Source organism: Brachyistius frenatus, unplaced genomic scaffold, assembly GCF_029030835.1.
Source record: "Brachyistius frenatus isolate BFR_SWC_R1_liver_20210118 unplaced genomic scaffold, ASM2903083v1 Contig_18, whole genome shotgun sequence".
In the NCBI taxonomy this organism is placed as follows: domain Eukaryota; kingdom Metazoa; phylum Chordata; class Actinopteri; family Embiotocidae; genus Brachyistius; species Brachyistius frenatus.
Window position 1 is genome coordinate 5,742,501 of NW_027210617.1, and position 116,289 is coordinate 5,858,789.

At 42.7% G+C, this 116,289-nt stretch overlaps 2 protein-coding genes across 3 annotated transcripts in view; one reads left to right on the forward strand and one right to left on the reverse strand.

Moving 5' to 3' along the window:
* tle2a (TLE family member 2, transcriptional corepressor a) overlaps nucleotides 1-23,192 on the forward strand; it is a 44,872-nt gene extending 21,680 nt beyond the window's left edge. Inside the window, exons 3-20 of one of the 2 annotated variants that reach the window (XM_069695093.1) lie at nucleotides 4,706-4,769; nucleotides 7,461-7,505; nucleotides 10,142-10,204; nucleotides 10,798-10,872; nucleotides 11,407-11,623; nucleotides 12,085-12,101; nucleotides 13,145-13,240; nucleotides 13,637-13,681; nucleotides 14,341-14,502; nucleotides 16,475-16,601; nucleotides 17,515-17,720; nucleotides 18,071-18,150; nucleotides 19,005-19,254; nucleotides 19,588-19,835; nucleotides 21,020-21,167; nucleotides 21,333-21,483; nucleotides 21,764-21,840; nucleotides 22,168-23,192. In XM_069695093.1, the coding sequence (XP_069551194.1) occupies nucleotides 4,706-4,769; nucleotides 7,461-7,505; nucleotides 10,142-10,204; nucleotides 10,798-10,872; nucleotides 11,407-11,623; nucleotides 12,085-12,101; nucleotides 13,145-13,240; nucleotides 13,637-13,681; nucleotides 14,341-14,502; nucleotides 16,475-16,601; nucleotides 17,515-17,720; nucleotides 18,071-18,150; nucleotides 19,005-19,254; nucleotides 19,588-19,835; nucleotides 21,020-21,167; nucleotides 21,333-21,483; nucleotides 21,764-21,840; nucleotides 22,168-22,275 (2,179 nt within the window). In that variant the 3' untranslated portion in view covers nucleotides 22,276-23,192. The remainder of the gene's footprint in view (nucleotides 1-4,705; nucleotides 4,770-7,460; nucleotides 7,506-10,141; nucleotides 10,205-10,797; nucleotides 10,873-11,406; nucleotides 11,624-12,084; nucleotides 12,102-13,144; nucleotides 13,241-13,636; nucleotides 13,682-14,340; nucleotides 14,503-16,474; nucleotides 16,602-17,514; nucleotides 17,721-18,070; nucleotides 18,151-19,004; nucleotides 19,255-19,587; nucleotides 19,836-21,019; nucleotides 21,168-21,332; nucleotides 21,484-21,763; nucleotides 21,841-22,167) is intronic. The other variant, XM_069695094.1, reaches the window with a different exon arrangement.
* Nucleotides 23,193-33,116: 9,924 nt separating this feature from the next.
* Nucleotides 33,117-106,468, reverse strand: tle2b (TLE family member 2, transcriptional corepressor b). Its single transcript, XM_069695099.1, has 20 exons — nucleotides 105,633-106,468; nucleotides 94,449-94,546; nucleotides 92,594-92,657; nucleotides 75,962-76,006; nucleotides 57,350-57,412; nucleotides 55,531-55,605; nucleotides 53,186-53,363; nucleotides 51,887-51,903; nucleotides 49,669-49,809; nucleotides 48,186-48,239; nucleotides 44,143-44,310; nucleotides 43,547-43,706; nucleotides 42,610-42,779; nucleotides 42,018-42,094; nucleotides 40,681-40,930; nucleotides 39,972-40,219; nucleotides 39,234-39,377; nucleotides 38,191-38,345; nucleotides 37,948-38,024; nucleotides 33,117-33,633 (listed from the first exon to the last, which is right to left on the reverse strand). Exons 1-20 carry the CDS (start codon nucleotides 105,654-105,656, stop codon nucleotides 33,526-33,528), a joined length of 2,316 nt encoding a protein of 771 aa, XP_069551200.1. The 5' UTR covers nucleotides 105,657-106,468; the 3' UTR covers nucleotides 33,117-33,525.
* Between the last annotated feature and the right edge of the window lie 9,821 nt (nucleotides 106,469-116,289).

Genomic DNA, 116,289 nt, shown 5'->3' on the forward strand with positions numbered 1-116,289 from the left:
CCTTTAATTTAAATGATGCCCAACTCTATCCTGGAAAGGTTTTCACAACAAGTTGTACTTACCGTAGGACACAAATGTCATATGTAATATCTTAAAACCTTTTATATGGTAGAACCAGTCTGACCTCATGCGACACGTTCTCCTCATCTCCTCGGTGGTGTTCACTTGAGTGGTCTTTGGGGAGTCACTCGCCCAGTGTATGCAGTGCTGCTCACACTAATGTGTTTTTGTAAAAAGAAAAATTTATGTTCTCTTGAATTTTATCCGAGTGAACGCAGTTAAAAAAAAATATTCTCAAACAACTAAAAAGCAACGGACAATTGTATTTATAGAAAATAAAAATATGAAAATGTCTTTGTTCTTTTGGCAAAATAATCAATGAGGGAATAAGGAAAGTAAAAGTTTATTCAGAAAAACAAACGCTGGAAAGGAAAGCGTTTTTACAATACCCAGTAGCCTATTTCAAACGCTGTGACTAAAACGGCAGTCGGCACATTTCTATAAAGTGCAGAATTAGATGCTTCACTGTCTGTAGGCTCTTATTAGTGTGTGTGTGTGTGTGTGACCGTGTTTATTCAGCGGGTATGTGTGGGTCTATATACTGTATATGTGCTCACGTGTTCATTTAGTTTCTGCGTGCCTATTACATGCAGCATGTGCTGTAAGTATGCTGGTTTAGTGTGTTCATGCACACACACAAATAAATGCTCCCATGCTCCAAGTGGTGTGTGTGTGTGTGTGTGTGTGTGTGTGTGTGTGTGTGTGTGTGTGTGTGTGTGTGTGTGTGTGTGTGTGTGTGTGTGTGTGTGTGTGTGTGTGTGTGTGTGTGTGTGTGTGTGTTCAGTAGCAGGGCAGCACTGACAGAGCTGTCTGAAGCCTGGCAGGCTGCAGATTTGTAGCGCATTCGGCTGATCATCTTATCTCCTGTCACCGCCGGTGAAAGATTGGAGGAACCGAGCCCACCGTGGCCTACGCACACACACACACACACACACACACACACACACACACACACACACACACACACACACACACACACACACACACACACACACACACACACACACACACACACACACACACACACACAGAGAGTCTACTTTTCCTTGTTGCTTCTTTCTCTCTTGTTCACGCACTCATCTTGTTTTCTCCCCGTGTTGCTGCGTCTCTCTCTCCGTCCTCCGAACCTTTTCTCAGTAAATGGTGCTGAGCCAAAAGACTAATTATTACAGGCAATCATTTCGACATGAAATACGTACTTCCTCCTCACCGCTCTCCTCCCCTCTCCCTCATTTTCTTTCCCCCCTCCAACTCTTTTATGCTCCTACAGTCACACACAGTAATTCCATTCCTTGAAGTCCATTTTGTGGTGAATGGTTATTGCTTTCTGAGTGCGACCTTGGGGTCTTTCTTGTAAGCACAAGAAGTGTCCATCTGCGCACAGTGGGTGTGTGTGTGTGTGTGTGTGTGTGTGTGTGTGTGTGTGTGTGTGTGTATACGCATTTGGTGTGCAACCTTGTAATGCTATTGTGCACGTTCTGGATTGCCGTGCCAAAAACAGAAGGCTGATTTTACGGGTATAGAGACATTGATTTTTTTTTATTTTTTTTTTTTTCAGACTCTCTTTAGTGATATTTTAATAGCAGGGCTGACTGTTGCTCATTTACTAAAACAAAATCTGATGAGCCAAGGGGTTTTGTGAATGTGACATTTGGGACTGTGAATAGTCATTTTCAAGCACCTTGAACAAATGCCCTTTTCAGCTGTGAAATCTCTCAAAATGACCTGACAGAATAACCTCCGGATTTCACAGAGCACGAGGCTGTTCCGCTCCCACTCTGCTTCAAATCGTACTGCGAGTGTTTTACAAGAGGGGCATTTTCTCTGCCCCATTCTGTTGACTTCTTGATTTGGTCATATTTCCTTGATTTGTATTCCTCTTGCCTGGGATAACAAGGCAAGCAGTTACATTGTTTAGTTTTTGTATGTTTTAATTGTGGTTATTGTTATTTAAATAGACGTCTATTCTTAGCGGAGCGGAGAGGCACTTCTGTGTATTGTCTAGATTATGACCATGATCAGCTTCGGTAATTGTCGCGGCCAGGCTTACGGTGGAATTTGGCTGTGAAGCGGTGTAGGGGACGGAAAACAAAACAGCGTCAATGAGGCGACAGCATAGACACGTGCCAGGATGAATCCAGGCATGACGAATTGCAAGTTGTCAAAAAAACGTAACGTCTAGAGCCAAAATAATTAGTCAATAAACTTATTAGCTGCAGAAAATTAATTGACAGGTGTATTAGAAAAAGGGAGAGAGATGGGGGAAGTACAAACAATGATCAGTTGATTGATTATTAAAGAATAATTAGTCCTTTTTTAAACAAAAAGTGACAAACATTCTGTGATTTCAGCTTTTGAAAAATGATAATTTATTGCCTAAAACAATGTGAAGCTCCCATATTTTACACTTTTATGGTGTTTTATTTGCAGACTTGATACACAAGATATTTTTGTTGTTTTAAGTACCACAAACCATTTTGGTATAGTATTACATCTCCCCTCTCTCTAGAGCTCTACCAAGACTGTTTGTGTCTGTGTCTCCAAGGTCCTTTAATATCAACGACCCTCTCTTCTGATTAGCTCACTTATTCCCGGTGCATGCCCAGGACAACCACAACTTTTCTGCAGGCTTGTTAGTTCCATGCTGAGGGTGGACATATGACATGAGTGTGAGCTTGTGACATCACAAACATACAGGTTGTGTGCTTTTCTTCACGGACTGAGCTTGTCGATACTTTTTACCGTGTTTATAGCACCTAGAGCTGCTTTATAATAATAATAAAAAAAATAACTGGAAATCTGAATTTAAACAAGATTTGGCCTTTAATTTCACCATCATGGACGTTTTCACAGGTTTATATGGATTTATTGATAAATCACAAGCAATCCACTAATTAACTGGTGATTAAAATGATCTATAGTTGGTTTCAATCACGGGCTGCACATTTTAAACAGAAAAATAAATCACTCACAACAATCCCACTCATCTCTGTGCCGGTCGATAACTGTGTAGTCATGGCTCCCCTCGAAGCTCATCCCAAGTTTATGTCGTGATAAATACACTGGCAGCCATGCACACACACACACACACACACACACACACACACACACACACACACACACACACACACACACACACACACACACACACACACACACACACACACACACACACACACTTGCATTAGTTCTTAGCTCAACTGTGAGTGACTTCTGCCGAGAGGCAATTCCACTGTAATAAAATCTATAGAGTGGGAGGGGGAGGGGGGGCTAATCCTCACTACCCTCCCTCCACCTCCACCTCCACCACCACCCTCCTCTCCCACTCTTCGCCCTGCTTCTCTCCCTCTCCTCCCTCGTCCCTCTTCTCCTCAACTGGCTGGCAATGATAAATGAGTCAATTATGTGTGTGTGTGCATGCAGCGCTGGAGAAAGGGAGCGGATGGGGCCGTTATTACCTGTTGCGGCTGGGGGTAATGTTGCAGTATTAATCATATTCTAATTTTCCTCCGCCAAACGACCCCTCCCCCTCACACACACACACACACACTCCCATCTCCACCTCCCTCCAACATCCACCACCTCACCACAACCCCCCAATCAATCTATCTGCCGCCTGCAAACAAGTTGACGTAAACGGCCCAAGGCCCAAAACGCACTACCTATCTGGTGGGGAGGTGGGGGCGGGGGGCGGGGGGTGTTAGGGCAGAGTGTGTTTCTGTGAGAGAGAGAGAGAGAGAGAGAGAGAGAGAGAGAGAGACGGAGACGTAATAAGGAAGGTGTTTGTGTGCTTGGACCTGAACACATTTAGAAATGGAGGGTGTGTTTGCATATCCAACTACGGACATTATCCAATTTTAGAGGACACCGGGGACTGGTCTGGGTGTGAGGAGAGACAAGCAGACACCAGAGGACAGACAGAAATATAGGACCCATGGGAGACGTGTTTAGCTGCTATCACCTCAGACGTGTGTGTGTGTGTGTGTGTGTGTGTGTGTGTGTGTGTGTGTGTGTGTGTGTGTGTGTGTGTGTGTGTGTGTGTGTGTGTGTGCGCTGAAATGCTCACAGACTGAGCAACAGATGCAGGTTATGTCTTGAACATAAGAAGGGACAATTCCTTGTTTACGCTGAAAAAAAAAATGCAGATTTATTACATATTCAAACAGAAGTGGCACATTTCAGCCACTTGAAGCAGAAGCTTCAACTTCAGTGAAACTTGGCTAAGTGTGCCGTCAAAGGTGAAAGAAGAGGGAACGGTCGGACGGACAGAAACAAAGATAGACGGGCTGGCTGGTAATTGGTGAAGCAGCAAAATGAGGTGGAATGGGAGGACCATGGATATATTGAAAGTTGTCCAAAGAGACACCTTGGATGTGTCTGCCTGCAGTCCTGGCTGGATTTCAGCCCCCAAGCATGACTTCGTCTATTTCTGCTCTGCTCTAAGGTGATAATGGGCTGTCGGCACCCCAGTCACCCTGCTCCCTCCTCCCTCCCTCCTTCCCTCCCCCGTGACTGATGGGGGAGGGGGAGTGGGGAGTAATTTGTTGTCATGTTGCTAATTGCATTGTGTATTTTTATTTTGAGTATGATGCAAATCAAAACTGTAAAAAAAAAAAAAAAAAGTCCATCCTTTTCTCTGTTGCAGTTTGAAACTGGAGTGTGAGAAACTGGCCACAGAGAAGACTGAGATCCAGAGACACTACGTTATGGTGAGACACACACACACACACACACACACACACACACACACACACACACACACACACACACACACACACACACACACACACACACACACACACACACACACACACACACACACACACACACGCAATGTGTCTCTCCACATTCACTCACAACAAGTGCGGTGCCAAGTCCCCTGAATCCCTTTCATCTGCTAACAGTTGCCAAACAACACCCACCAAAACCGCACACAGGACCACACATGCACACACAAACACACGAAGGAAGGACTATAAAATAAATTTAAAATATCAGCAGTTTCAGCTCTCAAAAAAGTTGCGGCAATGCTGATTGTGTTCAGAGAGCAATTACAATTTTAGATCACTGGTTTCTATGGTTAAATGGGGGAACAAAGGGGCTTTATTAAAAATGCTGTTTATTTTTCTCAAAGAAGGCAACATATTGGCACAAGTCTTGAAGATTATTAAACGATACCCAACTACGTGTCTCTATGCTCAGATGTGTTTTTCTTATTTTTAGATCAAGCCCACAGATTTTTAGTGTCTTAAGTGTGAATTTATGCTTGTTTACTTACTGATAGTAACTTTGAGTTTTAGACTGCTGCTTATAGCAAACAAGATCTCTGAATGTGTTGGGTATTTCTTCTTTATTTTTAAGACATTATAAAGATCAAATGTTTTGTTGATTAATGAAGAAAATAATCATCAGAATGATTGTTGTAGATGTTCCTATAAGTTTAAAACATTTGTGTCTCATCACTGATGGCAGCACAAGTTATAGAAGTGAACATGTGACCAATGTTTTGAATCCAAAAATGATTTCTGGAAATCTGGGGAGGAAAACAAAAGCATCGATGTGATTCCTCTATAGTTGTGCCATTCAGAGGCAGAATAGATTGTGTAGGATGATCAGTAGATTTTTTTTTTTTTTCTGGATAAAGGACAAAACTCTTTTGTTTTTCTTTGTTTTGTTTTTTTAAGTCCGTAAACCTCTGGCCTTGATTTACCTGTGATCAGAGCCATAAACAACCACAGCTGACAGAGTGTAGGCTGCCCAGAACCTGCTGTGCCAAAAGAGAGCTATGTGGCAATCTTGGCACAGAGTGGGACTTGTGGGGGGATTGAAGTTTTAGTAATGGGGAGGAGGGGTAGCTGGCATCAAGCACAGGCCAGGTCTCCTTTGCTGGCTGATGATTGAGGGGAGTTTGGATGTTGCTAAGCAACAGGCGAAACTTGGCAAACCAACCACCAAGCAGAGCTGCCAGCTGCCAGCAAAGGCGTCTTTTATGGAGGCTTACAGGCAAACACACAGAAAGAGGAGCGTGCACACACATGCCTTGAAAACACACACTGACAGCGAAGCATGCACACAAAGCACATGGATACACACGCCTACACAGTTGCAGAGTTGTGCTATAAACACACACACCTGCAGGCACACACACACACACACACACACACACACACACACACACACACACACACACACACACACACACACACACACACACACACACACACACACACACACACACACACACACACACACACACACACACACACATATATGCGCGCTAACTGCCAGGAAAGATGTCTGGAGAGAGAGGACCCCTGCCATCTCCTCTCCCGTCCTGCCAGCCCGTTCTGGCTGCCCAACTGCCAATCTCATCTCTCCACAACCAGCCACGCTGAAAAGCAAATGTCAGCCTGTCACTTTTCAAGACATCTGACTTTAAAATGTTCTCCTTTTTGTCCATCTCTGAAGGAAGAGAGGTAGACTGAGGGAAAGGGAGAGATCCTCACCTGTCTGCCTCTGTGGCATTCAAAACCTCCTGCTTTCCTCACAGCTCCTTGCACTTTTGGATAAAAGCCAGGGTCAAATAGCTCACATTAGACATGATTATTGCAATAGTCTGTCACCTTCTTCTGCCGGCGACAATTTCCCCGCCTCGCTTTGGGTTTCTGGCCTCCGAAATACGCTTCAGGGTCATTTTAGTGCCATTGACTTTCAGCCGAGTCAAGGTGAAATTAGTGCTTTTAGGGACGTGTGGGCACTTCAGAGTGCTCGTGCTTGGGCTGGCATCATCTGAAACTGGGAGCAAAGGAAAAGGTTTTCTGCATACTCTTGGACTGTTGAATTTATTTGGGTAAAAGCAATAACTGAACTGCTGTCAAATTAACACGCAAGTAATGGGAAGAACTAAGTGTTTTGATTTGTTTAGAATATCGTGATCCTTTTTTTTAATGCCTAAACATTTTTTTTGTTCTTGCCAATGAATCCAGGGAAAACTAACAATACTTACCAAACAATACCAAACTAAACAGGAGTGAATACTAGTATGTTTGTGAGGGAGTATTTTAGCTGCAGGTTTGCTCTGCTTATGAGTATTTTCTGTAGCAGTGTGTCGATGTCTGGGACTCATTTTTGGTTTTGGGCTTTTCATGGGAGTTGTTGGCAATAAAAAATAAATAAAGAATGTAACCAGAGTTGGGCTGAATTTTTTTTCATTTGTCATTTCTCCATTTTTTTCTTTCAGCAGATAAATTGAACCAGATAAACGTCACTCCCTCAGTATATCCATAAGAAATGTTAAAAACTCTAAACCCACCCCACACGGGAAAGCTTTTGTTTTACAGTCTCATATTCCCCTTGATGTCCATTAATTTATATTAACTGATATTCTCTTTTTGTTTCAGTATTATGAAATGTCCTACGGCCTTAACATTGAAATGCACAAACAGGTGAGTCCAGGTCTTTATCTATATATATCTCCAGATGTCTCTCGATCGTTCGAAGCTTTACATCATTCTCCTGTATTTTTTAATTTTTTTAATTTTTTTTATAACTTCCTGCTTTCTTTTGCCCCCAATCACTTCTTCCCTGAGTAACCAATATTTTCAGGGAAGTCTGTCCTCTTTCTGTCTCTGCTTTTCTCCGTCTGTCTACCACTGTTATGTCAGCCCTCTCTCTGATGGACTTATAGAGCAATGTTATGCTGTGCAGGCGTTAATAGGATCCACAAACAGAATTCATTTCTCCACCACAGACAGATGAGAATACCCTGCCCTTCCCTCTCGCCCATCATAAATCCCTGTCTGTTACTCCCTCCCTCTGTTCCTCCATCCATCCTCCCGTCCCTCTCGTTGCCGCCCTGCTTCTCCATCCCCTCTTCCTTTTTTTTTTTCCTCTCCCTTCCCTTCAATTGATATCTTATTGTCTTTTTTAATGCTCCGCTCTCTTTATCTCCATTGCTTCACCATGCCTGTCTCTGTCTCTCTTCCTTTCCATTGATTTCTCTTCCTCACTCCTTATCTCCTATTTTTTTTTTGTGCCTCTTCCCGCCACCTCTGTCTCCTTGCAGACATACAGTCCGTGCTGAATTTCACTTTAAATCAGGTCACTGCCTTCCTGCCGTCTCTCTCTCTCTCTCTCTCTCTCTCTCTCTCTCTCTCTCTCTCTCTCTGTCTCCCCGCTCATTTCACCATCTCAATCGCCTCGCTTTTGACGTGCCACTGCCGCCACTCCACCACCCCCCCACCCCTCCTCTTCCTCACCACCACCACCTCCCAATCTCGATTTTCCTCCCCCGCCTTCCTTCTGTTTCTTCTTTCTCTATTTCCCCTCTCCCTCCCACATCCTTCGTTCATTGGCTGTCATTTCCTCAACCCAGTCTGCCCTTTTTCCTCCTTCCTCCGCCTCCTCTTTTCATTTCCCCTCTCCCATTTTGTCCTCCCCTCTTTATCCTCTGTCTCTCGATTGCTCATGTTCTCTCTCTCTCTCCCTCCTCCTGAAGATGTCATTTAGTAGTTGGAGTTCTCTAACAAGAAATCATTGTGTCTCCCTTGGGGTGGGGGGTGATGGATTCAGAGGATGGAGGGAAGGATGGCGGAGGGGTGGGGGGCACACTGACTGGCTGAAAAAAAAATGGAGTGGAGGGAGAGAGAGACGTGGGCAAGTGAGAGGAATGAGAGAAAGAGCATGAGAGAGGAAGAGCACGAAAAAGGAGGGGTGGAAGTTCAGTCCAGCGTCAATAAATCACTTAAGAGGGAGAAAGGGTTGGGGTGAGTGTGGGTATACGTATACACACACACACACACACACACACACACACACACACACACACACACACACACACACACACACACACACACACACACACACACACAACAAACAAACAAACACACTCACATGTATTCTCACACACACCAACATGCGCAGACACACACAACAGTCTAGCCGTCAACAAGATAAACAGCCTGCGGCCATAATGATGTTGTCATGATCTCTGCATGCATATCATTACTGGCCCTAACGGCCTTGTTGGGTCTGCCGCTAAACATGTTTGTGTGTACATGTGTGTGTGTCAGACATTACACGGCAGCGCTTGTAACACTGATTACCGTGTTAATACAAGGGAGGGAGGAATGGAACGATGGATGGATGGATGGATGGATGGATGGATGGATGGATGGATGGATGGATGGATGGATGGATGGATGGATGGATGGATGGATGGATGGATGGATGGATGGATGGATGGATGGATGGATGGATGGATGGATGGATGGATGGATGGATGGAAAGAGCGCCAAATGGAGTGGGATGGAAAGAAAGATGGGAAGAGAGATGATGATGATGAGGGAAGGATGGAGGAAGAGTTAGCTGTTGGCTGTGTAGTAGAGCGCATCGAGACAGCCGCACACCCACAGCAAGAATCACTGACCCCCAGCAGGAAACACACACACACACACACACACACACACACACACACACACACACACACACACACACACACACACACACACACACACACACACACACACACACACACACACACACACACACACACACTCAAGCTTGCAAAATGCAAACACACATAGGCAAACAGAAATGCAACGAGACACACCCACACCCACACACACCCACACCCACACACACACCCAAGTTGGGGAATCCTTTCTCTTTCACGCACACACACACACACACACACACACACACACACACACACACACACACACACACACACACACACACACACACACACACACACACACACACACACACACACACACACACACACACACACACTGTGTGGGCTGGCTGTGGCCACAGCAGATGCTGTCCATGAATATTTTAGCCAAACTCTCTGGCAGAGTTTCCATTTGCATGGACCAGATGTAAGCAGCTGAAATATTTACCACACTGGCCCTGGGAGAAGCAGGCCACAGCCACGCTGTGTGTGCGCGCCTGTGTGTATGTGTGTAACCTCCATGAGTGTGTGTGGTTTTTCCTTTGTGTTCCTGCTCAATCTTGGCTGTGCGAGTGTTTGTGTGTGTTTATTCATCAAAGTGACAGTATCTTTTTTTTTTTCTTTCAGACGGAGATTGCCAAGCGGTTGAACGTGATCTGTGCTCAGCTCATCCCCTTCCTGTCACAGGAGGTGGGACACACACACACACACACACACACACACACACACACACACACACACACACACACACACACACACACACACACACACACACACACACACACACACACACACACACACTCTCTCTGTACTGCCTTCAATCTTCTCTCGCTTCTGTGCGAGAGCAACCCACACAGAAGGCGTGCACATACGTACACATTTATCAATATCTCTCACACACACACACACACACACACGCACGCACACACACACACACACACACACACACACACACACACACACACACACACACACACACACACACACACACACACACACACACACACACACACACACACACACACACACACACACACACACACACACACACACACACACACACCCCAGAGCTGCAGATGGACAGAAATTCAAAGCACATTCATTTTCTTCAGTCACCAAATGGTCATGTGCATTCACACGATACTGAGAGCAAAAAGGAGTCCGTGTTTCAAAGATGTTATTTGTCAAAATATGAATACTTTTCCACACTAATTGTGAAATATTTTACATGTTTGTATTAATTTTACCACCTGCCCTTACTGACATCTTGGTTTGTTCCACAGCATCAACAACAGGTGGTCCAGGCTATGGAACGCGCCAAACAGGTGACCATGGGGGAGCTAAATGCTTCGATAGGGGTACGTGGGCTCCCCCCTCTGCCTCATAGCGTGTACCTTATACTCCCATATTTTTATTTTTCCTTCTTTTACTTAAGACTTATGTCCATTGGCCTACTCTAAAATATATTGATTTATTGGCTAATATTTCAAAAAGATCGCTTAAGATAGTTTTTGAAATTAGAGGAAGCTGAACAGCCTCAAAAATTACACAATTAAATGGTTTTGGATTTTCCAAATATTTAAATTCAAATTCGATTCACAGAAATTAGAAATAAACTTTAAACAATATTTCTTTTTTTTTTTTTTTTTTTTGTCATTTTAGCCCATTTGATTTGACAGCAGAGTGTCCCCCCTAAAGAGCCACTGGCTTGACCTTAGCATTTCTCCTCTCGTACACATCGCAGCAATTAGTTCCCTGCCTTACCTTCCTCCTCTCTTCCTCTTGATCACTTCCTGTGAAGCCACTTCCTCCAGTGCTTGTAAATCACCCAAATCTCTCTTTCTTTTGTCTCCTCTCTCTTTGCTGTTTCTTCTTCTATTTCCTCTCTGCAGCAACAGCTTCAGGCACAGCACCTCTCCCAGCATGTCCAGGGTTTGCCAGTAGGCCCACACCCATCAGGACTGTCCCACCCCGGCCTGGCACTTGGCGGAGGGTCTGGCCTGCTCGCCCTGTCCGGGGCTTTAGGGGCCCAGCTGGCTGCCAAAGATGAGAGAGCGCACCTAGAGGCAGTAGCCGCCGCCGCCGCCGCTGCTGCAGAGCACCACAGAGGTACAGGAACACTTTGAATGATGCACGTTTCATTTTGTATCTCGGTTTGTGTTTCTCAAAACAAAAAGTGTAAAAATGTATATCAGTTTGGGCCTGGGACGAGAGTTGGATTGCTCTCTTAATCTCGCTGAGGTAGGAGTAACGTAAACACCAAAGCTTGGCTCGATGAATTCTGATGATTAGTTTTTCTTTGGAATTTTGGCAGGACACCGGAAGACTGCTGATAATAACACTCCTCAGGGATACATTTCCACTAAATCATCAGCTGCAGACTGATGTAAAGTGATGGCGGATAATCTTACATTTGTGTGTGTGTGTGTGTGTGTGTGTGTGTGTGTGTGTGTGTGTGTGTGTGTGTGTGTGTGTGTGTGTGTGTGTGTGTGTGTGTGTGTGTCCTTATCTGTGTTTGCTGTCCTGTTGCCTGGTACCTGGATGTGTTGGATGCCTCCTGGAATGAACAGACCGTGAAGCAGGACCAGTGAGTACAAACTACTACGCAATCACTCATGTCAAGTACAATCATACCTGTCCACCCTTTGTTCAGTAGTTTGATATTGTAGGAAAATACATGAAGAATATGGGAATCCACTCCATCAAGGCTGCAGGTATTAAAAAAAAAATGTAATTAAAAAAAGAGTTATGATGGTTTTTAAAACTGTAAAATGTAAAAAAAAATAAAGTTATTTTACAAAACAATATTAGACAAGTTTTCATAATGCTAATGGTGTTTTGTATGTAGTCAAACAATGGAAATGTATAGACTGTAAAAAATGGTTTCTTTTCGAGATGTTTCCTGGAAATTAAAAGATAAAAATGTGAATTTGCTTAAAATAAATACTCTATTTTACACCATGTAAATAAGAATTTGGTATTCAGTTGTTATTGTTATCCATTGTTTATTATCCTGCATGGTTCATGTTGCCATAAATAAACATGATTTACTCTCTCACTGCATGTGCAAAGAACATTATGTTTTAAGGTCGAACTTTGTGTTGTTCCAAAACTATCTCATTTATGTTTTTGAAATGTTTAACTGTGGGATGTTAAAAGTACACAGGTTTTGGTAGCTTTGATAATTGTTTTTTTCCTTCAGTTTTGACATTTCAACAGACAAAAAAATAACATCTTGGCTAAAATGTGTATCAATGCCAAAGCTTGCTCCGACCACTCCAGTGTTTTCTGCTGCCTTAAAGAAAACTTGAAAGATTATCTTTCTTCATCTCACTCCTGCACTGAGCCGGCCAATCGATGCAGCCTGATATTCTTCCACATTCATCTCTGCGGCTTATGGGCCTGACATGATTTATGCAGTCCCTCTCACCTCATTATCACCCTCTTCCTTCCTCTCGGCCCGCACGCCCTTTTCCTCCACTCCTCCGTCCTCCCTACCTTCATCTCCTCCTCTTCTTTGTGCCCCCACGCACACGTCTCCTCTTTGCTCCTTGCCTCACTGCCTTGCTCTCTGCCTCTCTTCTCTCAATTCAATCCTCTCTCCTCGTCCCTCTGCTCCCTCTCTGTCAGAGCTCTCTGTCCAATGGGGATAAGGGTCGCTCGGCAGACTACCTCAGCAACGGCAAGAAGAGGAAAGCTGATGAGAAGGAGTTCATGACAGACTATGTGAGGATGCTTTCATAACTCTCTTAAATGTTTGAGTAACTGTAGAAAACTTTCACCCAACTCTCCCAGTTCTGGTCAGATAAGGACAGTGGTTTCTGCACAGTGGCAGACCTCAGAGACCTGCTCTCTTTTCAGAGAGTAATGGAAATGTTCACGCTTGCTGCTGTCATTACTGCTCTATTGGAGCGACAGCAGAACATCAGAAATGTTAGGATTTGAAAGGGTTCATGTTTAAATCCTGCATAGTTATTTTATTGTGAAGTTCAGAATTATTAATGCATTCGAAATGCAATTAAAAACGCAATGCCACTTGCTTGTGTGTGACTGTGTTTTGCATATATCTGCATGTAAAGAGCAGGACTATCTCATCTCACCTTTTCTGTCTTTCTCCCTCAGGGCAGCGATGCGGATAAGAGTGATGATAATTTGGTGGTGGATGAGGTTAGTAGTCGGCCACCGGCCTCCGTTTGCCTCACTTGACCGCTTTCATCTGCATACATCATGTAAACACACCCAGTAGGACCGTATGAATAGTGATAATAACAATAAACCCCCTCCGTCCTCCTTTACCTCTGCCTGCCCTCATTTAGCAACACGCACAAATATAAAGTACATAGTCCAACCTGTGTGCTTTTTCTTAAAATTCTTATATCGTGCATTCAAATGCAGTAAGTGTCTGTGTACATTAGATGATGAGATGAGTGAGCCTATACTCAGCTGCTGTGAGCTTTTACATTGTTGTGTTGGGTTGTGAAAACTCCTCTGGTGCCAGGATTTGATTTTTGTTACATGCATGATTTGTCAGTTCAAAGTGCTTTCAGATTTAGGCAGACTTTGGCATGTACAGGACAGAGGATGTGCATTTTCTCTCCCGCTACTTATACTGGGAAGCACTTTAGTCAAGCAAAGGCAGCAGGAGTATTTCAACAGAATGATTTCAGCAGCGCTCTGAACTTGTTTCAGAGCTAAAAAAAAATAAAAAAAAATATGCTTACTCATCTTTTAAAGTCACCATGACGATAATAAAATAAATGATGTAAGAAATATATTTCTTATTTCTGTCTTGTTTAATAACCTTTTCTGTGTTTTTCTTGATTCAGGACCCATCGTCCCCCCGCAGCGTGCAGTCCTACTCTTCGAGGGAGAATGGTTTGGACAAGATGCCCCCATCCCGTAAGGATGGCCCCCCACAGGCCAGCCCCACCTCCCTGGCCTCGTCCAGCAGTGCCACCTCCCCCTCTCGCGGCAAAGAGCCCCCACAGGTAATATAGATAATGAAAAAAAATTGATTTAGCTCCCTGGCCCTCACACAATCATCAAAAGAGCAAGTATTTTCATCATTTACCTTTTATACATGGAACTGCACATCAAAGCAAGATCACACATAATGAATGTCAATGCAGGACTGGACACTGTATTCTGCTGTTTTGTTCAGTTTCTGAGTCATGTTGGATATTCAACATCTCACATATTCGGTCTGCTGACATCCCACTGTGCTCCTCAGGTCCCAACTGCCCTCACTCATTTTTATTGTCTTTTTTTTTTTTTGCTTTGTCATTCTTCTTTTTCTTCTTGACTGGCGCCATCCCTCACTATTAAATTATTTTAACTCCATATACACTGCTCAAAAAAATAAAGAGAACACTTAAACAACACATCCTAGATCTCAATGAATGAAATATTCCAGTTGAAAATCTTTATTCATTACATAGTGGAATGTGTTGAGAACAAAATAACAAGAATGATCAACGGAAATCAAAATCATTATCCCATGGAGGTCTGGATTCAGAATCATAAAAGTGGAAAAATCAGATCACAGGCTGATCCAACTTCTGTGGAAATTCCTCAAGACAAGTCAAAATGAGGCTCAGTAGTGTGTGTGTGGCCTCCACGTGCCTGTATGCACTCCCTACAACGCCTGGGCGTGATCCTGATGAGACCACGGATGTTCTCCTGAGGGATCTCCTCCCAGAACTGGATCAAAGCATCAGTCAAATCCTGGACAGTCTGTGGTGCGACGTGGCGTCGGTGGACGGGACGAGACACGATGTCCCAGATGTGCTGGATTGGATTCAGGTCTGGGGAACGGGCAGGCCGGTCCGTAGCATCGATGCCTTCATCATGCAGGAACTGCTGACACACTCCAGCCACATGAGGCCGAGCATTGTCCTGCATCAGAAGGAACCCAGGGCCCACTGCACCAGCATATGGTCTTCCAATGGGTCTGAGGATCTCATCCCGGTACCTCTGGCTAGCACACGGAGGGCTGTGCGGCCCTCCAAAGAAATGCCTCCCCAGACCATCGCTGACCCACCGCCAAACCGGTCCTGCTGGAGGATGTTGCAGGCAGCAGAACGTTCTCCACGGCGTCTCCGGACTCTGTCACGTCTGTCACATGTGTTCAGTGTGAACCTGCTCTCATCCGTGAAGAGCACAGGGCGCCGATGGAGAAGCTGCCAATCTTGGTGTTCTCCGGCAAATGCTGATCGCCCTGCACGGTGTTGGGCTGTAAGCACAGGCCCCGCTTGTGGACGTCGGGTCCTCGTACCACCCTCATGGAGTCTGTTTCTGACAGTTTGAGCAGAAACATGCACATTAGTGGCCTGCTGGAGGTCATTTTGTAGGGCTCTGGCAGTGCTCCTCCTGTTCCTCCTTGCACAAAGGAGCAGATAGCGGTCCTGCTGCTGGGTTGTTGTCCTCCTACGGCCCCCTCCACGTCTCCTGGTGGACCGGCCTGTCTCCTGGTATCTCCTCCGTGCTCTTGACACTGTGCTGACAGACACAGCAAACCTTTTTGCCACAGCGTGCATTGATGTGCCATCCTGGATGAGCTGCGCTACCTGAGCAACTTCTGTAGACACCGCCTCATGCTACCTCTAGTGGTGAGGGCACTGGCAAAATGCAAACGTGACCAAGAAATCAGCCAGAAAGGACGAGGACAGAGAAATGGTCTGTGGTGGTCACCACCTGCAGAACCGTTCCTTTATAGGGGTTGTCTTGATAATTGCCTCATTTCCACCTGTTGTCTGTTCCATTTGCACAACAGCAGGTGAAATTGATTCCCAATCAGTGTTGCTTCCTAACTGGACAGGTTGATTTCCCAGAAGTGTGATTGACTCGGAGTTACATTGTGTTATTTAAGTGTTCCCTTCTATAATCAGTCTTTGTACTTCACTTTTCATTTGAGATATATCCCCTCCTCATCTCATCTCTGTTTATTCTACACTCTTCCAGAGAGAGAAGTCCAGCACTCCAGGCATGAAACCAGGGACCCCCATGTCTCAGGAGTCCAACACCCCAGGACCAAGTGGACCCCCACAGTTCAGACCTGTCCCGGGGAAGCCTGGTGTCGACCCCCTCGGTAAAAGCTTAAAAAAAACTGTAAAAACTCTGTGTTGTTTCTTGACACGTTGCTCGGGAGACCATAAAGTCTGATTTCTAAAGCCGTCCTCTCAGGAACACGAGCTTCCACTGCACGCTGAGGATCAATTAAAAACTATCAATCCGTATTTGCAAAGATGGGTTTTTAAGCCTGTACCGGCTTTGTCACATGAAGTGATTCTATCAAAACTGGGCTGCAGTAGTTGGTATGGATGTCAACCAGCTCCCCACCATCGACCACCATCTGGACTTAATAAGCAGCTGTGGGCAAAAATATTCAGCGCGCCTGACTTTTTAAATGGAAAGATTAGGAGTGGTGATGGACTGTGACTGTGAGCTGCTTTATAATGAGCCTCCATCTATTGCACTATGTCTCTTTCTTTTTTTTTATTTTTTTTTTCATATCACCTGTTACCCGTTGCTACTCACTCTCTCACTCACTCACACACACACACACACACACACACACACACACACACACAATTATTTATGCATGCATGCTTGCATGCACACACAATCGAGGATGTACCTACATGCGCATACGGAGGGCGTTTATGTGAGCGCACACGGATGTACTGTCTGAGTGCAGGAAGGTCTATTGGCCAGCAGGGGTCAGTAGTGGTCTAATGCTGCAGTAGTGATGTTGTCCTGCCTTTTGTTGCAGCTTGTTCACAGCCTGTCAGTCACCGCTGCCTCACACACTGAAAGGCTCTGCATAGGAAGTCCCCTCAATAAGATGTGAATCTTTATTCTGGAGTATGCGGAAATTATATATAAAGCTCTCCAATAACTGACACAATGTGTTGTTCGACTCAGTCAATAATTTGTTCAGTTAAGTAATTCAAAACCATTTACCTCTGCTGTCTTGTCTTCCCCTCCTCATACCCCCCCAGCTCTGAGTCTGAGAAACCCGCTGGCGGTGCAGGGAGCGTACCCTCCAGGCGCATTCGGCCTGCCCCCTCCAGGGGTGAACGGAGACATGCCCGGGGCGGCAGGCTACGGCGCCGGGCTCCACTTGGTCTCCCCCCAGATGAACGGAGCTGCTGCAGCAGCAGCAGCAGCAGCAGCAGCTGCTGCAGGCTACGGCCGGTCCCCTGTGGTGAGCTCCACGCTCTGCAGATAATTTGTCTTTTCCAGTGTCACTGTCACGTGTAATACCTCAGCATAAAAACCTGTCAGAGGGCAAATAGAAGGCTATGTATGGAAGAGAAGTGTTTTTGAGGGAGAGCCGCGGCATTAGCATTTATCTTTAAGAATCTACGACCTTGGCTCTTGAGAAGTCTCTTTACTTTTATATGATTTCATTTTATTCTGATCTTTCGGCTGATACTGTCTCTGTATTACCCATTTTAATGAGTCTCCTCTGCTCTCTATGAACCATGTATTTTATTTGTGTTTTTTTTGTTTTCTTTTGTATTACTTATGTGAAGGTATCTCTGTCTCTTCCAGGTGGGCTATGAGTCTCCACACCCACATATGAGGGTCCCTGGGCTGCCTGCCAGCCTGCAGCCAGCTGCCTCTGGGAAACCGTGAGTTTCCCCTTCCTCTCCTGCTATCACTCAAATCTTCACCTGCTCACTATTAACTGCACTCAAAAGCTTCTCCTCAGGTTTCAACTTCAGCACCAGAAGAGAAGAAAAAAGACGAACAATGACAGATTTTGTAGACAGGGGAAAGGAGGGAGGGGGGGAATTTTAAGCCTCCAGAACGTTGTTAGGTCAAAATAGCACCAAGGCTCCTTTGTTTAAATTAGACAATCTGTGTTTATACATACATTTTTAAAGTAAGTTCATCCCTCAAGCATATGAAAATGTTTTTAGAATTGTTGTTAGTAACGTGCCTGCCTCAACTCTACTTTATTGCTCGAGGTATTTTTCTTATTTCTGTAGATGAATGGCCAATTTTAAATGATGTGACGTCAGTGATATTTGCAGCTTCAACAGACGAAAGCAGTGCAATACAATATTTTTCCATTATCCAGACATCCTTAGTAAATGTTAGGCTTTAGTCACTAGATTTTGGTCTTTCAAAAGTTTTTCTAGCAAATGCAGAAATCACCAGTTCGAAGCAGATGAGTCAGGATGAGGGGGAAAAAAAGCCTAACTGTTCAGTAACTTTTACTTCTGTTTTGCCAAACAGCTGGCACATCCCACGTAGGATTACAGGAAATGTAAAAAAAAAAAAAAAAAAGATGGAGCACTTTTTTTTGAGGCACTTGTCTTCTTTCAAATGACATGTATGTGTAAAGTAGCCGTTTTAAATGGTACTTATCAAAGTTACTCACGTCATTTTAAAGACCAAATAAAAAGTTTGCCCTCGCTTGTCCCCTGCTGCCTTTTCCATCTAATTAGGTGTGTTGTCTTCCTCTTGTCTCCCCCTTCAGGGCATACTCGTTCCATGTGAGCGCAGACGGTCAGATGCAGCCGGTGCCCTTTCCCCCCGACGCTCTGCTGGGTCCAGGAATCCCTCGTCACGCCCGCCAGATCCACACCCTGAACCACGGAGAGGTGGTGTGCGCCGTCACCATCAGCACCTCGACGCGCCACGTCTACACCGGAGGCAAGGGCTGCGTCAAGGTGTGGGACATCAGCCAGCCGGGAAGCAAGAGCCCAATGGCCCAGCTGGACTGTCTGGTGAGACTTGACGGAGGAGGAGGGGGTTAGATGGATGTTTGCAGGCTCGTATTTAAAGTCTGTTGTCCATCTTGTGTCTAATAAGGCTGCTTTACTACCAAAAGTGATGCTCCTGTTTTTCCCATAAAAATACACTTTGGATGATGAATCACCTTCCTGTTGTCGTCCTTCAAGCCAAATCCTCCAGCGTCTTTATTTATTGCTGTGATTATGCTCCAGCAGTACGATTAACTTTATATTTGTATCCCATTGTTGTCAGTTTCACTGTACTACAATCTATATATATATATATATTTGTATAATTGCATTTATCATTTTACTGTGTCCAATCAGAACAGGGATAACTACATCCGCTCCTGCAAGCTGCTCTCCGATGGACGCACCTTAATTGTTGGTGGGGAGGCCAGCACGCTGTCAATCTGGGATTTGGCCACGCCGACTCCGCGCATCAAGGCGGAGCTGACGTCGTCCGCCCCCGCCTGCTACGCCCTGGCCATCTCGCCCGACAACAAGGTCTGCTTCTCCTGCTGCAGCGACGGCAACATCGTCGTCTGGGACCTTCACAACCAGACGCTGGTCAGGTAAGAGGAGAGGGAAGCGGACGCATCTGTCTAAACTAGTTTCCTCCAGACAGATGAGGAGAGCAGATGCATAGATAGATTATTTTCAGGTAAGTTGGGAGAGGAGAGAGGGCGTGGAGGGGGGGAAACGAGAAGAGAGGGAAGAGCCCACAGAAGAAATGGGGGAAATTTCAGAACCGTCCGTGCTGTCAGTCAGTTCCCATATTTAGTGTTTTAATCGGATTACAAATACATTTGAAATGTTTGTCAGTTTACAGTATTAAAACCTCTGTTACAACACTTTTTAAACTATTTTATCATTCAGCCTGTGTAGACACTTTCCTCTACATATATATATGCCCACAGGAGAAGTTGTAATGAATGTAGGTGATGAATACATTAAGAAACATGTATATCTGCTTCCCACTACATTATGCTGCGCAATGAACAATTGAATGCATTTATTTAGCATGCTTAATGGGGACTTAAAGTGTTATCAAATGAACAATAGAAAATACATCTTTATAAGTCTGTGATTTGAATGTTAGGGCTGACAACCTTTTTCGTTTTCAAGCCAAAATTAAGTCGGGATTAAGTCTGTGTTGATTGTCATCTTGTACTTAAACGAGATCAAGTCATTGGGTGAAGTAGGACAAATTGATTAAATTTTTTTTAATAAATCACTGCAGCACTTGCATACTTGTCAGTAGTTGTTGGCTGTGCCTATATAGTTCATTAGTGTCCCCCTCCACTCAGAATTGTGTTTTGAACATTGTTACATCTCTTGGATGTTGGAGGTTTATGTTCATGGTTTGACACTGGAAGATGATGTTCAACTCCACAGCTGGCCGTGCAACGTTTCTCTTGAGTCTTGAGGTGTGAAGGATTTGTGGCATCACGACTAGTTTAGAAGCCACTCTGGATTATTATTTTATTTTTTATTTATTTTTTGTGTCGGGAGGAGGTATGGATGCAACTATAAGAAGTTCTAACCAGGATTTTCTTTATGGGGAAAAAAACAAAACAAAAACAAAACATATTAATCTCAAATGATTCAAAGGAGACTATTTTTATAGAAACATGCCCGGAGGCCACCTCCAGAGAAAGCGAGAAGCTGGGAATGAGAAAAGCAATTGACAGGAGACGGAGCAACTAGAGAGATCTGTGTTTACGTCTCTGAAGCTTCCGTGTGTCTCCTCCTGCAGGCAGTTCCAGGGCCACACAGACGGAGCGAGCTGCATCGACATCTCCAACGACGGCACCAAGCTCTGGACCGGAGGGCTCGACAACACGGTCCGCTGCTGGGACCTCCGAGAGGGACGCCAGCTGCAGCAACACGACTTCACCTCGCAGGTACGCACACACACACACACACACACGCACACACACGCACGCACACACACACACACACACACGAGTCACATGCATTAACAATATTTCTGCAGTCCATCAGCCTGCTAATCATTAACCCTTTCCATCTCTGGTCTCTGCACCGTTTCCTTCCCCCACCATCTCCAGATCTTCTCCCTGGGCTACTGTCCGACAGGCGAGTGGCTAGCTGTGGGAATGGAGAGCAGTAACGTGGAAGTACTGCACGTCTCCAAACCCGACAAGTACCAGCTGCACCTCCACGAGAGCTGCGTCCTCTCCCTCAAGTTCGCCTACTGCGGTACACACACACACACACACACGCGCACGCGCACACACGCGCACACACGTCACAGGTACACACGGACTAGATTGATGGTTTGGTTACATCACCGCACCCGAGGGTGTTTAATCAGCGGGAAGCAGAACGAAAATCTTCTGCTCCTCATGATTTCAGAAACGCTCCCGTCCCGTTCACCCCTTCACTTCCTCAGAAAAGCAGCGGCTGCGCTCGGGCTTGTCCGTCTCTCGCCTCCCCTGAGGCTTTATCTGCTGATGGCCGTGTGTGTTTTGTCCTGTAGGTAAATGGTTCGTGAGCACGGGAAAAGATAACCTCCTGAATGCGTGGCGGACACCCTACGGATCGAGCATATTCCAGGTAGACCATCAAACACCGAGCTCTCTGCAGAACAGGCTGCAACCGAGAAGCTTTTCTTTGTTTAAAAATAACAATGAAATGTGGTGACGTGATGAGAAACCTTGATCTCTGGCCTGGCTAAAAATTTACTTGTCAAAATTTAAACATTTCCAGGATTTTTCATTCTCCACTTTTAAAAAAAAATTAAAAAAAATTGTTATCTTGTTTTAATATCAAAGGTTTATTTTGGGACACAAACAGATTCTGTTTTGACTTGAATAACAGGAGAATTTCTGTTCCATTGTTTGTACAAAAACTGGGATTCATTGACTTCCTCTCTCTGTTCAGTCTAAGGAGTCTTCGTCAGTTCTCAGCTGCGACATCTCCCCTGACGACCAGTTCATCGTCACGGGCTCCGGGGACAAGAAAGCCACAGTCTACGAAGTCATCTACTGAACTTTGATTGGTTTAGAAAAAACAACAACAACAACAACTAATAATCAGGGGGCGGAGCCAAGGCTCCCTCCGGCACCAATGACTGTACAGAGCGTCGGTGACATGGAAAGCAAGAGACATTCAACTTGTACTTTTGTGTTTTGTTTACGTTTGTAAAGGAAATGAGAAAGGGAAGCAAGGAGGCGCAAAGTCACATCTCTGGAATAAAACAAACTTTGATTTCAATGCTCTGAGAATGCTGGTTAGTCTATAGCTGCGCAATTGTGGGATTCCTCCAAAGAACTTTTATTTTTGTTCCCTTTTTTTGTCCTTTTCCTTTAACAAAATAAAACCTCTGTAGTGAACAAGAAATTAGCAACAACAAAAAAAATATTTTTTTAGCCTTTTGAATTTTTCGCAAACCAGTTGGATCGCATTGAGCGGAGAGGGAAGAGAAAGACGGAGGCGTGGGACTGAGAAAGCGTGGGCAGGGTTCTGGGAGGGGTGGAAAACTCTGGATGGAAAAATACGGTCCATATTCTGTGCTGTGTACGAAGTCCAAGCCTGAGTCAGCTTGGCCCGGTTTGGCCCGGTCTGGTCCAGCTCAGTCCACAGCACGAGGCTGCTCCTCGGGGCAGCAGATGCGTGGCAGATGGCGGCATGGTGTGCTGTGAGGCTCCAGCTATTTTTTGGTTTTTTTGTTTGTTTTTTTTGTTTCTTCCTTTTCTCTTAAGTTTCAGCAGCAACATGATTGTATCATCTCCAGTGCATACATGACAGAACAGGGCTTGGTTTCCTCTGAAGCGTCCTGAGACTCCGATCGTCTTTGTTCTTTCACCTTCTTTTTTTTTCTTTTTTTTCTTTCCCTACAGAAGAACAAAGACGAACTTATGCTGAAGATGTTTTAGGAAAACCAACCTCAAACAAAAAAAACTAAAGTCAGTTTAAACAAACAGGTACTCTCCAGTTTCAGGACATGGCCTCTGCTGCGTCATCTTCACCTTCAACACTCACCATTACATGTGTTTTTCTATTGTATTTGTTAGGGCACATATAGACAGACAGACCGGTATTTTCACAATTGCATCATGAACCTTGCTATATATGGACATGTAAATAAACTTCTTTAAAGGCAAACAAGGATGTTACCTGAGTTCGATTTGCTGTCGAGACAACAGAGGAGTGTGTGTGTGTGTGTCGGCGAGATCAGCCCAGTGTTCGTCTGTGACCTTCAGTGTTATTATCGGTGTTTTTGAATCCCTTACCTGATGGACCGATGCAACTGTAATGGTGTGAATGGAAGAAATGACATAGATCTGGTGTGTGTGTGTGTGTGTGTGTGTGTGTGTGTGTGTGTGTGTGTGTGTGTGTGTGTGTGTGTGTGTGTTTGTTGTACACTATTGGTTGTATTTCAACTGCGAAACCCGAGTGAGGCTCTTGCCATGTTTGACTCGGATGTTTGAAATTGAAAAAAAAGCAACAAAAAAAAAAAAAGCATTTGTTTAGCCAGAGAAGCGTGTTCTCACAGTGTGGTGCCAAAAAAACATCTTAGAACTATTTAGATGAGAAGTGAAGGATGTGAATGGTGAGTACACACTCTGACTCGCGCTCCTCTGTGATGGAAACATTTCTGAGGGAACACAAAGCTTCTCTAGTCAATGTCTGCATCCTCAGACATGTGAGAAAGTGTCTCGGGATTTAAACCCACAGCATGAGCAAGTTGTGATTCACGGCTCCTTTGTGACTGGAGCTCTCGCTAAATAATGCAGCCCTACAGTTGTGGGTTTTTTTGTTTTGTTGGGTTTTTTTTTTTGTGCAGAGTTGGCTTGTTGTGTGGTGAGACAAAGGTGATCTGCAGTACAAAAGGCTGTGGGGTGGATTATGATCGCAATAAAGCCCGGGAGGAAGTTCTCCAGTGATGATGGGTGTCGTGGGGATCGTCCTGCCGAGACAAAGCTTTAACTGCGAGGAAAGAACCTGAGAAAAAAAGAAAAGTGGGACGTTTTTTTTGTTCTTTCTGGAGTGCGGTCTAAAAAAGAATTGAGTGGCCTAGTAAAAAAAAAAAAAAATCACAAAAATAGAAAGTTAGATTGCATCAAAAAGATTTCCTAATGTCACCCGAGTGATTGTTTGAGGTGGATCTACCAAAGTAAATGCATAAAATCAAACCATTCATTTTGAAGGAAATTTGCGTGGATTGTTTAAGTTCATTTCGTAAAAAGAAATGAGTTTTTAACCAACACATTACATTTGTAAAATATTCTTAACATTTCTTGTAAATTCTGCTCGAAGCCACCAGACTCCATTCATTTATAAATAAATTTAAAAAAAAGAAAAGTAATTTTAATATGTACAACACTGGAGTTGAGTCTGGTGACTTCGAACAGAGCGATATGGGACTGTGGGTATGTAGCATAAAATCCATGTTACAGAAATACTGCTATCTATCAGTGATATTTATCAGTGATCCCTTATGTTTGTAGGTTGCCCAAGTATAAAGAATAAAAAAAAAAAAAATGCTAAGTTTATCCTGGTGAGCATGGTCAATAGGAAACCATATTATTACATTTTCAGGACATTAAGGACAAGACTCCACTATGACATTTTTTTTTTTTTTTTAACGCATTTTGGACCACATGCTATACCAAGATATTTTTCTGATATTTTGGACCAGATACTATATTATGACGTTTTTACGATATTTTGGAGAACATACTAAACTATAATATTTTATGATATTTTCATGACATTTTGGACTGTCATTTTTTTCCACAAATTAGACGGCATACTATAGTATAAAATTGTTTTTGACATTTTTGACAACATACGTATGAGTTTTTGTGACATTTTGAAGAACATACTATACTACGATATTTTTTTTTTACGTTTTCGAGGACATACTATAGTATGACTTTTTCATGATGTTTTTGACGACATAGTAGAGAATAACGTTTTTATGACATTTTGGATGACATACTATATAGTATGAAATTTTGTTAACATTTTCGACAACATATCATAGTGTGAATTTGTTTTGACATTTTGGACGACATAAAATAGTGCCATTTTCATGACATATTCGATGATGTACTATAGTATAATGTTTTATGACATTTTGGACGACATACTATAGTATAATGGTTTTTTTTTCACAAATTAGACGGCATACATATGACATTCTTCTTGATATATTTGACGACATACTTTAGTATGAGTTTTTATGACATTTTGGAGAACATACTATATTTATTTATTTGACATTTTCTACAACATGTATGACATTTTTTGGATATTTTGGTCAAAATAATATACCTTTTCATTGTTTTTGACGACATACCGCAGTATGAATTTTTATGACATTTTGGATGGAATATACTTTTTTGACATTTTGGACGACAAACTGTAGTGACTTTTTTATGACATTTTCAATGACATAATATACTATGATACGTTTTTTTGACAGTTTGGACGACATACTATAGTATGACTATTTTTTGCTCATGGGAAAGTTTCCATTCTCTTCTAATTTATTGTTTTATTTTTTTAAATCTCTTTCTCAGCACCAATACCCCTCTGGGAGAGAAGACGAGAAGAGAAGGAGTGAAAAGGAGAGGGGTGGAGTGGAGGTAAATATTAGCAATTCAGTTTTGCGTTTTTGTGAAGGCAGCACAAACTCAGATAATCAACTCCCAATGGTAACACTGTTTATCAACCCCTTGTTTAGGTGTTAGTTCATGGAATTGCAGCATAAGCTCTGCACCATTGTGGCTTCATCAAAAGGGACGCAGGAGACCAACATTGGGAACAAATGAGTCATCTACTTAAAGTACTCAAATTTTTCATATACACACCCTCCGGTCCTGCCCTTATTTATAATTCTGCCAGTCTCATTCATATTTCCTAGCCTTTGTGTAAGCATATTGCAGTTGCTAATTCAAGATATTAAAGGATCATTCAATAGTATCCTTATAAGTTGCAAACTTCTGATATTATTCCTTCTGTCTTCCTGAGGAGTTTCTGCATTTTCTTCCACAGCTGTTTTTTCCTTCAACCCAACTTTACCTTCTAGATTGAAATAAAATGATTGCTTCTGTTACAACTGTTACCATAAATTCATCCACCGATTCTACCTTTAATCTGCCATTTCATCGTTTTCCTGTTTTTAATGTTGGATTGCAATATTAGAGGTTATTTTGATATATGAGATTCCACTGCTGTATGCTCATACACAATTGCCTGGGTGGAAAACTCTAACCAGTTTCTTTACAACATCTGCAGCATGCTGCTGATGCAGATTTCAACCCACAAGATGAGCTGGCAGAGCAGGTGATGAAGATATACCTAATGCGAAAGAAAGACTGTTCCCAGCAATCGTGGTGATCTGAGCAGAAAGTGCTGCTATATTCTGGGACTAACCAATGCTTTCGATTCCAAGAAGCTCAAATATATTTTTGAGGTATTCCAAAAAGTAAAGCTTGAACTGGATCCTGGAAACCTCTCAACCAAGGTTCAGAGACTGAAACAATACGCATGTGCTCAGTTACTGGTACTCAACATGGGAATGTTTAACTGGCAAAGTGAACATCAGAGCTAAGAGTTCCGCAGTGTCACTGTTCATTGTTGAGATGCATACAGAGTTTAATTGAACCCACTGATGTTACAACTTGGACATTTTCATGTACCTCTTTCACAAGTAAACCTGGTTGAAAGTTAGACTGTATAAAATATTTAACAGTTCAATTCTTTCATAATCTCCTGTAAGTTTAAATTTCCTTTAATGCCAAAAAAAAAAAGACAACTATTGTACATTCTCACCTCATACTTTGATAGTGAGCTGATATAATGAACTTATCTCTCTTAATAGCCTGGGACAACATGCTTCTGTAATTGCGTTGTAGCACATTTGTTTTGTAATGTAAATGTAGTCTTTTAGAACCATTTAAATGTAAATTTTGTGCTTACGTTTACTCAAATTCGTTACATTTAATAGATTTGACTGGTTTGAAATTTACTCAATATTTTGTATTATAATACAATGGGTTCTATAATGTAATATAAAAATGGGTCACAGTTTTTTTGTGTGGAAATGTTAGTTTTTAGATTTTTAGAGCATACAAGATTGTGGACATACTTGTGGATACTAATGCATTTAGCTTCATTAAATTTGTTTTGGTGCAAGATTGAAATGCAGGTTTTGACCTTTTTTGAAACGCTGCTAATACCCGTAATCACAGCACTCATCTGCCTTGAGGCTGTTGTGGCTTTTGTATGGTCTGTAACTGGTGTGAACAGCGGACTCTTAAGTATAAATAAGAGACTGAATAAAGAAATGAAAAACACTTCGCTCACCTGCTCTGTGGACATTGAAACTTCCAACTGGATTAAGGAGCTTTACTGATTAATCATCCGGTGTTGCAGTAGGACGGGACTTCTCACCTTAAGCACTTTCAGCACTTTCTGCTCAGATCACTACGATTGCTGGGAACAGTCTTTGTTGCAGTAGGACGGGACTTCTCACCTTAAGTACTCCCAACATTTTTATTGAGCAGGATTCAAAATATGTAATGAATGAGAATCTCGCCTGCCAATTAAATAACGCATCCTTTAAAGATATTTGGCCATGTCTGTTTTATATATTATTAAAATTTTGGCCCAAGTTATCGGCATCTTTTTAAAATTGTACACATATGGAAATGTGTGGAAATGAGCTCCAGTATCTGCTTTATTTGACGTGTGCAAGTTATTTAAAGTGACGAGAAGAGACCTCAAACACTGGTCACACTGCAGGAATCAAAACTGATCAGTAGGTATAGCCAGTGGTCGATGGTATTAACAGTGTATTGTCAGTGTTCTGCAAAATAACTGCATCGCCTATTTGCCTTGTCGTTACTGTGGTGGGGTGGACATGGTCTTCGGTGTGGAAACGTTTCTCCGATTGTGAAGCGAGTTAATGACCGGAGGGTATGAGCCAAAATATGTGTCATTACAAACTGAATTTGAATCATTTATTAAATCTAAATTGCTCAACTGGAAAAATTGCAGAAAAAAAAAAAAAAAAGGAATTAAATCACAATTTGAATTTGCACTATTTAACTTGAATAATGTGCAAATTAATTTCAGGGTGCATTATTTGATATTGAATTTATCAGTATGAAGCTGAATTCAATAAACTCAATAAACTTGAACCTGAATATAACATAAGGAAATTGAATTAATTTGCTCTCAAACTATTTGATTCTCACAGAAAATTCAACTGTCTCTATACTTCCACATTGAGTGCTCACAATTCAAATTTAGTTTCAGTTTTGGTCTCTTTGAGGAACAGCAACCAAGTGCAAATTCACAAAATGTCTTTAAACCCGATCACCACCAATAGTCCTGGTGGCAAACTTCTTCCACGTGCCCTACTGTCTGTGCGTTTGGGACCATATCTGTCCCTCTCATTGATTGAAAGCCAATATTTGTGTTGCCGTTTGTCTCACTTTTCACAGTGCAATGCAAAATACTTAAAGGGGCAATATAAAAATGTACTAAGCGTTTCCACCGAATGTAAAAAAAAAAATAAGTTTTGACACAGATGTTTATGTATTGTGTTGCGGAGACATCTACTGAAGTTAGTATGCTAACCAGCGAGCCATGGTTTGTCCTGTATTGTAATGCCACTTTGTACCACAAGGTGGGATAGCGAGCAACAGTCATTTCAAGTCTGCTCTCAGTCCAACTGGAGAGGAAGGAGTAGTGTATTCTAACTGGCAGGAATTTAAGCAATGACCTTCTCACTGAGAGACACCAGCACTAACCACTGCGCTTGTGACACTGTGATTATCTTTTGTGCATTTGATGACTATTTTGTCATAATTTGGACGACATGCTATACTGTGAATTTTTCCATATTTGGGATGACATGCCACAGTGTGACTTTTTTTTACATATTTGGGATGACAATATATTATGGGTTTTTGGTCATATTGTGGACGACGTGCTATAGTAAGACTTTTTTTTTCATAATTTGGACATGATATAGTATGACCGTCTGGTCATATTTCAGAGGACATGCTACAGTACGACTTTTTTTGCATTATATTTTGGACGAAATGCTATAATAAGACTTTTTTTTTTTTTTCAAGAATTTGTAAGACGTCGGGGGCATACTTCAAAAAAATTAAAAAATAAAAGTCATACAGTAGCGCGCTGGCTCGCCGACGCGCACCCTGCGAGGGCCCGCATATCACTGCTGGCAAGTTTTCATTTTCTTTGACATTCGCAGGGCAGTGCATCGACAATTTGTTAACACCTTCGTTGACACTCTGATCAACTCGGTGACGTTCTGAAGGAAAACATTCGGTGCAAATGACATTAACTGGCATGATGGCAAGTTTTCTCGCCAGCAACAACACAATCGTTGCGTCTCTTCACCCATACCTGCATGATTTGGCTCACAAAGACTTCTTTCTGTCCCCCCCCCCCGTTTGCTTCGCTCAAATTTCAGCTCCACTGTAAAATCGCAGTGCTCACAAAAATGTGTGCAAGGTCAAGCGCTAATGTTGATCAAGCGACGTAACGTGGAATACTTAATGACAAAAGTTATTGCTTCCCCCTGCTCTGAGCACATTACTCGCTGCGCTCAATTCGTGCTCCACAGGAAGTCTTGGAACTTTTTAGTCGCATCTCTTGCAAGTACCAGTACAACACATCTTCTGCGCCCCTCCCCCCCCCCCTCCGAGTAGCTGCAGCCAATCCTGGCATCGCTACGGTAAAATGATGGACACATTAGACACCTGAAAGGATGAACACCAGTTTGGTTTATTTTTCACACATAGTATTTATTGTACAGCACATGGGAAACGCATCAGGAGGGAAGACAGTGCATTAAAGAAAAAAAAAAAAAAAAAAAAAAAAAAAAGTTCCTTGGCTTTTTAAAAGAGAAACTAAACATGAGCTTGTAAAACAGGAAAAAAAAAAATATATATATATAAGTTTTTACACTGTTGGAACAGAGAAGCACAGGCAGGGGAGAGATGTTACCGACAGTTAAAGAGTATCAAATACAATGTCCCAAATATTCACGCTGTACCACCAAATGCATAGCCATTATACAGCATCGTTTCTAGTAGTGTATGAGAATATCATTTAGGTCTGCCTGTGGCTGTCAGGCAGGGGGAGGGGGGGGGGTGTGAGGGTGTGGGTGGGGAGGGGGGAGGCAGGCAAAGGCATTAAACTGTACAGATTATCTCCGACTCCTCGCTGGTACACGAGCCATCACAGAAGTCCCTCGACTCATCTATTGTGCATTAGAGCTGCAGCAAGAAACAGACAAACTTGGCCAAAAAATTTTACACAGTTGAACTAAATTGCATACTGTCATGTAAAATGTCTTCTTCTGTAAAACACTGACTGACCATACCCATCACCATACCCTTTGGATAAAATCAAATTGATTTCCTTTTTTTTTTTTTTTTTTTTTTTTAACCAGCGGTGGAGCTTTAGTGCAACAAGCATGCAGTGAAAGTGGATTCTCTTCAATGGCTACATCTACAGTGTTGCGTTGTAGCCGACGCCTGCTGTATACAGACCACAGACTCAACAGAAACAGAGCTTTATACTACACAGTAAGGACTGAAAACAGACTAAAATACGCTCACTACCACTTTTGAAAGAGGGGAATGAAAAAAAACAAAAAAAAACAGTGGACAGAGGAGCTTTTCTCCCATATGGAGGGTCTTATTTTTTTTTCTTTACACTGGATTGCCGACGTCTAATGCCCTCTGCCTGTCACTATCACCAAGGATAAAAAAAAAATTAAAAAAAAAGGTACACCGATTTAAAAAAAGAAAGGAAAAAAAATGAAAACAAAAAAATGAAAAAAGATCAAACAAAGATATTTTCCCATCCGCGTTCCACTTGATTTTCTATCTCCATATGTAAGTGCATCCCTCGCTGTTTGCTTCCCCGAACCCGAAACACAGTCGACCCCAATACATAAACATATCATTACATGAGACGAGCAATCACTATTCATAAAAAAATACTGAAATTAATGAGTAATAAAAAGAAAGTCATGAAATGTGCCTTTTCGTTCTAAACGTTGGTGACGCGTGTTCTGCAGAAGCCGAGAGCTCCGATATACAGTTTGCCTGCCGGTTTGGACTTATGATACAAGGAGGAATCGGGTTTGAAGAATTCGCTCGACATTTTTCTTATTCGCCGTCTTGCCAAGAATTTGATGAAAACGTTGATACCCTTTTCATGTCTGCGTAATATTTTTTGAAACTGGTTAGCTTCGCTGAGCGCACAGTCTGAAAACAGCTACCCAGCAACAAGTAAAAACAACAACAAAAAAAAATCCACCTACCATTTCCAAAGCTCGCTGATTAACTGCTCATATTCAATTTGTTTAATCTGTATAAAAAGTGAAGTGTAAAAATGTGAACTCGCCTTTTTTTTTTTTTTTTTTTTTTTTTAATGGAGATTTCTGTGCCGGACTATTTCTTGGTCAGGACATGTAACTTCCTGGAGTCTCCTCTGTTGCCGGGCAACTGCTCCAGACCAAGAAATAGTCGGCAATTACTCATTTTCACACTTTGGCATTTGTACGTGTTAATTAGTGATCCGAGAGGTGCTTGGTAGGCACAACGTGTTACACTCGGACAGCACGAGGCTAGCCGTTTCCCGTCTGCGCGCCAAGGTGCGTCAGCAGGTTGCTCGCTTCAGCTTCAGGATTTGGTTCAGAGAAACAAGAGTGGCACTGATCTTCTCATCTAAATATCGGCAAGAGAGCGAAAAAGTATATTTCGCAAAATGTCAAACTTTTCCTTTTGAGGGTTTTAGCATCTCAATAGAAATCAATAGCTTATCGAAGGAGATTTCGCCGGAGAACTTTGGACGCGAGCGACGTCAGCAGGCATGCAGAGGTGGAGATAATGACTCAAACATGTAATCTCATCTGGTTTGTAAATGAAAACAGCAACTAGTTGCATAAAATCTGAAAGCAATCAGATTAGTTGCTGCTTAGTTGGCTGCCGATGATAGCGTAATCGCGTGGTGTTAATTTTGCACTCTTGTCTGCCTTACAGTGAAGTTGGCGTGCTGCTACTTCATCTAGCTGACAGTGCCTTTAATGAGAGTGAGAGCAGCACCCGGTGTCAGGAGAACAATCCAGAGGAATTAGAAGGAACAGCTCGGCTGATGTTCTCTGTTTGTGTCTCTGGGCCCTGGGAGAATCCCATTGACTCCGCTGCTCATTAGACGCTGGCTTTGTCAGACCAAAATAAAATAGATATTAAGCAGTGAGACGGGGAGCGCTGCCATGAATGTTTAATTGGGTGCTCTGTGTGTTTCTCTCTTCATACAATTACCTCAAGGGGGTGTAACGCAGTGTGTGTGTGTGTGTGTGTACATTCTTGCCCGATGACGTGCGGATTTTGTGTGTGTGTGTGTGTGTGTGTGTGTGTGTGTGTGTGTGTGTGTGTGTGTGTGTGTGTGTGTGTGTGTGTGTGTGTGTGTGTGTGTGTGTGTGTGTGTGTGTGTGTGTGAGAGCAGGTCTAGGTTTCATGTCGGTATATGTGGATATCTGAAGTGGCCCCCTTCCATCTCGGAGCGTCATCGTTCCCCAGCTCCTGACACCTCTCGCTGGGGAGATCGAGCTGCGGCGTCAGCCTCATTAAGGTTCCACTGTCTGGCTAATGAATCGATTGTGTGGTATCAGTGCTCCTGGCTGGCACTCCCACAGTGCCGCTCCACGCCTCCTCTGGGGGCCTCCCTTCCACTGAGCTCTTAATCAGGAAACAGGCCTAATTACCCTGCCCCCCCCTCCTCCTCCCGCCCCCTCCTCGTCCTCCTCTTCCTCGCTTTCATTTCTCTTCCTTCCGCTCTCTCTCTCCTCCTCCTTCCCCCCCTCGTCTTTCTCCTCCCAACTTTATCTTTATGCTCCACCGCCCTCTTCCTTTGTCCTTCTTATCTTGCTGCTTCCGACTCTGCCTCTCTCTCTGCTATCATGCCTCATCCTTGGGCTAAAAGGGGAAGGGGGGAGGGTGGGAGGAGGAGGGGAGGGGGCATCTGGGAGCTTCTGCAGTAGCTTAAATCACAGCAAAAAGGGGGGAGATGTTTTAAGGGTGAGGGTCAGGAGGACTGAGACGGCAGTGCCGCTGTTGCTGATGTAATGAGGCTCAGGAGTGGTTGGCGGGGCAACTAGTTGCCCGTCCCCGACAACCTTCTCCTCCCCCACAAAAAAAAAAAATCTCCATCCTGTCTCTTCCTATCTCGTCCAGGCCCTCAGTAAACCACCTCGTACACCGTGGCCTTCTTGTCCCCGGAGCCCGTCACTATGTACTTGTCGTCCGGGGAGACGTCACAGCTCAGCACAGACGAGGACTCCTTGGACTGGGAGGGCGCCAGAGACGCGGACACAACCCAGGGACAGAAGAGAGAAAGACGTGATGACGGATGGATGGAGACGGACGGAGAGAAACAAACACAAAGAGAGAGATGTTAGAAAAGACATGACTCATCACTTAATACTCAATCATACGAGACATATTTGCATTTCAAAAGAGTTGGCAATTATTTCCAAACAGACAACTCCACAGCTCCGGGATGCTGACTCATTCGTCTGCTTCGATGCGAGACGCACGGCTTTTTTTTTTTTTTTCTCTCTCTGGTTGAGACGCTGCCTCATTAACCGCAGGTATCAGCACCACGAGCAGCACGGAGGCTGACCGGAAAAATGCACAATCCTTCCTTTTAGCCCCCTCCGTGTCTGAACGCCAGACCTGGGCACCTGGCTTTAGATGATCTAAAGCTACTTCTACTCCCTCCTCCTCCTCCTCCTCCTCCTCCATCATCATTTATCTTCCTTCCTCCCCTCCCAGCCTCTTCTCCTCCTCTCTCTCCATCCTCTTAGGCTGCCCCTTCTCTCATGTCGACTCCTCCTCCTCCTCTGTAAACCCCTCTACCCTCTCCTCCCCTCCTTCCTGCTACAGGCACAGCGGGGCTGTCAATCATCAAGGCACTGGAGAGAGGCCATTTCACACAGGAACCCTCATACTATGGCGAGATAGCGGGAGGGGGGGCTCAGGAGGGGGAGGGGGTGCAATGACAGGCTAAAGGATGAGTTTGAAAAAGAGGAAAGTAAAACACACATAGAAGAACAGAGAGAAACTTGGAGAGTAAAACCTTCTCCTGAAACCGAGTGACTCAACACAGTCTAACATTAACATGTTTCTGATGCAATTTGTTTTCCGGATGTCAGCGATACTTTTTATATCGTCTGTTTTGTGTTTATTTGATTCCATTTTTAAGTTCTTCACTCGTGTAACGGTTATGTGAGACTGCCTGAAGGTGGGTGAAGTGTGTAAACACAAGGGACAAAGATGGAAATAAGTCCGGGACTTCATTTTTCTCTTCTTGAAAAAGTCAAATAAGTTCTATTTCGATATTATTAATACACGTTTATCATCATCAAAATAAATCTAAATTGCAAACATTCAGTATGGTAAATTAGCACAAAAAAAAAAAAATATCCCACCAAACCAAATTATACATGAAAAAGAGAAGTACCTGACCTAGTGGACAGCAAATTGCCCTTTAACAAGCCGAGCACATTAACACGTCTGACCACTCGAGTTGACAAAAAGCTGTGAAAAGAAATGAGATACTGATGAACGCAGCCAGAACATCGAACCAGGCAGACAAACCCAGAGACCAAGAGGAGACTGACGTTTATACTCTGTAATCTGCAAATTATTTTCTCCACTGAATGCAGCAAATATAAAGACTTAAGACAAAAAAAAAGCTTGTTTTGATTAAAAACATGTAGCTGCAAGTCATTAGAGAAGACCGAAGAGACCACGTCTTTGTTCCAGGGTTTTACGTCATCTATAAACAACATTGATTATTTTCAGATAATGTGGCCATTCGGGTTTTTGTTTTTTTGATTAACTGATTAATCGTTGGTTCTGTAAAATGATATGAAATAGCGGGGAAAAAAAGCAACATCGCGTTTTTTTTAAAACCCCAAATGATCCAAATATTTATTTTGTCTGACCAACGCGAGCCAGGACGACAGATTATTTGGCTTTTTTTTGTGTGAAAAACAACTTCAATGATGATCATTTATCCAAACTGTGACTGATTATTTTTCTTTTGATCAGCTAATCCATGAATTAGGGTTTCCACTATCTATCACATCAGCTCCACATGAAAACCTGCCAAGAAGCGCCCTGCCAACGACGTATTAGCACAACATTAACCTAGAAAACCTACAGAAAACCAAAACGAAAAGCGCCTGACATACTGGAAGGAAATGACCAAAAACAAAACGCAAACCTTCGTGGTGTGAACGCAGGCTGGACAATCAAACAGGAGAATAAGAAACCTGATGATAAGTCTGTGTTCTCAATGTATTCTGAAAGCGTAGCCAGAGCATCAATTCCTCACTTAGTGCACAAAATGTATTGATTTAAGAAAACAATTCTGATGCGATCTCATTGCACAACAGAAAATAAACCTCTCTAAATTTAGGAGTTGCTGCTGCAACATTAAGGGAACTGAAGACTCCTGAGACCAGTCCATCGTTCATCTGGTTTCTGTTCATCTACATAGTGATACGCTTTTTGACATTTATAATTTTCCCCTAGTGAAAATGTTGAATAAAAACAAGAATGAAATTGAGAGAAGAGAAAACGAGAGACACCCCACAGACCAGCCAAAGGGCAGGAATGAATTTTAGCAAGAGAGGAGCGAGGGGAATTGCAAAAGAAAGAAAGAAAGAATAAGGACAATGAAGAAAGGAAAGGACAGTGGTAAACAAAAAGACAAGGTCAAAGAAGAAAGTGAGGGTAGAGGTACAAGCAGGTTAGGAGACAAAGATAAAAATGAGCAAGCACAGAGGGAGAAAGGACAACAATAAACGGAGACAAGGGGAGAGACCGAGGAAAAAAACAGGATCAAGAGAGGAGTGAGGCTTTAGAGTAGCAAGGAGACGGAAATGAGAAAGGACAGCGCTAAACCGGAGAGGAGAAAGAGGAGCGAGAGCAGCTCTGTATAACACGGTGACAGGAGGGAGCTGTTTGGCAGGAGGAACGTTTGGCATTTGGATAACAAAGCAAGATAGCCAGCATTCTCCTTTCAGTCCACAAGGAGAGACAGGAGCCGCCAGCCCTGCTGCCCACTGTAGCTTACAGGAATATGACAGCCACGCTGCTTTACAGTCGCACAAACACACACACAAAATGCTCAGCTTAAATGTACCGTACCTTCATCTCCCCTCTCTAACTTTAGTCACACCCTGATGTTCTGGCTCAGCTAAAAATATTACACCCCTGCATATTCATGTTTCAACATTTCCTCCAATGGAGCAACTGCACAGGATGGAAATATGCCGTTTGGTGTGTGTGTGTGTGTGTGTGTGTGTGTGTGTGTGTGTGTGTGTGTGTGTGTGTGTGTGTGTGTGTGTGTGTGTGTGTGTGTGTGTGTGTGTGTGTGTGTGTGTGTCAGTCATCACCCTCTGATAAACCTCCACAAGTCACCTTGGATCAACAAATCTGGATTAAAAAAAAAAAAAGTATTCTCTTTTTCTCTCTTTTGCCTCGAGGAGTCAGGACATGTGAGTATGTATCACAGGGGGGGTTTAAGGACATGAAGCAGAGATAGTCTCAACAGCACTATTCATATTGATAAACAGATGACTTAGCAGCCCCAGCAAGCACAAATCAACCCAGTATCACGGCAAAGTGTGCAATACAGCCATCGCTACACTAGTTTGTCTGTGTGACGCTTGATGTCACCTTCATTGCGAGAGGAAAACGCATGTCATGAACATCATGCGACGCAGGAGATGAGACGAAATTCAAAGGCAGTGACGCCTTGAGGAGACCGGTGGGTGAAAGACATAAGTCACGGATCGTTTAAGTCCATCAACCATGGACTGTGCAGGAGGACAGGGTTCAAGTCCAGGTGAGGGTGACATGGATGCCTTTAAAGCAATGTCATTTTGATGGGTAATAGGAAGCACAGGATTTATACACGTTTTTGTTTTCCTTAACCACAGGTTATTTGATGCCTCTTGAGTATAGACCGTATATAAAAGTAGACATAGCATCAGGGTCTGAAAAGTGAGGCCAACGCAGAAGTGCCTGAAACTGCAATACCACCGAGGGCCACTAGGGGTTGGTTAAAAAAATTCTCATATTATAAAATCATTAAAAAAAAATTCTGCAAGTTATGATCAAATATGGTCATTGAGTAAATACACTCCTTCTGATCAGTGCTCTGGTGGTCTCTCGGAAAATAATTCCATCATTAATCAGATATTACGGCCTCAAAGAGCGATATATTTATGAGCGTGTCTGGTTTGATTGACAGGCCTGCAGTGCAGTCAGATTTCTGCTATTAGTAGGTGGGGAATATTGTCAGAATCACCACTCGCAACTCTCCAGCTCATCCAAATATGGTAATTTCTGACTCCAAAAAAACTCAAGACTTCAAAATGGCAAGTCACACACCAATGGATAACGTCACGGCCATGATACCGACTCGCTGTTTTCAAGTGGCCTGGCAGGTGTATTACATGTTTCGGTGTTGCACATACACATATAGTTATATATACACAATATATACCTAAACATTTGCATATATGAATGTGTATATTCTGTATATAGAACCTAAATATCCTCAGAGCACATGCTCATCTCTCACCTGGAAAATACTAGCTCCATATGGTGTCCTCCATGCATTCAACAGATTGTCTTTTCCTGTGCTCACGAACCACTTTCCTGAAATATCACAGACACACACACACAGTACAACATGTTAAACAAAGAAAAGGGAGTGATGGACACTGCATGCAAAGTGTGTGAAGAGGACTTGTGCAGGTCAGTGCCTGCAAATATGCCAGAAACATTTAAGAACCAATACAAGTATGTAGGTTTGTGTTTGTACCGCAGTAGGCGAACTTGAGGGAGAGGACGCAGCTCTCGTGAAGGTGCAGCTGGTACTTGTCGGGTTTGGAGACGTGCAGTACTTCCACGTTACTGCTCTCCATTCCCACAGCTAGCCACTCGCCTGTCGGACAGTAGCCCAGGGAGAAGATCTGGAGATGGTGGGGGAAGGAAACGGAGGAATGAAAGGGAAGGTGAATGAAGCAGAAGGCAAAAAGAGAGAGGGAAAAAAAACCCCACAAGGTGGGATCGCAGGAGGGGCAGACAGCAAGGGTGCAGAAATGAAAACAAAGGTGTGAGGGAAAGGAGAATGAGGGAGGAAAGAAGATAAAGTTGATGAAAGAAGGACAACGGATGAAAGCGGGGGGGGGGGGGGGGGCAGATGAAGGAGTTAAGTAGAAATGAAGGAATGTACAATATCAAAGAGAAGAGATAAAGATGATGAGTGGGAACAGGAAAGAGGAAAGATGGTGGAAAGTTAAGAAAAATGACAGAGTGGAATGACGTAAACAAATTAAATATAGAGTGAATAAATAGAGAGACGGTGGGAGAGAAAAAAGAGAACAGCAAAAGAGTGAAGGAAAGTGTCAGATGTAGAGAGACGGAAAGTGAGAGAGAAAGTCATTACACGGTGGATCGAAACTCATTTGACAACAGTGGTCAACTCTATAGTCCTGTTGTGACAGAGAAGAGTGAATGGGAGACAGAGTGTGTGTGTGTGTGTGTGTGTGTGTGTGTGTGTGTGTGTGTAAACCTGGATGGTGAAATCATGTTGGTGTTTGCGGGAATGTGTGCTGGTGTAAATACAGACCAGGCGAGGTCATGGTGTGTGTATTTGTGCTGCGTATGTTTACTCTTGGTGATTTCTGCTGTGGATGTGAAGCTTCTGCAACCCTGTAAGTACTGTATCTCTATTTACTTTGGTGTGTCTGTTTACCGTGTGCGAGTCCCTGTGAGATGAAATGAACTGTATGTCACCACGCGTGTACTCGAGAGTGTGTGAAGTTCCTACTTGTGTGTGTGTGTGTGTGTGTGTGTGTGTGCGAGGTGAAGTCGTGTTGCTGCAGCTGGCGTCCCTCTCGGAGGTCCCAGCAGCGGACCGTGTTGTCGAGCCCTCCGGTCCAGAGCTTGGTGCCGTCGTTGGAGATGTCGATGCAGCTCGCACCGTCTGTGTGGCCCTGGAACTGCCTGCAGGAGGAGACACACGGAAGCTTCAGAGACACACAAAAACCCACCACCATGCAAATACAAAAACATCGAAGACTCAGTTTCCTGCGTATTTTTTTGTTTTGTTTCTTCTTTTCTGTTGGGGGTGTCTGGCTGAATATATTTTATCCCCCCCCCCCTCCCGTGGCACCTATTGCCCCCACCCCTCCCACACCTGATCCTCTTTTCTCTCTTATTTCCTCCCCTCAGCCTCACCACAGTGCTCCCTCCCCTTATTCCTCAGTTCTGCTTTCTTTTACCTTGTCAAAACCTGTCTGTTTTTATCTCATCCATATCCCCTATGACTAGTTTATCCCCCCCCCCTTTTTCACCTGACCAAGGGGTTAGTTGAGGAAGTCCCAGACTGCAACAATGCCCCCTCCCCCCTCCCTCCCATATTTTATGGGCTGTCTTTTTTTTTTTTTTTTCCCTCTTCTCCTTTCACCTGAAATTGCTGAAATGTTTCTTCCCTCACGTTCCTCCCTCTAACCTCTGTGCTCCCTCCCCAGACTACCGTCTATATGTGGAGGTAAGGAACAAAATTTATATTGCCTTTCCGCTTCCCTCTCCTCTTACCTGACCAGCGTCTGGTTGTGAAGGTCCCAGACGACGATGTTGCCGTCGCTGCAGCAGGAGAAGCAGACCTTGTTGTCGGGCGAGATGGCCAGGGCGTAGCAGGCGGGGGCGGACGACGTCAGCTCCGCCTTGATGCGCGGAGTCGGCGTGGCCAAATCCCAGATTGACAGCGTGCTGGCCTCCCCACCAACAATTAAGGTGCGTCCATCGGGGAGAATTTTACAGGAGCGAATGTAGTTATCCCTGTTCTGATTGGACAAGATGAGGACACCACTTAGGTTATGCCTGTTGTAACTGGATCAATGAGAAACAAAAACCTGCACGGGGGCTTTATAGGACAGATGGTAACACTGGGGACATTCAGAAAATGAATGTGAACTTTGATATCAGTTACCAAAAAAGGAAAGAGAGATGACAGTTAGTAAAAAAAAAAAAATCTCTTCAGTGAATATCCAAACATTTCTATGCATGGATTGATTTGTGCATGTTTGACCCATTTCTAGTTTCATTCTTCTGTGTGTGTGTGTGTGTGTGTGTGTGTGTGTGTGTGTGTGTGTGTGTGTGTGTGTGTGTGTGTGTGTGTGTGTGTGTGTGTGTGTGTGTGTGTGTGTGTGTGTGTGTGTGTGTGTGTGTGTGTGTGTGTGTGTGTGTGTGTGTGTGTGTGTGTGTGTGTGTGTGTGTGTGTTTCTCCTCCTCCGTCAAGTCTCACCAGACAGTCCAGCTGGGCCATTGGGCTCTTGCTTCCCGGCTGGCTGATGTCCCACACCTTGACGCAGCCCTTGCCTCCGGTGTAGACGTGGCGCGTCGAGGTGCTGATGGTGACGGCGCACACCACCTCTCCGTGGTTCAGGGTGTGGATCTGGCGGGCGTGACGAGGGATTCCTGTACCCAGCAGAGCGTCGGGGGGAAAGGGCACCGGCTGCATCTGACCGTCTGCGCTCACATGGAACGAGTATGCCCTGAAGGGGGAGACAAGAGGAAGAGAGGAAATATAAATCGTTACTTCAGAATGAAAGAAACCAAAAACTTGGACTAGTTGGCGCCGTGAAGTAATTGGAAGTATGGGGAAAAATGGGCCGACAACTAGACAGACAACCTGAAATCCATCCGTCAATCAATGAGCAAGAGAAAGCAGTAAGATACAGGTAACTGTAAATACACAACTCATTAATAACGACAGAGATGTCAGTGTGCAGGCTGTGAAGTCTGACGACACCATAATGGCTTTCTACCTGCGGTAATATTTGCCCGAATTCTGGCAATTATTGGGCTCACTGTAGCTGTGGGCGGGAATGCGTAATGGCAGATTGTATTACAGGGCAGAGCCAATGTGGCATTGCTAATGACTGATCAATACTGTAGCGGTTGGAAGCCAAGGCTGTTTTATGATTTCAAATTTGCACTGTGAGAATGAATTGCTACTCTGCATCAAATGACAAAAACAACAATTCCTTAGCCGGCCAAGGCAGAGGAAAACGTGAAAATGTGTCTGAGTGTGTGGTGAAATAACAGTATTTCCAGTATTCAGGGCTTCCAGGTATCACGCAGGGTTAAAGAGAGCAGCTCCAACTCATTTGGATTCCTATCCAATTCAGATAGTTCTGGATAATCACTGAGCTAGTTTTGAAGTATTTGAACTACGTATCTAATTTTCCGAGCCTAACATGACGTCATCCTGCAAAGCTTTTACACAGCTGCCCCTTTTTTTAATCAACAAATGAAAATAAAAATTGAAAGTTTAATCGCCCTGTGTAACTTAGGAAAATACAGTGTTGCAAGTATCCATACAAAATATAGACACACTAATGCTAGTAGATGTGTATTCCAATAGTAGATAAGATCCAATTTTTATTGCAAAATTGAACATAAACAGTGAGAGTGTGTATGCTTATTTGGTACAATGCCCTAGTAACAGAAACACACTGAATCATGATATTCTGATAATGACGTTTCATCCCATAATAGATCTCTGTTCATGTTGCATGCATGCATGGAGTAGATCTCAATCTGTGTATATGCAAGTGTGCTGTAAGAGTCTTAATTTACGGCTTGCCACCAGATGAACCAGGCAGAGAGGAGGACAGCCCAGGGGCCCTCAGGTGAGACCGAGAGTCATACGCCACCTGGTGGGAGAAAAAGAGTGGGCAGGTAATTAACAGCAACATAAAAGTGGAGCAGCTGATTTCTACAACATTTCCAACACAAGTTAAGACGCAATGTCTGTCTTTATCCAACCAACCCATTGGTGCAATTTAACATGATTACACAGGAAAAGAATATTCCAATATAGGAGACTGTAAAAACTGTGATTGGACTGCTCGGGCTTATAAATATGTTTTTTCCTTAGCTGGATATGATCACTCATACTAAAGACAACACGCAGCATGTAGAGGGAAGGCTAAAGCATTTCGGATCACAAAATACTGATGCGCAAAACTTTTCTTCTCTACAACTTGCTCTGTATGAAAGTGAATTAGAGCGTAAACATGATTACTTTGCGTATATAATGAAAGCACAGCACTACTACTGATAATGCAGAGCAGATTCATAGAGTTTCCAGTGCTATGACAGTCAAAAGGGTGCATCTAAACAATAAATCAAAGCTTGACAGAGAGGAATAATGTTGGCCTTTACTCACCATGGGGCTTCGGGAGTAGGCGCTGGCTGCTGCGCTGATTTGTGGGGAGAGAGTCAGAGCCCCACCGAAACCTCCTGGGCTGGCCAGTTCCCCATTCAGTCCTGCGTGGGACACCACGCCAAAATGAGCCGGGTATGAACCGGGGGGCACAGACATGGGACTGCGGAGAGCTGGGGAGGGAGGGAAAGAGGAAGGAAGGATTGAAGGATGGGAAGAAAGAGGGGGAACAATGCATAATTCACAAGCACAGACACAGTCACAAAGGGGCTGAGAAGAATGGAAAACCTTTTTTATTTGGTTTATTTTTCACAAACCAGGGACCTGTTCATTTCAACAGCGGTCTTCACTGCTGGCCACAGGCGTAAATAGCAGTTAAAAGCCTTGCTCATGAGCACCATGGTAATAGTTAGAGTCAAAGCGCTCTCACTTATTTCTAAATGGTTTTAAAGATTCAAAACACGAAAAATATCCTTTAGGCATATTTTTTGTTTAACTTTGCTTTGATCACATCAAGAGATTTTGGAACACGACAGTAAATAATCACAGCATGACAAGACAACAGTGAAAGCATAAACAAATGTGGAAATGGAAAAACTGAGGGATAAGAGGATGTATGGCATGAAGGGCAGAGGCAGACTGGGTGCAAATCCTGTCTAACTCATGACAGTTGACATAAGGGAGCCATTTGGACCGGATAATTCAATTTAAAAAAAAATTACAAATTCTAGTCGAGCAGAAAGTAAAGTAATGAGTAATGTGACTGCTTCGTGGCTACAAATGTAGAAAGAACAGTATGTGCAATGATGTAAGATTAATATAGTAATATCATGTTACATGTGTTAGCAAGCTCCTTTATGAGCAGGTATAATCTCAAAAAATTATTTTCTTTTCTGTTTTAAAACTTCAGCAGGTTTTCAGTCAGTCAGGAGAGCCTTACCAAGGGGGTCTGCACTGGTTGCTGCTTTGCTGACCAGGCGAAGGCAGGAGGTGCTGGGACCAGGAGCTCCTGGGGCACCTGGTGCTCCGGGGGTAAGGGCCTCACGGTGGGACGGGGACGGGGTGCCAGACTTGGACAACGGAGACTGGGACTTGTCCATCTGCAGAGACATCGAAAATTTAATATAATGAATAAAACACGTGGCTGATCTGCGGTGGGACCTCTAACACGTCGGATGCTGTGAAGCTCTCCTTTCTTGCACTAACCTCCAGAGTGACTCTTTTCGATCAATATCAATGAAAAAATAAGGGTTTGTCTTGGTGGTACGGGCACAGCTTTTGCAACAATGTACTTTATTAGGACATGAATTAGTTACTGTACAATAGTTATGGGTTTTATGAGCTTCACGTGGTTTGTTTTTTAACCTCAAAGCAATAGTGTAGAAGGAATAGACAACCAGAGGGTACAAAGTGGAAAATAATGATGAAAATATTCAGTATTATTAAAAATGTTAAAAAATTACAGTAACATAATAGAAAAGGGTTTTCCCAGCCAGCAGAGTGCTGCATCTCTAAGTTGCTCACTATCTATCTTACCTGTGCAGGGTCCTTGGACTTCCCTGGGGTGGGGCTGCGGGGGTTTGGGGTGGAGGGAGCCTCTCCTGTGCTCGAGGAGCCCGGGAGCTCTTTCCTTAGGGTCGGGGCCCGGTCTAACCCATTCCCATGAGGTGAATGAGGAGGGCTGCCAGCAGGAGAGTTGGGCTCCTGAAAGACATATCGAGATGAGAAAATAATTTGATGTTCATCTGATCTCATCCTTGGTGGGATATCTCCTCTATTATTATTCTAAATTAGACTTTTGCACTTCTTATACTGCCACCCATAGGAAGCAGACCTATGTGCCTTTTTCTTTAGATCCCTCAAACAAGGGAAAACATACCCGTGGATGGGATGACAAGCTGCTGTCAGACTTACCTTCATGATATTTGACAAAAAGAAAAACAAACTCAATGGGTCACTCGTTGTGACAGCAACTGTGATGACATGAAAACTGGTCAGCAGCAAAATTATAGTACATTGTAGTACGAATAAAAACATGACTAAACAAAAAGAAAATAATACAAAAAAAACCATAAAATCTGAATATATTGTGGGGCTCTGACATAAATTAATGTATGTTACCATCAGTCCCTTGTCAAATGAGTTCACGCAATGCTGATTAAGCCTATCAAACTCTCAGAATTTTACAGTGGCCCGAGTTTTTAAATCTGGTGTCTGGTGAGATGTTCCCGCCCTGCCGGAAGGATGCATACTGGGCATGCTCAATGGGCAGAGCAGGTACACCAAGGACTTCTGCCTGTCCGGCTTATGCTAACTTGAATGGGGATGAAACATTTAAAAATTGTGGCTCTTCTCGACTTTTAAAAAAAAATGTAATCTGACCAAATTCACGATACATTAATAATGATTAATTATGAATTAATACATTAAAATTAATAAATTAATAATTTTACAAGGTGTTGTCACACTCAGAACAATATATACACTGTTTTACAGCTGCTACAGTGGCCAGCCTACGATGACAGTGCGTGTCAACAGAGTTTTTGAAATCACTGTCACTGGCAGAAGGGGGACAAAAGTATAACATTAGTACTCATACAGCATTCATAGTCATCTAAAGGGACTGTTGGGGCACCTCAGACAAAAAATGGCAACTGCTGCTTTTGATAATTTATCAAATAAATGTGATAAATGTTTCTTTATGATGCTATTGTCTGTTTACAGCTGCTCCGTTTCCTCTCTATTTCATCCTTAATATTCTATGACTACTAATATTACTGTTATTTCTGCCAGAAAGACAAACTTGTATTCTCCTGTGTGGTGGCAGCTGTAAAGGCTCCTGATTCTTCAGTAATGGCTGCAACGTAAACTCCGGTGTCACCGTCAGTATTGTGATTTGTAAAGGGACTCGGGGAACATTACATGCAACACTAGAGATTGTCACTGTTGCTGGTGGGGTAGCGTATGGACCAGGAGATAATGTTGCTGTTACAGATGCTTTCATCACTGGAGCCAGTGTTGAGCCAGCGCTGCCTCCCCCGGAACAGAGTGCTGGAGTAAGCACTTCTCTCTGGGTCACAGTGATCAGCACAGATTTTTTTGTGCTTATACAGGCACACACGCACACGCACACACACACACACACACACACACACCCGCTCCAACAGCCCCCCAAAGACATTTACATGGTGTGTACATATTCATCTGCAAAGAGAAAGACAAACACACACACACAAGCTTACATGTATGTTCAAACATACATTCTCTCAATAGCGCACGCACGCACAAATACACACACACACAAACTCACAGCATTCACCAGAGAACTTCCCTCCCTTTTTCTTTCTATTACCCACATTTGTCACTTTTTTTTTCTCTCTCTCTGCTTTTGTACCAGTTTCCAAATCACACAAGAGACCGGTTCCGCTTTTGTGTGCAATATCAAAATACAGAGGGCTTAGATGAAACATATTTTGGTACACTGCGTGAAGTATTTAAAGAACTAAAATATTCCAGGGGCATAAACGGCTTTGCATATATTAAATGAACCAAACTGCGGTTATCTAATGAGAGGAGGGAGGAGAAAAGGAGGAGGTGGAGCAGGGTGAGAGGAGTGGAAAAGAAGGAGTGAATGAAAAGGAGACAGAGGAGAGATGGAAGAACAGAAGCTTTAAGAGTCTGGAAGGAGGACAAGAATATACACAGAGGAGGTAGATGAGAAGATATATATATATGTGTGTGTACGGACATGGCTCACAAGAAGAGAACACAAACAGTGGCAGCTGATAATGAGCTTACATAGGAGCTCTTCCTAGTTACAAGGAAACTGCAGCAGAAAGCTGAACCAGCGACATACCTGCTGACTCATTTCACAGATACACACACGCACACACACACTGAGGTTACTATAGATGGAAAAAAAAAAATCAAATCCAATTTTTGTGTGTAAGAAAATAGGGTTGTTTTTGATAATCAATTTGTTTAAAGTCATTTTTCAAGCAAAATGCAAATAAACCCCAACTTCTAGCAATGTAAACATTTATTGCTTTGCTTTTCCTGCCATGGTATAAATATACGTGTGTGACTTTTTTCTACAACACAGTTAAAAGTCTATAATTAACTGACTTAAAGTTGAACTGTCTTGCATACACAGACACTTGCACACTCAATAGCTGTGTAAAGTTGAACTATGGAAAGCCAGCCAGACAGGGCATCCAAAAACATCTATAGTAATTCCCGTGAGTAACACTGGTCGTCCCAATGTTGGATTCATGCTTTATTCATGTGTAGGTTGCAGTGTCAGAGAGCTTCTGTCAGATACAGGCTGCTTGTAACCCAAAATCAAAGATACTTTCTGTAACGGAGATGTTCAGCTTTTCTACAAGGATGTAGCTGTGAGGAGATGTGTGGGAGAGAGGCTGAAGTGCTCTGTACATGTATATCTGATGCTTTCCCTAATGGAGATGGAAAATTGTGAGCAAATATTTCTAGTGAAGGTTTTAGAGGTCAGAAGAAACTATTAAGAATTTTGTGTGGGGTGAATGTATTTCTCTGACATGTATAACCTTTTCAAGTGAGCTTAATAAACCTTGAGCAATGATTTGTCAGAAAGTAGCCTCTGTGGGTCACCTTTTCTTTTTCCCACTTTGTTCACCAATTAAGGGCAATTATCACAAAATTAGGCTGAATTTACAAATTTAAAAAAAAAAACTGATTTTAATGTCATGTAGATTTATAGATATTAAATAATTAAGAATCATTAAATGAGTCTGTCTTTGAAAGTATTTCAGGTGGACAACACGTACTCATGTGCCACACTAATTTTCTACCAGCTCTGCTTGCTTGGAATTTAAAAGAGGGTTTCTCTTTTAACCCTTGTGTTGTCCTTGGGTCAAAATGACCCGCAGCTGTGTTCAACCAAGTTCTATTTTATTTCTATATTTTCATATTTTTTGGGATCATTGGTGACAAGGATGCTGTGAGGGTTTCTTTAAACCAAAAAAAATCCCCAAAAATGTAAAAATATAGAAATAAAATAGAACTTGGTTGAACACAGCTGCGGGTCATTTTGACCCAAGGACAACACAAGGGTTAAGTAGTTGAGAAAAATACAATTCACTTTATAGATGTTATTTGAATACTTTTTATAAAAAAAAATTCAACAACACCTCAACAGGGTTGCTAAAAGGTTAGCATACACAGAAATACAAATTACAAAAATTAAAGTTAGAGGGGAGTTTTGTGTAAACACAACATTGAAATATTATTCCCTTTCAGTTGAACTGGTTAACTTGTTAGTGAACAGCTGCCTGTTTGGACATTTAGCTGGTACAAAGAAACATTGGCAAATACAAGTCCAAAACTTTCCATTTAGCTATGGCTTTGATCTCCACCAGCTCCTGGCAGAAATATCAGATGCTACCAAATACTCCACGACATTCACAAGCCAGTCGGCAACTTTATTATATTATAGGGTGGACAAGTGTCCAGATATGCCAAGGACAAACAAAGATTTCTGAAATTATAAAGAATGATTAGCCTCATTAAGTACGAGGATGTAAAAAATCCTTAAAACTCACCTCATTGGAGACGTCCACTACAAGATTGTCTTCACTCTTGTCTCCGTCACTGTCCTGAGGAGCAAAGATGAAACAAGAAAGGTAAAATAAGATTTCACAATATACATTAAAAAAAAAAATTCGATATCATCCACAAATACATACAGTATACAGTACATGTACATAGAGAGCATTAATAATAAAGACGCGTACAGCTGCGCACACAGATCGATATATCAATATCACCAGCTGTTCTTTGCTTCCTTCCACCGTCTGTCCACCATGTAACATTTAACAGAGATACTGACATATTCTCACCAAACATCACCCCTCTACAAACACAATTTCGATCTGTCTATCATAAACACACACACACACACACACTTGCTCTTTCTCCATCCACGGCACATTTCTGCTCTTCGCCTAGCCATATCTCTATCTCTCTCTTTTTCTCCTGTTTTCTGGGGTGAGAACGATGGCACTTAGTCACCATGGCAACAGCGCTTTGATGTGATCATGGTCTGATATTCTTATTGACATCAGTGTGGAGTGACATCAGTACCTAATTATGCAGAGCCAAAAACAGGACAATGTCTGCAACCTATTCCTAAAACAAAAATACAAAAAACAGCCAGTGAGAGAGACGGAAAGAGAAAAACAGAGGGAAGACCGGAAAGAGAGAAAAGTAAAAGAAGAAAGAGGCAGAAAATGTAGAATGAAAGATGGAATAAAAATTAAAAGAAAACGGGAGAAGACGGAGTGAGAGGGAAAAGCAGTGAAATTGAGAGCCAGTGATAAAGAGACAGAGAGAGATATGGAAGAGCAAAAGACAAACAGAGAGACATGGGAGGTGTAATACGACAGACAGAAAGAGAGGAAAAACATTCAGAAAGTGGAAACTATCTGTGCTTGTTCTTGCTCTGAACTAACGTGAAGATTTGGACTGTTGTTGTTGATGCCAAACTGATTTAGCTGCAGGCCAGGCCGTCTTGCACAGAGAGACACCCAGTGTCAATCAATCCTCCAGACTGCAAACACAGCCATCTAATTCATTACAGCTATCTGCCTTGGCTGTCTCTCTTCTGGCATTACATCCCCTCTGGCTGCTTGCTCTTCCCCACTGGACCTATCCAAACAAAACACGGCTCTAATTGGCCACGGGCCCCCAACCCCCGTGTGGCCTATAATGTCATAGGCAATGTCGTATGTACACACAGTCGCACACACAACCGTACAGACACACACTTCCAGACGTCTTTAGTGTATATATACACTTTAGTGATTTTGACATAGCTTATATAGCTTATATATAAGCTTTATTAAAAACTATTATGTCAAAATCATTGCTTACTGATAGCATGTGATGTAAAGGATTTACGGTGTTTATTTACATTTATTTTTCCTGTTGAAACCTCTGTCTGCTGCTGCAATTAAGTTTCCTCAGAGGCATCATTTAAGGCTCTGCATTTCATAAGGACAAACACACAAAGACACAGACACGCACATAGGAGTGTGGTGGGAGGGACTCTTTGTCATCACAGCGCCTCCTCTTGGCCTCAGCTCCTCCCTGCGAGGAGGAGTAACCTCCTGACGGGCCCTGGCGTTCTTCGTTGGGCTGGCTGTCTGTCGATGACACTGACTTACTCTGGAAAAAGACAAGACACAAAGAGAAGTATGAACACACGCACACAAAGACAGGTGATAGGTAAAGACCTCAAGATTCATATTAGATACATAAACAAATCACCATTTTTGGATTTTTTTTTTTTTTTACAAACCTAAAGTACTAACACACACACACCTCTACTAATATACAGGTCATGATGTGGAGAATCACTTAGAAACACACACACACACACACAGAACAGCAGACCTAAGCACAGGTTAAGCCGTAGTCATAGTAGCACACAGGACAGCCTATAAAGCTAATTAGTGCTCTCCCCTCGACACCAGTCCACATGTAAAATATGACTCTCATTATTGGGCAATGAAGCTGTGCAGGCGTTTTTACAATGCAGCCTGTCCTGGTGCTCAGCACTCAGAAAATCCGATCAAAGCATTGTGTTGTTTTTTGCATTGGGGGCAAGGGCCAGAGGTTCGGTGTGGGCCACTTATCATTCTCTGTCCCTCTGTGGGGAGGACGAGAACAGTGAGGGTTTAACACACCAGTGAGTCACACAGGAAGGAGCCCACGGGAACGACAGGAAGGAGCACAACAGACGGGAGAAGAAACCACACAATGGACCTCAGTGCAGCTCAACAAACTTCCCTCTTCTTTCTTTTTCTACTCCGTCTTCTCTACACTTCCTTTTGCTGTCCCTTCTTTACCCTCCATTTCAAATTCCAACATGTTTTGACAGTGTGAGGCTCTCTGATAAATGCCAATTGATATGTGTCTCTGCCCCCCACACCTCCTCCTCCCCCTCCCAACCCCCACTTACTTCCTAAATGCTGTGATGCTTCAACACAAACCTTAACTCATGAGAGAAATATTTTCCTGGTGCCTAACAATCAGCATTGTGTTTAGCAATTAAATTATGTTAAGGGTTTCATTGCGGATAGAAAGCGAGGGAGGGAAAGTAAAGTCAGCAGGGCTCTTAAAATCATTTTCATTTCGCAATAAAAGCCAGAACAAAGACTTGCTGGTTTTCTTCTCTCTTTTCTTTCTCCAATTTTCTACCTCCACCCACCCATAGACACACAAAAGTGTGTTCCTGCCTCTCATCTAAAAAGTCACACAGGTCGGTGTGACTGAGAAAGACAACTGAAGGGAAACTGTAATGCTATCAATCACTGCCTCTGCTTCATCCTATTTCCTTGTTTACTAAACCTATTGATGCTCAGAATGAGTTTTTGTAAGAAATATTTTACAAATGTTTACTGTGAAAGTACACTTTAGATGTCAGGATACATTTTTCGTTCTTTGATGTGTCAGCACCGAAACAAAATGAAGCTAAACATGATATAACCTGCGAGCTCTGTCAATCGTGGGCTGTTCAGACTTTTCATCCATTCAAAGTGAACAGCATTTTAGTTTTCTGGTACGCGGATTCCACTTCACCACAGCAATGGCAGCTGCGCAACTGCAGGTTTAATATTAACTAAAGACACTGTTCTGCTGAGAAACATCTAATCAAATAAATCTCCGTGGTGTGATCTGTTAAGAAATATTTGACCTCATATTTAGGAACTTCAGCTCCAATTTTTCTTATTTTGTGACAAATTTACATTTCTTATTTGGGATACATGTTTCTACAGACACTGGAGTGTTTTGGACAGCATTTGCCATTAACTAGGTTTTTTTTTTAATTCTTTCACTTGTTCTGTAAATCTTCCAGATTACCAGAACATTTGTGGTGCTGATAAACAAACAACCGCTTGTTCATCCATTAACTCAGTTTGTAGGTTCTTCCAGATAACAGCCAAACGCGGTGAGCTCAGATGTAAGTGTGATGGAGAAAACCTTGAGAGGCTCAAGGTTGACGGTGATGAGCAGCTATTGTGCTGGTGTCGAGCTGTGCTGCTCCTGGCTGAGGTCCAGCAATCCACAGCCTCTTTTTTTTTTTTTTTTTTTTTTTTTTTTTAGAGGCCACTTTACAGTGCGTCTCCATTTCCCTCCGTTTATCACTGTCACGCACACAAGCACGCACACACACAGTGAAATGCGGGTGTACAAAATACTTATATCACGCACACACACACACACACACAGAGCTACTCACCCTGCTGGGGGCTCCCTCTGGGTTGAGGCAGAGAAAAAAGGAAGGAAAGAGAACAGAGTAGAGAAAAGGAGAGATTGATAGAGATGAGAAAAGAGAGAAAGTTTGACGTCAGTCCTGATAATAATAATAACAACAACAGTCCCCAGTCACCCAAGGTTAGGCTGAACTATGACTACGACTGCTCCTCTCTAAAAAGATACAGACCCACTATTGTGCCTGATTCTAGTCTCCTCTCCCCTCTCTATCGCTCTGTTCTCCAACCAGACAAAGCTCGCTGTCTTCCCCTGCTGCCTCTTTCAACACTCACTATCTTTTTCACTCATTCTCCCTCTCATATGTAAGAACAGAAACACACACAGCTGCAGACATGCATAAGCTCTTACCCAGATACTTAACACGACAATATGAACACATTGATCTCTCCATTTCTCTCCCTTTCGACTCGCACTGATTTCTCCTTTATTTTTTCTTTCTTTCTATCTCTCAATTTATTCATGAGAAAGTCTCTCTTGGCTCGATGCCTGAAACACAGCACAAAGATAAGATATTCTATCGGGGTGAATGGAAGTTCATCGGGAGAAAGCATTTCTTCTGCATTTACACAAGCGCCTTGAATACATCTGTCCATATTATGACAGCAATCTAAACAAGGAAGTTCAAACTCAGTCCAAAAGGTGAGTTGCTGTACAAATTACAAAAAAGCTGCCTGCCACAAATGATGTATAGCATTGCTTTGCATTTTATCTGGACGTAAACATAAAAGTTATCTACTTTTTATGCTGCAGCTGTCACAGTTTCTCTCCACAGATACTTTGTCTGCTCTAATATTAAATACATTTAATTGAAATCAACACAAAAAAGCACAAATGTAACATATTTTAAAAGGTCATTCCTGCATGTTTGATTCCTGAGAGCTGCATTCTGGAAACTTTCCCAGAGCCTTTTACTCTCCTGCGCTTGTTCTGAACCTGCTAAACATCTTCTCAAAATGTTCAATAGCATCATCGATTTTTAACGATCAAACATTTTGTGTACAATGAACTGAAACAAAAGTATGCACACAGATTTTCACTGTAGAACAAATTCAATACACTTCAGGGCTGCAGGAACGTCTGCAATAATCAACAAAGTTTGAGCTTAAAATACTGGCATTTTATTTTTATTGGCTAAGACTTAAAGGGTAGAGAGGAGCTTTACTCCAGTGGCTCATCCACAACCGGCTCTTGAGGACTGCTATGCCAGCACACTTAATCCTGTTTTTAAAGACAAAATTGAGGATTAAAGGTTACAGATCTCTACCTCTGAGATGTTCAGGGTCGAGGTGGTTTCGCTCATCTTTGGAGGAGAGGTGGGCCGAGATCCCCAAGGCTCCGGTCAGTGCCAGAAGCCCTGAACCCCCCGCACCAAGAGACAGGCCTGATGGGTGTGGCGTCAGGGGGATGCCAGGGGCGTGATGAGACAGGTGCTGGAGCTGCTGCTGCTGTGGCCACAGGGAAAGAAGGGAGCGGGGAGGGAGGGAATCAGAGGAGGGATGGTGACATACAAGGGAGTGGTTGGTTAGAAAAGACCGGGTAGAGAAGGAAGGGAAGGAAAATAAGCAGGAGAAAGTGGAGGACAATAAATGAGAAGGGAGAAGTCAGAGGAAGGGAGTGTTTATGGTTGGAAGAGGGGAGTGACAGAAATATGAGAACGGGAGAAGGTGAATAAAATGAAATCCATATGGAGAGCTCGTCAGTAAGAGAGGAAATTAAGATGAAGGTAGATAGGATGTGAAAGAGATTAGCGGATTAAGAGGTGAGAGAGATGGACACCAAGAATGAGTAAGAGGAAAGGAAAGAAGGGGAGAAGGAAATTGAAAGCTCACGATAAACAGGGAAAGTAAAGGCAGCAGCGATGGAAACCAAGAAGTGAAAGATGATGAAAAGGGTGAGATATATTGAGGCAATGGGATTCATTATGAAGGAAAAGATGGGAGAAAGAAGAGGTAGAAAAGGGCAGAGGGAAAATGTAGAGAGGAGAAAAGAGAGGGTAGGAAAGTCAGAGAGCAAATGATGAAGACAGAAGGAAATCAAGGTGGAAGCAGTGAAAAGTGAGGAAGAATTAGATGAAGAGGGGAAAGGCAATAGGGAGAGAGTAAATGAGTGCAGAAAAAAAAAGGGAAGGAAAGTGTTCAGCAGAGAGAGGGAAAGATAAGACATTAAAAAAAATAGTGGAAGAGGAGAAATGAGGACACAGCCAAAGTAAGACAAGGAGAATGATAAAAGATTATGGGGAAGGACGGGACAATCCAGAAAATAAATGAACACAAAGAAAAAGAGGCAGCAGAAGAGGAAGAGGAGAAAGATGGGGATAGAGAGAGCGAAGAGCAAAGGAGCAGCTACAGATAAAGAAAGGCTATTATCCTGAGGGGGAGCATTATGATGACACACACACACACACACCTTCGAGACAGTCGTGTTTGTAGTGCTTGGAGGAACAAAGGGCTTTAAGTAGACAGTAATGTGATCAGTGCATTGACAAGCTGTGGAAAGCCCCGTCTACTACAGCACTCAGGAGCATCAGTGTGTCTGTGGGAGAATACACAGACTGCATGTGTGACAACATGTGTGTGATATGTTGGTGAAGTCAGGTGATAAAGTGCATGTTGAATGAGACGTCAGGTGTGTTTTATCAGTGTGTAAAATGTTGGTACACTGTGCGTTTAATTAGGGTGTGTTAGTCCGTGTGTTGGTTTCCTTTTAATTCAAATATGAGCCGCATGCTGTTCAGAGGGAGCTGATGAATTGAAGTGTTTAGTACAGAAACCTTGAAACTGAGCTGTAATTAATGCAGCGTACTGCTGATGTACAGTGAGTATACATTGATGTGATCAGTGCTGTGATGAGATTTAATGTCATTATATATTCTGATTCTGATACCAATCACTGATTTCTTTGTCTTATTTTAACATTTTAAGAAAAGCTACTATGTTTACAGGCTGCCTTTTTTTTTAAATTTTTTATCCAAGTTGGACCAACAACTCCAAAATGTTAATGGTTTTCTTTATACCACGAGTTAGTCATTACAGCTACAAGCAGCCAAAGGGGCTTCCTGGAAGACTTCATGATTCATTGAATATTATATAGAGTTATATCCTCCAAAACTGGAAACACAGCCCAGTGAAAACAGGACATAAAAAAAGCATTTTTAAAAAAAAATTTTTGCTGCTGCTGCAATAATATATTCATTAGCCTTTACACAACAAGAACATCCCCCCACATGGTGAGATGCTGCTTAACATCTTATGTGAGCATAAGATACTTAAAACACAGATACCTTCACAAATAACCCTTCAAAGATCAATTTCAGTTAAAAAAAAAAAAAAAAACCTGTCCAAGCTGTCCATTAGCTGTGTTAATGACGAGCATGCTGTCAAAGGTCACCAGCATTAATGTGTAAAATAATCCTCTGCACAATCAACATCAACAGTTGGAGTATGTATAAGTCACAAACAGTCTTGTTTACGTTCATTTTATTTGGTTATGATCCATTTTTTAGAACTACACATTTATATATAAATAAATGGAATTCTATTCTTTACACCCTTAGTTGACGTGTTCCTGTGTAGGTGTGTGTGTTTGTGCTGATGAATGGGGGTGACTCACCCCGATAATGGCGTTGAGCTCAGCCATGGTGACCTGCTTGGCCCTCTCCACGGCTTGGACCACCTGTTGCTGGTGCTACACATTCACACACAAGATACATATAAAAACACACACGAACACATTCAACACCACAGAGAGAAAGTAAAAGAAAAACAGGTTGCATTGTGTTATTATCAAAGCTGTATGTTACTGTGTGTGGTGTAAACATACTATACAGAACAGTATATTGCATGTCAGTAAACAGGAGGAACCATTACATGAACAAAACTTGAGAGAAGGTGTTTTCCAACCAAACTTGGTACAGGTAGAGTAAATATAAATGTCTGGATTGGCCAACCACGCATTCACACAACCCAAACACTGACAAAGTCACACAAACATCCTGCAGCCAGACACGTACACACATATGTGCGCAGTCCCACGGGTCTACGCACACGTACTCAACACCACACTACCTAAAATCTCGACTGTTTACACAAAATCCCAATGTAATCAGTCACACAAACGCAAATACACGTGTGCGACGGTGCTCGCACACATACACACACACAGAGGCGCACAGTGTCAATATTGATTGAACCGACAGAGCTGTGACCTTGCTGTCTCTAGGTGGCACGCTCATCAGTGCACGCTCACACTTGCGTCTGCAGGCTGGTATCTACACAATCCAGTCGGGTAAAACCCATGCACAGTAAACTCACACACTTAAAACACACTTACACAGTGGAATAAAGCTAATGTAAGGGTTCACGCTCTTTTAGCCAGTTCGCTATTTTGCCCCAAGTCAGAGCAAGAACACATCATCGTATTCAACAACAATAATTCTGCTCCTTTTATTTATTTAGGGTACACTAAGAAGATATAAATTAAAATATAGCTTTAACGAGCGAAAAATGGAAGCAAAACACACACAGAACGAGTGGTAATGTTGCTGAACGATATAAGGGCACTTGTAGGGGATGTCTGTATTTAATTGATCGAAATGTTTTGAAAACAATATAATTTATATCTCTTAAAGTCACAGAGCTTTTCTTGTGAAAAGTTGGCTCTAAGGACAACTGTGTGAATTTGTCTATTACCAGAAACTTTTGCCCATGAATTGATCATTTAGAATAAAACCAATAAGACCACAAAAGTAGCATATGGAGGTAAAAACATGTTCACAAAATAAGATAACATTTTTAGTGACACAAAGAGCAGCTGACCATAAGCTGACAATGGAAGTCCTTTCAAATCAGAAAACTTGCTGTGATCATAAACCAGTAATGTAAATTATAACACTGGTAAATTAGGATGAAAATGTCAGAAATATATACACAGTTCGAGGCCATGACACAATAGGTGATGAGAGTTTTGTTTGGTGAGCTGATTGATGTGAGCCCTGACTTTTATGATGTGCCAAAACTTTGCCATCAAAACAGTGTTTTTTTTCTTCAGGACATTTTCACCAATGTGCAATATCTAACTGAATGCACACATTTGGTTTCATTTATCAATTCATAATTAGAAAATAGTTTTGTTTACCGAATATACAATCTAGATGTGTTGATTGATTTGTCCTTTCCTGGGGTCATAAACACAGAGGTTGCAATAAACGGGATCAACCCTTCTGAGGTGACTGACAAGAGAATGCTGAAAGTAAATAAGCTCTGCAATTATCAATATGCATACTCGTGGAATATTTCACACACGTGCTCTGCTACACACATGTATATATATATTCAAAATTTTTTGATTGACAGGCCTGGGGTGTCTTCCGTTTGTGTGTGTGCATATTTTGCGTATATGTGAAAGTGTGTCTGGCAGCAGTGACACTTACCTCTTGAGAGAGAAAAGGGATGATCTGAGCACAGATGGCACTGAGACGCTTGACAATCTCCGCCTGTGATGAAAAGAGGGAATGAGAGAGAGACAGAAGGAGAGAGAAGGGGATATACTGAATAATCATGTTGCATATTGTAAGATCATAAAGAACACAATGAACACAGAGTGTATGATACACCTTTACAGCACATTAAGCCCTCCTTGCATTTGAACATCTTCCTAATGAGCGAGGAGTTCTGACAGTGAGAACAGTGAGTTCTGACGACTCCATGAGACCGAGGGAGGAAAAATGTGGAGGTGAACGGCAGAGGTGGAAGGGTGGAGGCAGCATTAGAGCTCCAGTCATCATCTAGTCTTTTAGTATCTTCGTACTCTCATTTAGCTCAGCCTCACACACTCGTACCCATTTCAGCCTTCCTCTGTCTCTCTCACTCTTACTCTCAAACACGCAGAAACATATGAGCGAACAAGCACACATTCACAAAGAGCAAAAACAACCTCGGAGAATTTCTCTCTGAAACTATCCCTCTGTCACAGCCACGCATTTTCTGTGTCACCACATTTGTCCATTTACCTAAAACTCTGTAAATTAAACCAAAAAAAAAAACTTTTTCTTTGTCTGGAAATAGTGAATACCATCTCTCTCTTTGATTCTTCACTCACACACATTGCAAAAGCACCCATCTTCAGAGTGACAACACAATACCAGCGCACACACACACAAACACATAAAAACAAAAGCACACACTCTGGCCGTGTCTCTCCTGCGCACATACAAACACACTGAACCTCTGCGGTGTGTCTAATTCTATCTGTCTGAGTGCCCTCAGCCTCATTTTGTTCTCTTCTTCACTCAGCCGTTCTCTCTTTTTCTACAACAGCTCTCACACTGAGCCATTATTACCCTATTCATCCTCTTCCTCCCATTGCTCTTCCTGCTCTCTCTCTCATCTCATCTCCCCTCCCTTGCTTTGTCTGGTTTTCTTCCATCTTTCTATTTTTCTATATTTCCTTTCTCTCATTATAATTTATCCTCCCTCCTTTCCCTCAACTTCCCTTTTTCTGCCTCTATAACATCAGTCGCTCTCATGTATTTTTTTCTTTGCTACTTTCCTGTCACACTTTCCCACAGACGGTCGTCACATTTTTTTCAGTTTTCCCTCCTTCTACCTTCCTTTCCTCGCTTTCTCTCTGTATCACCCCATCCTCACTAACACATGTTCCTGGCACTTGAAGATATTGGTGAGGAAGAGAGGAAGACAGCAAACAAGGAAACGGCAGGCAGCGCAGTGACTGACAGGGCTGCATGCACCATCATACAAAGGCTCAAACACACACACAAAATCAGCCAGCCTGTCAGTTACAGCCACTCTCATCATGAATTCATAAACAAGCTATCACCAGACACACACAGCTCTGTCCCAAGGACAGGCACAGCCTCATCACATCATGCGCGTGTCAATGTATGCACATGTGTGTAGGTGATTGCGCCTAAGCTCCTCTGTGGATTTGTGTATTCAGGCACCAAGTTTGTCTGTATGTGTTGGGAAAAATCAATTGGATATATATTATTGTGACTGTTTCCAATGTGAAACTGTTACTACATTAAACCCAGGGCAATCACCTTCCTGTGTTCAAGTGGTATGTTTTTTTTCTGAGTCTGCTTGACTGTACTTTATCCTGCTTTGCTCCATTGTGTTCCACTAGATTGCAGCTGGAAATAAAACAAATCCCTCCCATGATGGCAGCCTACATAGTCATTCTTGACACTGATAATGAGGCCAACAGAACCTAACAATGGTGCACGAGCTGGCCATGTTAGCTTTGTTAACAGGTTAAATGTCTCCTTTAACAAATATATCTGAAGTTCAAGTGTTAGGATTGGGAAAGGTTCTCTTATCTGCCAAACAAATGTCACAATCTGGAAAATTTTATCTGCAAATTACTCAACCCTGATAGAGGTTTTACACTGTCTTACTGTACAAAAAAACCCAACAACTTCACAACAAAAGGTAACCAACTGCTGACTGTTGATTTGTGACAAACTGTTAAACTCTTTAAATACAGGGTATACTTTCATTCACTTAAATCCTTCAGTCAGTCTGAATTAATTCTCCTCCTCCAGTTATATTCTCTGCAAATACACCAGATTGCCTCCTACCAAACAACAGGTTGTGCTCAGCCCACAGATCAATTCAGATGACCCTGCTCAGATTTGGCCTGCAAAAAGCCAGTCTGACAGGACTGATGCTGGACCGTATGTCTGAACCGAATAGACTCTGGCAGAAGTGACCCGAACATGGCTGCTCTACCGAGCTGCTTTCATTTACTGTTTCTAAGGGGAGTCAATACCTCTGATCGAAAGCTATACAAATAAACTTAACTGGATATAACAGAAGATGAAAGAGTAGAGCAGAAATAAACGGCACGAAAAATGACATTTTGGTGGAAAACTTGAATGATTTAAAAAAAAATACATTCTGCGTTACAAAGGAGAAAAGATCCGCTTTGACAACTAAATGTTATCCAGGAACTAAATAAATTTACTCAAACAAGCACTGAAATGATGGGTTAATTAACTAATGGATTTCCAAGTGACCAGTTCTAAATCTGATATTGATTAACTAATTGATTATTGATTTCAGCCACATACAGTATTACAATCAGGTATTTACCTGCGTAATAAACTAATATTAGATATGCTAAGATTAACATCCACTTCAGTGTTTCATTTGGGAGAAACGTTTTGGGTTTTGACAACCTATTATACTATAGGAAGGTACCATGCCACAGTCTGAACGTGTTATGAGCGAAAGACACCAATCAACCAATGGGTTTTACAACTGAATAAAAGTGAACTGGGCTGAAGCGGTCCAAGCCAGGTGTCAGAAACAACACACCACGGTCTCATTCCACAGCCTGGCCAAAGCACAGCCACCAGGGAGTACTGGCAAAGACTGGCCGGATGGAGGGATGAATGGATGGGCAGATACAAAGGGAGAAAGAGGGGGCTGGTCAATAAACACCTGAGGGCAGTTACTCTGCCAACTGGCATGGAAACAGATAGAGACACAGAGTGAGGCTTTGCATGAAACAGAGATAAAATATAGGTGAGGGAGAAAAAAGTACATAACAACTTTTCAATTAGAAGAGCAAAAAATGCCCCAAAATATTCTTCATAACAAAAAAATAGATGGAGGGAGGGAAATTGGGGGATGAGAAAGCAATGAAGACAGGGAAGAAGAAGTGAATCACAGGACAAGGACAGTCTGTTCCAGAGGCTGTGGTGAATATCAGCCTGTCAGAGCCTGAGGGACACACGCACGCACGCACACAGGTGCATGCACACAAACACACACATTAGAGGGAGTGTACATATCACATACACAAACACACACACACACACACACAGTGGTGGCAATATGCTCAGACTTGCCATCTCGTCAGATCATTGACAGGATGATAATTACAACCAGCAAGGCATTTATATGATCACTGTGCCTTGTTGCTGCATAATAATCCAACCTGCGATGTGTAAAAGATAACAGACAGTATGACACTATTATACGTTTCAAAATATTAAATACCTATACCAATGCAGACAGCCGCTTTCTGCACTGATTTGATATCTCGTGGTCAAGTCGACTAAAGTCCACCTGCAAACCACAAGAGATGGATATAATAATATAATACTCCAACTCTCCAGAGACTACTTGAAAAACCAGAAGACTGCCAACGACACACTCCACTGATTTATTTCAAATGTTCACGAGGAGCGACAGACTGAATGACAGCCAGTAAGAAGAGATCTCTGCAGTTTAGCAGAAGAAGAGAGTTGAATAAATGAGTTCAACTTTGAGAAAACAGAGCAGTGAAGTTGAAGCCTATCAAAAGGGGTGTATTCACCTCGTGTTTTTCCTCTTGTATAAGAATTCTTTTGACTTCAGCTCTTTTGTCTGTAAAAATGTTCAGAAAAGTTGTGTAGCTGTAGCTATAAAAACATTTCCCTGTAGAGTACCATGTGCTCCAGTCTACTGTATTATACAGTGAAAGTGTACAAATAAGAATAAAGCACAGAGGACAATAACTGGGACAGTATGGACCCTTTGAGTGGTTTTAATACGAGTACATTTCAAACATAGATACGATCAAAAAATTTAATTTTGCATTTATTAACCATTAACCAAGCCACTACAACTGACTATAATTTGTGTATCTTTGTGATGAATTTCCACAAACTGATGCAGATATGCAACAAAAACCACACTGCACACAGTAATGAGAATAGATCCAGTATATGTTTGTGTGTGAATGGGGCTTATGAGTGAGTGTGCCGTTTGTGTTCCCAAACACGCGATTACGGATGGAAAAACACTGGTTATATCACGGCAAAGCACAAGAGCTGTATCTGAATTGTAAGGAACGACACAAAGTAAACAGCTTAAATACAAGTAGCTGCTGCAGATGGGAACGTGTGCTAAAAGAAAAGACAACATTTTCTAGACCAGAAGTGAGATTTTTTTTTTAGATTCTACAGTATTTTTGTAGTAAGTGGCCAGCAGTAGATGATGTGACGCCATGAAGGAAAACATACTTCGAATTCAAACATACAGTGAAGGTCATTGGTGTCACAGCAATAAATTCTTCCTATTGCCCGATTTTTTGCACCTGCATTCACCTGTCTGTCAGGAGGAAGGTGAAAAAGAGGCAACGGGGCAGTTCCCACACCGACATTCGACTCAGTGGACCAGAATGCAGAGACAAAAGTTTTGCTTTGCGTAAGAGGTGTAATTCTCAGTGTTTGACTGGAAAAAAAAAACTAATTCTCCTGCACTTACTTTGCAATTGCTATCACTATTGCTGCTGCTCTCTCCACCCACATGTTTAACCCACAGCTCAAATGCAACACATTGCTGCCTGTTCTGCAAAGGCTGTCAAAAGGCATTCTGGGAAATGTAGAAAATTACTAACTAAAGTAGAAACATTCGAGACAGGTGGGTAGATGAGGCAGTGGGCATTCTAAAAAAGAAAATGATAACCTTCACAAAATAAGTCATCACAGACTGATTGTTGCCTTTAAATAGTGAGGCAGAATCTGACAAAGAATCTGACAAAGCTTGTCCCATAGGGACGAGGTGTTATTGGAGCAGGATCGTTTTCTTCCAATGACAAGGCGTCCTGTGTTGTGTAACTGCAGCATATTGGCAAGCTGGTAAGAGGTAAAACGTGATATATGGAGGCTCATATGTAATACCTTTCTAATGAAGACCAGACAAACTCAAATGGAGGGATGAATCGACAGAAAACAAACTCAAGTTTCTTCCTCGCACACTTTTCACTCTTGACATTAGAGCAAACTTGAACTGGAACAACGGGGAAGCCACTTCCCTGTGAAAGATCAGCATTGTGTTTGGTCTCCCAGCATGACGCCGAGCAACAGTGACCGCGTTCATCTTGCCAATAAAGCTCGGTGAATTTGAATGTGATGAGCGTGGGTTGAGATTGGCACGGGAGGAGGAAGATGGTGCCCAGTGTGCTCTGGCACTGCCAGCTGTGCCAGCCTCCGAGTCCCACTATGGCTGAGCACGCCAGCTTCGTGTGTGTGTGTGTGTGTGTGTGTGTGTGTGTGTGTGTGTGTGTGTGTGTGTGTGTGTGTGTGTGTGTGTGTGTGTGTGTGTGTGTGTGTGTGTGTGTGTGTGTGTGTGTGTGTGTGTGTGTGTGTGTGTGTGTGTGTGTGTGTGTGTGTGTGTGTGTGAGTGATACCCCTCTACTCACACTAATTGCTCTCAACAAAAATCTCTGCCATCTCTCCAAGCTCCTGTTCTGTTCCTATTCCTCACACGTCTTCTCTGCTTGGAACTGGAATAGTTGGTGGTTCGAATCTTTGGATGCAGGTTGGCTAAAAGAAGCAACCATTGGGCAAAGCATTCAACCTCCAAATGCAGAGGAGATCAGGCAACCTTAAAGCGAACGCAATCCACAGAGGGAATTCATACATGATGTTAACAAAAAACACAACGCATACCAAGTCAACTTTCCCTTGATTGGAAAAAAAAAAAAAGGTTTTACAAAATGGTTTTGTGGTGACAAGAAGAGTGCTGAGGCTCTGCCCCTTGCACTTTGTATGACTGGTGGCTCACAGTGTTGGGAATCCAAAACTAAAGCAGCAATAGGCAAGTTAACACACTCCAAAACTCTCCACCTCTCTCTGCGCTCCACTCAGCCTCTCGTAACCAACATTTTTTTTTATCACTAAACAAAGGGACGGTGCTCACAGACCCATTATTATAAAAATTTGAATTTTGAATTGTCAAAATTAATCAATAATTTTGCCTATTGGAGCTTTAAAACTTATTTTACTGTTGTTCTTTTCTCAAGTTGTCAAAGCTACAAATAAATGCCTCAAAATGTGAAATATCTGTGCGAAGATTTGTACAATCTTGGAAGTGAGTATGTTATAATGCTTCAAAATCGACATCAACTAACCCGTTGCAATAGCAGTCGCAGCTGTGTCCGAAGTCGCTTCAACACTCAAATAGAGCAAAAACAACTGGTCGATTTATTAATTATTTGATTAACAGCAATAATTAGGGAAAATAATAACTGATTACCTGTTGAATATTTTTTAATTTCTGCTTCTCAATTGTGAGTATTTTCTCATTTTCGTTATGTGATATGAAACTGTATATTGTGGAGTATGCATTAGCATCATTTTGCATCTTCGCAGACAGCTGTGGTGTTTAGTTACTTTAACAATTACATCTAAAAAGCTTTTTCTTTTTAGGAAAAGAAGTGAACATGCTATGAAGTGATTTTTGACAGCCTTACTACTGTACATCCTATAGGAACTGGTATTTTGTGCATACAGCTGCACAATACCCTCACTTATTTTAAAGAGTCGGTGGGTGTGTACATATCTCACACACACACAACACAGAGTTTATCTCTGTCCCCTGCCCTCTAATTGAGGCTGCTCTCACCTCTGTGAACTGCTTAAGGTAAATATTTGGAGCCGTGACGCACTAATCACCCACTGATTGGGGTTGCAGACACAGAGCAGTTCAATGAGAACAACCATTCCTGCTTCCTCTCTTTCAGCACCCCCACCTCCTGCCTTTTTCCCTCTTTTTCTCCATGCAATCAGCCTTCTTCTTTCTTTATTCTGCTGCTTCATTTTTCCACTCCTACAGTGTCTCCCTCTTTCTTTCTCTGTGTCCTCTAGATCTATTTTCCCTCAGTGCACTTGGCCTTGCACTTTTGCTCTCTCTCTGCCCTCTTTCTCATTCTCTCTCATTTCTCTCTCCATCTCTCTGCCCTGCTTCCCCAGCTACCCTCCCTCTCTTTTCTTGCTCAGTCTTGTTTTTTCCTCTCTAGGCTCTCTCTCTCTCTCTCCTCTGGGCAGAGTGCCAGCTCCTCTTCCCTGGCGCTGAGCCAACTCCTCTCCTCCCCTTCGCCGCCTCCTCCTCGCCTCCCTCCCTTCCTCTATCCCCCTTGCCTCTGATTGATGGCCCCTCTATTCTGGAAGGAGAGGAAGGGAAACAGAGAAAGAGAGAGAGTGGAAAGGAGAGCAGCAAAGCACACACCAGCAGCAACATACACACACACACACACACACACATTCATAAAAACACTAAAAGGCACACACACACACACCCTCACAACTTCGCACACGTATACAGCCACACACAGAAAACCAATCCAAACAAAGCAGAATAGAGCACACATACACAGCTGTGTGCAGAGCAAGCAACCTCCCAGCATGAGCCCAACAAGCGCGCGCACGCACGCGCGCGCGCACACACACACACACACACACACACACACACACACACACACACAGATTCAACCTTCAGTGCAGAACCAATACAAGATAGGCAGCGGACCAGGCAGCAGAAACATTTAGAATGAAAAATACAGACAGACAGCTCACTTCAACTCTCTCCCTCTCACACACACACACACACAGGTCCAACATGGATAGAAACATGGACTCGCACAAACACACATATATGGATGTAAGAACAAAGATGCGTGGTGCCAACACATGCTTCTGTAATTTACACATGCTGAACACCAACGCCCACGCGCACACACACACACACTCAGGGATGGAAATACAATGAGATACGGAATCTGTGCCTCACTGTTGGGACTGCAGTTTGATAGTTTTCTAGATCTCTCTCTCTCTTGCTGACTATTATACACTCAGCCATTAGTCATATTCACACTGTGCCAGCTCACCAGCTTGCATTAACAGACTGCATACGGCTTCAAACTCATGTCGTCCGCAATGCAATCAGACACAAAGTAGCCAGGGTAGCAAAGCTGGCTGCACAGCATGAATGCATTAAAACATTCAAAGCTGAGCACTGACACACACACACGAACATGAATGAATGTTGTTGTTGTTATGATACATCTCATTGTTGTTTGTGTCTGAGAGAATCTTCAACGTGCACACTATGGTGCAGGACAACACAGTCACTCATATCTGCTTTACTGCCACAGGCAGTGCTTGAATTGGGCCAACACAGTCTGCCTGCTGTAACATCTCATTTTTGTCCACATCAGTAATCACGCGGACCTGCCTCCACTGGGATGCGGTGCCACGCAGTTAAACGTATTAGTATCGGACGTAAAATTTGACCAACCGGAAACTTTCTTGGAGAAAATAGATTCAAAAACCCCCCCAAAAAAGCTTCCACCTCGGATGAAACTCCATAAACTAAAGAGAGGTCCTCACTGAAATCAGCTGTCGCTGCAGCTTTCTCCTGTTGCTAAGTTCAGCTGCTTGCTTACTGCAGCACAAATCACACCACGGGTCCAGGTGGTATTATCTAGGATAACACTGAGCACCCCTGCTGCACGGTCACACTCTGTACGTATATCAAGATGACATTTCATTTGCCTTCACTGGTGAGTAACACACCCCATACATAACGGGCTTACCTATAGTGACAGACGTCATTATTGTAATCGCTCCTGAGGCACTTTTTCATCATCTTTAACCTAACAAAACCTAAGACTCTACAGCCATGCTTAGCAGCATTGTAATTCAGTACGTCGTCAACACTATGCTTTATGCTGAAAGTTAACATCCGCATGCTGACATGTTAATGTTTGGAAATGATCTTAGATTAAATGAGATTTTATACTTTAGCTGTATAAAAACTACATTTTAAACTGATGGGATTAACTCTACAGGTAAGTATCTGACAAAACACGGGTGCTAGACAAAAAGATAAAGAATCATCCTGCAAGATACCTAATTCCATCAAATTACGTCTAATTATTGTTGAGATATTTTATCCATATTCACAAATGTGATGACTGGCAGATGGACAGTGCTGTTAGCATGGCTAAAAAACATTTTTCCTGTAGATATAAACATCCAACTATAAATGAAATTTACTATCTAATCATTTCAAAATTGAACACAGTCCTGTTATCTTCAGGAGTGTCCTTTCAGACAGCAATAGATTTTGTACTGGAGACCTATTTGTTCCAATTAAAACATCAGCCACAGATCATGGTAGCACCTGCAGTAACTTTCACATACATGTACACATGTCTCTCTCTCTCTCACACACTCACTCTCTCTCACACACACACACACTACAGTCTCTGAAGCTACTCCAATCTCCTCTGAGTGACAAAGCTATTACGCTAAAAGGCTAGCTCCCAGGGAATTTAATCAGTCGTTTCTCTCTCTCATCTCATCTTCCTCTCTTTTTTCCACTGTTATTCTTTCGCTTATATTCTATATCATTTCTAAAGGGTTATATCACACACCCTCTCTCTTCATGCCTCATTATTCACAAATGAGCTCTGTTACACATGTATACAAAGGCATACACACTCGGTTTGAAGAGGGAGTGAAAGAAGGAAAGAGAGGGAGAGACATCAAAGACAGACACACACACTACAACATGTGAAAAGAGGGAGTGCATACACCACTGATCGGAGAGAGTGCAAACACACCATAAACACACAGGCACAAAGTCATTTGACCTCCCCAAAGCCTGTTCTAGATGACCCACATATGCAGTCTCATTTTAAACCATCCCTTTAAATAAAACAAGTTTCAAAAAAATATATCAAACCACAACCCTGGGATTTCGGACTGACTGGGTGGTGGGACTGAAAGAGAGTAAAATACGAGGCATAGGAGATGGAAAGAGTGAGACTGAGGAAGAAAAGGGGGGAAAGGCAGAGAAGCCAATCCTATTATGAACCAAGGCGGTGAGTTGAAAATGAAGGCATCTCTTGCTCGCACTCTCTCCTTTTCTCATTCTCTTTCACTCTCTCCCCAATGAGATGAGGATTCAGGTCACAACTTCAGCCAAATATACCAATGCATGCGCACTCATACACTGCACACATGTGTACAAACACATGCATAAAAAGACCAGACAGCTCGGGCTAATTAGGCGGGAGGATAAGCGCATGCACACACAAACACACTTTTTTTTTTTTTTTTTTTTACACAACACAAGCAGATAAACAGTCTCTCATGTGATCTCCCTCTCCTGCTCTCTTAATCTTCCTCAGTCCCTGTTTTATTCATTTTCTCAGTTTTTTTTCTATTCACTTTCCTGTCTTTTTTCCCCCTCAGCTTTTTCCCTTTTCTTTCCTGCTTAATCAAAAATCCAAAGTTGTTTATTCATTGGCTCCTTAGAAATAACAAAAAGTGTTTGCTTTAGAACATGAACTATCACATAAAAGAGAGTTAAAAAAAAAAAAAAAAAAGACTGGGCCACTCACTGATTTTCGGTCACACAAAAGGCACTCTCTCACACACACACACACAAACACACATACTCCCACACCCTCCGCCTCACGTGTGGTGGTGAAATGAAAGGAGGGAGCAGGAAGGAAGGACAGCCAGCTGCTTCATCTGTCCTCAGGAGTCCACAGGGGAAACAGCCTGGCTGCCGAACATCCTGACTATCAAACACAGACTCCTATAATATCCTGCCTGCTCTGTGAACAGTCTCTTTATCTCGCATTCTGATACAGTATGTAAAGGCTCTATACAAAGACTGCTTATAACATCCTGTGTGAATCTGGCATTCTTTCCTGTAGTTCTCTTTATTGTGCAGTAAATATTGTCGAAGCTTTACTGAAATGTTACAGCTTCACTGTATACTTCACAGACTTGTAAATATTTGAGCGTCATCCTTAAGTTCAGAACCAAAAGAGAAACTCTGTCTTCTGCGAGAACCCAGGCTACCAAGCATTCTGCTATTTAATGTAATAATTTAACCAGTATGCTGGGTTTTATGTTTGGCTTGACCAATTCTCTGCTGCTAATTTCCAGGCTTTTATCTCATGCTGTCATTATCCTAAATGGCTTTAAATTAGTAACCTGATAGGGGTCCACTATCCAGCTCAAGGGCACCCTGACACCTTTCACTAATGTGATGCTCTCTCTCTCTCACCACTTGGCCACCTTTCTGCCTGTACAAATTTTAATGGAGGATATTTAAAAACATACCTGACATTGAAGGAATTTCATCTCTGGGCCATTTACACTGTGCATGTATTATTCCCATTTCGTCCGGATACTTGCTGACTAAGTTTTATTCATGATCAGAATGTGTGACATAACTGTCAAACTGCACAGTGTTTCATTCAAGGTTAAAAAAAAAAAAAAGTGTAGAAAAACAAAAGTGGGACTTTGCATTGCTCAAAAAAAAGAATGCAAAGTATAAGACACTTAGCGGAAGAGTAACTTCAGTGTAAAAGACATAATGGGACACCAAAATTAGGGCATTACCACACTAAAATTATAATTTAACACCAGCTGAATCTGAATGAGATCGTCTGACTCACTGAGTCTCACTTAAACTGATTTTTTTTTTTATAGGATTTGCACGTTTCTCTAAATGTAAGACAACCATCATGCTGTAAAGGCTGAACATGACGCTCATCGATAAGACAGTTTGTCATTCGTTTTAACAAAGAGCAGTGAGAAGTATTTAGTGTCTGTCTTTTTTGTTTTTTGTTTCTTTCCTCATCAATACTTTTTAACAGATCAGTCTTTTGTCATATGTGTGTGTGAGAGAGAACTTCTGTATCCGGTATTCTGATTATGATCAAAATAAAGCATTATGTATGTACGTATTTCTTTGAACATCTCTATGCTAACATTTGCAGATATCTGTGTGAACATGTGATATGTGTACAGTACAAGTAGAGTACTTTTTTTTTTAATACATTTTCAAACTGGATATTAGGTTATTGTGTCCACTGTGTGTTGTGCAGTATTTTTGAGTTACTTAAGTACTTACATTAAAAAAAAAACATGCACTCTATTCTCATCTTAAAGTACTCTGTTTTCTTTGCAAATTCACATGCACTAACAACCAAGAAGGCTATCACCTTATAGCATGAACTATTATGGAAATTCAGCTATGACCCAGCTTTTAACTACACAGTCCCCTCCAGGTTCCTGCTGTTTAATCCCTGATTAACTACCCTTGTTGCCCAGTAGCCTTGTTTCCTACCATCATGTTCTGTCAGGCTACTAAAATGCAAACACATTCACTTTGTTTCGACCCCACGGTTTCCCAACATCAAGAATTTCACCAGCCAACCTAAAATTGACATCACAGCTCAATCTTTAACCCTCTATAAAAGCAGCACATCATGGATTTCAAGCAGTCAACCATGCAGGTTCGACACAGAAAGGCTGCTACTTGCCTCCCTGGGATATTGATTTCTAAATAAATCAGACAGACATTTATACACACCTAAAAGCGGTAATCATTGTACATGCATAATCATAATGAATTAAGATGACCAAGTCATCCAAATTGGTGTCAAAAGACAGGATTTTCCTGTTTCCAGTGATATGATTGTGAAATGAAAGTAGAGGAGGAGTGCAGCGGCATGATGCAATATATACTGTGTGTGTTTCATGCTTTGCCGTTTCCTTTCCAGGTACATTTAAGAGTGTAATGTGTGCTGTTTATTTCTTACGATGCACGTACTGTACAGTGGCAGTCTAAAAATGAACCCCTAAAGTCATCGGACTGTTTTTTGTGATGCACTGTCAGATCCCAGCCCACTCCTAGAGAAACACTTGCACAAGCAGCTATTGAAATGCTGCCACAGTAACTTCCCTGCTGGCCCCGGGCTTCTTCAGGGGGACACTATCCCAGCAATAAAATAATGGACCTTACTGCTGAAATCGCAAATTACCTCTGAAACTGGGAGGATGTTCAGTTTATGTGCACGTGTCAGGAGTCACACTGCACTACCAAACAGAGGAAAGACTTATGTTAGCATTTGTAACTAAACTATAGACAAACACGTTTACAATTTAGTGTCACTTTAAAAGATGCAGTCTTTGTTGAGAGCAATGAATTTCTTAGTTCCAAGCAGCATAAGCCAGCTCTGTTCAACTGTCATTATAGGGTCATATACAATATGTGCAAATTTTGTATTGGTATTGAGTAATGGAAAATGATGTCTGCTGCATGCACTTGAGCATACCAGAAAACAAAGCATCATAGTTTTGATACTGATCCTGCTACAGATGCACATTTAACTGTGAAACTGAACATTACAACTTTAGTTTGCTAAAGGTTTAATGGTCCTGCACACACACACAGGTGTTTTAATCACTGACTGATTAGACCTCTGGTCAGGCTTAAGATGGACATTCTGTGATGTTACAAAACCTAGTGTACCAATTACACAGAGCAGCAAAACTAAATTGACACTTTACAACTGCAGGATGTATCTGTGTGTCTAAAAACCGAGTGGATCTCTTTTTCATGCCACACTGCAAGCATTAATTTTTTTTTTTTTTTTTATGAGAGACAAAGACAATGAAGCAATAGAAAAATTGTATGCACTGATATTCTTATTGAATAAACATGCTTGTTAATTGCTGCCAGCATTGGTGTTTCTGTGTTTGGGCTCGTTCAAGTCTACTACATTTGGGATCAGGTCTAATTAGACGTAGTATATATTCAGATTTAGTCTGACTATCTTGTGGGTTATTTTTGTATTACTTTCACACATGAAGTTCAGGCAGGTTTCAGAAAAAAAAGTTTGGACCACCAATGTCTTCTGCCTTAAACGTCCTAAAAAGTACACAATGTTGCCTTCCAAATTTTCCCAGGGTGCATTCTGGTCCCGAGCTTTTTGGCTGCTGCTGCCTTTTTCTAAACACAAGTTTAACAAAGCTTGTGTTCCTCATCAACTCCTGCCATCATCCTATCATCCTGCTGCTGGAATAAACTGTGAATACAAAACAAGCGGCAACCAACAGTGATATCACAAATTGGTTAGTGAACTGCACTTAGTGAACTGCCGTTATGAAGCCTGGAGTTTGGAGTCTGGCTGTTGCCATCTTGTTAGTTCGGAGCAGTTTGGAGCCAGAAGTGACCATATTTGACAAGATGGGCAGGACCGAGCAGTGGATCTGATTCAATCGGATTAGAAACCTGAGGACACTACAGCCCGCCCACCTATAGCAGAAACCTGACTGCACCTAGGCCGGTCAATCAAACAGACATGCTCCCAAAAACACAGCTTTTTGAGGCCAAATTTGTAATTAACGATGGGATTATTTTTAGATGGACCACCATGAAACTAATAAGAAGGAGCGACTTTTGCAAATAACACCAAAATAACTCGTGGAAAAAAAATTCACTGATTTAGTATTTCATGAAAGAAGTTGAATGGGAGTCTATGGAGCCAGAGCTTCTATGGAGTCAACCCCTAGCATCACTCGGTGGTATTTCAGTTTAAGGCACTTCCACATCGACCATATTTTTCAGTCCCATAAGCTACGTCTACTTTTATATACAATCTACGTCACAAAACTAGCTTCAATGCGTGTCCTGTGGCAGCTATTCTGAGCCCGCAGTATATGGCTGAATTACAAAGTTACTGAATATACATGTTGTGCATCTGCACATAGCTGGGGATCCAGGCAATAGCAACCCAGGCCCCAGAAGTGCTATATCAATAAATATAGAACAACCACAGAGAGCAGTGTAAAGTCCTTATAGCCTCCCTACATCCTCCCGAGGATACAGCTGGTATATATATATGATATGATAATGGAAGTGAACCTAGAGAGATAATGTGATGGTGAGTGCGTGAATGCGCATGCATGTCGCTGTATCCATACAGCTTAGACGAGGAGGGGGGAGATGTTATCTTTTTTGTGCCTTCATATTGTTTAGATACAATCAGAAAAAGAAGGGAGAGATAGTGAAAGGGAGGAGGAGAGAAGTTAAAGAGCATGTGGGAAATTTAAAGAGAGGGGAGAGAGAGAGATAGGAAGAAAAAAAAAATCAAGAAGCTTGAAGAAAGGGTGGGAAGGCTAGAGATGACTGTTACAGCTCAATTAATGGCGGGACATGAGATGGCCCTACCACTGATAATGACAGAGCGTGCACTACAGAAAGAGACAGAGAGGGGAGAGGCAATGGCAGCGATCTCGACAGGATGTTAGGAGGAAGCTGGAGGGGGGAGGAAGAGGAGGAGGTGGAGAGGAAATAAGAGCAGATACTGTTAAATCTATTCATGATTCATTATTTCTCGCTGCAGCTCAAAGCTCCCCTCCTTCCCTTGATGTCTCCGTCTTTCTGCCCTCCCCGTCGTTCTTCCCTTTTCCCTCCATTGCTTTTCTTTTCTTGGCTCTCATTTTCATCTCCATCTCTTCCCCCCCCCCATCTCTTCTATGAGGTCTTTATCTGCCTCTTCTAAGACTCCATCCTTCCTGTTTACCCTCTCCTCTTTCATCCATTCAATTAATCTATCTCCTATTTTCCGTCTCATCCCTGCTCTCATACTTTTTTCCAACATTAGCGCTCTCTGCCATCTCCCAGTTTGTTTTTTTCAGTCTCTCTATCTCCCTCACTCTGTCAGCTGTCTTTTTCTCTACCATGCTCTCTTTCTTTTTCTTGCACTCATATCTTCAGTCCCAATTTTTCACAAAGATCCTACTTTTTTTTAAACTATCCCACTCACTTTTAGGTCCCCTCTCCATTTGTAGCATCACCTTTTCTATACAACCTCTCATTCTATTGTCCTTGTCCACTTCCTTTAAAAAAAAAATATATATATATATATATATATATATATCTTATGCTATCTTACTTCTTACCATTATCTCTTTTTGGATGTCCTTTTTAAAGCAGTTCCCTTTTTTATTCTATAAAACTCTCTCTGTAACTTCTTTTTATTCTATTTCTGTCCCTTTAAGCTTCTGTGTTTCCTTTTCTATCCATGAAGTCCTCTTTTACTGCCTGACTCACATTTCTCTGTGATTCTCCAACCACATTTTTTCTTATTCCTTTTTACCACCATTCATGTCTTTCTTTTTCCACATTGTGTACTCTTTCTCCCCTTTGCTCAAACATATACTTTTTTACACCTTTCCTCTTTCTCATATTCCCCCTGCTGGCTTTTCTTGTAACCTTGTTCACTGGTTCCTGACACCAGACTGCTTCATACCGTCTTTTTAACTTTCATTCGCCTGACTGCAGCTCTTTGGTCTCCTTCTGTCATCCTCACCATCTACCCTTTCATCTCCTCTCCTTCATGCTTCTTATTTTCCACACTCAGCCTTTCGCTGGCCTCCCTCTGTCTCCTCCCCACCTATTCTTCTCCTCCTCCTCCTCTTTTTCCTCCATCTCTCAGAGGTGCAGCCAACACTACAGTCCATTTCTTCTTTTTGGCGACAATAGCTGACAGTCCAGTTTTGCCTGGCTTTGCTGCCAGCCATCCCTCTCTCCCTCTGTCTTTCTTTATCTCTGTTGCTTTCCTGCTGAGTAATAGTTCCTCTTCCTGTGATTTAAGTACAACTTTCACTGCATTTTGCTTGGTAGTTTTGCCAAAATAAATTTAAAATGGATTGTATTAAATGACAAGAAAAGCAAAAGACAATATATTTAGATAGCCAGCGCTTCATTTGTTTTAGGTGTTATCTAAATGTAAAATTTCCCTGTTGAGGACCAATAAAATGCCCTCCTTTTGCTAAGTGACATTATAAACAATCAGTAGTTACAGGTGTAGACATAAGACTATTTCATACAAATTTGACATATTGTTTTAACATGTATGTTCAACTCTCAGTAGGAGATGAGTGGTAGCTACTCTGGTGTCTTTCACCACCCGGCTCTCCCTCTTTCGTTTTGTCTGTTTCTCTCGCCCTCTTTCTGATTACTGTTCTGTCAAAAGTTGCGCCTGCTCTGGGGTTTAGAAATCAATCTATCCCATCCATCAGTAAGTTCATTTGCACACATGTGCCTTTTTTTTTTCCCCTTTTTGCCAAAGCACCAATTCCAACACAAACTTCCTTTGGAATTTCCTGCATTTGCACAAGGTTCACATCTTGAGATCCATGAGTCCAAAGCTGAATTTTGTTTTTTGAAATAATGAAGAGCACAAATAATGCTATTTCAGTTTTAAACGCAACATTTGAGATAATTTGAAGTTGTAGCAGAATAATGATTATAAATGAAGATCTGAATCAAGTATGTACACTGCACTCAGTATTTGGACGGAAACCCAGAGTTTGATGTTTCTGTGCTATAATTACCTTGATAGCTAAATGACACAATGATTATGAGGTTAAAGTGCACAGGCTTTAATCTGAAGGCGTTTTACAGATGCTGCTTTCTGAAGGTGTATGCTGGGCGTGCTGGGAGGGGATTGTACAATGTGAGAAAATAACCCCCTCATGTCAAACATAGAGAGTAGTTAGCATGACAGATGGATATATAGACAGAGGGAGACAAAGGCAGTTATCTTAAAGGAAATGCCATTCATCTGGATAATAATTCTGTCTATCTGCATGGAGCTTTGTCACCACTCTCGAACAGGTTTCACATCTGCTATCTGCCTGCCTGCCTGTCTTTCTGTGGGCAATTTGACTGTCTTCTTTTCCTGTAGCGTGACCTCGGCAGCAAATTAGCAGCCAGTGTGGGGGAGTGACGAGCAGTCACTGGCTCCTGAGAGCACACACTGCTCATCAGATACATATCCTCATTCAAGAATACTAGGCCTCATCAAGGACAAGTGGAAAATTACACAATTTACACTGACCTTCCTTCACTTGGTTGATTTTACACACCAAACCTTAATACCACAGGCTGTCGATGATGGCTAATTGTTGTCGATATGTAATGTCAGTCACCCTCAGTCTGTCATCGCCAGCTCTGTAAAACCTACATTTACCATTGCTATGTTTACCATTTGTACCAGTCACTATTTTTAATTCCCAAATTCACACCTAACCTACTGTAGCCATTGATGGTTTTGCTTCATAACAACCAAACAAAACATATCATAAACCTACACAAACATTTAGTCAACAAGGATCATAAACAAGCAAAATACACTCTTGTGTGTTTCTGTAGCTTCTCTTTTCATGTGACAGTTCTTGTATTTCAGTGTTGGGCAGTGACCCCGACTAAAATTTATTAAATCAGCCATCCTTTGGCAGGAAATTAGTTTTCGAATTTAGAATTCCCCCCCCAAAAAAAAAAAAAAAAGTTGTCTCCATGGATGCGGCTTTATTACAAGTACAACAGCAAAACTCTGACAATGTGAAGAACTCAAAAACAGTCTTTCTTACCTGTTTGTGCATCTCAATGTTGAGACCGTAGGACATTTCATAGTACTGTGGAGACAAACACAAATGACAGCGCTTCGTTAGCATTTTATTCACTGCAGACATTAACATTCAGTCCTACTTTGTAGCTCCCATTGAACATCTGTTGCTCAGCACAGCCGCATATGTTGCTGTTTGTCACTGTGGTTTTAATGAAAGAAAGAAAAGACAAAACAAAAAGATGGGAAAAAATGGAGAGAGAGAGAATGTGTGTGTGTGTGTGTGTGTGTGTGTATAGGTAATGAGATATTTATGTCTTGGTGTGAGTTATTTGCAATCCCTGTCTAAGCATGTGTGTTTGTCAATGTCAGGGGTTTTTACAGTGGAACTATTTGTGCCAATGCACAACAGCCAAATGAACACGACTCTGTGTGTGTGTGTGTGTGTGTGTGTGTGTGTGTGTGTGTGTGTGTGTGTGTGTGTGTGTGTGTGTGTGTGTGTGTGTGTGTGTGTGTGTACACTGCATTGTTTTTCCGACTGTGGGAATGTATCTGTGTTCGTGTGCCGACTCACACCTTTACAGGGTATCAGAATAATGAGAGCGCTTGCTATACAATGCCTGTGTGTGTGTGTGTGTGTGTGTGTGTGTGTATACACATTTTTGTAATACTGTACAGACACCTTAGTATTAACATGAAATCTTTGCCTGGATATTCTAAGTCAAAACACACAGGAATGTACACCAAACATAATGTGACTGGAGTTTTATCACACTGGCCAAACCACATCTAAAGGAAGATTTGTGACCTCATCCGAGCAGGGTGTACAGTCAGTGTACAGTGGCGCCTCATTCTTAATGAAAACATCCTCCAAACAAGTTGACAAGTCAGTTTACTTTTACTGCTATCTGCCAGCCTCTACACAGACAAGCCCTCTCGGCAGAGGAAAATAAATTGGAGCCCACTAAGCAGCATTTGCTCCTTTGACGTGGGACACAGGAAGTGAAATAAAAACGTGTGTAATCAGATTTCATTATCCAAGTCCAAGAGCTTAAACCATCAAACTGATTAATCAATAACTGACTGTTAAATTGATTGACCATATCTTTAATAAGCAATTATTTTAATACTTTGAGAAGAAATGCCATAAAGTTCACTAGTTGCAGCATCTAAAACATTCATTTATGCTCGTTTTTGTAGCCGTCTAGTGAAATGAATATCTTGGAAGATTTATCTGTGAACTGTAGGTCAAACAAAACAAACAATCTGAATAAGTTGCTTTAGTGTGAAGAAACTCTGATGGACATTGTTTTACTGCAGTCTAACCACCAAATGATGAATTTCTTAATTAAGCAAAATAATTAGTAGACTGATTATTGTGGAAATAATTATTAGTTGTAGCCGTAATACAGATAACGTGTCCATATCACATGTTAATACGAGCTGTAAAGGGGGTCAGCATCACAACATCTCTATGCCGAACATGTCAAGCTCATGTCTGAATGTTTTCTGTGTCTTTGTCCATTTGAACGCAGCACAATAAACATACCTGTACGTGTGTGCTACCACCTCTGCCCTTCCTAAATATGTGGGTCTCTCTCGTCTGTGTGTGTCAGTAATGTTCCGTAATGGTGTTGGAGACGAGCGGCACACAGACAGAGAGGATCCGTCATGGTGACAAAAGCATCCTCGGCTGCTGGATGAGCAACGCTCTGACTGATGAGAGTGAGACATGCGTCGTCTCTGTGCGTCTCTGTGCGTGTATTCTCTTGCTCATTTTCACTCGATCGCTCTCTTCCCTCCATTTATTCCCCGCCTCATTCAGTCCCTCCCTCTCACTCCAATCTCTATCTCTCAGGCTGTCAGTCCGTCTCCCCTTGCTTCTCTCTAGTTATTCTCTTCCTTCATTCTCTAGATGTCAGATGTTCTTTTGCTCTCCATTTCAGTCTATTTTTCTATTTCCCGTCTCATTTTACTCACTCGCTATCTTTGTCTGTCTGTCTCTATTCATGTATGTACCTTTCGATTCAAATTCTAATTCACTTTAGTGCCAGGAACATAATTAACTACAGCATTACCAGATCGCACTGTACAAGGTTTACTTTTTTTTCCCACATATAATGTACAACATTACATATAAGATACGGCAGATCAAATAAAGATCAAAAGAGAGGGGGCTGACTCTGAAGAAGCTCAGTGCAGTTTCATGTGTTGTAACGTTGGTTTTCCCTCAGGCTGTGACACGCTCTTACATATTTTGCCGCTTCAGTGGCAAGGTCAGTTTTTTTTCCCCACCAAGTATATATAAAATTTTAGTCTGTGAGATTGTGTGAAATTCTTGGTATACAAGTTTTAGTTTAAAGAAAAGGAACAACAGCAGAAGAGCTGTGACCAACACTGATAATCCCCATTATGTACAGTTTCCTCTTTTGCTTATATAAAGATGACTCCAATGAATCTGAAATATATGAGCACTGAAGTACACAGATTTTGAATTTAGGAGAAAGATACAAGTGTACAAGCCAAATAAACCTGAGTCGAGGTATAAAAACTGTATCGGGGAAAGAAAAACTGTGATGCATCTTTACCATTTACCTGCCCAGGGCCTTTATGGTGACTGTGTGAATTATTACTCATTTGTCAGGACTAATGGCAAACACTGAGTAACATTGCTATCGTAAAGCATTTTAGAAAGGAGGTCGGTGGTGGATGAGTAGATAGAGGGATGGTAGACAACAATAAATGTCAGTTCCTCTAAACCCAAATGACCCAATCCTTAACTAAGTTGTCTTGAAGCCTCGCCGTGACCAAACCTTACACACAATCTCTTCCTGGCTGTGTGCTGCTCCTCCATCGTCACCCTCTTGCCCCGTCTCTCCTTTGCCACCTTCTGCCTCCTGTGCATTCTCTCACACTCTCTCCTGTCAACACCTTCCGTCTTTCTTGCCAATTATCCTTTCTTTCACTTTTTAAAAAAAATCTTCTTTCCCTTTCTCCTCTTCCTCTTCCTCCTCTATCCCTCTCCTGTTTCTAATGTATCACTGTCCCTTACATTCTACTCTCACACTTCCCTTTCCCCTTTTAGTTTCAATCATCTTTCTCGTTTATGTTCTCTCTGTTTCACACTCTCTCTCTCTTCCCATTTTATACTTGGCTCCCTCGCATTGTATATTTGTCCCTGTTGAATGTTATATCTTCTGTATATTTTCTCCTTCCTCTCCCCGTCAAGCTCACCTCCGCTGTGTATTTAGCGCTCCTTTCTTTCATGGACAGACTGGCAAAAAAAAAACGTTTTCATGAGCACAATAAAAAAAGAACATACGCAATCTTGGAATCCCTTTCACGTGTAAAAATGCAGACATACTTCACAGGAGTAGACAGACCTGAAAACAAACAAATACATTAAAGCCACACACAGGCACACACACACACACACACACACACACACACACACACACACACACACACACACACACACACACACACACACACACGAGTAGCTCTTTGTGTTTCTATGTCTGCCTTTCCTCCAGGCCTCTCGACATGAAAGACATGTGACATCTCTCTTTGTTCTCCCTCGTTCTCTCCATCTCTCATCAGCCTCTCTCTTCACCTCTCCATCATTACACCTCTCCTCGGCCCTCCCCATCCTTTTAACTCAATTCCTGTCTGTCTCTCCTTATTAATTCTCCCTCCGTCGCTGCCATCAGCCTCTCCACCTCTCTGTCATTACTCTCCGTTTCTCTTTTTGCCTCTTTCATTCCCTCCACTCTTACATCCTCTGCATCATGTAGGATCTCACTTTTTTTTTTTTTTTCCCCACTGCACTAACAGCCGAGTGCTACAACCAGGGCCCCCAGTATTTGAACACAACCCTGCAAGTAAAAACACAGCTCATTTCAGCAGCAGGCCTCAGCGAGGGCACTCCACTGTGAACTAAGATGAAGCGGTCACCCCTGGGCAAATTAGGTGCTGATTTTTTCAGGGGAAAAAGTAAATAAAATCTTTAGCAGAGTAGCAGACAAGACGAGGAAAAATGTCCTCTTACTTTTTTAATTAAAAAAAATAAAAAGTTTGGGCACCCGTCGACTTGACAAGTTAGAACTTTGTTAGCTGCTGGGGCCTTAATTGACTCATTAAGAGTTTGTAATGAAGGTCGAGAATTGTTATTGGGAATTGAGAGCAAAAAAATCAGAGCTTGATAAATACTCCGACACTCCAAACCCCGTGGTAAAATTCAACAACTGAAAGAGGATCTTCAAATGAAGCTAATTGATGCCTTCAAAGCAGGGCGAGGCTATAAAAAGGTATCAAAGCTCCTCTAGCTTGCGATTACCATTGTAGAAATGGCAGTTAAAGGGGAACTGTGGCTTGCAGGACAAGACCTGGAAGAACAACGTTCAGATGAAACTGTACGCCTGCTGGGCAGAAAGGTAAGACCCTCCCCCCCCATACAACTGCAGACAAGCAGTAGGAAGGTTGAGCTGACGGAGGAGGGGTAGAGCACCATGCCAGTGTGCAGCGTTGATGCAAAATGGTAGAGCACCATCCCTGTTTATGCATCAATGCTGCACAAACAGGGTCTACATGAAAGAGTAATCAGGAGAAAACATTTCGTGCAACCTCGACAGTTTCAGAGTCTCAGTCTCAGAATTTAAAAATTTATCTCTGGTCACAATCACCAAAGGTCTGTCATGAGACACATTTGATAAAAAGGACACATTGCCAACTGTTAAGCATGGGGTGGCAAATTCTGCAAACCCCATCATTAACTACTTCATTAAGTGCAAGCTGAAGCTTTCGGAGTGGCTCACAGTCCTGTGGGTAAATCTTAAACATGCTGAAAGTGCAGGAAAACACAGAAATGTCTCAGAACTCAAAGTAATCTGTAAGAAAGTAAGAGACTCATATTTATTTAGCTTAGCTAGCTACAAAAAGCGTAGCTGTGCGTATCTGCCATCCTTCTGAGTACTGATTTAGAAAAATGCCCAAACTTTTGCGCGATGCCACAATTACAGTTTTCCTATCTTTCAAATTAATCAGGTAAAAAGCAAGTTAATGTACTTTTTTTGAAGAAGAAGAAGAAGAATGGCTATTTTTTTGTGCTTTCTGTATGTTTGTGTATTTTTTTTTTTTCATTTAAAAAATAAACAAAAAAATTGGCCATGGGTGCCCAGACTTTTGCATACCACAGCACAGCATTAAAGAAAATAAAGTAATAATAAAGATAGGATGTGAGAGCTGCTCTGTAAAGCCAAAGGGGGAAACAAGCAGGTTTGAATTTGTCAGAGTAAAAGTTAAGGAGCCATGATGAGCATTTTAGGAAGTCAGTCACTCGAAGGAAATCAGACTGTTTAATTAAAAAATACCATTCATGTCAATGTATTTCACAGTTATTGGGAAGGATGTTTTTCTTCTGCTATGTACCTCTGATGTTCAGGAAAAAAAACAAAGAAAGTGAAAAGCTTCTCTCATTGGCATATTGAATTATTAAAACTATTTGACACAAATGTTTGACACATTATGTCCTGTCAGCAGTGGTGAAATGTAGTGTAACTACACCGCAGTTGAGTATCTACATTTTCTACTTTCTGCACAGTTTCAGAGGAAAATAGGTGACATTATAATTGAACAATGCCCCCAGTTAGCATTTACAGACAATTAATATCTAATAAATTGTTTATTACACACTATAATCTAGTTATAAGCATGTGTTTATTAATATCTACAAGTGGTTCCAGTGGGCACCCATAAGTGGAGGCTAGCGTTTTTAGATAACAATACAGTAAAATGCATATTCTGTACACTAACAATTTAAAATGTCATTTTTTTTCCTGCCTACAACTATACATTATTGTGTTATAAACTGTTTATTAAATGGTTAGAGATCCTTATCAGTGCTAAATTAGATATTGTAAAGGGTTATCAGTCGGCTTACTTTGCAGATTAAAATGTAAGGAGTTGAATACAATACATATGAACATGATACATTGCACAATCTTAAACAACTCAACAATAATGCAAGGTACTTAAATTTAGCCTCAGCTACACCTGTAAAATAGGTTATGTATAATAATAATATTATAAATACTGCAAATGCTCCATAACGAGTACTTCTGATACTTGGTGGGTGCGTTGTGTTTGACACCAGCTGGTCAGCATTTAAATAGGCATGAACACATAATGTATTAATTGGGCAGCAATATCCAGGTGAAAGGAAACTTTGTGAGTCTCTCTCTCTGAGCAGCAGATGGTTATTCACTGTGTTATGTACGTCACAAGTGCCGGCCATTTAATTAGCAGAACGGAGTCAATTAGTCTAAAGATGATGAAACAGCAGCAAGATTTTAAACACCATAAGATGATAAGAAGCTGAATGGGCCAAGAGCCACAAGCAACTACTGGAGGTCAGTTACAGCATCACTCAACAGCTGCAGTGCTATAGTCTGTTCACAACGTGATACACACAAAAAATAAATACAAGAGAAAAAGTATAACTTATATTAAAGCTGCAATCCATTTATTATTAGCAAAGGTAATGTTGGTGGCAGAAATAACCCATCTATAAATAGTTTATTTTAACTGTACTACCAATTGGTCCGTCCAATAACTGGCTCAGTCACGGTTTCCTTTGAAGAAGCAGAAAAGAGACGACTAAGTGAGTGAAATGTAGTAACAGTTGTCCTGTGGGTGTAGGCCAGACAGCAGTGAAGTGACTATTGTACCATTGTGCCATCTGTACAGCACTAGCGACAACACTGTTGAAACACAGTTTAAACTCATGGCTGATTTTAAAATGATATTTATTCCTACACTGTACAGGACACACTACTACTAATGTTTGGTTAGTAAAAGGTGCACTAGACAGTCTACTATAGGCTATGCTAACGGTTCGCACTACGACAAATACCAGTTCAGTTTAAATTGCAGTGCTTCAGTATGTGTTTTGTCTGTTGCCATCACTTTTTAATAGGTTCATCCTCCCTTAGACGCCTGCTCCCCCAACCCCCAATTACACCCCCTGATGCCCGCTGCTCTGCCTTATATAATCCCTCTGTTGTGTCACTGCCATCTCATTCAGCACTCTATGCGAGATCTTTGGTCTACGTGTATTTTGTGTGTGTATTTTGCGTGTGTGCGTGTGTGTGGTGTATTAAGCCCGGCAGAGGAGCATTAAGCCAACTGGCTGACGTCGCTTACCAAGAACACCCAGAACTGCCCAACCAGAGAGTAGAGAAAGAGAACACGTGCATGTACTATGTGTATTTATTTTTGGGCTAAACCGTTTTATCTAAAACGTGAAGTAAGACTGATTTTTTTACAATAATGAAAAACTCTTCTTGGATAATGCATTTAAAGAGAAGATCAAGTGAGCCGCTAACACGCATACTGTACGTTTAGCAGACTGTACATCAGTATGAACATTGATTATTCTAAAGATTAAACTGAAATCAAAACATATTGCATCTACTCGGTCACAAAGTGCGAGCTTAGGAAAGTGAGACTGTAATTCAGCAAGTTATTGTTGTATATTTCCTATTTTTACAGCAGACTGGTGCACATATCCAGAGAGTAATCCGCAGTGCTTGTAGATTAGAGTAAATCCGTGTGCCAAAGGACATTTAATGAAAGTGCCTTACAATATCATGTGGACGTTGTTGTCATCGATGGCCACAGCTGCACTGACTTGCATGTGCTACTGTCTGTTCACAACGTGATGCACACAAAAATTAAATACAAGAGAAAAAGTACAATTTATATTAAAGCTGCAATCCATTAACTATTAGCAAAGGTAATGTTGGTGGCAGCAATAATATCATCAGCCCCCATGTAACCAGGAGAGATGGGTGAAATTCATTATTATTGCTTATTTACTCTCTGTGGAACAGTTAAGATATCAAATTGTGTTTGTTAGTGTCTTCTCAAAAACTGCTAAAATAATGATTCCAAGCCAGAAAATGACATGTTTGATTTAGATTTTAACCATATTTACAAGTCTACATGAACAAAAACACACTACTTAGTGAACTGTGTCGTCTTCTTGTGTACGGACTGAGTAAATATAATCAGGTTAAATAATATTCAATGAAAAGTCTGCAATGAAGCGGTAACTTCGCTATTTGAATATTGGATTCGTATGTTATTAAGTCACTTAGAAAAAGTTAATTACCTGCTTCAAAACTTTATTTTTTTTAAAGTTTTGTGTGTAAAATTGTTTATTGCAAAAACCGAAACAGTTTCGGCACTTTTTGAAACTTTCATACGCAACTCTGTTTGCAAGAAAAGGTTTTATGTAATTAAAGGGAGTAAAATCTCTGGAGCTTTAAATTGTCTTCAGTTTCTTGTGTAACTAAAATATGCAACGACATATGCAGTCACACAACACACTGAGTTTACATCTCACTCATTGACTGCCATTATCATCCCACACTTTTCGTCTCATTGTGTCGGTTCAGCAGCAGGATACTTTAGATAAATGAAGTTGCAGTGTAATTCTTGTTTATCTGATCGCACTGTGACCTTCCACTCTTCTGAACAGGCTTCCTATCTAATGTCTATCTCCCGCTAATAACATACACAGTTCACTGTCACCATCAGGGCAAAAGGCATTCCAGCTTTTCTCTCAACAACTCTTCTCTCCCTCTGTTGCTTTCTTCCCTCACTGGTGTTTCCCTCCTCCTTTCCTCTCTTCCATTCTTCAGGGAGTGTTTTTTCTCCTCTCCCTTCCTCTACCCTCATGGTGTTGAGAGAGTGTCAGAAGACAGTGGCAGTCTCTCTCTCTCCTCTCTCTCTCTCCTCTCTCTCTCCTCTCTCTCTCTCCCCTCTCTCTCTCTATGCATTCTGCAGAGCACTGGCAGACTTTAAAATGAGCTTTAGGAAGTGGGTCTAATCCAAGGTGATTTATCTAAATGGGACATTCATGTGTGTGTGTGTGCAATTCTACACTCATGCATGTGTGGCTCCACAGCATGTTTCTGCTCACACTGTGTGTGTGTGTGTGTGTGTGTGTGTGTGTGTGTGTGTGTGTGTGTGTGTGTGTGTGTGTGTGTGTGTGTGTGTGTGTGTGTGTGTGTGTGTGTGTGTGTGTGTGTGTGCACCCAGGCCTGTGTTTACTCCAGCATGTATTATTTGTAAGTGTGTGTGGGGGGGTGTGGATGTGTGTAAAAGCCTTAACAAAAGCATTGTTCATCGATGTCTCTCGGGTGAGCTTGTCCCTTTCATCTGTCCGCCCACAGACACACACACATACCACCAATGTTAAAACATTTATTAGCACGCTGTGCTAACCCACATCAGAGGTTAGGTTAGCAGGCTCTGACTTCTCCATTGTGTCCTGTCAGCGGGTGATGACTAAATCAGTCACGGCAGACATTCAGCCTCACTGCAGCTTCTCTTGCAGCCTGTTTCATCAGAGGGAGACTAGGAACAACAACTGCATAGTGCTGACCTTGAATTTGAGGTGTTTATATCTCTAAACACACACGTGTACAGTTATGTTCTGCCAGTGCGACTCAGTCGATCTTTATGAATCTTCCTGCCCGTTTGTTTTTCCTGCTCCAGACAGTTCAGACAGGTTTAAGACTCTTAAAACAGACTCAATCCTTTCCTACATCTGGCCATGCTTAAATCCCCTGGCCAACTCCCACTAAGGGATGGCACAGCAACATTTAGCTTAGCAAGGAGCAATCCCCGTTCAGATTCTGCCCTCCTCCTTCCTTCCATCTTACATCAGGTTAATTTCTACTCCTCTCTCATTCTTGTCATCTCTACCCATGTGCCCTTTCCACCTTTGCTCTATCAGACTCCAGTACAAAAATGAGCCCTTTTTGTCTTCCCTGTTTTTCTTCTTTCTTTCTTCTCTCCTTTGTCAATGTCCTTGTTCTGTTTTTTCTTTTCTTTTCTTCCCCTCTCTGCCAATGCCCTAGTGCCCTCTCTCTCTCTCTCTCTCTCTCTCTCTCTCTCTCTCATATTTCTCATTTCTCTCTCTCTCTCTCTCTCTCTCTCTCTCTTCCCATCTCTCCCTTCACTTCCCTTATTACTTCTATTCTCTCTCCTTCCTTTTCTCTACACCCCCCCCCCTCACCCTCTTTCCTAAGCAGTCTGTAACTGTAATGTTGCTGAAGAGAACACAGTGTGTCAGCCTGAATCAGACAGATGAGCTGGGAGTAGAGTAAGAGGCTGAGAGCACTGTCCCCCCCTCCACACACACACACACACACACACCATTCCTGCCCAAGTTGCTGTACAGAACCGACTACACACACAAATACCACGAACACACACATTCTCATTCTCACTGTTTCAACAAATGGCTGCATGGCGTGCATGAGTCAAAACACTGACTCCGTGATGCAATCTCAATAAAGGTCATGCTACTCACTGAAAAAAAAAATCACTAATACCAGCATTTTGAGAAATAAAAGCAACAAATTCAAAACTAATGTTCAACATCAACATACAGTAATTACAGTTATTTGAAAATCATTTGCTACTGTGATCAAACATGTTCGTTTGCCTCTGGACCACCGATATTTGATCCTTTAATATATATTAAAACAATTCAATGAAGGGCATTTGATAATGAGATATAATTTTTGTCTTAATATAAAGTCTTAAAATTAATGTTTACAACTTGTTAAAAAGCTGCAGCAAACTTCTGCAGGTGGCTGAAAGGGAAAATTCATCACTTTTTATGTGGGTGCCCAAATCATGTTGATAGTAAGTGTAGTCAGTTGAAGCAGTAACTTCCTCAATAAACTGTCCATGTCTTCAGGAACTTGTTGTTCTTACACCATCAGCAATGTCATTTGAAGTGCACAGTGACATACATGGTGGACGGAAGAACTGAACGCTAATTCAGGTGAATGGGTGGCCAGGGGGCATGGCGCTCAAAAACGAAACCTTGTTTTCTGCTCTTGTACTGCAACAAGCTACGTTGGTAGCAGTCCCCCTGCACAGGAAGGAAAATATGTTTCTAAAATGTGCCATTTAACATCACGTGTTTCATCTCACTATTGTTTTGCATCATGAAATGCGATGCAACAAAATGTTTTCTCTTGCCAGCAGCATGGCTGTTCGTAAACACCGGACCCCCGCAGCTCCTCTGTACCTCACTTACACACACACACACACACACACACACACACAGTGATGGAGAGGCCACCTAATGTGACTCCCAACTGTGAGCTGTCACCCTCCAATAGACATGTCTTTTTTATACTCTATATTAAAGGGGTCGAGCAGTCCACCCCCTGTAAGAGTTTTGTCTTGTGCTTGACAGCAGGGATGAGAGGAGGGCTGCAGAAGAGACAAGTCTAAAAAAAAAAAAAAAAAAAAGAAGGTTTCCAAGGACATTAACTCGCAGAAAAGGAAATGGAGAAAACCTGGTCAGACACTGCCTTAGACACATGCATTTGACTGTAAAACCTTCAGTTATAAGACCATCAAGATTTGTCCCATTACATCTCAGCAGGGAGAAGAAAGGAGACACAGGAGAGATTAACACAAAGGTCTGTTTGGATTAAAATGGTGACTTTGGGAGGATTTATGCTGCAAGACAACAGTTCCCTCCCTCCCCTTCTTTCACATCCCACCGAGTCTGGTGTTTATGTAGGGTCTCTTTGCGAGATTCAGGCCAGCAGGGGCGAACACAGCTCTCCAGGCAAGGAGTCTTCCTTGCACTCTGTGTGCCATGTGACACAACTACGCCCCCTGATTAACCAGGGCTACAAAGCTACAAACCTTATTTAAAAATACCCAGAGGAATTCCAGGAGAGCGGTGAAATCTGAGAGCCATGAATTATAAATACAACAGCCTGAGAGGAGAAGAGCAAGACGCCCACAGACACTCTCAATGTGAGTGACATGATGTTTGTGTGACTAAAGTCACACATAGCCACTGTCTCCCTACACATACAAAGAAATGGGCCAGACAAGTAGCGCAGCCAACATAAAACATACATCCCGTCCAAAAAGCTATGGAGAGTGGGTCTGCCAAACATACAAAAACACTATACCAAACCTGGCTGTGCCGTTTTACTGCAGCAACACTCTGCAGACAGGAGCAATTTGAGAGGGTTATGGCATCATCTCTTCAAGCGTGAAATCCGTAATGTGTACCCATTGCCAACTATAGAATTAAAGTAGATGTGATAAAAATAAAAATAAAGTAACTTCCCAAAAGTTTCGTGCCATCTGAGGTATCTAGTGGCAGAGTGAATTTGACACCTTCTGTTAAAACATGGCGGCTGGTACAAAAGTACTTTTTTGCTTTTTGCTTTGTTTGTATCACATTCTCTCAGATAGTTTAATGTAATTGGGGCATTTTTCATCTGTTACTATTAGTCTATTTCAGCATGATTACCTCCATTTGGTGATTATCATTAGCCTAAAGACCACTAATATGAAAAAATGTAAGGTGTCAAACCTGTATTTCCCTGTATTTATTAAAGAATAAAACATGTATCCAATGGACAAATATATGTAAATACGAAACAGCTTTCATTTAAACTATTGTTTACGAGCGCATACCAACAGATTTTGTTCACGACAAAAGTAAGCCGCATTTCATCATCTTCTCTAAGCCATTTGTTCTGTACCTATAGGCTGTCTTGCTGGCTCAGATCAACACATCCCACAACAGTGTTCCTTCACAGCAGCAACACTGGTTTATTTATGATACATGCAAGAATGCTAGAGTAGTAAGCAAGCTATTAGTAGACTTGTCACAATTATTACATAATCACCTGATGGCAAGTATTTGAGCTGACAGCAATCATTTTGCATAATCATTGTTACAGTTCATCTTAAAAACAAACAGCTGGATGACACTAACAGAAATGCCAGGTGTCCGTCACTATTTTCCACCATTTTCGATTTGAATACTGCTCTTTTACTGACTTCATCTCCTCACACCCTTTTTTTTTCTGCTGTGGCTTAATGGCACATGAGAGCAAAAGTAGCATCACCAATTGTTTATCTCAAGATGTTTAACTTCTAATATTTGACTGATTGCATTTTGATGAGCATCTGTTGACATTAATATCATGGATTTAGTTGGAAAGCCAAACACCACAGCCAATAAATGGCTCTCTTATTAAACTATGACTATACTTGTACTATAATAGTGGCATAAAAACAACATTAAAAGACAAACAAATTGCAATCATTTGTCTGACAGTTAATCGTTAACTTAAATTTCATGTCAGAAATAGTTGTCAGAAGAATGGATAATGATCAGGCAGCAATAACACATGCATATGAACAATACACCAAAAATACAACAAGTCCATCAAAATATAATATTTGTAATTGCCTCACAGTGCAACTTTTACGAACATTTTCTCACGCTAACGCTATAACAAGTCATAGTTATGGTTTACAGGAACCGACACTGCTGGTAGAAAACGGGCAACAAGTGGCCGTCTCCTGAAATAAAATTCAACACTTTATTGACCCACTGTAACACCCGGACCTCCTCCCTCTGTGGACTGGGCCACCGTTTACCAACATCACAAAAAAAAAAAGATTAGCACCTTACACACAAAATATGTGTTTCCTCACCGTCATCTCATCCTGAGTGTTAAGCTATTAAGAAAAAGAAAAAAATTCCACCCGCATCCGCTGTATACAACCCTGTATAACAATCTCCCTACTTTCCAACCCCTCACCCTGGTATTTAAAGAGCTTAAAGCCGATGAATAGTAAAGGCAGGAGCAGTGCAGCGTGGTGAGCAGAGCCCCAGCCTGTGGAAACAGGCCTCAGTGTGGATGACAGGCCTAACGAGCTAAATATAGCCTTCTGGGTTATCTCCTCTGTGGGCGCAGTGAGTCCGTTGTTGCTTCACATTATTTACGTGTCTGTGCGTGCACCCTCTCCCTCTATCTCTCTTTCTTTCATTTCACGCCCCCCCACACAAACACATCACTATCTCTTTCTCCTGCACTCTGCATTGCATACTCTTTTTTCTCTCTCCCTCTCTCTCTTCATTTCATCCCTTCACAGAATCTTTTTTTTTTTTTTCTCTCCACCCTCCATCTCTGCAACTCTATCCCCTGGTATCTCTCTCTCATTCCTTTTCAGCAGTTTTTTTTTTCCACTCTCCCTCTCTTTCCCTCTGTAGATCTCTCTTGTCTTTATCACTCTCTCCCTCTCCTCTTTTATTCTCTTTATCTCTGCCTCCCTTTGTATCCCTCCCTCCCTCCCTCAGCAGCTCCCCGTTTTTTCTTTTTTTTTCTTTTCTGTCTGACACTCTCTGAGCCTTTTTTTTTTTTCTCTCAAGCTATCTTTCCCTCTGAGCCTCTCTTTCTCTCTCATTTTCTCTCCCTCTCATTTCTGAGCCATGCCTGTGAAGTACCATAACACTGTGTTAGCCATGCACTACACCACAGCCTGAGCCGCCCTTGTTCTAATAATATAGCCGGGGTGCTAACCTATATGGATATGTCATCAGCATCTGCAGCTCCCTGACCTCCTGCAACAGGGAACATTTAAAGCCTGAATGTAAACAGGAGGATAACCTGTGTTTGTGACATTTGATATGCACAAAGTTCGATTAAATGTCACCCACTGTCCCTGTCTATGTAAAGACTCAGAAATGCATCTACGCTGGCATGCCATCACTCCTATTGTGTTGTGGATGTTTGTCTGAGCTGTTTGCTCCACACAGTAACTCTGTGAAACCACAGCTGAAATGGGGAGTGCCTGAGATTAGGGAAGTGGGTGTTTTGGAAAATCTGTGATTTTCAGGTTGTTGGTTTTTTTGTTTGTTTGTTTGTTTGTTCTGCACTGCACTTTATGAGCATGTGTGTATTGTTTTCTTTCCAACATTGAGAAGTGCAGTAAAGATATATTTGATAAAATGGGGTCTGTTTAACAACATTACATCTTTAAAGTGTGTTTAAGTAGCTTAGGATCGTCAACAAAGCCTCAACAAGTTTTTGGTTGTGCAATTGGTTGTTATGCAGTATGCCATTGATTTATGTGTGTATAGAGTGTATGCAACTGAGAGAAAATGTAATGATAAAGTTCCCATACTGGGCTGAGTATGTGCCAAATCATGGAAATACAGTGACGTTTATGAGGATATTCTGATTAACATGTAACTTAATTGTAACTCTGAATACCTGAATAACAAACTAATAACTTTAGAGAGATTATTTAACTTTTGGTGAACAGAGGCCACTTTGATCACAAGTGAAAATGGTACATTTTTCATTCCTTAAAAGATATGACTAAGAGGTGACCCTGACCCAAGAAAACCACAAACATGTGTCCTTTGAGTGTGTAAAAATCATATTATTTCTTATAAATTCAACTTTTCATTTCATTCATGTGAGGGTCAGAGTTTCTGCAAGTCATATGAATAACTGCTACACTGCTAGACAGTGTTATCATTGTGTCATAAGTACAAAAAAAACACCTTGAAAACTAAATTTTTCATTACATATTTATCCTATTTGGAGACAAATGTTCTGTAAGTGATATTTTCTCAACATCCAATACATGTCCTCATAAGGACAAGGCTGTGTGTAAGTGTAGTCCAATGAATGAGTGTGTTGTATCTCCAGTGTGTTTGTGTGTGGGTCTGTTTTTTATCTGTTGATCTCCTGCCTGTCTGTGTGCTTCTATATCCATTTGTCTGTCTGCCAGTTTGCCTGTCTGCTTGCTTTTCTCCCACACTCTCTCTGTTTGTCAGTCTATCTGCCTGTCTGGTTCTCCCTCTCTCTCACTCTCTCCCTCCCTCTCACTCCCTCCCTCTCTCTCTCTCTCTCCCTCTTTATGTCTATCCATCTGTGTGTCTATCTAGCTTACGGCCCTGATCCTGCCTGCTCTCCCAGGTTTATGAAATGCGAGCAGCTTAGCAGATGGTGCATATCGTATTCTGGTCGGCTCTGTGTGGGTTTTGTACCACAGACGAAGGCTTACGATACATGTGAGCCTTTAGTCGCACAGACACACCGACACGGGGAGCTCAGGCTGTTAGCGCAAGAGAAAACAGAGAAAAAGAAGAGCCAGAGAAACAGACTGAGCAGTATAGAAGGTTTGAAGGAGGAATAAAATATGGCAAGAGATATGGAAATAAAAAAGTATGTTTTGGAGAGAGGTACAACAGAGAGAAAGATAAACAGTGCGAGAGAAACACTGATAAACACTCACAATAACAAAGGTTTCTAAAACTACATTGTGGGAATTTGAGGCCTTGTTCCAATATTATAAATATTTAAGATACTAACCTCTACACACAACATGATTTTGAGAGTAAATAAATATCAGAAGTCGGATATGCATGTTGCGGATACATAGATGCTGGACGTTCATGATCGTTTAAATGTATCAACTTTTGTAGGTTAAAAAAAAAAATGACAGTACATTTATGGCTAATTAATCGGAATGGGATGAGAACGCACTTTTAAACAGAGAAGAAACAAAAAGAAAGAAATCTTGTAAAAGAGTGTGAGGAACAAAAGAAAAACACAGAGCCTCCACTAAAATAAACAATAAATGTCAATCCAGCTAATAAAAAAAGGCACAGACACATCTCCCTTCACTGTAATTCCTGTACAAGAAGCCATCAGACTCTTTTCAGAGTCTCTCAGTAGCCTGGTCGGACCAACGAATCACAGTGCAGCTCTGGTTAAAGTGTGATTGGACTCACCATGATGTAGTGCCTCTGCATTTCAGTCTTCTCGCTGGCCAGCTTCTCACACTCCAGCTTCAGGCTGCACAAGGACGAAAAAGGACACGCACAAGGATTAAATGGTTTATTTGCAGCCAGTGAAATGAATTATAATTTCCACAGGACTGTAGATATTGCAGGGGTCAAACACAGTTAAGGGGCCTGTAAGGATACTGAAAAAAAATGAGTGATAGCTGGGCTACTTGTCACTGGGGAAAGGGACACAGAAGAATCTTAACTTTAAGGGATCAACATCCAGCAGGGTGTGTCTTATTCTCAACTGCACTTCATCACACACACAGCACATAAGTGTGGGAGGTGTCTGTATATGATGTCTACATTGCTGTATAAAGAGTTTCTGCTGTCTCTAAATTATATAGTTTCTGGTCAGGTTTGAGTCTTTTTTATTGTATTCTGCATTATTCGTGCACTACGTCTGGGTTTAGATGTTGTCAGATTTACTGTCAACTGTGTTTCAAATTCACTGCACAAGTCAATAATGGATTAAATAAAGCAAAAACCTTGCAAATGGGAGCTTCTCAAAATCCCCTAATTATTTAAGGAAGACTTCTTTGCACGTGCATTATTAACATACATCTGTCGTACACTGTTTGACCTGTCATATTATGGTGGGAAAAGCTTTGAGTTTAAAAGCCAATGTTAAAAAAAAAAGTCAGATTTATTATTTTGAAAAGCTACAGCGTCATGCTCTTTGTTTTTGTATAATTATGCGTGTCACAGAAGTGTTGATGTAGCACAGCCGGCTGTTCTTTCATTCTGTCCACTGAGGTGTGAGTAGGAGGCTGGATATTTTAACCAACAACTGTATCTCTCATAGCCAAGGTCCCTTCTGGTCAGCCATATATATGGAGCCATCAGTGACCTCCAGCTATAGAAAATTGTTGGAAACTGCAATCAAAATTTCAGTTACCACAAACTGAGATTTTACCACAAAAATGTGTTTGACAAGAGCAAGTAGAAGGAATAAAGAGAAATCATATGCCCTATTTTAAGATCAGATGAGATATATTTGTTTGATTTTAATAATGTCATGTCAAGGTTGATGCCCCATGCCTTTTAGGAAAGAAGGTGGTACATGGTTTTAGGTAAAGACAGTAAGAATGAACTCAGGTACACCTCCCAATCACCTTCCCATATTGTGTACTACATATTAAAGGAAAACGCTCATCTACAGTCATGCTTAAAGCTGCAATTATTAGTCGATTAATCGATTAGTTGAACAACAAAAGTTTTTGCCACCAACAATTTGGATAGTTGACGAATCAGTCTGAATCATTTCATAAAAGAAATTGCTAAACTTCTTAGGTTCCAGCTTCTTAAATGTGAATATTTTCTGGCTCCTTTAGTCTTCCATTATGTGAAACTGAATATTTTCGGTTGTGGATTGTTGGTCGGGACAAAACAAGCCATTTTAGACTGCACCTTCAGCTTAGGAAAACACTGGTCGACAATTTTTCCTATTTTCTAACATTTTAAAGACCAAACAGCTGATCGATTATTGAAGAAAATAATCAACAGATTATTTGACAATGAAAATAATTGTTATTTGAAACCCTAATTTGTCATATTATCTTCATTGATTCATATATTCAAGAATTCAACAGTCACTTCCACTGAGCTGAATTACAATGTGTTATTTCAATATTAAAACATGTGCAAGTATAACACTGGTTCTAAATTCCTGTTGTTTGAGACACAAAAACAATGAAACCATGTTGACAACTGACATTTATGAAGTAAATTTTGATTATTTTAATACATCTGAGTATGTGTATGCATGTATATGAACAGGATGTGTCGTGTGTGTGTGTACCTGTGATACTGAGCCTGGAGGAACTGAAATTCCTCCTTGATTCGGTCCAGGGTTTCCAGGACTGTGAACTTGAAAGACTGGCCAGGCTGCAATGGGACCTGCAGAAAAAAAGAAAGAAATTAGAAAAGAAAGTGTGCGTGTGCCTATTCAACAGAAGATTGTATGCGGTCTCTATGTTGTATTTATATTTGAGTGCGTGTTGTATGTGTGTGGAAGAAACGGTGCATGCATGTGTGTGTGTGTGTGTGTGTGTGTGTGTGCGCGCGTGTGTGTCAGGGAGCAAGGCTAGGGGAGAAAAAAAGCCAAGATGAAAGTGAGAGGGAAGGTCACTTCCCCTTCCCACACATCATAAAGCCTTGTCCTCTCTCTCTCTGTTCTCCTCCTCCTCTAATGACTCTTCCTCCTTCCCTCCACTGCCTCCGTCCTTTCTTCCTCTCCTCTCCCTCTCCTTTGCTTCCACATTAGCATCCTCTCCACTCTGCCAGGTTGCTAATGTATTCCAGGCTACAAAGAGCTGAGAAGGGAGGCAACATCAAATGAATAACTTATAGGGAATCACGGCACCGTCTCTCACCTGCTAAAAGCTAAAGAAGGCCCAACAAAACAAGCAGCTCCCAGGGGTCCACCACCACCAGCCCTCCATGTCTGTCTAAAGCGCTCTCGACAGCAGCCCTCCTCCTCTGTAGTCTTCATGAAGTTTGAGAAACAAGGGCACTGTTGATGTTTTTGATGCTGTAGTTGTTTTGTTTGGGGATGCAGCTGGAGTAAGCAGAAGTGGTTGTTTTTCTTTTTTTGACATAGTCAATTCTCAGTGGAGATTTTATGAAGCAAGGTACCATCTTTTTTTTTTTTTTTAGATTCTTCTCGCTTCTCCTCCCAATTTGGATTGGCTAATTTTTTTCTGCAGGATGGGACTCCTACTGTAAGCCAGGGGGAGATGCAGACTGCCAGGTGTCTCTGCTACTTCTTCTCAGTCACCCGTCAGTGAGCAGCTTCACCAGGAGCACTGAGGTTCACATCCTCTCTGTTAGCTCTGCCTATATTACACAGAGATCTAAGTAAGCAGAAAAAACTGAACTAGTTCAACAATGTTCAAGTTTAGTGATGTCATATTTGTGTCAAATGCTTTTTAGTTGCTGTGATTGTCTAAATCAAGTTTACTTATATAATGATTTGGACTGCTTTGAAAATATCCATTTGCTCATACGTTTACGAATCCATGCATCCGTCCATCTACTCATCCAACCATCCACACCGAATGTCACCATGCAGTCACTCCAGTGCAGCTGGGTGGCTATCGGGCCACAGCTACGGCTAAAAGATTGGCGGTTTCAGTGGCGGGGCTTCATTAGTCTAGACAAGCACAATTCAATTAGATTTCAATTAGTCTGACGGTGGAGGTCAGAGACGCGGTGGGTTCCCCAGTAATTAATCCGCGGAGCCGAGCTGAGCCCAAGCTAAACTGAGCTGAGGCAGACATAGTGGGGGCATCTAAATGGCTGGATGGGCACATTGCACACAAACCCTCTATGTGTGTGTGTGTGTGTGTGTGTGTGGGGGGGGGGGTGGTAGGGAATGGGGAGTGGGATAGATAGGGGTGTCTGCCAACAGCTCCCCACTGACCTTGATTCACACCACGCACACACTCAGTGGGGGAGGGGAGGAGGAAGAGTGAGGGGGAGGAGGGGGGCTAGATAGCGATCTGGCACAGCAGATACCCACATACACACCACCCACAACAGCCATAAGCACATTGACAAAAAAAATACATAAACAAACAAACACACACTACTGCACATGCAGTACACACCATCACAGAGAGCGCACACAAACCCACAGAGGGAGGGTACAGATAGAGGGATGGATTGACAAGGGAGAAAAGTCAGAATAGACAGATACTCATCTGACAGACAGAGGGATGGATGGACCGAGGGATGGAGGGAGTGATAGACTAGTCTGACATTCTTACAGAGGAATGAAAGTACGAGCAGAGAGACAGACGATGAAAGAGTGGTGTGGCTGCTGACGGAGAGAGATAGCCAGCCATTCATCCTTCTGACACTGAGGGGAAGAGGATGACGAGATGGGGGGAGAGAGAGAGAGCGAGAGAGTCGTGCTGTCTTTGCTGTAGTCAACACAGCCCGGTCACTCCACCCTGTGCACTGTCCATCGGCCTGTGGTAATACTGCTCCCACCATCTGCTGCCATGCACACATGAACACACAGACATGTGAATGCACACAGACAAAGTGCTGCTGGCGGGTTACATCAGCAGCACTAAGTCATATAACAAAGCCCGTAGTCACAGATCAGGATTATACAAGAGATCCACGACTCTCAACCGACGGTGTCGACATGGCGTCTTGTGCAGTGCGCTGATGAGAGAGATTTGAATTCCTTTCATCTGTTGGACAAAAACTCCAAAAATGTCTTACTTTTGATTTGCCAGTTGCACCTTTTTGAATGAGTTTCATAGACCCTGGAGCTATGAAACTTCTTATGAGCAAAAAGGAAATGAAAAATCAAAAAAAAATAAAATAAAATAAAAAAAGTGATTTACAAGGTCCTCAGGCAAAAGGAGAAATATTCCCTGCTTGTGCTGAGCTCTGTCTGTCAGGATAAAAACGACCAGTATGGAGCGCTGGTATCAAATTAGTTCATGCTTAATAGCAACAACAGGAGAGTCGGTGTCTTACTCAAGAGCACTTGAGCCGGTAAGACTAAAACTGAGCCGTAAGCCACATGAGCTGTATGTGCTATAGTTCTGCAATGTTTACAAAGATGGACGCATCAGCAAGTCAAGCCGTATGTCCACCAGAACAAACATTTGTTGTTGGACTGTATGTGTGTTTCATCTCTCCTGTATGGCGACAGATGGCAGCCCAGACTGTTAGGGGTCCAATAGCACGTCACAAAGGGCCAAAAAAACAGCCTACTGCCTCCTGTGTTTTCTTGTGTGTGTGTGTGTACCATATCATCCAGCATAGGGGATCCTGAAACCCAAAACTGATCCGGTTAATCTAGGAGGTGGAGGAGGGGAGAGGAAGCGATATAAAAGGTCACACACACACCATGTGGGACAGCAGTCAATCACAATTTGGGCGAGCTGGCACGGGCAAGCAGAGAATTAGGAAGGATTATCTATGGGGGGAGGGAGAGGCGTGGTGGTTCAAGCCTATTTTACTTCATCACATGAGGGGACGGGCGGAGGCGAGACCCACTGCCCATAACCATCACCTTTGTCAGTGTTGGTCAGTCTGTCTGTGCTTTCAGCTGCTTGTCTGTCGTGAGTTTGATCACAAGACTTGAGTGAGACGGACGTGATAACACATATAAAGCATGTTTGATGAAATGACACTTATTATTATTTGAAACTACGTTTAAGCATCACAATTAATGCTGCCCTTTGAAGTTAAGTTTATGTTTAGTGTTACTCTACCAAAAAAAAAAATTAATAAAAAAAAAATTGTATTTTTGAAGTCAAAGAAAAAACAACATTTGCAAAGCAGGGTTGTTTTTTTTGCATATTGAAAATCCTGTATTGTTTATATCCACGTTTACTTGCTTTTAACTGCATCTGTGGGCGCATTGTTCTTCCTCTTTGCACTTCATCACAGCTAAATGTCTGTCAGAAGAATAGTATGAAACCAACTGCAGGTTATGAATCACACCACCAGCTTGGTCTGTGAATCCTTTTGAGTGTTAACATTATAAACATAGCAGGAACGCGATCATAAAAACATTATTCCACCGGTTAAAACTTTGCAGCGCAAATTTAGTTCCATCATGTTTGCATTTTCTTTTTCTTTCATAATGTGAAAGAGGCAGTATCACCAAATCTTGTGTGGCCTTTACTAACTGCCAATCAGCAAATGTCACAAGTCAGTGACGGTGTGCACAAACACACAATATCTTTTATGCTAAACATATTAATGAGTGGGGAATTTACAGAGACGGGCCGTTTAAAGATAAGTGCCTTCTTCACAACTATGGCAGGTATATCTTTCACATGGTAAAAACTTTACCTTCGATTGCATTAACGTAGCTGTTTGTCATACTTTCACTGTCTGAATATTAGGTCAGTCGGGTTCAGCGCATCTCTCTGTCTGTCTTCCAGTCACATGGACATCTTTTGTTCAAACAGCTGCCTGTTTTTCCACTACTGGCAGTGGCTGCACACGAGAGGCAGCAACTGTGAAACAGATGCAGGTCTGCAAGTGATTGGGAAAGAAATGATTCTATCTGTCTGCTTGTCTTCTCCGCCTATCTGTTTAGCCCCTGGCATGCTTTCTAGCAACACATGAGCATTCACACGGTATAAGCAGGCATGCCTATGCATGGATGCGTTCATTTGAACAAAACACCCACAAAACATTTTCCCTTTCTTCTGCCCTTTCTCTTGCTGCGCCACCTCATTCTTCCCTCTGTTTTCTTTTCTTTTGCTCTTCGCTTCTTCTTCTCACTCCCTTTGTTCTTCCTTTTTCCTCGTGTCTCTCCGAGACAAGCAGAGACACATTCAGCGCATGAAATAATAATTGGCTTGTGAAATATTTAGGAAAAAGGCACATGAATAGATGAGAAATGCCAAGTCTGGTAGAGGAGTGTCTTGTGTGTGTGTGTGTGTGTGTGTGTGTGTGTGTGTGTGTGTGTGTGTGTGTGTGTGGAAGTGTTTGTGTCAGCTGAAGTGAGCAGCAATGAACATAAGCCACATCTCATTGGTTTAGACTGTGTGTGGATAATAGAATGAAGGAAGGCTGAAGGGAAGAAATGCAACTTACATATCAGCCTTCATACTTTCCTTTTTGTATATCATACACAGTTTTGCCTGCATTTCCACAGACCACTCAAAGGTGTTGATCTCTTATTGTGCTGAGAACCAGCGAACATATTCTGCCAGTTATTCAGTTTTAAGGCATTAACACTGACTAATCAGTTAACAAACCAACACTCAGTCAGTCATCAAATGAGGGCAAAACGCTAGTAAACCTGGAGTCAAACAGACAGTCATTCAGACAGCCAGTAAGTTCACTGGTTAACCAGTCAGCAACTCAGCCATAAGTCCATCAGACAGCTAGCCAGTTAATGCTGCAGCTCACCAGTTAATGCTGCAGCTCACCAGTCAGCCACTAAGCCAGCGGTGGATTACAAATCAGGGAAAGATTGGCAGCCAAATGAGTCTCTGGACGCCGGCCAAGCCTCGCTCTGATCATTTCTTTTAATGGCAAAGAAAAGACCACAGAACACAGGATTTGAGGATAGAAAATGGCCCGTTTTTAATCAGGAAGCAGAGTTAATCTGGGTGGCTGTGGATGTCTGATCAGAAGTTGTTGGTTGCTTGTATGACTTTTTGCTTCTGTGGCAGGTCATCTCACTGCAGCTGTATTGTTCTTACTTGACTTTTTGCCATTTAAAGGAGTTGCTTTTGAAATGCTTTTGAAATGAAATGTAAACAAGATGGGGATAATGGAAAGGAGGCGAGAATGTCATCTGTGGGAGATGACGGCAATCCGCTGTGCTGTTTACCATACATGGCTTTCATTACAGCCACGAATGTTTGAGAAAAAACAAACTGCCTGACAGCTGTATGCCTCAGAAAAAAAAAGAGACAAGGCCAGTGTGTATTTGCAAGCAAATGCCACACATTTTCATGTAAACAAAAACCTCATACAAATGAACTAATAACTAGTTAAGTACTGGTACAATGACAACAAAATGAAGTCACAAATTACATCACGTGCACATTAATACACACACACACAACAGAATCGAACTTCAAACACACAGAAATACTCTTATAAGGGTCTTTGACTTCATTAATGAAGCATACGAGATTTCTGTGGCCACATGTTTGGCATTATTTTGGTTTACTTGGCCACAAAGTACTTACCCTTTAAATGGCCAAAGCAGAAGGAAGTTCACAGATGATTTTAGATTTTGGTTGGGACAATTTTTCCATCAGCTTTGTTAATTTGTCCACACACACACACACACACACACACACACACACACACACACACACACAGCTTTACTTCTTAAGCACATCCTCTTTTATTTTCCTCTTGCCCTCCAAACAAACACAACTCTAAATAATAATTTAACAGGCAAACCTTCCCGGACTCTGCAGCTTTAGGTGAATGTGCAGAGAACAGGAGCCTGCATGTGAGCGAGAGAGGGTGCTTGTTTGTGAGGGTGCTGAAAAAAAAAAAAATCTAATGATTTAAACACATACTGCGTGTGCATGTGCGTGTGAGCGCGCATTGGAGTCTGATCAGAATCCTGTCTGTCAGCTAGCAGTTATTGACATTTCTGTTAACCAAGAAAACACACAGTAATTCCTCCCTCCCTCCCTCCCCCCTTTTTCTCTCTCCCTCACCGGGGTGTGGCAGCCAATCAAGGGCTTGTACATTCACAGCAACAGTCGAGGTCGGACTGGGACATGATTTATTGTTATTGTTGCTGGAACACAGTGCGCACCCACACAAACCACCACTGCTCTGTTTTCCTCTTCCAGACACACGCACACACTTTAACAGCTGCACGTACCGTGTGCACACACACACACTCACAAGCTCCTTTACAGAAACACAAGGACAAATACAAACATGTGCAAAAATGGCATTTTCGATGTTTAGATTCTTATCCATCGTGCAATGTTAGCATGGCGTCTGATTGGCCCCTTTCCTTGTGCAGCAGGTCAACAACCACAAACATGCAGCCAGAGAGATGAAGAACTATTTTCAGCAACAAGAAGAACAAAGAGTCCTGCAACAGATCATTTGGTCCTGATCCCGACATCATGGAGTCAGTATGGGATTACATGACGAGACAGAAGACGGGGAGACAGCAGGAATCCACAGAGGAACTGTGGCGAGTTCTCCGAGGTACATGGAACGACCTACCTGACTAGTACCTTGAATTTGAAGTACGTTGCATGAAGTTAATTGATAAATCATAAGAATTGTAGCCTTGCAGTTGTTTGCCTCCACCAAACGGCAGAACTGCAGTTTATTTTCATGATTTGTAACGAAGGAATATAAATATATAAAAGTTATTTGACTTTGCTGATGTTCTGCTGTATTTGTATAATTCGTCGAGAGAGAAAAAACTGAATCAACTTCCTTGTAAATATTCACATGCCTGGCCAATAAAGCTGATTGACAGTAGACAATCCTTCAAATATAGATTTTGCTGCAAAGAAGCTACAAATTCCACAATGTGGTTCATTCAAACACATCAACCTGACAAAGCAGCACAGTTTCAAGGTGGACATCAAAGACTAGCATCATCGACTCAGTCTCCGAGCAAACATTAAACACGGTTACAATCTCCCCCTTCCTTCCTCAGTTATAACGTTATTTATGGCCAGAAAAGTGTTTTTGCAAAAAAACTGGGATGTCACAGTGAACATTTAGCACATTTTGTCATAATATCCATATGAATTCATAAGTTATAGCCACAAATATGCTGTGTGAGGTCACAGTGCCCTTTAACTACCAAAGTCTACTCAGTTCATCCTTGAGTCCAAGTGAACATGTGTGCCAAATTTGAAGAAATCCCTTCAGGGGGTTTCTGCGCTTTTACGTTTGGTAAAATGGGTCATACCTCCGTACCTACGGACAACTTTAAAATAAAACACCTCCGGCCACGACTGTTGCCTTGACAAAAACTGTTCATTATTTTTGAAAGCATCCTCACTTTAATCGTAGTGCCTAAAACTTTTGCACAGTGGTACACACACACACACCAAGACACTTAACACTTAAGAGCAAATGCACGCCCTAAACAAAAATAAACCTCACACTGGAGATCTACACACAAATAAACACACTTTTACACACATCTAAGTCAACAAACAAGGCAACACAATGCAAATACAAGTGTGTATACCCTCACAAAGGACTAAGGGGACATACACACGTGAAAAGGAAATCACACACTGCAAAAACACATATTAAACAAAAAACATACCTCTCACAAATCCTCAGACACACACACACACACACACACTTCTGATAACGGTTGCCACAAAAATCCAGTGGAACCAATTACGGCTGTGCTCGCCTGGCAAATCAGCCCTCAGTTTTAACCCTTCCCCACCGCAGGGTGAGGAGAACAAAGTGTGTTCGAGTCTGCACTTTCCATGTTTATACTGAAGCTACCTTGGTTATCACCTCCAAAAGGGACACAGAGGAGATGAAAGGAGCGGCATTGAAAGCACGCTGATGAGAATAAGGCCATGATGTCCGACTGACAGCAGCAAGGAAGGACACATCAGGCCCACCGCATAAACCATCCATCAAGAAATTAACTACAAAGCAAGTATGTTTTACATGACTTGATTATGTCCTTCTTTTTTCTTTTCAAAGTATCCAGTCAATTATATGATATTAAGGAGGAAGAAACTTGAGGAAACTTACATTTACCCCAAATCCAACACCTGCAACAATTCATCACTCCTTCTGTTCAGTTAAAGTTACATTATCATCTTGTGGAAATGCAGTTGAGAGTCACGACTATTTTGAAAACGGTTGGCTTGGTGTGATCAAGAACGATCTTATTTTCAACAATCACAGTCTGCTGCATTATGCAACAAAGCTTATATTGTCCTTTTAATGGCATTCCACCGTGCTTATGGTTTGGCTTCAGATTCATATTTACTGGCAACAAACTTTAGCTCTCTAATGCAATGCTTTCTGGCAGTCAACTAGTTTGGAACTATTGGAGTTTCCTTGAATGCAGCAGCAAAGAGAGTTTTGATTGGGATCCCTGCCTGCAACAACCATGCCACGTGGCTGTGGCAAAAACATTTAAGGCAATGAGCTTATTACTGCAAAATATTACTTGACTCAAGCAAATTTTAAGCCTCTGCAAGTTCCTTTTTTTATATATATAAATTGAAATAAACGGAAAGTATTGGATAACCGAAAACTGGTAAATCTCTCTCTAAACTAGCAAAACAAAATACTTTGGCATGTAAATTATATGCAAATTATAGTAAACTGATTAAAACATGGAAAAAAAACTGGTAAGGTCCTATCAGGTATTATATTATGTACTTTTCAGAACTGAATTTAAACCCTGGATGTAAATCCCCGCCCAAAAAAACAAAACAAAAATCAAGACCTATATTTACTATGAAATCAAGACAACCAAGGTATCAAAACAACGAACTGGTATGAAAAGCAACAACAGGAATTTTATATTCGAGATACACTTCGAAAAGTATATATATAAACTACCTGCACAACAGGATCATAGCTTACAGGTAACTTTGTATTGCATGTGTACATGTATACACACACAGAGGCACAGAACTACAAACACACTAATGTATGACAATGCAGGCAAATACACACATGCATGCCTGTGCACACACACACAACTGTTCTTTGCACCCTCACACCTCTCCACAGATCACATTTCATAGCAACACCAGAAATAAAGTTCCACTGGCAGAGGAGGGCTGCAGAGGAAGAAGGAGAGGGAGAGAGAGAGAGAGAGAGGGGAAATATAGAAGGAGAAAAACAGGAGAGAGACAGAAAGAGCGAGATAGAGGCTATCGATTGGTTGGAGTTGGCGCAATCTGGGATTGAACTTTATCACAAACGCAGGGCATCGCAGCAGGAAGCTCTCTGATTCGCCTCTAAAAGAGAGAACAGAGGAATGTTTCACACTATTCTTCCTTCGCATCTCTCATTCATTTTCATTTCTCTTTCCACCCCCGGCCGTGCCTTTTTAAAAGAATTCTTTCTGTCTCTCTTCTTTTTTTAATGTATTTCTTGGCTCTTACATCTTTCACTTTCTCCCTTTGTTTTTCACTTCTCTCTGTTTTTCTCAGCATCTTTGTCTCCCTTCTTTTCCAGCGGCTGGCTTATTAGCATTCTCTCTGTACATATAATTGATTCCTCATGCCTTCCTCTTGTGAAAATGTCATTCATAATTCTGTGTGATAGCTGGTTGGCTGGCTGGCTGGCTAGTTGGCTGGATGGGTGGCTGACTGAGTGGTTGGCTGGCTGTGTGACTGTGAGGCAAAGTGGCCACTGACCCATTTGTAGCAGATACAAAGAGACTGACAACCAAATCTGATTATAGCAACCAGACCGGGGCCCTTGTGAAACGACTGGCCTAAGCCAGACTGAGCCTAAGCTGTCATCCATCCTTCTGTGCTTTTTAGTCTACGTATTTAACCTTTATTTTACTCTGGCAGGTAAATTAATGGCAAATTCTCACTGCTGAGGGTGGGTGAAACTGAAGGAGGGAAGGGACTTTAAAGCGGTATTAGAGGGGAAGTACTTGTGCACTCACGACCTTTCTTTGTGGTAATGGAAATGAATTAAGTAGAATTTAACTATCAATTAAACAGTCTGTGTGTGTGTGTGTGTGTGTGTGTGTGTGTGTGTGTGTGTGTGTGTGTGTGTGTGTGTTTGCTTAGCAACAGAAATGAGCAAATGGACAGCTGAGGGCCAGACTGACTCCTATGACACATGCACACACACATTAATGCAGCCTAATCTATTCTCTCACACATATTGCCATGCATGCAAAGACTATCACACCTGAATATATTATATAGCTATATCTATCTATCTAGATATCTTTCCATAAAGAATTATGTAAATATCTATATATATGTATATATATATATATATATACACACACATGCATACATGTGGCTGAGAACTGCAGATTGAGGTATATGCCACCTATACAGCAAACCATCAACAAGATCTCAAAGGCATCAGGTCGCAGCTGACAGAGAGGGAGGTTGTGCACTTGTGTGTGTGTGTGTGTGTGTGTGTGTGTGTGTGTGTGTGTGTGTGTGTGTGTGTGTGTGTGTGTGTGTGCATAACAGGGAATCTCTCAGCCAAAACACCCCCCTCCCCCCTCCCATCACATCTCACTCTTCATGTTACAGTACAGTGTCTATAACTAAACAAGCAGAAAGAGACAGACAGAAGGACACAGAGTCAGAAACAAGGTGAGGCCAAGAAGTAGAAAGAAAAGAAAGGAAGAAAGTCACAAAATTAGAGAAGTACAGAAGCGAGAAAAGACAGAAGGACACAGACAAGGAGTGACAAGGTGATTCTGAGCCATAAAAAGCGACACACGGATAGGAGTTGAGAGACGGAGAGACAGACAGAAAAGTCAGACAGACAGGAAAAAGAGACATAAGGAGGTACTTACCGGATGCCTGCCCTGAGGGTACATGATCCCAGGAGAGGAGAGGCTGCCAGTCCGTTTGATGGCCAGGTTAGTCCCCTGGCCCTCCACTCCTCTGCCCTCCACCGGTTACACAGCCACGCACACACAAACCCACACACACTCAATAAGTCCAGTCCCTCTTTACTCTTCCTCCTTTTCTTCTTTGCTCTCAGTCTCTGCGTATCGTTCAATGTGAATTGCTGTTGACACACAACTGAAGAACACTCAGTCCGTCGATTTGTTTAATCCAACAATGTCATGATAAAACAGCAGACTTTACCTCCTTCTTCTTCTTTCCCCCCTCAGTGAAACCAAAGTCTCAGTTTCTTCTCCTCAATTCCCACTCCGCCTCCTCGTCTTCCTCACAGTGTCTCTCCCTTTTTCTCACCCTGTGATCAGTCAAGGTCCACACGTAGTGACATGAAACAGAGAATCTCATCCAGGCAGGCTTTTTCTACTTCTCCTCCTCCTCCGCTCTTCTCCTCGTGCTCCTTCACCCAGCGGTCCAATGGCGAAACATGCAAACATAAACACACACTCAGCTCGACCAAATAGTCTCCTTCTCTGCCTTTTCTTCCTCTTCACCCTCTCTCTGACACACTGGAGCCTCTGCCTTGACTGCTGCCGCAGAAAAGAAGAAGGAGAAGAAAGAGGAGAAGAAAAAGAAGAAGAAGAAGAAGAAGGGAGGAAGGGAGGAGAGAAAAGAGAGAGAGAGAGAGAAAGAGAGAGAGCTTTGTTTTTAATCTAAATGTGGAAAAAAAAACGCAAGAGGAAAGCAGGAAAGAACAGCAGGTCAGTGGAGGATCCAGCGGGCTTTTCAGCAGCAAGCCCTAGACTGTAATATATTGTGCCTGTTGGCTTCAACACAAACACGACAGGCTGCTAAAGCTCCTCTTAAGGTGGAACCGAGCAGATAGAGACACCCAGTCACACACACTGAGGGAGAGAGAGGAGGAGAGAGAGGCAAGAGAAGGATCCCTTTTCAATTGTGGTCAGACTGACAAAGCAATCAGTCACGCACAAAGACTCAAACTGATATGAATCGAGATTCAAACACACAAACACTCCGACACTCATGCACACAGTCATGACAACTATGTGGACACACTCAAAATGAGGCACACTTGCAGTTGCGCACACACACACACACACACACACACATAACTCTGAGTGATACGTTTATTAGCCAGTTTACACGTTGCATTAAAATGCGTCCTGGATGATTGGACAGCCATCCAATCATGATCACAAATCCAGGTGTAAACACACTCTGGAAGCACTGAACGATGCTACTGATACGGTTTCTCAAATCCCCTCGGGAAATGGTCTGCGAAGCACTAAGTCCAGATGATGTCAAGTGCACATGCATCAGAACAAAGTTCAAACCATAACTCGTCACTATCTAAACATCATCACAGAAATACTCACCATAAATGAATGTTTATTAGCTTCATGTCTAAAGGTCTAAAAACAGAACCATTAAATTGGTGTTTTCTGCATTGAAGATTGAATTTGAGCTACCATGGACAAACACGCACGACCAAAACACCAAAACCAAGTTGATCCAGATGGCACAATCAATAAAAACTGCCGCGTGTTTTCTAGAGCTGTTCATCAACACTCACCCAGATTTTGACCTGAATTCAACTCCTATAAACCAGTGTGGTGGCGGGGTGTGGTTAGCTCAGCTGCAGGGGATAGAGAGTGGGAGGAGTGGTTCAGGGAACAGTGCCGGGCAGGTGTAATGAGCACAGCTGAGCCGAATACGGACTGATGAGCACAGCTGAGCTGGATGTGGACTAATGAGCTCTCCCCTATAAAAGGAGCAGGGAGAAGGAGGACCAGGGGAGGAAGTGGTTACACGAGTGCATGGTGTATGGGCCGGGCAAATAAAAGCATTTTACACCTGAACGTAAGGCTGAGCGCGTCATCTGTGTCCAGGAGAGACCCTGGTCGCACCAATCTTGCTACAGTGGCGCCCACTGTGGGGGCATGGACACGGGTGAACAGCAGAGCGGAATGCCGACGCAGCCGATCGTCGTGTTAGGGCAGATGCTGGGCGGGATCGCAGCGATGCAGCGTGATCAGGCGGAGGCGAGCCGCCAGCTCCTGGGCACGTTGCAGGCCCAAGCCGAGCGACAGACCCGCGCCTGGGAACAGCTAGCGGCCCGGCCAGCGGCGGCCCCACCAGCGGCAGGACCGGCGTCCTTTGCAGGGGTGGCCATGCACAAGATGACGCCGGCGGATGACGTACAGGCCTTTATGGACATGTTCGAGTTGATGGCGGAGGCATGTGCCTGGCCGGCGGCGGAGTGGACAGTGCGACTCCTGCCTCTCCTGACAGGGGAGGCGCAGACAGTGGCTCTGGGGCTGCCTCCCGAGTCCCGACGACAGTACACGGACATGAAAAGAGTCATTATGGACCGGCTCGGCCTGTCCCCGGAGGACCACAGGAGGAGCTTCCGGGAGGCTAGGCTGGGGCCCGGGGACCGGCCATTCGCCTTCGCTCAGCGATTGAGGGACTCGGTGACCAGATGGCTGCAGCCGGAGAGCGCCGGAGGAGCGCCGGCGATGGTGGACAAGATCGTGGGGGAGCAGTTCACGGAGGGATTGCCGGCCAGGACAGCGGCATGGGTCCGCTGCCACCGTCCGGCGACGCTAGAGGCCGTCATCACCCTTGCCAAGGACCACCTCGCGGTTTATCCCAGCAGGCAGGGGGATGGCAGTCGGCCGCCAGCTGCAGCCCGACCGATTCCTGCGCCGCGGAGGAGGATCCAGCAACCGGGGGTGGCTCGGGCCCTGCCAGCTCCGCGGGCACTAACAACCCCCAGGTTCACCGATCCCACGGGTCTGGCCGGCACCCTTCCCAACCTACAGGGGGTTCCTCAACCGCCAGGGCAGGAGTCTTGGAGGTGTGGGCAGCCCGGACACTGCCGGAGGGAATGTCCGTTAATGGAGGCGGGACAGATGGTTCGGGTTGCCGGCCCTCCAACACCCTCCCCCGGTCCAGGAGCGATGTATCGTGTTCCGGTAAGGATCCAGAGGGTGTATACCCTCACAAAGGACTAAGGGGACATACACACGTGAAAAGGAAATCACACACTGCAAAAACACACATTAAACAAAAAACATACCACACACAGTTCTGATAACGGTTGCCACAAAAATCCAGTGGAACCAATTACGGCTGTGCTCGCCTGGCAAATCAGCCCTCAGTTTTAACCCTTCCCCACCGCAGGGTGAGGAGAACAAAGTGTGTTCGAGTCTGCACTTTCCATGTTTATACTGAAGCTACCTTGGTTATCACCTCCAAAAGGGACACAGAGGAGATGAAAGGAGCGGCATTGAAAGCACGCTGATGAGAATAAGGCCATGATGTCCGACTGACAGCAGCAAGGAAGGACACATCAGGCCCACCGCATAAACCATCCATCAAGAAATTAACTACAAAGCAAGTATGTTTTACATGACTTGATTATGTCCTTCTTTTTTCTTTTCAAAGTATCCAGTCAATTATATGATATTAAGGAGGAAGAAACTTGAGGAAACTTACATTTACCCCAAATCCAACACCTGCAACAATTCATCACTTCTTCTGTTCAGTTAAAGTTACAATATCATCTTGTGGAAATGCAGTTGAGAGTCACAACTATTTTGAAAACGGTTGGCTTGGTGTGATCAAGAACGATCTTATTTTCAACAATCACAGTCTGCTGCATTATGCAACAAAGCTTATATTGTCCTTTTAATGGCGTTCCACCGTGCTTATGGTTTGGCTTCAGATTCATATTTACTGGCAACAAACTTTAGCTCTCTAATGCAATGCTTTCTGGCAATCAACTAGTTTGGAACTATTGGAGTTTCCTTGAATGCAGCAGCAAAGAGAGTTTTGATTGGGATCCCTGCCTGCAACAACCATGCCACGTGGCTGTGGCAAAAACATTTAAGGCAATGAGCTTATTACTGTAAAATATTACTTGACTCAAGCAAATTTTAAGCCTCTGCAAGTTCCTTTTTTTTTTATATATATAAATTGAAATAAACGGAAAGTATTGGATAACCGAAAACTGGTAAATCTCTCTCTAAACTAGCAAAACAAAATACTTTGGCATGTAAATTATATGCAAATTATAGTAAACTGATTAAAACATGGAAAAAAACTGGTAAGGTCCTATCAGGTATTATATTATGTACTTTTCAGAACTGAATTTAAACCCTGGATGTAAACCCCCCTCCCCCCCAAAAAAAAAAAAAAAAAATCAAGACCTATATTTACTATGAAATTAAGACAACTTTTTCAGGGGGGTACACATCAGGCGATGGTGGATTCGGGCTGTTTGCAGTTGCTGATCCACCAGAGCCTGGTTCGGCCTGGGGCATTGGTAGAGGCATCGTGGGTAAGAATTAAGTGTGTGCATGGGGATGTTCACGATTATCCAGTGGTGGCTGTAGAAATTGGATATGGGGGAAAAAAACATAAAGTGAAGGCTGCGGTTAGCTCCCGCCTTACGCACCCCCTAATCTTGGGGACAGATTGGCCCGGGTTTCATAAATTAATGAGGCAGTGTACGAAGGTGCGTTCACGACCAGCAGGGACATGCGGGATGTGTGCTGCGCTCAGCGGTGACGCGAGGTCGTCCGACGCTGCAGAAAAGGAGAGGGAACCAGCGGAGACTCCTGTGGAGACTCCCCCGGTTCCCGAATTACGCTCCATGGAGGATTTTCCACTTGAGCAGTCTCGGGACGATACGCTACGCTTTGCCTTTGACCAAGTGATAAGAATTGATGGTCAGCTGGTGCGCCCTGACGCAGCGCTGTCATATCCGCACTTCTCATTGATTAGGGACAGACTGTATAGAGTGAGTCGTGACACTCAAACAGGTCACGAAAACACCCAGTTGCTGGTGCCGAAAAGCCGTCGGGAAATGATTTTCCAGGCGGCTCACTAAAACCCGATGGCTGGCCACATGGGATATGATAAAACTCTGGACCGGAAAATGGCCCGGTTTTACTGGCCGGGCATCTGGGGGGATGTGTGTGCATCTTGCCCGGAGTATCAGCTGGTAAACCAGCTGGCCATTCCGAGGGCGCCTTTGCATCCTCTACCCTTGATGGAGGTCCCATTTGACCGTATTGGCATGGACCTCATCGGGCCATTTCACCGGAGTGCACGCGGATATCGCTTTGTGTTAGTTCTGGTGGATTACGCAACATGATATCCCGAGGCAGTGCCATTGCGCAGCATTTCGACAAAGTGTTGCGCAGGCTCTGTTTCAGGTCATCTCCCGAGTCGGAATCCCGAAAGAGATTCTGACTGACCAGGGCACCCAGTTCATGTCACGAACACTGAGAGAACTTTATGGATTACTGGGCATTAAGTCTATTCGGACCAGTGTTTATCACCCACAGACTGACGGGCTTGTGGAGCGTCTGAATAAGACTTTAAAGTCCATGATTCGTAAATTTATACACGACGATGAATGTAATTGGGATAAATGGCTTGATCCTCTGTTGTTTGCAGTGCGGGAGGTCCCCCAGGCCTCGACGGGATTTTCTCCCTTTGAACTGCTGTTTGGCAGGAAACCACGAGGGGTGCTCGACCTGCTTAAGGAAAACTGGGAGGAAGGTCCGAGCTCCAGCAAAAGTGAAATTCAATACGTCCTGGACCTGCGAGCAAAACTCCATACACTGGGTCGGATGTCACGTGAGAATTTGCTCCAGGCCCAGGAACGTCAACAACGGCTGTACACCAGAGGGGCCAAGCTGAGGCAATTCACACCGGGAGAAAAGGTACTTGTATTGCTTCCTTCTTCCAGCTCAAAACTCCTCGCCAAGTGGCAAGGGCCCTTTGTGGTCACACGGCCAGTAGGGGACGTCGACTATGAGGTGGTGCGGTCTGACAGGGGCGGAGCTACACAGCTCTACCACCTCAACCTCTTAAAAGCATGGAGAGAGGCGGAGTCTGTTTCTCTGGTGTCCGAGGTATCTGAGAGAGAGGAGCTGGGGCCAGAGGTTCCAAAATCCACCAATCCTGCCTCGCTCCCTTTCGACGCCCATCTCTCCGGGACTCAGAACAGACGTTGCCAAGTTGCAAAAACAGTTTACTGATGTGTTCTCCCTCCTGCCAGGACGCACAAACCTCATAGTGCACAACATTGAGACGTCTCTGGGCGTGACGGTGCGGTCGCGACCCTACAGGCTACCTGAACACAAGAGAAAAATTGTTCAGAGAGAATTGGCGGCTATGCTGGAGATGGGAGTAATAGAAGAGTCCAACAGTGCCTGGTGTAGCCCCATCGTTCTTGTTGTCAAGAAGGATGGATCTATTCGGTTCTGTGTGGACTATCGCAGGGTGAATGATGTGTCACGATTTGATGCGTACCCAATGCCCCGGGTCGACGAACTCCTGGACCGGCTGGGCACTGCGCGTTTCTTCACGACACTGGATTTAACCAAGGGTTACTGGCAGATTCCTCTCTCGCCAGAGTCCAAGGAAAAAACGGCCTTCTCCACTCCATTTGGATTATACCAATTCACCACACTTCCCTTTGGGTTGTTCGGTGCCACAGCCACTTTCCAACGCCTCATGGACCGGGTGCTGCATCCGCATGCTGCATATGCTGCCACCTACCTGGATGATGTCATCATCCACAGCACCACTTAGGCGGAGCACGTGCAGCGAGTGGGCGCAGTGCTGGAGTCCCTGAGGCAGGCCGGGCTCACCGCCAACCCAGGGAAATGTGCAGTTGGACGGAGGGAGGTACGGTATCTGGGGTACCACTTGGGCGGCGGGCAGGTGCGCCCTCAGGTGGACAAGACGGCGGCTATCGCAGCCTGTCCGCAGCCCAAGACAAAAAAAGAGGTGAGGCGGTTTTTGGGGCTGGCGGGGTATTACAGACGATCTATCCCGGGCTTCACGGAACTGACCAGCCCCTTGACCAACCTGACCCGGAAAGGTGCCTCGGATCCGGTCCAGTGAACGGAGCACTGCCAGCGGGCGGTTGAGAAGGTAAAACAGGCTCTCTGTGGGGAACCACTTCTCCACACCCCTAACTTCTCTCTCCCCTTTACTCTGCAGACTGATGCGTCGAACAGAGGGCTGGGGGCCGTTTTGTCCCAGGAGGTGCGGGGGGTGGACCGCCCTGTTGTGTACATCAGCCAGAAGTTATCGGAGAGGGAGGCCAGGTACAGTGGAGAAGGAGTGCCTGGCCATCCGGTGGGCGGTCGACTCCCTGCGGTACTACCTGATGGGACGCTCATTCACCCTCTGTTCGGACTCCGCTGCAGTGGCTCCACCGCATGAAGGATACCAAAGCCCGGATCACTCGGTGGTATCTGGCGTTACAGCCTTTTAACTTCAAGGTGATCCATAGGCCGGGGGCGCAGATGACTGTGGCCAACTTCCTCTCCCGCTCTCGGGGGGGGGGGGGAGTAGGTTAGGCCGGATGGCTCCCCAGCCTAAGTCGGGCGGTGGCAGGGTGTGGTTAGCTCAGCTGCAGGGGGTGGAGAGTGGGAGGAGTGGTTCAGGGAACAGTGCCGGGCAGGTGTAAATGAGCACAGCTGAGCTGGATGTGGACTAATGAGCTCTCCCCTATAAAGGGAGCAGGGGGAAGGAGGACCAGGGGATGAAGTGGTCACACGAGTGCATGGGCCGGGCAAATAAAAGCATTTTACACCTGAACGTACGGCTGAGCGTGTCATCTGTGTCCAGGAGAGACGCCGGTAGCACCAATCTTGCTACAACCAGCAATGGCAAAAATCAGACCACTATCTTAATCTTATTATGAAGGATTTGGCATGTGTGCTGCTTGATTTTCAGTTCCTAAAACGACTGACCTGACATGTTACACAAGTGCAGCGTGATCTATGTTCTCGCCATTCAAGCCAACTGTCCCAAAACAAACCTACAAATAGACACAAAAGTCTATCGAACTGTTTTATCCAACACTGTTATGCTGCACTAATGAATTGTAGTCAGAGAAATACAGTGTCAAAAAAACTGAAGTAGATCAGTAGGACCAAGACAGTCTCTCCAAACAGACACCTTAATATCCAACACAAACACATGAAATACTTCCTGATGTACTGAATTTATAGAAAAAATTAACCAGAAATAATGTTTGTTTTGCTGCTCTCTTTGGCCAGTTAATAACAATACGTATTCCAAGCTTTTATGTTTCCTATGTTTTAAGGATTACGTGTTTTTTATTGGCTGAAAACTTCTGATACCTACAAGTTGATAAAAAAAATGTTATTACCAACTGGATTATCTGAAAACACACCGTCATAAAGCTTTATAAAAAAAAAAATATTTTAAAAAAAGTTGTTCTTCCTTAGCTTATGATAACTGGACATTTTGGAGATGTGTGGTTTCACAAGAAACTATCTGTTGTTGGTAGAGCTGTTGTGGAAAAACACTTGGCACACAGGAAGTACTTCATTTTACTTCTTTCTTTCCAAACAATGGTTAGTTTGAAGTAAACACGAGAACTGTTCAGAGACCAAAGAAATAACCACTCATCAAGAAAGTGTGCCACCTCCAGGAACTTCACCTAACAAAAGGTGACAGGAATTTCTAAATTAAAAAACAAACATAATTAGGGCCACACATTGTGAAGGGATCTGTCAAAACTGTGGTACAGAAACACCACAGAAACGCTCACTTACAGCCAAAGATGTCATCCAAATCAATAAGTCAAGTATCTGGAGGATTACCACTGTAACACTCCAGAAATATCCCGACTACGGCGAGATAAAAATGCCTCCCTGCCTACTTTTGATTGCTGGCTCAGAGCTCATGTTATTTACAGGACCTACCAGAATGGACCTGGACCGACTAAGACCTGGTATTTAAAGCCTTTCCATGTACAGAATAGCAGTCTGGCCAATCCGTCTTTTGGCGCGGTGTACAATGAGTTTATCCAGACCAGCTCTGCCTTTGAACTTGATCAAACAGCCATTAGTCCGACACTGTAGAATCAGACACAGTCAGTCGTGGCATCCGTGGAGGGTTTCCAGTAAGAATGAAACTGCATTTGATAAGTAGCGGGTTAGCCAGAGACCAGCTCCAAAGCCTCAATTAAGGTCACACACAGACTACCTATTATCCAATACAATCTGTTAGCAAACACGATAGATCCTTGAAACGAATGCTTTTTTTACGTTCATTTCCACCGAACTTCATCCTGAAGTTTATTCTAATGTATTCTCCAAATTTGTAGGTTTTACCTCCATTTTGAGTGAGAAATTGTGTAGGGAAGGACTTGGATGTAATAAATCAGGGTTAATGTAGGCATGTAAGTTTTCAGTTTCTTATTATAATTTGGTGATTATTATATTCAAAAACCTTATGCAGGATAACTAATATTAAATTGATTAAGAAAAACAACAAACAGCCTGTGGTATCTAAAGGTATCGCTCTATGTAACTTAAAAATATATATATACAAGAGCACATTAATTCCCTTTAAAATAAAAAAAAATAAAAAAAATCATTTCAGAAGTGATAAAACACGTTCAATTAAATCCACTCAGATGTTTTGCCACTCAGGCTGTATTTGTTCTGCTCTGATCAGTAGCTTACGGTAACAGATACTTGCTGATGTTAGCTCAACTCTACTTGTGCTGCTGCGTAACAACATTTTATCATGTCACGAATAAACACCTCAGTGGTTTCATCACTAAAGCACAACAAGAAGCAAACACAGTGCACCTCATCAGGAGACATATTTGCCTCGTCCTGTCGATGGTCCCATTCCAAGTATTCAGCTAACTTAAATTAATCTTTAGAACTGATGGGACATTTAATGTAACTGGAAGCCGCTGGGGACGATGTTTAGCAGAAGTTACAACGGCTTTGTACACTCTGCAGGCAAATCAGATTTGTTTCTCATATCAGAGCTTTAGGACAGACTGTCTGCACTGTTATTTGTAAGTGTGCAGATCGGATTTGGTGCGTCCAGACATCACCAACCTATCTGCATGGGTTGCAGTGGTAACGCTATACGCACAGCTACGCTGGTGGCTTCTGTCCGTCGACCGCTTCTGTCGTTGTCCTCCGTAGCGCCAACATCTCCACTCTCTGACAGCGCTCTGCTAGCACGAGCGTAGACTCTGCTCACTCTGCTCTCTCTGAAAATGGTATTGTCTTGTAGCGTTGCGCTATTAGTGACGCAAGAAATCCGATCTGAGCCAGCAGAGCGTCCAGAGTGTAACGCATCTGTAGAAATCTGATTGGAATCAAATTTCAAACCACCTCCAAATGAGGTTTGAATCCAGTTTGTCAAAATCACATTTCTTTTGGGGTTTTTTTGCTGTCCAAACTTTCAAAAATCTATTTTGGATACAATCTGAATACGACAAAAAACAGATTTGTGCTGGCAGTCTGAACAAGGCTATAGAGTCACTATAAATACAGCTTTGGAAAAGATCCAGTCACTGTGCCACACTAAAAATAAACCAAATGAATAAACAACCAACAAGAGCTCACGCCAGCAATAGCTTTAGTGTTTGAACCTGTCGTTGCTCCGGTGCAGTCTCCATAATGTGTAGAAACAGAAGGCATCTGCAGCCCAAAGATTATACAAAAACAGCACCACTCTCTCACTAAAATGTCCAATTATAAACAACAACACATCCAA

Coding starts and splice junctions, on each gene's coding strand:
- tle2b (XM_069695099.1), bottom strand. CDS start 105,656: ATGTACCCTCAGGGCAGGCATCCG. Junction 38,025..38,190: donor CCTCAAGTTCGCCTACTGCG/GTACAAACACAA, acceptor GTGATATTTCAG/GAAAGTGGTTCGTGAGCACA. Junction 33,634..37,947: donor ATGGAGCTAGTATTTTCCAG/GTGAGAGATGAG, acceptor GCGCCCTCCCAG/TCCAAGGAGTCCTCGTCTGT.